Source organism: Schistocerca nitens, chromosome 4 (assembly GCF_023898315.1).
Source record: "Schistocerca nitens isolate TAMUIC-IGC-003100 chromosome 4, iqSchNite1.1, whole genome shotgun sequence".
NCBI classification, from domain to species: domain Eukaryota; kingdom Metazoa; phylum Arthropoda; class Insecta; order Orthoptera; family Acrididae; genus Schistocerca; species Schistocerca nitens.
The window spans coordinates 263,794,712-263,938,890 of record NC_064617.1 but is presented as its reverse complement, the minus strand read 5'-3'; the positions used below and the strand labels follow the sequence as shown (position 1 = coordinate 263,938,890).

At 38.7% G+C, this 144,179-nt stretch overlaps 1 protein-coding gene across 1 annotated transcript; it reads left to right on the top strand.

Annotated features, from left to right (window-relative positions):
- The first annotated feature begins 35,930 nt into the window (after positions 1-35,930).
- Positions 35,931-112,723, top strand: LOC126252245 (aromatic-L-amino-acid decarboxylase-like). The gene is made up of 6 exons (XM_049953119.1): positions 35,931-36,082; positions 74,415-74,620; positions 111,777-111,890; positions 112,090-112,141; positions 112,225-112,295; positions 112,595-112,723. Exons 1-6 carry the CDS (start codon positions 36,034-36,036, stop codon positions 112,721-112,723), a joined length of 621 nt encoding a protein of 206 aa, XP_049809076.1. The 5' UTR covers positions 35,931-36,033.
- The last annotated feature ends 31,456 nt before the right edge of the window (positions 112,724-144,179 follow it).

Genomic DNA, 144,179 nt, shown 5'->3' with positions numbered 1-144,179 from the left:
TGCTTTCAAGCCATGTGCACCCCTAAAAATTCAACCAACACCATGGCCCTCCCACAAGCAGTCATTCAACATGCAATTTCCACTGTCATGAATGGAACTGTTCACCACATCACACGTCTGAGGGCCCAGCTATTTGCCACAAGGCTCACTGACTTGACCAACTCAAGTTATACTCACTTCGCCATCAAATACAGGAACTTCTTGAGGTGGGAATTTTACAGCCATCTGATAGTAACTGGTCATCACTCATACAACTCAACCCTAAACAGGACAGCTCCTTTCATACGTGTGGCAACTACAGATGCTTCAATGCTAGAACTGTGATGGACAGTTATCCTGTATTGAACAATTCTGACTTCACTCACCTTCTTGCTGGTGCTACAATTTTCAGCGTACTGGATTGCAAATGCACTTATCACCAAATCCCAATTGCAGCCAAGGGCATTCTGAAAACGGTGATTATCACCCCCATCAGGTTGTAAGAGTACCATTTCATTCCATTTGGGTTAAAAAATGGTGCCTAGACATGGTAAAGCTTTATTGACTATCTCTTGCTCCAGTATGACTTCTGTTTCGTATATCTCGATGGTATCGTGATCTTCAGCAAATCTGCGCAAGATCACAAATGCCAAATCATGATAGTAAAGGACACTCTCTCATCTAACAGAGTAAAGATTAACGCTGACAAACTGCAACTATGACAACAATCTGTCCAATTCTTGGGGTATACAGTCTCAGCCACTGGTATACGAGGTGTGGCTAGAAAAAAACCGGACTAGTACTGGTGAAACAATAAAACGAATGCAATAAGGCTGAAAGTCGCGTGGCCTGTCACGTGACTCTCGCTCCACCTACTGCTCGAGTTTCATCTGCCTCCTGCACTCAGTCTGCCCATGGCGTCTGTTTTAAGTAGTTGACGTTTTGTCTGTGCGTCGGAAAATGTTAACATCAAATTTTGTTTCAAACTAGGAAAATCTGCAAGTGAAACGTTTGTAATGCTACAACAAGTGTACGGCGATGATTGTTTATCGCGAACACAAGTGTTTGAGTGGTTTAAACGATTTAAAGATGGCCGCGAAGACACCAGTGATGACACTCGCACTGGCAGACCATTGTCAGCAAAAACTGATGCAAACATTGAAAAAATCGGTAAACTTGTTCGACAAGATCGCCGTTTAACAATCAGAGCAGTGTCTGAGTTAACAGGAGTTGACAAGGAAAGTGTTAGGCAGATTCTTCATGAAAGTTTCAACATGAACAAAGTGTGTTCAAAAATGGTTCCAAAGTGTCTCACAATTGAACAGAAGGAACGCCGAAGAATGATTTGTTCTGACATCCTGGAAAACATGGAAAGTGATCCCACCTTCTTACAAAATGTTATTACTTGCGATGAATCGTGGTTTTTTACTTACGATCCCGAAACTAAATGCCAATCGATGCATTGGAAAACTCCTGGTTCTCCACGACAAAAAAAAGCACGAATGTCAAAATCGAAATTCAAGGCAATGATGATTGTTTTTTTTGACATCAAAGGGATTGTGCACATTGATTGGGTACCAGAGGGACAAACAGTGAATCAGCATTACTACATTAGCGTCCTGGCTACCCTACGTGAGCGAGTACGGAGAAAACGGAACGATTTGTGGAGAAAAAAGTCATGGATCCTTCACCAAGACAATGCCCCAGCTCACAGTGCGTTGTCAGTGAAGACGTTTTTGGCAAAACACAACATTCCCATCTTAGATCATCCACCCTACTCACCTGATTTGGCCCCCTGTGACTTTTTTCTTTTCCCTAAAGTCAAGTCAGCTTTGAAAGGAACTAGATTTGAGACTGTTGAAGCAGTAAAAGAAAAAGCGACGGAAGTAATGTATGGACTTACCGAAAATGATCTGCAGCATTGCTATGAACAGTGGAAAATTCGTATGGAGCGGAGTAGAGACCGAGGAGGAGAGTACATTGAAGGAGATAACATGAAATTGTAAATAAATGTTTTTTCCAGCATCAGTCCGGTTTTTTTCTAGCCGCACCTCGTACACCTTCCTGGATTGAAGGTGCAATCAATCTTGTCCATGCCACTCCCTACCTCATACAAAGAGCTCCGTTTGTTCCTGGAAATAATAACCTACTACTGTTGTCATTTGCCTGCAGCAGCTGACACCCAGGCCACCCTCACTAACACCCTCTCCAGCAAGCAGACTTCAGGGATGCACCATGTTCCGTGGACTGAACCAATGTGCGCAGCCTTCCAGGCCCTGAATGACTCTCTTGCATGAGTCGTCACCCTTGCTCATCCAATCTCAGATGTTGAACTCTTCATCATCACAGATGCCAATGACTGTGGTAGGCATGGTCCTACAACAATGTGACAACAATGTCATCACACCACTTCAATTCTTTTCGAAGAAGCTTTCACATACCCAACAAAAATACTCAGCCTTCGACCACAAATTTTTAGCAGTTTATGAGGTGGTGAGTCACTACTGCCTTGATTGATGACCACCTTCACACAACCTGACCAACGATAAACCAGTAGCAGATGCCATACACAACCCCACTCTTGTGTTGGCTGTCTTACACCAAAGCAAAATTGAGTGAAGGTCTGGTGCAACAACTCCACCAGCACCCTTTACCGCCTCATACCCACCCCCTTCCACCATTCAGTGTTTGTTACACTACATTCCCTAGCACACCCTGAAATGAAGTCATCGAGACACCTCATGGCCGAACAATTCGTGTAGCAAGACATGAAACGTGATTGTCAGACCTGGGCCTGGAATTGCATCACCTGCCAGCACAACAACATCACCCGGCACATTGTTCTTCCTCTCCACAAATTTGACATTCCATCTGGCCACTTTCACCACATACATCTGGAGCTCATTGGCCCTGTCCCACCCCCCCAGATGGCTTCCATTACATTCTTTATTAATCAATCATTTATCTTGGTGGGTAGAGGCATACCTCTCACCAGCATAATCACTGAAATCATGGCTAAGGGTTTTGTTTCTTCCTGGATTTCCCTCTTCAACTGCCCTGCTACGATCACCACTGACCATGGCTGGCAGTTTTAATCACCACTCTTCACCCAGTTCTGCCAGCTGTGTGGTATAAACAAATGTCACATAACTGCCTACCACCCCCAAGGAAACTGACTCTTAGAATGGTGGCATAGCACTTTCAAGACAGCACTGCCGTGTCACAACAGTCTTTGGACCAAGGTCCTCCCATGGGTACTCCTCGGCCTATGGTCGGGGAGCTGTTACAACCTATCCCCCCCCCCCCCCCCCCCGCTCCCCCTGACGCACCCGCTCCCTTTCCCGACCTCATAAGCTGGAACCAAATGCATTTTCCTGATGCCCCCCTCTAGCCATACTGCCCCTCTGCCTCCTCCACAATCCTCCGTGCCCTCTGATATTTCATTCAAGTTCGGTTTTCTCCACAACAACACCATAAAAATGGTTCAAATGGCTCTGAGCACTATGGGGCTTAACATCTGAGGTCATCAGTCCCCTGGAACTTAGAACTACTTAAACCTAACTAACCTAAGGACATCACACACATCCATGCCCGAGGCAGGATTCGAACCTGCGGCCGTAGCAGCAGCGTGGTTCTGAACTGAAGCGCCTCGAACCGCTCGGCCACAACACCCAGCCAACAACACCATCTGGACTCCAATTGCCCCACCATATTCAGGCCCATACAAGATCATAAAGATCATAAACTGCAGTGCTAACATGATGGACATCCAGGTTAAAGGTTCATCACTCACTATTTCTCTCCACTGCATGAAACTGGCACACCTCAACCCAGTGTCTCACACCCAAAGACATTGTGCAGCCTCCCAGCCTTGAGAACTGGAACTCAACCTATGACCCCTCAGAGCTGCTGTTGCAGCCCTTACCTGAACATGTGCTTGCATCACCATCAACGCTGTTTCTCAGGTATTCACCCTCTCTCTCTACCTCTTCCCCGTTACCCCCTCTAATGGTTCTGCAATTCCGATGTCCCGCCTGAAAGTGTGGAGGATGTCACCATCCTTATCAACGACAACTACATTTCACTCTGCTGCAAAACAACTCACCCCACCCAACCAGGGTACTGGTTCGTTAGTGGATCACTGGCTTCTACCCACTTCCACAAGGGGTCAACCACACACTCCTTCACACTAGATGATCTCCCTAGGGAGGGTTACAGTTTGGATGCTGCCAGCTGATCATGTGGGGGACACAGTCCCTCCCCACACCAGTCAATCCTCATGCACAGGCTGACGCCTTGTCCACCCACACCACCTACAGGAGTTCCACATCGACCTCCCAGTGTGGTCCCTGCTGCAAGAACTTCCAGATATGGACATCTGGGGATGGGGTTTCCTGTGTGGCATTCATATGTATGAACAACATATGTCTGCCATCGCAAGATCTTTGACTCTTTAACCTAATGGCTCGTGCCATCTTTCTTGTTCAGTTTGCTGTACGATTTGCTGTAATGTGGACTTTTATACTTACCGATATTAAATATATCAAATCTCACAATATTAAGTATGTTTTCCTTGGGCTTCAACTCAACCAAAATCCCACATAGTTTTACAGTTGCAAGCCCATATCTACTCCTCCATTATTGCTTCAGATAACACTGTGATAAGTTGTGTTGTTATACATCCAAGACAGCAGCAGTAATGTAAAATAAATAGCATGGTATGTAAGAAAAAATTTATGATCTGTGCAAGAAAATTACCCACATTCTGAGCTAGCAGCACAAACCCACAATGAGGGGGTTGTCTATGAGATAATTGGCAATCAGATAAGCAGTTGGTTGAAATTTGAATCAATTGCACTGTTTAATTCTTTGAGTGGGTGGTTACTGTGTGATAACACTTCTTCTATGTGGCAATGGAGTGATATAATGAAAATTTATTTTATTATAGTTTAATTAAACAGTGATTTAGCTCATATAATGTAAGTTTATTTTATTGTTGTTTAATGAAACTAATACAAAACAATAATATTGTTCATATACATTTATTTTGGTGACATAAAGGTAGCTATTCTTGACATGTGTACAAAGTAGACTGTGTGCCTGCTCATGTTGTAAAAAATGTGCCCACTCAAGGGTTAAGTTATATAATATTTATTTTCACTGTTGTATAAGTGTTATTTAAATACCCCATGTTGAGTATATGTAGCAATAGGTAAAACCACATACTTAAGTGCTGTTTTTTTTTATTTTTATTTTTTTTTTTTTTATAGTACACGTAATTGAACAATAGAGAATTGAATTTTAAACTTTGAAGAATTGTAACACCTTTGTAACAAGTAAGTTTTCACATAATGCTAAATTTGTGGGTTTACATTTGCACAAAAATTGCACTCAATAGGTTCATAAAGTAGTCTGTGAAAATTGACATTCAGTGCAGAGCTCCTCTACAGTTTTCTTTAGCACCCCTTTTTCAAAATTTTTGAAAAAGATCTGACCACATATAAAATATTATCCAAGTCACAATTTGGATTTCTAAAGGATTTCAATATTGAGAAGGCTACCTACACACACAGTGAGAATGTACTTAATTCATTATATAATAAATTACAGGCTGCTGGTATACTTCGTGATTTGTGAAAGGTATTTGACTGTGTAAATCACAGTATCCTTTTAAGTAAATTAGAATGTTATGGTGTAAAAGGAAATGCTGCAAAAAGGTTCAGATCCTATACCTCTTGACAGAAAACAAGTGGTATCAATAGGAAAGAGACATGTATTAAACTGTTAGGTATCATCCACCTGGGAATCAATAACATGTGGTCTCCTGCAAGGCTTCATCTTAGGGCCATTAGTTTTTCTTGCGTATATCAGTGACCTTTTATCAGTAACACTACCAGATGCCAAGTTTGTTTTGTTTGCAAATGATATAAACATTGCAATAAATAGTAAATCAAGTGTAGCCTTAGAAAGATTGGATAATGAAATTTTCATGGACATTAATAAAAGGTCCCTAGCTGTTTCTCTGTCACTAAACCTTGAAAAAACATACTATATGCAATTAAGAGCTTGTAAAAGTTTCCCTGCCAGTATATGGCTAAAATTAGACAAAAAACAGATAGAATAAGTTGACAGTGTTAAATTCTTGGGATTACAGCTTGATAGTAAATTTAACTGTGAGGAGGATATCACGGAACTGCTGAAGTGCCTAAACAAATCTTTGTTTGTAATGTGAATGTTGCCAGCCATAGGTGATATAAAAATAAGAAAGCTAGTGTACTATGGTTACTTTCATTCAATAATGTCATACAGGATTATTTTCTGGGTTAACTCATCAAGCCAAGCTAAAGTTTTCCAAACCCAGAAATGTACAATATGAATTATTAGTGGGTGGACTCAAGAATGTCCTGCAGAGGGCTGTTTCGGAAACTGGGGATAGTAACTACTGCTTCCTAACATATTTATTCCTTAATGAAATTTATCTTTAAAAATATATCTTTTTTTCAAGTCAACATATCAGTTCATGGAATCAATACTAGAAATAAAAATATGTTTACAAGGATTTAAAGTCACTTACTTTGGTTGAGATAGATGTCCACTAGTCAGCAATAAACATTTTCAGTGACATTCCAGCAGCAATAAAAAGTTTAACTAATACTAAAGTTCAGTTTGAGAAAAATCCAAAGGATTTATTGGTGGCCAACTCCTCCATCTCCACTGATGAATTTCTTAGAAGAACTGACAGCTTTATTTGGGATCTGTGGAAAGAACATTAGTATATCTGTTCACATTTTGTAAATATTTATTTTGTTTTCTTGTTTTTTGACATGTTCCACATCCCAGAGGATCTCCTCACTACGGGTCAGTTGGAACGAAAAGTACATCTAATCTTATCTAAACAAATGTGATTCTAATTAACCTCTTTAAGTATTTTATTGGAGAAACTGAAAGGCCCCCTGATCACTGTCTATTGCAAAGTCATCTTTTCACCTGTTTTTTTATCTGTATCCTTGACATCTTCCTTCACCAACTACCTAATACTTGTATTACACATAAGATCATTAAAATTGACACATTCCTGTGAATTCACTATATATCATACTGAAAAAAATAGGTACGTAGTTTATGAAACACAGTCTAGTAAACCCCAAGTAGCAACAACACATATCAGTAACAAACAGAGAAAATGCAATTGACAATAAACCACAGTGCATTTGGTGATTTAAGTTGGGTAGGGAGAATACAGAAACATTCCACCAGACTTGACCTTCGATAGTGAGTTTAAAAATTCTCGTATTGTCTTAGAGACCATACCTCATAAGTTAAGGGTTAATTGCATGTTTCATTTCTTGTCCCACTATCATTACTTCCCACCCTGTCATTATCATCATTGTACTGAAGCTGGTAACACACTTACCAACATACCATATTTGACTTCCTACTCTCTTAGCTGCCTCTGTCATTATCTTCGTCAGTTCTCATTTTCACTACAAGTGGACCTCTCTGATCCTGGGTTCTGAGTGACCTATCCTTTATTTTTAACCTTTTCAATCTGCCCCTCTCTCCTCTTCGAGAAATTAACTAATAGTTATGTTAACTAAGTTACTGTGATCAACATTACCTTTATATATGTCTATCTGATTTATTAAATGTTTCTTCTCCTTAAGGTAAGTACTGGCAATTCTGTCTCATATTTATTTAATATTAATATTTTGCATATTATAATTGTCTTCATTTTGTTGTAAATACATTTCAGAGATTATTTGACTTATAAACCGAGTGTATGGCTGCAGATAAGTATGATATAACTCTCATTTCTAGATGAGTCTAGTATGCTTCCGACTTATTAAACTGAATGTTGAAGTAGAGCTAACAGAAGATGAGATGACAGAGCTCCTGTTAGCTTATATCAACAGTACAGGAGAACTCCATATGGTTCCTGCACATATACATGATTGCTTCTCAATCCGATTTTGTGTAGTCTACGAGTATGCAACAGAGGAGATGATACGTGAGTGTTTATATCAACTTTAGTGTGAACACAAAGTTTTCTCTTCATTTTTAATAATTCAGTTATGATATAATAATTTATCATTCTTTTGTTACTAATTTTAAATATGTTTAAACACACACACACACACACACACAGAGAGAGAGAGAGAGAGAGAGAGAGAGAGAGAGAGACAGAGAGAGAGAGAGAGAGAGAGAACAAAACATTGGGAAATCTACCACTGAATAACAATAATACGAAATAGAATAGATTGCTACTTACTACACAGAGCAGACACTGAGGAGCAGAGAGGTAGAGTTGAAGCTACTCATTGATGATTAGGATGCACAAAACTACCAAATCGTGTGAATTCTGAATACTATACTTCATCTGCTGTTCCCAATTGTCCCAGAGATTTTCTATGAGATTAAGATGGCTGTGGTAGGGTTCTTGAGTGTTTGTCAAAACAGAACCTATGTGTGCAGCCCTATGAGCATATGGCTTATGTCATACAGGAAGATAAGGTGTACACAATAATAATAGTAATAATAATAATAATAATTTTATTGTAATTTGGCCATTACAGCAATAGACAAAATCATATACATACTAAAATACAATTAATAATTTGAAAGAAACAAAAGGTTTGTTGTTAACATTATAGTATTATATTACAGTTGATAAATTCTCTTATATCATAGAATGGGTGGAGGACTAGGCAGTCACGAATTGTTTGTTTGAATAATTGTTCAGGTAATTCTTGAACAGATTGAGAAAGATTATTAAATAATTTGTACACAGCACATTCACCAGTAAGATGTAGAAAAAAGGACAGCACTTGATCACCAAAAATGTTGATTTAGCTCCATCTGAATGAGTGGGCCCAAGCCATGGTATGAAAAGCATTATGAAACCACTTCCAGCCTCAACTATACCCTACATACCATGCAGATTATGTGTGCAATTGGGCCATTGGTGCCTCTGACACATTGCAGCATCTGAAAAGATGTGAAATTGTAAGTCATGACACCATACTTTATTCCTCCAGTCAGCTACTTTCCAATTTTGTGTTGTTTTCAACTTCAGATGTCCATTGCATGCAGTTACCTTCATTAAATCTGCCTGGACTCTAGCTGAGACTCTAACCTATCTCCCATTTTACTTTAGCAAAAACTGTGATCTATCTTTTGTGATTTCATTTGTACCAGTTTTTGTCACAAATTGACGACAAATTAAAGAAAATGGTGGGTTTTCCATAAATTTAAGTAATTTAAAGTACTCGTTTTACTTATCTTCTTCTGGTTGTTAAGTTAGTATTCATTCTTATTGTAAGCACATTATTTTTTATTGGAATGATCCTGCTTGCTAAATTATAATTCCAAGGTTTGGCTTGTATCCATATAAATATTTACCTTTTTTCCAGTTTAAACATTTTGTTGACAGGGAACCAGCAGCTTTCTTAAATTTCTTAAAGCTTTTATTAACAATTCTGTCAACAAATGCAGCATTTATATTAGGTCATTAGTTTCAAACCTCATATGTTCATTTACAAACCTGGGCTTCTGAGGCTGCACTGACAGTCCCTGATCTCAATAGTAAACATCAGAGTGACAATACATTCTTCATAAAATGTTTGCATAATGAATGTCACAATCCACATGTGCCTTTCTGCATGTTGAGAACAAGCTGTAGGTCAACATAGACAACAGCATCAGGAGTTTCCTCCATATTGAAAATTTCAGGAACATTATGGAAAAATCTTAATTAGTGACCTAATCAATTAATGAACTGTATCACCTTGTGCATAAAATTCAGATCTACAAAAGTATTATGACAAAGGTGGGAACCTAACAAGCACAGAGACAAAATCTGCAATGGAAAATATAGCCATTTCGGAAAAGGAATGTTAATCATCTCATAAATCACTTTCATTCACAGAATTGAAATACATTACCTGAGGATTGCCTTTCCAATCTGGGTAACTAGTGATGTCACTGTGTCCATAAATATGCATTAGCTCACAAGGTTTTTCTTATTATGTAATGAGGAGGATTTTGAATTAGTTATAACTTTTAATTAACTGATTTCCCAGTGCAGCATTAGGTTTAGCTGGTTGTTGCAGATTATTGTAAAATAAAATATACTACTGAATTGTATACCTCAAGCAACATGTTTTCATTATAGTATATAGGAATCTGTCTTTTTCTACATTGCTGAATTTATTTCTTTTTCTCCATGTAGCAAACATATTAATTTCAGTGTTTCCCAGTTACAGGGTCCATTGAAGTGTGGCATTAAAATATTACATCATTACTTATACAGGGTACATCAAATTCGACATAGCACACAATATCAGTTTTGCATCATCATTATCATACTACTGTCTGTGCTAAATGCAGGAGATTTTCTCTCAATATTGCAACATTTCACACCTTCAACATCAGCAAGACCTCATAATAACAGCAATAGTGGAAGTAGTTTTATGCGTCCATAGGTTACTTTTACAAGGATAGTGGGCATTTTGTGGCATTAAAATTTAAGAACAACAAAAATAACATAAGAATGGAAAATCCAGGATGGCATAGTGACAATATTATGTAAAGAATAGATTGCTGCTCACCATACAGCAGACAAGTTGAATCACAGATAGGCATAATAAAAAGACTGTCAAACAAGCTAGCTTTTGGCCAATAAGACCTTCTTCTGAATTAGAAAAAATACACATGCACACACATACTAATGCAACTCACGCATATGTGACCACTGTGTCTCACTGCCGAGGCCAGACTGTGAGCAGCTGTGCATGATAGGAGAAGCAGTCTGGGTGGTGAGGGTAAGGAGGAGGCTTAAGCAGGGAGAGGCAGGGGCAGCAGGGTAGGGGAGGGGGACAGTAAGGCAATGAGGAGGGGGAAGCAGAAAATGAGAGAAGTAAAAAGACTGTGGGTGCACTTGTGGAATAGAGGGCTGTGTGGTGCTGGATTAGGAAGATGGAAAGTGATATATGGTAAAGGACCATGATTAATGAAGATTGAGGTGAGGAGGGTTACCGGAATGTAGGATATATTGCAGGAAGAGTTCCCACCAGTGCAATTCAGAAAAGCTGGTGTAGGTAGGGAGGATCCAAATGGCACAGGCTGTGAAGTAGGTATTAAAATGAAGAAGTGTTGGGCAGTGTGCTCAGCAACTGGGTGGTCCAGCTGTTTCTTCACCACAGTTTTTCGGTGGTCAATCATGTGGAAAGATGGCTTGTCAGCTGTCATGGCCACATAGAATGAAGTGCAGTGGTTGCAGCTTAGCTTGTAAATCATATGACTGCTTTCACAGGTAGCCCTGCCTCTGATGGGATAGGTGATGTTTGTGACTGGCCTGGGAGGATGGGGGAGGATGTACGCAACAGGTCTTGCACTGAGGTCTGTTACTGAGATACGAACCATGAGGTAATGGGTTGGGAGCATGGGTTGTGAAGGGATAGATGAGGATATTGTGTAGATTTGGTGGATGGTGGTATACCACGGTGTGAGGAGTGGGGAGGATAGTGGGTAGGACATTCCTCATTTCAGAGCACGACAAGAGGCAGTTGAAATCCTGGCAGAGAATGTGATTCAGTTAAGCCTGTCCTGGCTGTTACTGAGATTTCCAGAAAGCATTTGACATCGTGACCCACTGCAGGCTGTTAATGAAGGTACAAGCATGTCGAATATGTTCACAGATATGTGAGTGGCTCAAAGACTTCTCAAGTAATACAACCCAGTATGTTATCCTTGATGGCAGGTGTTCATTGGAGACAAGGGTACTGTCAGGAGTGTGGAAGAGTGAAGGACTGTTGTTGATTTCTATATACTTAAATTATTTGGTGGACAGGGTGGGCAGCAATCTGTGGTTGTTTGCTGATGATGCTCTGGTTTAAGGTAAGGTGTCGAAGTTCAGTGACTGTAGGAAGATACAAGATGTCTTAGACAAAATTTGTAGATGGGTTATGAATGACAGCCATCTCTAAATGTTGGAAAAATGGAAGTTAATGTGGATGAGTAGGAAGAACAAACCTGTAATGTTCAGGTACAGTGTTACTTGTGTCCTGCTTGACACAGTCAAGTCATTAAAATATCTTGGTGCAGTGTTGAAGAGCGATATTAAATGGAACAAGCTTGTGAGAACTGTGGTAGTGAAGGCGAATGGTTGACTTTGGTTTATTGGCAGAATTTTAGGAAAGAGAAGTTCACCTATAAAGGAGACCATATATAGGATGCTGGTGCAGCCTACTCTTGGAGTACTGCTTGAGTGTTTGGGATCTATACCAGGTTGAACTGAAGGGAGCTATCAAACCAATTAAGAGGGTGGCTGATAGATTTATTACTGCTAAGTTCAAACAATATGTAAGTGTTACTGAGATGATCTGGGAACTCAAATGGGAATCCCTGGAGGGAAGGTGACTTTCTTTTCAAAAAACACCATTGAGAAAATTTAGGGAACCAGCATTTGAAGCTGACTGCTGAAATATTCTACTGCTGCCAACATACATTGCATTTATGGACCAGGAAGACAAGATGCAAGAAATTAGGGCTCAGACAGAGGCATATAGGCAATCGGTTTTCTCTCACTCTATTTACAAGTGGAGCATGAAAGGAAATGACTAGTAGTGGTACAGGGCACCCTCCACCCATGCATTGTGTGGTGGCTTGCAGAGTATCTATGTAGATGTGGATGAGGGGAATGCTCCTGTTGGCTGGATGGTTCCTCTAACCCTCCTGGCCTCAGCCTGCATTAATCATTGTCCTTCACCCACCTATCCCATTTTCTGTTTCCATTCCAGCACTACACAGCTTCTATTCCACCACTGCACCCACAGTCTTTTCACTTCTCTCTTTTTCTGCTGCCCCCTCCTCCGCCCACTGTCTAACCTCTGGATGGCACCTAGAAGTCCTACACTCTTGCTGCCCTGTCACAATATGCTCCCACAAGCACCACTTTACCATCACCCATCCGTACCATGCTATCCCTCCTCCTCCTCCTTACCCCCACCGCCCAGATTGCTTCTGCCATCATGTGCAGCTACTTGCAGTTTGACCTCGGCAGTCTGAGACAATGGTCACGTGTGTATGAGTTGCAGTTGCATGAGTGTGCATTTGTATCTTGTCTAATTCAGAAGAAGGACTTTTTGGCCAAAAGCTAACTTGTTTGACAGTCTTTTTGCTTTGCCTATCTATGACTCAACATCTCCATTATATAGTGAGTAACAATCATCCTTTTCGTAATATTGTCAGAAATAACATAATTCACACATACAGTAATACTATACCTGGAAAATTCAAATACATACACCTTCAACATCAGCAAGACCTACTAGATATCTACAATTAAAATTCATAAACTGTTACCATAATCATCACAGTAAACCTTTTTATAACTTCTGCCTTAGTGCTACATTTGACTTCACAATTATGGGAAAACCTTCTCTTCTAAATAATGCTTACTTCTGCTTGATTCAAGCTCAATTAATATTCATAAAATACTTTGCAATAATAGTAACAAGGTTACTCAAGATTCAATGTTTGTGGAGACACTAATATTGATTTTATGTCAGATAATAGTGACTACATCCACATCCATAGCTGAGTGGGCAGTATACACTGATCAGCCAGAACATTATGACCACTGACTGTTGATATAAACACATCAAGATGATAGTAGCATCACCTTACAAGGAATGACTGCTAGCCAGACATATGCATGACATGTATAATATCAGTGAGTGTGCTACCCATGTGTAGAATGGGGATGGCACATGATCTATCTGAGTTTGATGGAGGGCAGATTTTGTTGGCACAGAGGCTCGGCAAGAACATTTCAGAAACTGCATGGCTTTTCTGGTGTTCGAGCAGTTCTGTGGTGAGTATCTTCAACATGTGGTGAAACCATGATGAAACCACGTCCAGATGGCATGGGGTTGGGCAGCCACCCCTCATCAGAGACTACTAAAACAGGCAAAGCACCAAACAGTGGTGGAACTAATATCTGAAGTTAATGCTGGACGGATTAGAAGTGTGTCAGAACACACAGTGTACTGAACATTCCTAACAAAGGACCTCCACAGCTGACATAGGCAACTACGACAGAAATGAGCACGTGACATCTGCACTGGACACTTGTGCAGTGGCAGAGCATTGCTTGGTAGCACGAATCCTGATACCTTCTTCATTATGCCAATGAGAGAGCAAAAATCCATTGTCTTCCATGGGAACAGCTCCTTCACACCTGTACTGCAGGATGGCGACAAGCTGGTGGCAGCTCCATTATACTCTGGGGAACGTTCACATGCGAGTTCATGGGCCCAGTGGAGCTCATGCAAGGCACCATGATGGCCAAGGTGTATCATACACTGGTTGCAGACCACGCAAACCCCATCATGACGATCATGTTTTCTAATGGCAGCTGTATTTTTCAAAAAGAAGAGAATGTCCTCCACTGTGCCAACCAGCACAGAATCTGAAAACAATGATCATGTGAGACCCAACTCACACTTTTCTCACATGACATACTGAAAGCTTTGTATCACAGCAGTCAGATAGATGCAATATTTCTTGATCTCTGAAAAGCATTTGACAGTGCTACACCTACACTTGTTGCACAAAGTAATATCATATGAAGTATCAAGTGAAATCTGTGGCTGGACTGGTGATTTTTTGGTAGGGAGGATGCAGTAATTTATCTTGAATGGAGAGTCACTGACAGATGTAGATGTAACTTTGAGTGTGCACTACAGACTTTTTGCAGATGATGTAGTTGCCTATTATGAGGTAATGTCTGAAAGAAGCTGTGTAAATATTCAATCAGATCTTGATGAGATTTCAAAGTGGTGCAGAGATTGTCAACTAGTTTTCAACATTCAGAAATGTAAAACTGTGCACTTCACAAAATAAAAAGACATAGTATCATATGACTATAATGTCAATGAATCACAGTTGGGATTGGATGACTCATATGAATACCTAGATGTAACTCCCCCATGAACCATGGACCTTGCCGTTGGTGGGGAGGCTTGCGTGCCTCAATGATACAGATAGTCGCACCATAGGTGCAACCACAATGGAGGGGTATCTGTTGAAAGGCCAAACAAATGTGTGGTTCCTGAAGAGGGGCAGCAGCCTTTTCAGTAGTTGCAGGGGCAACAGTCTGGATGATTGACTGATCTCCTCTTGTAACAATAACCAAAACGGCCTTGCTGTTCTGGTACTGCGAACGGCTGAAAGCAAGGGGAAACTACAGCCATAATTTTTCCTGAGGGCATGCAGCTTTACTGTATGGTTAAATGATGATGGTGTCCTCTTGGGTAAAATATTCCGGAGGTAAAATAGTCCCCCATTTGGATCTCCGGGTGGGGACTACTCAAGAGGACGTTGTTATCATGAGAAAGAAAACTGGCGTTCTACGGATCGGAGCATGGAATGTCAGATCCCTTAATCGGGCAGGTAGGTTAGAAAATTTAAAAAGGAAAATGGATAGGTTAAAGTTAGATATAGTGGGAATCAGCGAAGTTCAGTGGCTGGAGGAACAAGACTTTTGGTCAGGTGAATACAGGGTTATAAATACAAAATCAAATAGGGGTAATGCAGGAGTTGGTTTAATAATGAATAAAAAAATAGGAGTACTGGTAAGCTGCTACAAACAGCATAGTGAATGCATTATTGTGGCCAAGATAGACACGAAGCCCACACCTACTACAGTAGTACAAGTTTATACGCCAACTAGCTCTGCAGATGACGAAGAAACTGATGAAATGTATGATGAGATAAAAGAAATTATTCAGGTAGTGAAGGGAGACAAAACTTTAATAGTCATGGGTGACTGGAATTCAAGAGTAGGAAAAGGGAGATAAGGAAACATAGTAGGCAAATATGGATTGGGCTAAGAAGTGAAAGAGGAAGCCGCCTAGTAGAATTTTGCGCAGAGCATAACTTAATCATAGCTAACACTTGGTTTAAGAATCATGAAAGAAGGTTGTATACATGGAAGAACCCTGGAGATACTAAAAGGTATCAGATAGATTATATAATGGTAAGACAGAGATTTAGGAACCAGGTTTTAAATTATAAGACATTTCCAGGGGCAGATGTGGACTCCGATCACAATCTATTGGTTATGAACTGTAGATTAAAACTGAAGAAACTGCAAAAAGGTGGGAATTTAAGAAGTCGCGACCTGGATGAACTGAAAGAACCAGAGGTTGTACAGAGTTTCAGGGAGAGCATAAGGGAAAAATTGACAGGAGTGGGGGAAAGAAATACAGTAGAAGAAGAATGGGTAGCTTTGAGGAATGAAATAGTGAAGGCAACAGAGGATTAAATAGGTAAAAAAGATGAGGGCTAGTAGAAACCCTTGGGTAACAGAAGAAATATTGAATTTAATTGATGAAAGGAGAAAATATAAAAATGCAGTAAATGAAGCAGGCAAAAAGGAATACAAATGTCTCAAAAGTGGTATCGACAGGAAGTGCCAAATGGCTAAGCAGGGATGGCTAGAGAACAAATGTAAGGATGTAGAGACTTATCTCACTAGGGGTAAGATAGATACTGCCTACAGGAAAATTAGAGAGACCTTTGGAGAAAGGAGAACCACTTGTATGAATATCAAGACCTTTGATGGAAACCCAGTTCTAAGCAAAGAAGGGAAAGCAGAAAGGTGAAAGGAGTATACAGAGGGTCTATGCAAGGGCAATGTACTTGAGGACAATATTATTGAAATGGAAGAGGATGTAGATGAAGATGAAATGGGAGACATGATACTGCGTGAAGAGTTTGACAGAGCACTAAAAGACCTGAGTCGAAACAAGGCCCCCGGGAGTAGACAACATTCCATTAGAACTACTGACAGCCTTGGGAGAGCAAGTCCTGACAAAATTCTACTATGTGGTGAGCAAGATGTATGAGACAGGCGAAATACCCTCAGACTTCAAGAAGAACATAATAATTCCAATCCCAAAGAAAGCAAGTGTTGACAGATGTGAAAATTACCGAACTATCAGTTTACTAAGTCACAGCTGCAAAATACTAACGCAAATTCTTTACAGACGAATGGAAAAACTGGTAGAAGCTGACCTCGGTGGAGATCAGTTTGGATTCCGTAGAAATGTTGGAACACGTGAGGCAATACTGACCCTACCACTTATCTTAGAAGAAAGATTAAGGAAAGGCAAACCTACGTTTCTAGCATTTGTAGACTTATAGAAAGCTTTTGACAATGTTGATTGGAATACTCTCTTTCAAATTCTGAAGGTGGCAGGGGTAAAATACAGGGAGCGAAAGGCTATTTACAATTTGTACAGAAAACAGATGGCAGTTATAAGAGTCGAGGGGCATGAAAGGGGAGCAGTGGTTGGGAAGGGAGTGAGACAGGGTTGTAGCCTATCCCTGATGTTATTCAATCTGTATATTGAGCAAGCAGTAAAGGAAACAAAAGAAAAGTTTGGAGTAGGTATTAAAATCCATGGAGAAGAAATAAAAACTTGGAGGTTCGCCGATGACATTGTAATTCTGTCAGAGATAGCAAAGGACTTGCAAGAGCAGTTGAATGGAATGGACAGTGTCTTGAAAGGAGGGTATAAGATGAACATCAACAAAAGCAAAACAAGGATAATGGAATGTAGTCGAATTAAGTCGGGTGAAGCTGAGGGAATTAGATTAGAAAATGAGACACTTAAAGTAGTAAAGGAGTTTTGCTATTTGGGGAGCAAAATAACTGATGAGGGTCAAAGTAGAGACGATATAAAATGTAGACTGGCAATGTCAAGGAAAGCGTTTCTGAAGAAGAAAAATTTGTTAACATCGAGTATAGATTTAAATGTCAGGAAGTCATTTCTGAAAGTATCTGTATAGAATGTATGGAAGTGAAACGTGGATGATAAATAGTTTAGACAAGAAGAGAATAGAAGCTTTCAAAATGTGGTGCTGCAGAAGAATGCTGAAGATTAGATGGGTAGATCACATAACTAATGAGGAGGTATTGAATAGAATTGGGGAGAAGAGGAGCTTGTGGCACAACTTGACTAGAAGAAGGGATCAGTTGGTAGGACATGTTCTGAGACGTCGAGGGATCGCCAATTTAGTATTGGAGGGCAGTGTGGAGGGTAAAAATCGTAGAGGGACACCAAGAGATGAATACACTAAGCAGATTCAGAAGGATGTAGGCTGCAGTAGGTACTGGGAGATGAAGAAGCTTGCACAGGATAGAGTAGCATGGAGAGCTGCAGCAAACCAGTCTCAGGTCTGAAGACCACAACAACAACACTTTGTGTTGATACGAAATAGAATGAGCACACAGGCTCAGTTATGAGTAAAGCAGCTGGTAGAATTTGGTTTATTGGTAGAATACTGGGGAAATGCAATCTCCATATACATAAGGAAATGTGCTCACTGATACAACAACTCTTTGTTGCCTAGTAATAATAGAAACTCGAAATTTGGAAGGGTGTTGATCATACACTGTAGACATTGTTTAAGATGGAATTTCTTAAAATTCCAGCCATAAAGAAGTGAAACAGGGAACGAAATGTTCGTGAAAGTATGTTGCTGTTAATGCAGTTTTTAAGATAGAAGTATGAAATTTGGTATTTTGTTTCTCAGTCAGAAAAAAAAGTGCGGTTTAGCATTTGTAAAAATTCAGCCCCTAAGGGAGTGAAATCTTTTGAATATATAATCACTAAAGAACTACTAAAGCATTCTTAAGGTTACATCTATGAAAACTGATATTTGACTTCTCTGTTAGAGGGGGAAAAAAATCCTTGTTTTGGTGTTTTTGGAAATCGAACCCCTAAGGGGCTGAAGTAGAGGATGAAAGTTTTTATGGAACTGTTTCATTATTAAAGCATTTTTGAATCTAAATATGATAATTTGTATTTGGATTCTCGGTTGGAAATAAAAAAAAATACATGCTTCAGTGATTTTGGAAATTCAACTCCTCAATTACGAACATTTTTGTGAAAATATTTTGTTATATTAAATCACAGAAGGTGTTGACTTATGCTGTAGGCATCATTGAGAAAAGGTTTTTCAAAATTCCATCACTAATGCAGTGAAACAGGGGACAAAAAGTTTACAAAAATATTTCATTATGAGAGCATTTTTAAAATTAGTGCTATGAAAATTTGTATGTGACATCTTGACTGAAAATAGATAAATATGTGTCACATTGTTTCTGGGAGTTCACCCCTTAAGGGGGTGAAGTGTGGATAAAACGTTTTATGAAAGCAGAATTGCGGTTTGATTATAAGTACATTCAGGAAAGACCATGCTTCTATACCCTAAATTAACATGAAAAGCTTAGAAGGTGTGAACTGAATCAGAAGAAGGTATTTAACAGTCACCACAACTCTTAGTGTTGTCAGCAGTGCATAGAAAAAGAAATGATCTTTTATAAACTATTTTTTCAATAGGCCTAATATATGTTTATAAAATGATTTTTATTGTAAATAATACGCAAACTAGTCATTATTAATCAAAAGATAGATACCTTGATTAAATGTGATTCCATGTTCAGCAATATCCATTTGAGATTCAGTACCAGGTGTAAAACAGGTACTAATGTCTACAGAACCACTTGTCTGATTTGTCTCTTTCTTTCTTAACTCAGTATATAAAATTAAATTTAACCAATTGGAACACATTAATTATGCAAAGACTGACAGCCATATAAAGGGTTGCTAACTCTTTCCTAGAGTGTAGATTTACACATCAGTAATAGACATAACAACATACAAATTCGATTAAAAAAATGTGTAGACCATAGAGTCTACATGAGCCAAGCAGTGGCTGGACTCTAAGTTACTCAGTCTATGAAGGAGAATGCTTACAAATCACTTGTGTGACCCATCCTAGAATATTAGTCAAGTGTGCAGAACTGTACCACACAGGACTATCAGAGGAGATTGAACATATACAGAAAAGGGCAGCATGAATGCTCACAGTTTTGTTTTATCCTTGTGAGAGTATCACAGATGTAGTGAAGAAACTGGATTGGCAGACTCTTGAAGATTGTTGTAAATTATCCTGTGAAAACCTACTTACAAAGTTTCAAGAACCGGCTTTAAATGAAGACTCCATGAGTACACTACATTCTACCCATGCTCCATGCATGAATGGAAAAGGAGAAAACTCTAATAACTGGTACAGTGGGATGTACCCCCTGCCATGCATTTCACAGTGATTTGCAGAGTATAGATGTAGACAGTCTGTTCACCAAAATGATACATACAAAAACAATATACTAATACTTCAGTTGCCAAATTCAGAGTAAACTCAAGGTCATTATGCAAATATGAGTTTACAGTTATTTAACATGTATCCAGCATAGAAAGAGAGACATCACACAAAAATAAGTCAGCAGAAAAACATTTTATTCAATAGAAGAATTTGAAGAGTATGACTAATGTTGTTTCATTTATATAGTGTTTGTAATGAATATGTAACACAATGTTTTGTGGACAAATTGTATTTTGATAAGAAAATGTACTGGCCTATAAATATACGTATCTTACCTTATCTTCTTCATAACATTTGTATATATTTTTACATATAAGTGCATTTGTACTCACAGTCATGCTTTTGGTTGCTTTTATATGCTTAAGGATGAATGAGAAATAACTAAAACAACATAAATAACACAGGAAGTACATGACTGATTGGAGTTTGTAAGAAGAAATATAGGCTCGTCACTAGTTTCCTTCCAAACAAGACAAGACAAAGACAAATAAAATGTAAAAAACAGCAACATTATTAGTAGGCATAGAAAAGTAATAAAAATGCACCACACAGTAGCATAGCTAAACATTTATGCTGTTCATACTACTGCCAGATTGATATTTCTGTCTATGATCCAGAATTAGCCAATTCTTACTCTAGAACTTCCATCATTATTGCTCAAACAACAAATGTTCAGTGTTTATCAGGTGAATTATAAGAAATAATGAAAATGTCAATATGTACACTTATTTCACATTCATCCAAATACAGAATGGAGCCATCTGTCATTACAACTATATTGGAGTCATTATGTTTATTTAGAAGTAAGTATTAAAATTGTACAGAAACAGCAGCACTTGAAAATGTACAACTAGCCAGTTTTTTACATGTTCCCCTCAAACAAACAGAGCAGTTTTTTTATTATTATTACTGCCTTCTTTGTTACACAACCCATTCACAAAGCACTGATGTCATCTGTGTGTTATAGAACTATACATTATGATGTTTCAATTCAGTGCTGCATTACTATGCTGTAAGATTACTTTTTTCTTTTCTTTATTTTTAAAGTTTTGTTAAAGTAGCTGTTTCTGGGCTACTCGCTAACACAAAGATTTTAATTCCATGGTACACAAAGAATTTTACAAGAAAATTTTATAGAAAACATTGACTGTGAATATAATAACTGTAGACACTGTCACTTGGGAACTGAAGCAGTAATATTATAAAAGATTTGTGAGTCGTGAATGAACATTTTCTGTTTTTGCTGAGTAAAAATTAATAGCTGCATGAAGGAGAACCACAATACAAAGTTTTTCTTAATAAACTTATATGTACTACAAATTATCTGACAAATAATCAGGCTCTACTGGAGACTTCAGTAGAACATAAAATTTTTAAACTTGAAGTCGATATACAATGATGAGCCAAAACATTATGATTAGTGCTGACCAAGAGATTGAATGCGGCTTGGTGGCATTATGGGTGTATGATGCAGTACATAAAGTGTGGTACAGGGACAAATGATGAATATTATAGTGTTGATATTAGCTGCAAATGTGGAACTCCACTGAGATAAGCAACTTTGACAAAGGGCAAATTGTTATGGCCTGGTGCCTGGGAGCAAAAATCTTGAAACACCAAAGCTGATGAGATGTTCAGAAGTTACTTTCATGAGAATCAATAGAAAGTGGCTGAAACAAGATGAAATCATGAGTAGATGACAAGGTATTGGACAACCATGCCTCATCACAGTATGTGGAGGTTGGAGGCATGTTCAGGATAGACAGAGATCCCTCATGGATCTGAAACAAAGAAAATGATGGTGGTGCATGTACAAATGTTTCAGAGTGCACTGTTCAGCATACATTGTTGAACATGGGGCTCCACACCAGAAGATTCTGCCATGTTCCAGTTTTGACTCAATGAGATTGTCAGTTACGATTTCATTGGGCATGGGATCATAGAGATTGGTTTGTGGATTGAAGGAAACAAGTTTCCTGTTTGGATGAATCATGATTATTGTTATACCAGGTCAGTGGTCATGCATGGATATAAGACATGCAGATGAGCGACAGTGGCGAAATCTTGCTACAGTGGTTTGAGAAACATTATAATGAACTCACCCTAATGTCCTAGCCACCAAATTCATGTTATCTGGACATGACAGAACACATCTGGGATGTTATCAGGTGCCAGCTTCTTGTCCACAGCCAGTTGATCTGTAATTTACTCAAACTGTTTGATCTATGTCAGTAACTGCTGTATTGTATTCAATGGACAAACAGACACACTATTAGCAGGTAGTCATAATGTTTTGTATCATCACTTTATTATAGCTGTTGAACACCCATTCATAATAAATGCCCACATTTTCACTTTTAACTAAATAGACATATTTATTTTCTTCTCAAAAGATCTAACAGAAAAAATATCATTATATTTTAGGAACAGTATAACTCGGATATAGCCTACAAGCATTGATTTCTTTTTGCTAACCTAATGTGTGCTACATTTGTCATTTAAAACTTCTTCTTTCTCCCTCAGTTACTGCTTGGACATTCATACAAGAAAGTGCCACAAATATGGAGACGCATATTAAAAACCAGGAAGATTATTCAGGTGTAAGGAAACTGGACTCTAAAGAACGTAAAACCCTGACAAACTTAGTGGGTAAATATGCCCATACTAGGACTGTTCCACTGTCAGATTACAGGCAGCAAGCAGAGCAGCCATCACTCCATGATTGTCATATACCAGTTTTGGTGCCACTAAGTAATGAAAACATTGTCAAGATGGTTGATGTTGCTGGACTTATAAATGACAAACGTGATAGAATTGCACCATGAAGTTTCTAATGGCTGCAGTTCAGTGTCAAAAATTTTTAACCAAGTTTTGTGCCCCTCTCAAATGTAACATTGCAGTAATTTTAAACAGTTACTGTAAATCATGCCACGAAAATTCCATAAATATAAACATCAAAACAACCTCTGTTTTTTTTTTTTCTTTTTGAGTAGATTGATTTATCAAACAGACACATGGTAACTGTTACCTTTTCTGAGGTGACTGGACACCATGTTGTATGCCTGAAGAATCCCAACCTTTTCTGAGGTGACTGGACACCATGTTGTATGCCTGAAGAGTCCCACGAAATTCAGGTATTTCTTAGTGGTTAAAAAATACTTACCTTACTTCTGTGCACACTTTTTTCTTATTTATTGTGTTTTGTTTGTGAACACATGCAGCAATTGAAACAGTATGGTCATGGTGCCATACATTCATACAATACACTATTGCCTGGCTTTCCCACTCCATCAAAATGTAACATAATTAAAAAATGGTTCAAATGGCTCTGAGCACTATGGGACTTGTCCCCTAGAACTTAGAACTACTTAAACCTAACTAACCTAAGAACTTCACACACATCCATGCCCGAGGCAGGATTCAAACCTGCAACCGTAGCGGTCATGCGGTTCCAGACTGAAGCGCCTAGAACCGCTCAGCCACTCCGGCCAGCTGTAACATAATTTAAAATATTTAAGAAAATTAGTTCAGATGGTGCAACTTCACGTGTTCATGATGCTATAACTGCTCCATTAAATTTAAGGTGTGCAGCTGCATTAATTCAATTTTTTCTTCTAATATTTTGGCCATATACCATTCAACCAACTTTAGAGTGAGCTGAAAGAGACTTATGCAGCTGCAAAATTTAATGTTGTCATTTAGTGGATGATTTACTTGGCCAAATAACCAAATCACCCCACTACATGCAAGAGGTGAATATGTTAATTTTTTAGAAAAAGTCTTGTTTAGTACTCATTTGGAGCAGAATTGTCTGGTTCTGGGATTTTTAGTTCCAAATAATCTGACAACATTGCTTCAAACTTTTTCTTTCATTTTCTTTTCACACGTAAGACAACCAAAGAACAGAGTCAGATACACAGTTACAGTCCCAGTCACAACTGCATACAGAGTGGCCTCCATGACATATCTTTTTACAAAAGTTTACCAAGGATAAGGGAGGTCATTAGAGATGGAGCACAAGCTCAGAACACAGAAGGATGGGGAAAGATACTGGTCACACCCTTCCAAAGGAACCATCTTGGCATTTGCCTGAAGTGATTTAGGGAAGTCAAGGATGGGTGAAATTTGGGTCCCAGGGCATGGTGGAGGTGGGGGTGTGGGTCATGGGAATAGCAGAGATTGAAGCCATTAGTATTATGTGAGCAAAGGATGTTGAGACAGTAAGTTGGCACTACTCCATCTCTTATGACTTCAACTCCTGACAGTAATTAATTTCTTGCCTCTACTTGCTGTTCTGAATTTTTGCATTTTCTAAGTAGTAAACATGTGGTAGATCCTCAGATATTCAAAAACATAGCTAAACTTTTCCCACACTTCGATTCATTATTCAAGATGCTGATTCTTGTAATGTACATAGAAGTTAAGGTAAGGTAAGGTAAAGTTAAACTTTCTGGCCCTAAATGGGCCAATTGGTCCTGACCAACTGCGTTGTAATCCTCTGTCAGTGGTGTCTTTGGATGTGGTATGCTGGGGTAAGTGGTCAGCACACAGCTCTCCCAGTCATTGGGGGGTTTCTTGACCTTGGAACCACTGTTACTCAGTCAAGCAGCTCTTCAGTTGGTCTCATGAGTGCAATCCATCCCATCCCTCTCACCAAAGGAAAATCCCTAGCAATATCAGGCTACCCCGCATGGCAATTACGGAAGTGGATAATGAAAAGTTATTCATAAGTGAAAGTAATACTACAATTTTCATGTGAAATTTCTGGCTAGCTAATCCACATAGTTAGATAAATTAACATTAGAAAGGCTGGAATTACAACTTTTCAGCAACATATTTTGATTTTCACAAAACTGATTAAGTTTCAGAATAATTAATATAAAGGTCAGGCCCATCCTAATTTTCCATTACAGATTTTGCCTCTATGGTTGTTAGATTCCAAACTTTGACATTGCATTTTTATTGCCATAATTTTAGGAACAATGTGAAATACTTTACTAATTGATTAAATTGATAGTTAAGACTTGGAATAATTTATTACAATCTAAAAAATTTCCAAAATGGCAATCATAGTAAAAGTTAAGGCATTCCTGATTTGGATGCTTAAAATGGTTCTATTAACTTTTGTAATTTCATAATTCCTACGTTATTTCACAAACCGCATTACTACCTTGGTATATAATCCATTAGGATTAACAATACTTAACCTCAACATGTTTCAAACAATCATGTAATTTCCAAAATCAACACATATCTTTATATGCTAGTCTTTAAATAGTTGAACCCTACCCAAAATCCTCAGTTTGTGGGCCAAAGGTTTGCAGCCAACACCTATGTCAAAAGCTGTAAGAAAATCATACACCTACATGTCACTTATTGTGTAGCTACCAGTTTCAGCACTTTAGTGCACCATCTTCAGGCCTTAGTTGACACTGTAGGGGTTTACTCCATCCACATACACAATGCATCAGTGGCCAACATAAATGGCTTACACAGACTACTTGTAACTGTTAGATTAGATTAGATTAGATTAATACTAGTTCCATGGATCATGAATACGATATTTCGTAATGATGTGGAACGAGTCGAATTTTCCAATACATGACGTAATTAGGTTAATTTAACAACATACTTAAGTTAATATAACAACTTTATTTTTTTGTGTTTTTTGTTTTTCTTTATTTTTTATTTTTATTTTTTTAATATTTTTTTCTTTTTTTTCTTAATTTATATCTAAAAATTCCTCTATGGAGTAGAAGGAGTTGTCATTCAGAAATTCTTTTAATTTCTTCTTAAATACTTGTTGGTTATCTGTCAGACTTTTGATACTATTTGGTAAGTGACCAAAGACTTTAGTGCCAGTATAATTCACCCCTTTCTGTGCCAAAGTTAGATTTAATCTTGAATAGTGAAGATCATCCTTTCTCCTAGTATTGTAGTTATGCACACTGCTATTACTTTTGAATTGGGTTTGGTTGTTAATAACAAATTTCATAAGAGAGTATATATACTGAGAAGCTACTGTGAATATCCCTAGATCCTTAAATAAATGTCTGCAGGATGATCTTGGGTGGACTCCAGCTATTATTCTGATTACACGCTTTTGTGCAATAAATACTTTATTCCTCAGTGATGAATTACCCCAAAATATGATGCCATATGAAAGCAATGAGTGAAAATAGGCGTAGTAAGCTAATTTACTAAGATGTTTATCACCAAAATTTGCAATGACCCTTATTGCATAAGTAGCTGAACTCAAACGTTTCAGCAGATCATCAATGTGTTTCTTCCAATTTAATCTCTCATCAATGGACACACCTAAAAATTTGGAATATTCTACCTTAGCTATATGCTTCTGATTAAGGTCTATATTTATTAATGGCGTCATACCATTCACTGTAAGGAACTGTATGTACTGTGTCTTATCAAAATTCAGTGAGAGTCCGTTTACAAGGAACCACTTAGTAATTTTCTGAAAGACAGTATTGACAATTTCATCAGTTAATTCTTGTTTGTCAGGTGTGATTACTATACTTGTATCATCAGCAAAGAGAACTAACTTTGCCTCTTCATGAATATAGAATGGCAAGTCATTAATATATAATAAGAACAACAAAGGACCCAAGACTGACCCTTGTGGAACCCCATTCTTGATAGTTCCCCAGTTTGAGGAATGTGCTGATCTTTGCATGTTACGAGAACTGTGATGACATCTCTGCCTATGCTTAAGCATCACACCTGTTACATCTGTGTCAGTTTGCATGTAATAAACCTTGGACATGGTAGCAACCATGAGGCATCTATGTTCAACCTAGCTGTGAAAATTTATGCCTTCACATCCAATGAGCCTGCTGTTGGAATTGACTTGGGCAACATCTCTGTAGTGGAAAGTCTTGATCAACAACCATTGATATGACATCTATGACAGTATGTGTCCACCATTTAACATTTGGATTTATACAGTGATTAATGTACAATTTGATTCTTTCAATGGTATGACGTCATTGAAAACATTATCATCTCCATTGTTTTGATTCATCATGTTACCACTGTGTCAAGCTGTTATTGTGTTTGATGATTACTGTGATGCATCACTGAGATGGTGTTACTAAGTTTGTGTCTGGAGACAGAAGTAAGGAAAATGTCTACCTGTATAAGACATGTGAATGTCAAACTGGACATGGCAATCATATTGTTTACATTGTGATTACATGTGGAAAGAGCCACTTAACTGTAAAAGCTGAGTAGTGTACTTCATGTGCATGATCCTTGAAAACAGCTTTCACTTAGGTCACTGAGACTTCATGCTACGAAAAAGCAAAGGCTTCACAGGACGTGCAGTTGGGGGGCCATTCCAAGTAGTGCCCTGATCTTCGGATCAGTGACAGAAGCACTGTAAGGCATTAATGAGGTTGGATATTCCTTAATACAGTTACTTCATTAGGCAGTTTAATTGAATTCATACTGGACTGTTGTTCATGGGCTACAATTTTGTCTTTAACATCCCATAGATCTTGGCTTGTTAAATTGTCAAATACAATACAAAGCACACTTCCTCCAAAATAAAACCAGGCACATTTGCACCTAATAAAAATTTTGTGTGGCAAAAGGTTTAAGAAACAGTTAATCTCTTTTTCAAAATTCGTAAATGTAGAATCTACCTGCATTTTGTGGTAATTTTTATACCAAGATGTTCCCATTTCCAAAACCAAGTCTTTATCTTTGACTGAATGAATCAAATCAATTTGCTTATTAATAGAATTGATTTTTTGTTGAATCTCACTCAAATTGTATTTAAGTACAAGCTTAGTTAGCATTATTTGTTGAAACTACCATGTCTGATCATGGTTCAAATAAAACGCCAGTTGTCTGCAGCACTACCACCATAGCATTAACAGAACACATGATCATAGCAAAAATTAGAATTACCATAAACATGATGAATTATTTCTAAACATTAGAGTTAAACAATAACTATCATACAAATGTGTCTCTTGTGGTAACCTGTAGAGTAAGATTTAGTTACACTTGCACACTTTATGCAATAGCTGCAATCTATATTTGCACAACACATTCATATATGCCCATGGCTAGATATAAACACCTGTTTTACATTCACTCACACTACATATGTCTACAAAGATTGTAGGGGTTTCTGGGACTGGATTACTTGCTGTTTAGTGGTGTCTCAGCTTCAAAGTCTAGACTGTGACCTCACGCTGCTCATGTACTAGCTGTCCGGCCCCTAGGTCACTCCTCATCGTAGTCTCATGATGCTAAAGGACATCTACCCAGAAATGCCTTTACAAAGTTGACATGAATGACAATCAAACGAAAAGGCAGCTGGAACTTAAGAGTGACTGGTGGCAACACCTCCAAGTTGGATAAGGTCCTTTCCAAAACTTCTTAAACTTCTGACCTGACTCTCCTTTAACACTACATTACTCAGGTAGACAAGATATCCAAGTCAGTACTTTGGTGCAACTGCTTGGCGATCGTGTTGTTTTGCTTGCTCCAAAAAAGATTGATGATTCTGCCATTTCACTCCCTTCCATGCTTCCTTTAGCTTGCACGCTAATTCCTTTACATATTCATTGCTGATTCCAGCAGTCAGAATCAGAATCAGAATTTTTATTATCCCATAATATACAAAGTCAAACCACAGATCTGATGTACTGGGGACTCATGAACATTACATTTACAATTTGTATATACAGCATTACGAAAACAATATATCAACACTCCAGTTTTCATGTATTACTAATTAATATATAAAACAGCGTTTATGTAGTAAACATATTTTTACAATCATTTATTTGACACAAAACTGCTAAGCTTAATTTACAGGTGATGTTTCCTTGCTCAGACTTCCACATCATCATTCATAAATTCTTCTACAGATTAATGACATTTCTCCACTAATAACTTGTGGAGCTTTGGTTTCAGTTGCCCTAGCTCCATGCGATTTATTTATTTCTTTTTTAGCATGTTGTAGATTTTTATGCCTATATATTCAGGCGTTTGTGCATATGACTTTAATCTGTGAGTAGGAAGCATGAAGTTTGTCTTATTTCTAGGGCTGTATTGATGCTTAAAATTGTTGTCTATGAATAGATAGGGTTACTGTATACAAAAATAATCAGTTCATAAATGTACAAACAGGGGGCACTTAACATTTTTAGATTTCTTAACAGTGGGTGACAAGATTCTTTTGGTCTTGCATTACACATATTTCTAACAATTGATTTTTGTAATTTTAATATTCTAATGATTTTGCTAGTATTACCCCAAAAGATAATGCCATGCCTTAAAAAACATCAAAATAGCTGTGATAAACTACTTTCCTTATCTCCATGCTAGTTGAATATGACAAAATCTCCATAGCAAAGGTCAGGCTGTTTAACTTATTTGCTAAGTATTCTACAGGGGAAGACCACGATAAATTTTGGTCCAAACGTGCTCCTCAAAATTTAACACAATCGGCTTCTTTCAGTTCCTGATTTCTGCAGGTAATATGAATTTAATTTATCTTGGAGTTTTTAGTTTTAAATGTGGTAAATGTGTTTTTCCAATATTCAGTTTTAACCCATTTCGTTGGAACCAGTTTTCTAAACTGTCAAGTAGATTTGTGACAGTTGAGGGAATTTGTTCTGACTGATTGCTTTCGATGAGGGCAGACGTATCATCAGCGAATAAAACTGAGTGTGAATTTATGTTTAGTGGAAAGTCAGTTATGTAAAGTAAGAATAAAACTGAACACCGAATCGAGCCTTGTGGAACGCCTTGTGAAATAATCATCCATTCAGAGAAGAAATTTCCCTTGCTTGATGATATAACCACTCTTTGTTTTCTCTTTGTGAGGTATGACCTGAACCACTCGAAAACATGACCTCCAATTCCGTATTTTTCCATTTTATACAAGAGCAATTGATGGTTTACGCAATCAAATGCTTTTGTGAGGTCACAGAACAAATTTTTTTCACAAACTGATTTATGGCATCTCTCGTGTTTTTGCCTTTCTGAAAGCCGCCTATTGATTATCTGACAGTATGTTTGATTTTTCTATAAATTTTTTGATATGCATTACTACTACTTTTCAAATATTTTTGAGAAATTTGGGAGAGTAGAGATTGCGCTGCAATCCCCCATATCTTCTCTTGAGCCTTTTTGAACAAATGTTTTACCTCTGCATGCTTCAGGGCGTCTGGAATGTGGCCTTCTTTGAGTGATTTATTGATTATTGAGCAAAGGGGGTGAGCTATTATCCTGGCAGCTGATTTAACTACTTTAGTAGGTATGCCATCCCACCATGCAGAATTTTTCTTTTTGAGGTGTAATATAGTGTTCTCTATATCTTTGGCTGAAATTTTTTTAAATTTGTTAATGCATTCTTCCGCCTTCTGACCTAATTGTGCTTTTTCAGTATAACCATCTACATCTGCAACTGATTTTGAAACACTTATAAAAAATTGTTAAAAGATCCTGAAATCAGAGCAGGTTTTGTTATAGTTTTATTTCCCACCTTAATTTTGGAAAGAACTTTGCTGTTAGTTCTCATCCCCAGTTCTGATTTTACGGCAGACCAGATTGCCTTTGATTTGTTTTCATGAGCGAATATATAGCTGACCATGCAAAGTCCAAGGGTGAATGTAACCTCCTTTTAAATAGAATTTTGTATGGACTTAGGCCATTTGACATGCATATTTGCACATTGTAAGTGCTCATGATGTGTGGAAGACACACATCCCAATTGTCATGCCTGCTACTTATGTAGTGGCTAGCCATCTTAATGATTGTTCTGTGAACTCGGTCAGTGCATCCATTTCCTTCTGGGTGCACTGGTGTAGTTCATAGTTGCTTTATTTGCATTAGCTTACAAGTCTGTCTAAGCAATTCACTCATGAAATGTAATCCTTGATCACTTATTATGCTTGAAGATGAACCAAACTTTAGAATCCACTCTTTTACAAAAACCTTAGTCACAGTCTCAGCACTCTGATCAGGTATTGGTAACAGGAGAAGATATCTGGAGGAATTATCTGATACGGTCAATATGTATTTATTCACATCTTTAGTCTAAGCAAAGGTCCAATGACATCAAGTCCATGTGTCTGTCACTAGTGTCTGGCAGTTATTGTAATGGTGCCTTAGTTTCCCCGAATTATCCTGTCTGTTGCAGGAATCACACTGTGAAACAACCCAGAAACGTCAGCTTTACATCTTGGCAACCAGTATACCTCAGCTATTTTAATGTTTGTTACTTTCTTACCACAGCTTCCAGATAATAAAGAATCATATTGTTCCATAATGATTTGCTCTCTCATGCTTTCCGGATTAACTAGGTGGTTTCCTTTACTAGTGATCTTCTACAGCAACCCACCTATTTTGAACACAGAAACGTTCCTTTCAGCTCATCGCATCAGTATTTACATGTAGTTTGCCAGGTCGATGAACAACTTTAAATTGAAACTCACTCAGTCTCAAAGCCTACCTTGTTAGTCTGGAACTTGGATTCTTTAAGCTCAGTAGCCATTTCAGTGCAGCATGGTCTATAATCACTGTGAATTCTCTTTCTGTCAAAATATGTCTCTTATGTGTTATACAAAAAACTAAAGCACATAGATACTTTTCCGTTGTAGTATAATTGCATTCTGCTTTGTTTAATTGTCTGTAAGCAAATGGTATTGGATGATCATGGCCATCAATTTCTTGAGACAAAATAGCACCAACAGCAAAATTTGAAGCATCTGTTGAAATAATAAAGGACTTGCTGAAATCTGGATAAGCTAACAGTGGAGCTGTGGTCAGGGCAGTTTTAAGTACTTCCATTTCCTTCCTGCATTCTGTTGACTAATTGAATGTAGTTTCCTTTTTCAGTATCTGTGTCATTGGGCATGCTATATTTGCATAAGCGTAAATTTGCATAGGAATTTGCTAATCCCAAGAATGTTTGTAATTCCTTTAAAACCTGTGGTTCAAGAAAATTCTTGACAGCTTCAGTTAATTTTGGATCAGCACAGACGCCTTTACTAGTTATAATCTGTCCAAGGTAGTTCACTTAATTTTGCATCTGGATACATCTGCTTGTTAGATCGCAAACTGAAAAAAGTCAAGATCTGCCTGAGTAATCCAGGGTTTGTACCAGGTTTAGTATGGGGTAAGTATCTGGTGTGGGTATTGGATTCAGAGCATGATAACCCACGGAAAAACAGAACTGTGGTTTTCTGGAAACATATTTCTTCTTAACAATGACAACCGTATGAACACCATGGTGGGTCTGCAAATTCTGGCTTCCAGTCGTTCTCTAACCATTCCTTCTACTAGCTTTCTCTGACTGAATGGTATTCTATAAGGTCTCTGAGTGATTGCTGCTGCATTTGCAGTATGTATATAATGGGGTTAGGTTGTTTGGGGAAGGAAACCAGACAGTGAGGCCATCGGTCTCATGGGATTAGGGAAGGATGGGGAAGGAAGTTGGGCGTGACTTTCAAAGAAACAATCCCAGCATTTGGCTGGAGCGATTTAGGGAAATCATAGAAAACCTAAATCAGGATGGCCAGACATGGGATTGAACCGTCGTCTTCCCGAATGTGAGTCCAGCATGCTAGCCACTGCGCCGCCTCGCTCGGTGTATGTATATGATGCTGAACCAGATGAGTGACAGGTAAATTTGAATGTTCTCGGAAAAGATCTGCATACTCCAATAAAACAGGCGCTAAGATCTTCTTTTCTTTAACTGACAAATGCTCTATCTTCTTCCAAATCTTGCTCTTTGTTTCATTATTAATTCCGACTTCTGACTGCAATTTTTGGTACCACTAGAAAATTCTTCATAACTAATAAATTTGAAACTTCATTTGGAATCTGTATGACATCACTTTTACTTATGCTCGACACTTCATCAACTTCATTTCCTCATGGCAAGCCGGCCGGAGCGGCCGAGTGGTTCTAGGCGCTTCAGTCTGGAACTGTGCGACCACTATGGTCGCAGGTTCGAATGGATGTGTGTGATGTCCTTAGGTTAGTTAGGTTTATGTAGTTCTAAGTTCTAGGGGACTGACGACCTCAGATGTTAAGTCTCATAGTGCTCAGAACCATTTGAACCTCATGGCAATACAACATCTTCATTGTTGTGTGTCTTCTCTTTTGTGGAACCAATTAGCAAGGCCAAGAGGGTGGCGCAAGTACTGGGCAAGCCTGCTAGCACCTAAAACGCATCCCAGGCGCAGCAGCATCCAAAGAGAGGATACTCTGTACATCTGCAATTGGTGTAGCACTAACACAGATAGTGGCAGATTAACGGTTATAAGTCTGCACAAATGGACGTATGTACAGACGCCAGGGGTCGCTACCAACAGCTGGAGGGCCCATCTTAGGTCCATTGACCAGTTACCACCCAAGCTGGGCAGCCCCCAGTTAACTAGATACAGGCCCATCCCGTATAGATTGTTTGACTTGAGAATACGTATTACTAGCCTTGCAAGGAGTTGTCGCCAATAATGTCAACACATGTTGACACAAAAAAGAAACATAAACCTACTTCACTGTGTTTTGGAACATGTAATACCAGTACTATGATGCAAAGTTCCCCCGACGTCTGTGAAAGCACTCAAGATTTATGGTAAACAGCCGTCATTGACCTGGAATTAGTCATGCTTAATGTTGCTGTAACAGCCTTGCAAAAAACCAGGCTACCAGATGAAGGTTCAATACGAAACAAAGTTTACACTTTTTTCTGGACAGGACAGGACGTTGACACTTCCAGACGCTGGGAACTTTGGCAGAGTGTATTCAGGTATCAAAATGGACATAGTGCCAACCCCTAAGAAGATTGCTCCACTTGTGGAGATCAGTGGAACAGTCATCACAGATTGTAACTGAGAATTGCAATGTTAGGTAGAAAACTTTCCAACTCTATTCACATCTAATCAAAATAAGCCCTAAAGCAATAGAAGTAATTTCTCAATGATCAACTTGCCATGAGCTGCATGCTGTGACAACTAAGGAGGAGTTTCGGATAGGTGTTGCACGGCTCAAATGCAAGAAATGACCTGCTAAAGACAACATCCACACAGAATGTATCAGACTGGCTCCACTCCCCCCCAGTGTTCTATGATATTGCATCTTTTCTGTCAGTCATAGGTTATGCTGAAATGAAATGAGCATACGGCATTGTCGGCCATGAGTCTCCCATTCGGGGAAGTTTTGCTGTTGAGGGCAAGTACTTATTGCATTCGATGCCACGTTGGGTGACTTGCGTGTTAGAGATGGGGATGAAATGGTGAGGACATCACAACACCCAGTCCCTGAGTGGAGAAAATCTCCTGCCCCAGCCGGGAATCGAACCCGAGCCCCTTGTCATGGCATTCTGCTGTGCTGACAACTCAGCTAACGGAGGCGTACATAGTTTATGCTGTGGGCTTGCTGCAACGACTTTACTTGCTGCCCCAAGTCGCGTGACTTAGATGTTGGTTACAAACATCAACACAGCAGAGATTGTTGCGCGGTCTATCTGTGGTCTATGACTACAGGCATCGTGACCTCGTGAGTGCACTATTGGTTCGTCTGTTGCCCAATCTGCGATGAGTAGATAAGTAGGCAGGTCTCTTTTCTGTCACACATCTCTGTCCTGTGCAGCAGCCACTGTTCCAAAGGTGATTGATTGCCCATTGCTCACAACATCCCCCAAAAAAGTGCAAAGTTGTATAGTTTATTTAATCTTGAACAGCACAGAATGATCCGAAGCATATGCTGAAGAATAATTTAAAACAAACTTTCAGCATGCAGTCTGTCTTATCTGTGGTCTGCGCCAATAACGGTGCTATAATGGCGTGCTGCATTGTTTCCTACCTAAATTTGACAACGAGTGGAAACAGCCCGTACTTAAAGTCATCCAAGTTTTTAGCCTACAGCTGTTCCTCTCTTCCCTGAAAAGATCCGAGTTACATTGCGAATATATCTGCATTTACTCGTGTTTAGCTGTAATTCACCCTATAAAACCAAGAGAAACCTTTGCTTCTATTACTCACTCTTATTCTCAGTGTTAGTTGCTGTCTTGTGCGCTTTCCCAATTTACCCTACAAATCTATTGAGTTTATTTTTTCTGTTTACACATTGACTGATCTAACAGGAGAGCTGACACAAATATCCAATGGTGGTCTGTTTCTTCTGTGAACTGATGGGCTACTTATGACAGTCACAGTAGATGCAAAAGTGTCTGTGTGGCAGACGTGCCGGTTTTCAGCCTATAGTATCGGAAAGACTGACTCATGGTGACCACATATCTACACTATAGCTTTCAATCGTTGGTGAATCGTCTGACGATTAAATTCAATGAAACCTATCTTTAAAAAGTTTAGGGTCAACACTCTTTTCTTTTTTTGTCATAATTTACTTTTGTTTGTGCTTGGTTCTTTGGAATATACGCCGGAAGCGAACTGAATAATTTGCTAGGAAAAACTGCAAAATATACTATAAATTATATGCACAAAATAATCTTTTAGGAATTTAAGAATCTTTCAGTCGATGAAAAGTTTTACATTACGTACTGGCAGACTGTAAATATTTACATAAATATAAGTTTTTCTGTTACAGTTATAATTATCTAATTTCCTAATATCTTTCAGTACTCTTCATAGGAAACAAATGACGATTCAAGAACATAACGTTGGTTTCACTGTTTATCTTTTGTTTACATTGTATACAAGAAACTCTTATATACTAAAAATCAATGCAAGTTAAATAAACACAGTACAAAATTTTGGAGTGATGCCATTTATGTCAAAATCTTGGAAGTAGCAACAGAATCAGTTCAATATGCAACGCGTTAGTGGCAGGAGACTTAGGAAGGCCTATACTGATGAAGGTAAGTGATATTTCCCGAAGTTCGTATTTATTGGTTGCTAAATCAATGAATTTCGTTCGGTTTGTATTTTGTATATACGAACTTTTAACGTCTTCACACCATGCGGCACTATACGCCACGATTCTGCAGTTTTGACAGAAAATATACTGAGTAGAAAACTATTGCAGCGTTGACATCTACGGATGTCGACTTTTGCCCTCTCGCAGAATACGATACAGTTGGAACAATAATTAACTGAATATCCATCACGGACCGGTACTGTGATAGTGGCTCGATGTATTTAGACGACGTAAATTGGGGTGACCAGTGGAGTGAAATTGTGACACCGCCCTTTTTTTAACCTTATCCGAATTTTCGGGTCTAGTGTAGCAGGGAATACAACCCGTCGGCTTTGAACAATGACGTCACAAGTCGCCAGAGAGCATGTATTACAAAGACGAAAGAGCTGAGGAGAATGTTGAGAAACAAAGGAATGCGAGAGAGATAAACTGTATTTCACATATGTAAGGGCCAGTAGTATTTTCACGTTAACGATATCGCGGAAATACAGAAGCGTCCGATCTTACCCGTCGGCTTTGACCCATGACGTCACAAATACCGCGGAAACGACCATAAACAACAATTCCAATATGGCGGATATAAAAACATCGAATACGTATTGTAAACACTGAAATACACAAGTTTCACAAGAAGCCTAATGACTGTAACGGGACAAGCGTGGGAAATTGGGGGTTTTTGGGTGGGGAGAAACTAAATATGTCGTTATGCGGTGGGGGGAGTCTGCAGTGCCCCCCCCATCCCCCCACAGGCTTCATTAGTGTCAAATCAATATTTTCGAATCATAGGCGGCCGCTGCCGCGGCCGCATTCCAAAAAAAAAACTCCCAACCTAACCTCAAGTGGGCTACGCTACAGATCAATATGTTCATCAAATTGCTTCATATCACGTATACATGTTCTTTAAACAAGAGTACATCAAACCATGTATTAGGTTTTCCGCGCCGTAATGACGTCACACACCACAACACGCTTACGTCACGGGTCAAAGCCGACGAGTAAGATCGGACCTTTCTGTTGACCCCGATATCGCGGGTTTGTATCTTAGTATTTCTCCGCAAAATGCAATGGAAAGAAATGAATGAAATTACTAGCAAAGAATACATCACGTTACATGTATGTCAGTTGTATCTCGAAAGTCTTTCGAACTGTATTGCTTAAGAGCAGTACGGGATACAAGTTCAGCGTAGTCGATTTCTTAGTTTCAACTAGCATTGCTGTCCTGTTGTTCACTTGAACTATGTATCCCCTGCTTCACTAAACCGCAAAGGAAACCCGATACAAATTAAAAGCTCATTCGAAGTGTGTTGCTTAAGTACAGTCTGGAATACGAGTTTGTCGTAAGGCGATTTCTTCGTTTTCACTAGCATTACTGTCCTGTTCTTCACCTGAACGATGTATCCTCCGCTTCAGTAAACCCTAAGTGGAACACGGGATACAAATTGTAGATGTGCTGTTTATTTCATATCCGCTATTACTAACATAAAGTAGTATCAGTTTATTCTATCTCGTGAGATTTTTTTTTTAAGCCAAAAAACACTTATCAGCTAATGAAGCATCTGTATCTTCTAATGGGTGCGGGAGTTCCGACTGCTGGGGAGGTGGGTGGGTGTGAGTCGGAACTCCCGCACCCATTAGAAGATACAGATGCTTCAGTAGCTGATAAGTTTTTTTTGGCTTTAAAAAAAAAATCTCACGAGATAGAATAAACTGATCCTAAGATACAGATGCTTCAGTAGCTGATAAGTGATTTTTGGCTTTAAAAAAAAATCTCACAAGATAGAATAAACTGATCCTACTTACGAATAGGTGGAAATACACGTACGTTACATTTGCAACCTGTTTCATTTTATATGTTTTGATTGTTTATTTAACCTTTGTGTTTCACTTGTCTTTTGCTGTTATGTTTTAGTTTAGGTTTTTTATTGATTGCTTAATAAAGTAGGATCAGTTTATTCTATCTTGTGAGATTTTTTTTTTTTTAAAGCCAAAAAACACTTATCAGCTACTGAAGCATCTGTATCTTAGGATCAGTTTATTCTATCTCGTGAGATTTTTTTTTAAAAAGCCAAAAAACACTTATCAGCTACTGAAGCATCTGTATATAATATCAAGCGATCGCTTTTAGATTCACATTCAATTATTTTAATGACAGCGCTTATTAGAAAACAGAACTGCTTTATTATCTATGCCTCGAAGTGAAGACATTACTATCTATGACTAAGGAATGACGTCATTGTTCAAAGCTGACGGGTTGTATCCCCTGCTACACTAGACCCGAATTTTCGCCATGTTTCTTGCTGATTTCACTCTCGAATCAGCAGTTTTCGATGTCTATCGATCCTCCATAGTGAAAGAATGGCTTTGGATGTTGCTACCTTTAACCTTATTCTTTGCCATCTAAATATGCATTTGTCTACATTCGTTGTTTCTTCTGAAGATCCCTATGGGTTAGAGATATCGCCAAATAGGAAAGGAGACTATTTTAAGTATGATTTACTGACAGTATGCGTGTGTGATCAGTATCTTTTTTTCAATTTCACTGTGAAGAGATAATTACTTTTTATTACTATTATTTTTTTATTACTATATCTTCGTCATTTACCAGCCATGGCTGGACAGACTGCGTCACAAATACAATGTTTATCAACTAACATTTATAGAACACCATATACAAAATTTATATTACAAATAAAAGAAAATATTTATGCAGTGCACAAAAACACATAGAACATAGCAGGAATGAAATATAACTAAACAGGAAAGTAAAACTTCATAGCAGCAAATGAAAATACCATAAAGCAAAATGTCACACACACAAAGTTTCATTTTGGCAAAATATGTACTTTAAGTAAAACACAAAATTAAATGTGTAGTTAAGATAAGAAGAAGATTAAATTTATGCAAAATTATATATAAAACATAACAATATTTATTATTTTGTCCATTCAGTAGAACCGCTGTTGAAAAACTCTTCCAGTGAATATAGTGGATGTTGTTTCAAGTTCTGAGCAATTTTTTTCCGAAATAATTCAGGTGGCAGGGATTTCACTTCTGGAGGCAGTTGATTGTACATTTTTAGGGCGACTGTTGGAAAGCTGTCTTGTGTACTTGATAGGCGACACCTTGGCACTTCAATGTTCCTCTTACAGCGAGTGTCATGATTATGTATTTCTTGTCTTATGCTAAAATTCCCTTGATTTTCTTTTATATACATGAGGCAGAAAAACACATACTGGCTAAAGACAGTTATTATGCCTAGCCTGGTGAAAATAGGCTTACAGTGGGCCAGTCTTTTGCTAGAGGATATGATCCTGATGGCTTTTTTTTTTTTTTTTAATAGCAACACATCTTTGCTGCCTGAGGAGTGTCCCTACAACAACAGTCCATAGCTAATGTGGCTGTGGAAGAGTGCATGGTAGACTATTGTGAGAAACTTGTCAGTTATTACCCTCTTCAGCTTCCTCAGGAGGTATATCACACGAGAAAGTTTGGTGCACACATATGCAGTGTGATCATTCATGGAGAGTTTGCTGTCAATCCTGAAGCCCAGTAGTCTGACAGTCTCCATGTTTTCTTGGTCTTCAATGTTGGTTAGACCGCATATCAAATGTTTGGTTTTTTCTTCATCGATCTTCATTTTGTTTATTACGAACCATTCTTTTATTTCTTCAAACATAAAATTTGATGCACCAAGAGCTTCTGCGGCTGTATGTCCTTTGGCAATAAGGGTAGTGTCATCTGCAAACTGCAACATTTGACTATTACAGCTCATATCATTGACATATATGAGGAATAGGAGAGGTCCTAAGACTGACCCTTGGGGCACTCCATGTTCCAGTTTTTGTTCAAGAAAAGTTGCTCCATGCACTGATACTACCTGCTTTCGGTTTTCCAAATAAGATTGGAGTGTTGATAGAACAACACCTCCTACACCATAGCATATTAACTTGGCTGTTAGTGTTGTGTGTGAGATGCAGTCAGAGGCTTTGCTGAGGTCACAGAGTGTCAGTGCCACACTCTCTCTCTCTTCAAAACTTTGTCGAATTGTTTTTAATAAGTCCAGTGTGGCTGTCACTGTTGATCTCCCTTTTCGGAATCCGTGCTGTGTGTTTTGGAATAAGTTGTTTTCCTCAAAGTAATTCAGTACCTGGCGGTGCATCACAGACTCAGTAACTTTGGCTAGTACTGGTACCACTGAGATTGGTCTGAAGCTGGACACCTCACAAGGATCCCCCTTCTTATATATTGGTACTGTGCGCACCAGTTTAAGGAAGTCTGGGAAGACACCAGAAGATAGACATTTGTTTATTGCTATGGCTAGTAGCTGAGCTAATTCTGCAATAATTTTCTTTAGCAGTGTGCAGGACATGCCATAGATGTCTACACTTTCTGAGTGTTTCTGCATTTCTTATGTTTGCATTTGGATCTAGGTCAGAGTGTGGAATTTCACTCACTGACTTTTCCACTATTCTGACAAAATATTCATTGAAGTCATCAGGGCTACACGAATTTAATCAGGAGGTAGTCTTCTTTCTGTTCTCATTTACAAGATTCCAGGCAGCTTTACAAGGATTTTGGGCCTCTTTAATGTATGTATCATTATATTTCTTTTTTGCTTCCTCTACTGCCTTCCTATAAGCTTTTTTGGCTTTTAGGTAGTTGCGGTGATGTAATTCTTTAGCTGGAATGTCTAAAGCTGATTTCATTGGGTCCTTGCACATTGTTACAATACACTTCAATTTATTGAGCTCGGAGGTGTACCATTCTTTCACATTGATAACTTTCTGCCTGCCTCGTGATTTGTCCAGAGTATTCTTCACTGGTCTTACCGGAAACATGTCATCAAATATTGATTTTAAGGTTTGGAACAGACATAAGAAAGAATCACTCCCTACTAACTCTGCAATTTACTGCTGCCAGTTTACACAAGACAGAGATGCTTTGAGATCATTTAGTCTCTCTTCTTTAACAAATCTTCTTTTGAATGTGTAATTTGAATGCCATGTGCTTATCTGCGGTTTGCTCCTCATACTGGTTTCCATTACTGGTGCACAGTGATCTGCTATCATAGGTTCAACTACACTGAGTTTATAATCCCAGATGTTGAGGTTGGTAATTATGGTGTCCAGGCATGCACCACCCGTTGTTGGGAGCTTATTTGCAATAAACAACCCATAACTGGTAATTAATCTCATAAAGACCCTCTCTCTGGCATCTCCATCACCTATGTGTATGTTAAAATCTCCACACAGTGCTGTTTTTGACTTTAGGCGTGTTATGTAACACAAACAGTTCTCCATATGTCCAATAAAATTCTCAAAGTCACCATCTGGGGAATGGTACACAGAAACAACAACTAAATCAATATTTGTTAATAACAGTGCAGCTAATTCAAGATCAAAACCCACACAAAAACTGCTTAAATCAATTTCCTTGATGCTATGATCTCTGTTGGCATACACAGAGACCCCACCGTGGGTTGCAGTTCTTCGAAACCAAGCACTGGCCATGTCTAAGTATTCAACAGATTTATAGAAATCACCTTCTGCTTCAGCTAGCCAGTGTTCACAAATACATAAAACATCTGGTTTAATTTCTTCTATAAAAAATGATAGGAGGTCCATTTTGGTTCTTATGCACTGCACATTTACACTTGCAATGATTGTAGGCATATTGTTTTCAGTACTAGAAACATTCTTGTGCAGTGATCCTTGATCCTTGTTTTTAACTTCATAATCTATTTTATTGGCATAACGGATGGTCTCCGGAACAAAAAACGCTTAATTACAACATTTTTTGGGCCATACAGCAGTGTCAATTAGCTTGTCTTTTAGATGAAAGTCTACACCAATCTTAAAACTACTATTTACACACTTAGATTCCGATTTTTATACGTGAAAGTTGCTATGACCTGGTAGGATTTTCTTCAAAAAGTTAATTACGTTTTCTGCTGTCGTTCCACTTTTCACCTTTCCTAAATGAAACCATGCTCTTTTTTCCCCATACAGCATTCCTTGGTCATCAGTGCCTATTATTTTATTTTTCCTGTCACTAACACTTGAATTTCCAACTACTGAGATGGCATTGGTTGGAGGAGTTGATCTGATAGTCACTGTCGGTGGCAGTTTGCATGGTATATCTGTATTTAGCGCTGTATTATTTGTTCGTTGTTCTGCAGAAGTTGTTGGGGTTTTCTTGTCCATATGGCGAAAACTTCTTTTCCTAGAACTTACTACACGCCACTCTGTATTGGGTGAGACTTTATTTTCTGAGGAATCTGCAGAATTGTAGAGACTTTATTAACGCCAGATCCTGTTTTGTTGACCGATACATTGTTTACATCTAAACACTCATTTGATTCCATGATATCAGTTTGATTACAATTTACGGTTGGAGATTTTTCGTCTAGAATGATCTGTTTTTCTTGTTGTAGAAAGGGATTTGAACAGTTTCTGTCACTACTTACATTATTACAGCATTCATCAGCGCCGTTTTCTCGATCACCTTAATTAGTATTTTGCCGGAAACCGAAAATTGGGAGGCTGAAATTGTGACACTATAGGGGTCAATCGTGTAAACATTGCTAACTATAGATCAAATTTGACATTGGATCAAAAATTTAACTATGTTCAGGACTCAGCTCTATTGTATAAAACTAAACTTGGATCCACAGCAGCAGGTTCAGATTTGCTCTAAGGCAGCATGTAACATCCTTGGCAACACGACTGAAATCGGCTATCGACACGATTATTTCGCTTCTATCGCAGATACTTATCTTACATAGTAGGTACACACTATTATTATCGAAGGTGTCGTGCTGTAAAGATGGAAGCAGCAAACAGGAAAAGCAGTGATAACCGAACATTTTTCAATTCAAGAAAAATTTATTAGGCCTACTGGAGATTGTGTTGGGCCAGTATAAAGATACAATTGATTGATATAATTAATGGATAAAATCACTGCGGCCAACAAACTAAAGGCATGGAGAGAAGTTCCAGTTGACTTTAATTCTCGTAACATTGCAACAGGACGTGATTAGGAAGACTTTGAAAATGTCATACGAAAATGTTAAGAAAAGGAGTTAGAAATCATCTGCACATGACAAGATATAATTTCAAGACGAACTTTCTAATTATTGCATTTCATTTTTTATGTATGTGGTATGTACATTGGTGCAAAATAGTGTCAAAACCTTTCAAGGTTGAAATGTGCGAAACTGAACGCGATAATTCCGTAAGTTCTACTGTCAGAGAAAGTGGACAAAAGTTAATTGCAGCACTGAAGCCATAATTTTCTCCTATTTCAAACGCATACAATGACGATGCAGATTTTCGTCCCGATGTTATGTGCATAGGTTTGTAAACATTTTTATGCGAATGCATAAATTCTTTTGAAGCACATTTTCTGCGTAAAAGATAATAATGTTATTCATTACGTTCTTGTTTTGACTCGGATTCACATAACATAGGTTGCAGTTCAGTCACAACATTAGTAAACTGGGAGACAGCTGTAACTTCAAATGGAAATATTGCTCTTGTTAATGAAAATGAAAACAAAGGAGGAAATGTTTATGTTGAGCTGATAAGAACCGTAATGCACCAAAACAATGTACTAACTTTACTGTCGCTAAATAATATTACGTATTTTGCACTGAAAATAATCTCTAATTACAGATAGATGTGCAACACTCAAGACAGGATTCTGTTATAGTGTCAGACTCTCGTTCCAAACGCAAAAGAACAGGAGATGTTCTCTTTAATAAATACCAATTTTACAAGAGAAGATTAGACTGCCTCGAGTGTGAACATAAAATCTAGGTACAGTGCTTGTTTGCAGAACATGAAACGGTCTAACATACACTATGTGATCAAAAGTATCCGGAGTCCTGGCTGGAAATGACTTATAAGTTCGTGGCGCCCTCCATCGGTAATGGTGGAATTCAATGCAGTGTTGGCCCACACTTATCCTTGATGACAGCTACCACTCTCGTAGGCATACGTTCAATCAGGTGCTCCGAAGGTTTCTTGGGGAATGGCAGCCTATTTTTCACGAAGTGCTGCGCTGAGGAGCGGTATCGATGTCGGGCGGTGAGGCCTGGCATGAAGTCGGCGTTCCAAAACATCCCAAAGGTGTTCTGTGGGATTCATAGCAGGACTCTGTGCAGGCTAGTTCATTACAGGGATGTTATTGTCGTGTAACCACTCTGCCACAGGCCGTGCATTATGAGCAGGTACACGAATGTGTTGAAAGACACAATCACCATCCCCGAATTGCTCTTCAACAGTGGGAAACAAGGTGCTTAAAACACCACTGCCTCCGAATTTTACTGTTGACACTACACACGATGGCAGACGACATTCACCGGGCATTTGCCATACCCACACCCTGTCATTGGATCGCCACATTGTGTATCATGATTCGCCACTTCACACGACGTTTTCCCACTGTTCAGTCGTCCAATGTTTACGCTCCTTACACCAAGCGAGGCGTTGTTTGGCATTTACCAGCGTGATGTGTGGCTTACGAGCAGCTGCTTATCCAAGTTTTCTCACCTGCCGTCTATCTGTCATAGTACTTGCAGTGGATCCTGATGCAGTTAGGAATTCCTGTGTGATGGTCTGGATAGATGTCTGCATATTACACATTATGACCCTCTTAAAATGTTGGCGGAATCTGTCAATCAACAGATGAGGTCAGCCTGTACGTTTTTGTGCTGTACGTGTCCCTTCATGTTTCTACTTCACTATCACATCGGAAACAGTGGACCTAGGGATGTTTAGGAGTGGAAATCTCTCGTATAGAAGTATGACACAAGTGGCACTCAATCACCTGACCACGTTCAAAGACCTTGAGTTCCAAGGAGCGTCCCATTCTGCTCTTTCACGATGTCTAATGACTACTGAGGTCGCTGATATGGATGCCTGGCAGTAGGTGGCAGTACAATGCACCTAATATGAAAAACGTATGCTCTTGGGGGGGGGGGTCTGGATACTTTTGATCACATAGTGTAAGAACGCGACAGTCCATATATATATATATATATATATATATATATATATATATATATATATATATATATATATATATATATATCTTTTTTCAAGAGGCCAGGAAGTACCATAAAGTTCGTCGGCATCCTGTGAAAGCGAAGGCCAATCATAATTCTTTATATTGGCCTGCAGAATGGTTTTTACACAGGGGATCGTCTATTGCACAATAAATTGCAGCAACAACATAAGGAGACACCACTTTGTCTTTCTTAGGTTTCCTAACGACTCTAGAAGGCGTGAACCGCTACATTACACGACAGTTTATTAACGATTTTCTTGTAACCTACAGATATTAACTGGAGGATGTCGTGTTCTTCAAGAAGAAAAAAATCACTAATGAACAGCAGAAGACCTGACCTTTTGCTAAAAGGCGTCGTAAACCTACTCAAAAACGTGACGTTGTCTTTATCACACTTAGAAAGAACATAAGAAACGTGTATGGAAAGCAGTACCTACATTATTTACCGTAGCAATAAGGTACCACAACTGTAGCTGAAGGAAAAATCACACAGATGTGATAATAAGAGAATAAAGGCGATATAACTGTTTCCCAACACAGAAGAAACCAATTCCACAATTGTTGCTGCGTCTGCGCCGCAAACGACAAGAATTCTCAACACATTCGCTTTTGAAGCGAAGGTAATCATATTTACAAAAATATTTATGCATTACAACGTCGTGTGAAGAGTAAGGCTGTGTGAAATATGAGGCTCCCTACAAAGTTGTTATGTATCAAAGAAAGTGCCTGTCGTCATAAGAACAGACAAGAAAAGAAATATATTCTTCACATGCATGAAATATTTGTTTATACTTTCTTGTTTTCAGCAGAGAAAGCTGCGATTATACTCATATTTGAAAGTATTTCTTCATTATAGCTTACGTCACTGAATCACGGAGATGTAGCTGTTTTCACACTATTTCATGATCATTCACATCTCTTGATAATTTACTTTTACTTGAAACCGAAAAATGTAATAACAATTTCGCTGCTTAGCTAGAAAAATAATTAAAAACAAAGTTTAATTTTACTGCTTTCTCGTCGCTTGGGGCATTAGTGTAGAACCAACTGTCACATGGTAACAACAATCTTCACAGCAGTGATATCGCGACTGTATATGTGTGACATGAAATATTGGAAACCTCAAAATAAAATGGTTCAAATGGCTCTGAGCACTATGGGACTTAACTTCGAAGGTCATCAGTCCCCTAGAACTTAGAACTACTTAAACCTAACTAACCTAACGACATCACACACAGCCATGCCCGAGGCAGGTTCCAGACTGTAGCGCCTTTAACCGCTTGGACACCACGGCCGGCACCTCAAAATAGATAAAGAAATTAAAGAAGTGGAACTAAAAGAAATGAAAAACAATCAGTCTTTTAATCTGGCGCATTGTAAATTTCTTCCAGTTTTGCAGATTTTTGTATAAATACCTCGTCAGTAAATATCGCTACTCATTGCTTTTTTACTGCTATCTTCGTTTCCTCTTGGTTTGTAGCGTACTGAAATTTCTTCATGGACAGGTTTTCATCCTGAAGTTATATACGTTTTTTTTAATACGGTTTTTTTTAATACGCTCTGATCAATGTTTTAAGGCGAATTTGTTGCGTAAAAGGTAGTTTATAAAATTATTCATGGTATTCCAGTTCTGATTCAGAATTCAATAATCAAGAGACAGAGAGGTAACTAGAACTAAAAGAAAGAAAAAGAAAATCTGGCTCTCAAACACATTTTGTACATTTTTTCCAATTTTTAACTTTTTACATAACGACAGTACTGGCCATTAAAATTGCTACACCAAGAAATAATGTAGATGATAAACGGGTATTCATTGGAGAAATATATTATACTAGAACTGACATGTGATTACATTTTCACGCAATTTAGGTGCATAGATCCTGAGAAATCAGTACCCAGAACAACCACCTCTGGCCGTAATAACGGCCTCAATACGCCTGGGCATTGAGTCAAACAGAGCTTGGAGGGTGTGTACAGGTACAGCTGCCCATGCAGCTTCAACACGATACCACAGTTCATCAAGAGTTGTGACTGGCGTATTGTGACGAGCCAGTTGCTCGGCCACCATTGACCAGACGTTTTTAGTTGGTGAGAGATCTGGAGAATGTGCTGGCCAGGGCAGCAGTCCAACATTTTCTGTAATCAGAAAGGCAGGTACAGGACCTGCAACACGCAGTCGTGCATTACCCTGCTGAAATGTAGGGTTTCGCAGGGATCAAAAGAAGGGTAGAGTCACGGGTCGTAACATATCTGAAATGTAACGTCCACTGTTCAAAGTGCTGTTAATGCGAGCAAGAGGTGACCGAGACGTGTAACCGATGGCACCCCATACCATCACGCTGGATTAAACGCCAGTATGGTGATGACAAATACACGCTTCCAATGTGCGTTCACCACGATGTCGCCAAACACGGATGCGACCATCATGATGCTGTAAACAAAACCTGGATTCATCCGAACAAATGACGTTTTGCCATTCGTGCACCCAGGTTCATCATTGAGTACACCATCGCAGGCGCTCCTGTCTGTGATGCAGCGTCAAGGGTAACCGCAGCCATGGTATCCAAGCTGATAGTCCATGCTATTGCAAATGTCGTCGAACTGTTCATGCAGATGGTTGTTGTCTTGCAAACGTCCCCATCTGTTGAGTGTTGACGCAGGGATCGAGATGTGGCCGCACGATCCGTTACAGCCATGCGGATAAGATGCCTGTCATCTCGACTGCTAGTGATACGAGGCCGTTGGGATCCAGCACGGCATTCCGTGTTACCTTCCTGAACCCACCGATTCCATATTCTGCTAATAGTCATTGGATCTCGGCCAACGCGAGCAGCAATGTTGCGATACGATAAACCGCAATCGCAATAGGCTACAATCCGACCTTTACCGATGTCAGAAACGTGATGGTACGCATTTCTCCTCCTTAGACGAGGCATCACAACAGCGTTTCACCAGGCAACGCCGGTCAACTACTGTTTGTGTATGATAAATCGGTTGGAAACTTTCCTCATGTCAGCACGTTGTAGGTGTTGCCACCAGCACCAACCTTGTGTGAATGCTCTGAAAAGCTAATCATTTGCATATCACAGCGTCTTCTTCCGGCTCGTTAAATTTCGCGTCTGTACCTCTTCATCTTCGTGGTGTACCAATTTTAATGGCTATTACTGTACATTATTAATAAATTCCGCCCTCACTGCTTTGTGACTGCTATTGGCTTCATATTCTGCAGACACTTCTGGCAAACACAGTGTCATCAGTTTCGGCTCCTCTTCCACCATATTGTGTAGTAAAAATGATGCAACTAATATAATTGCTGCAAGAATTACTTTCGTTCCGAGTCCTAAACTCAAACAGGGTAATCGTCATTTTATTGCTCCAAACATTCTTTCAATTGCTGATCTGGTTTTCTTGTGGCACGATTATCGAGTCGCTCAGTCGCCTTTTTGTCACGAAGTACCGGCTTTAACAAATACAACGCTGGTAGCCAGTCCTCCAGAAGTATGCTTTCCGGAATTTCTCGTGTTTCCAGCTGAGCATCCAAGCGTGAATTTCCGAAAATGTTGCTGTCATGTGCAGATCTGGCCAGTTAGCCACGATATTTAAACATCGCAGCTTAGCATCTGAGACCGCCTGTATGTTTAAAGAAAACCCCCCTCGACAGTTTGTAAGGCCCTCAGTATTTTCCCCACCAGGTGATGTGATGGGCTTATGAGCGCAGTCACTAGCGCCTAAAACGCCAGGAAAATCCTAAATTTGATAAAATACAAGCTGGTCGTTCCTAAGCCCATTTTCATCAACTAGTATTTTGATAAATTCATTTTTCAATGAAGCAGTGCAGGCCAATACCTTCCAGACAACTCTGCAGGCTGTTTCTACATCTACTTTAAACATATCCCCAACCACTATTTGAAAGGTTCCTGTCTGTCATATATATTACATCTTAAGGTTAACAGCAACATGCACATTGCAGTCAGTCAGTTCCGGTTTCTTTTGGTTGGTTCCATCAGACAGTCTCTCAGCCTTAACTCCAACTGCTCTACAGTACTTTTCTCCAAATGATACCTCAACTTAAAAGACTTGTGTTATTTAACGCCTAGAATAGGTCTGCCTTGTCATGGAAACTTCAGGGAGTTCGTTGGATCTCGTCGTCATTATCCTCTGTGGTCGCATCTGAATACTCAGATGTCTGTAAAATAAACGAAAGGAAACAACGTAATTCACATTGGCTAGGGTTGTAGCAAACAGAATTCTGCCTAACAATGGTCCAGAACGCTCGCAAAATGGAGACTATGGTACGATTTCAGTGGTATGCATGGCATGGTAATATTGTTATAATTATCTTTCGACCAATAAAATAGAGAAAGTAGTAATAAATGGAAAAAAAACCCGAGAATTGGTGTGGGTTCGAACATGTTATCAGCACTGAAGTCTACAACGCAACCTTTGGGCCATCGAAACAAATTATGGGAACAGGATATAAATAGCGGTATATGGAATAAACTGTCCCCACTAATATCTGCGCATACATATATTTCGACAATTATCATACGTGTGCACACAGTACAAGGTATAACAGACTGAATTAAAATTGCAGCATGGATGAGCGACCTGAGTCCCAAAGATTAATGTTGTCTATGGTTGATATGACCTATCGACGTCACACAGCCCCCTGCCCCCGCGGTATGTGATTCTTGAGGGAAGACCATGTGTGCATCGATGCTGTTGGTGGTCGTACGAGCTACGAGCTGGTAGATGCACGACTGTGACCTCCACCCGGACAGGGACGGGGTGCAGAGGCGGAACGACGGGAGGTGGGTCCACTTCGAAGTTGTTGAGCCAGTGATGATGGACGATGCGGCGTCCAGCCCAAGAGCAGGCGGGTTGAACAACAGATTGCGGGGTGAAGGTGTGGCATGCCCGGATGCTAATCAAGCCATCTGGCGACATGAAGGTGTGAATTGTCGTCGGGTCGCACTCACGTTTAACTGGGCATTGGGTGGCAGGGCCGTGAGTAGAATGAGAACTTGGTCGTCAGGAGTGACGATTCAGATGTTGTACACTTGGTATGGGGGTGAACAAGGATAATTTTTCCATCGAAAATGTCCGTCGTTAGTCTGCAAATGAGGCAAAACCGGAACAGGACACGATTGGTAGTGGCTGGGTGCATTTTGCACAAATGGCAGCGTTGCCCATGGCACAACAGTAACTGTTGTCGTGGCCCATTGAGAGTCAAAGTACGTGTGCGAATGTAGATCGCTTTGAACATTATATGATCGATCACTAGGTGTACAGTTCTGAATATTATCCACTTCACACTTCACATGTTGGCGAGCACAGTCCGGCAACATGAAACCTGAGTCCATTGTTTGAGTGAACAGTGTAGCACTCGACCGTTGTAGAACAACAAAGCTTGAGGTTAACATGGTTGGAGATGGTGAATCACTATGGAGTAATGGAGAGCCGGCTATTGGCGAAGGATTGAAGGAGCCTGGCGGTCGCAGCTGGGCTTCCAAGTCTTCGAACAAAGCATTGGGTGAGGTGGCCATGGCGGCGTGTGCATAACCTGTTGATTTACAACATTCGGCACGGAAGTCGCAGAAGACGCAGAAACTTTGGGTCACCAGTATGGAAACAGGATACGAGTAGCAGTATACGGAATAAACTGTCCCCACTAATATCTGCACATACATATATTTCGACAATAACCATACACATGCACACAATACAAGGTATAGGAACAGACTGAATTAACATGGCGGCTCGGATGAGCGACCTGAGTCCCAAAGATTAATGTTGTCCATGGTCAATATGACCTGTCGACGCTACAAAATGAAAAATGGTAACGTGGTAGTTTATTTCGAAATACTTGCATATGTCCTATTGATCAACGATTGTGGAATTTTCATAGCAGTTTAAGGATGTGTTTGGAAGCTAAAAATTTAATACGAATTGCATTGTTACTGCTACTCGAGCCAAGAGAGAACATATATAAGAGATGTTGAATCGTTATTGGCTTCTGTCAAAATTTCCATACTTAACTGTTCACTACAAATATTTCGAATTTTCCTTTATTACTCTGCTGCTAATGTCTATAAAATGCCTTTGAACTAACTGCATAAATTACTTAGAGCTGTTATAAGATTGATTATTATGAACACACGGTGGCTGGTAATTTCCTTAACCTAACCTATCAAATCGAAAAAAAGTATTTCGAGCATTTTTTTTTTCAATTTAAATCTGCTCCATACAAAAGCGATGAATTGTAATGCCACTACACTATAAACACGATTAGAGTTTAACCTGACTCTGAACCACGAATTTTCGTCAGTCAAATAAGATTCGACTTCACAGCAATATGATTTGGGATTAACGTTTATACAGTGCAGATTTTCACATTAAGCTAGATCTGAGATAATTTTCTATCTTAATATAAGGTTATATACTTTATACAATCAGTACTTAAGTCTATCATAATTTCGCTCCAGTCTGTAGAATTTCATTTTCAGACCTTATGACTATGTTAAATCTCCCTTTAAAGAAAATGTTCAGTGGAAATATGGTTCATACACATAAAAGGACGCCATGTTCCAGATGTTACCATAATTGTACTGAAGCAGCGATGATGGTAGCTATTGATGAAATACTTAGAGAAGCCCAAGACGTATTAGTCTTGTGATTTTTTACTAAATATGTGTATAATAACTACTTCTTATAATTGTTTTGATTTACTGACACATACTGACACATTTGCAGGTATGGAATCCACAGAAATACCATTTGGTTGCGAATTAAAGGCAAAACTACTTCAATGAATAGTCGCAAAACAGCTTTATGAGATGACGAAGAACACAGCAGTTTGTGCTCATTCAGTAACCTTGACAAGTCCTGGCTTCCCATTGACATCTTTTGAGCTGAGATGTGCTATGATAGCCTACGTTGACAGCACTGGTAAAACTATTCCTTGTTTTAACAACAGTTTTCCTGGAACAGAGTGGGCATCATTCTGTTTGAAACGACACAATAAAGTGCTGTCAGCAAGGACTGCTAAAATATGACTTATTCTCGAGCTGTCCAGTAAGACCCAAATTTGCTTACAGTATTTGGAACTTTGATGAAACAAATCTTGTAGATGACCCTGGAGCTAAGAAAGTCATCACACGGAGAGACATAAAGTACCCTGAGCAAATAAGCAATGCTTCCAAAGTAAACACTTCCATTATGATGTGTGGGAATGCAGAGGGTACATTAGCACTCTTGTATGTTGACTAGAAGACAGAAATAATTTGGAACACTATGACAGAGAATGGCCCCAATGGCGGTCAGCATAACAGAAGCAGATCTGGTTGGTTCGACCATAAAATCTTTGAAGATTGGTTTACCTTTTTGCTTTTACCTATATTAAAGAAACAGGTGGGGCTAAGGTACTGAGTGGTGACTCTGTGTGAGGAATTTGATATTAAATTTAATGTACTGCCACCAAATGCACCTCACTTATTTCAGCCTCTTGATGTTGCATGTATCCATCCAATGAAAGGCTAGTGGAGACAAATTGTGGATGAATGGAAGCACACTGCATCAGGAAGTCGCTGCACTTCAGTTCCCAGGGATTATTTTCCACAACTAATAAAGAAACTGATGGATTCACTATGCAGAAGCGAAAAAAATCTTATTTCTGGCTTCCAAAACCAGCAATATCCCCTCTTAAACAGTAAAAGATTCTGGAAAGATTGCACAAGTGCCTAATGAATGATTAAAAAATTAGTGGGAAAGACTTTTTTTGAGGAAATAGAAAAAAAAGAAAGACAGTACTGGTCATTGGCAGATAAAGAGGTTTAGGAGACTGGAGGTACCTGTGGTAAGAGCATATTTTCCAATGATGATGTCATGGACTGTCAGCCATCTACCTCAAGATGTGGAGGAAAAATATATATTGGAACATGTAGAGAGTAGAAGCAGTGAGAGTGAACAGGAACATATTCATCACGCAGAGTCAAAGAGAGTATGAGAGGATTATGGAGTGAAGACGGTGCTCCAAATCATGAAGAAAATTAAGATGCTACAAGAAATCATTTAGAACAAGAGTTGGGAGACAATGATTATGTGCTAGTTGTGTATTTAGGAGAAGTTTGTCCTAGGAAAGTGACAAGAACTACAGAGAAAGGTGCCCTTGTTAGTGTTATGCAGAGATCTCTGCTGAAATGGAAGTGGCCAAAGGACGTGGATGAAATGAAATATGGAAGAGAAGATATGTTTAGAAAAATTGATTGTTCAAAACTAATGTCTGAGAGAGGTATATTTGCACTGCCAGAATACTCTACATACAGCTTTTATTTTTGGTGCAGTTAGAATGTATTCTTTCAAATGTAATTTTTAAGTGTTGTGTCACTAAAAAAACATTATTTTGAACATCTGGCTAGTAAGAAAAGATCAGAATACACATTACTGTACTTATTCAACTCTTACTTAGTGTCAGAAGTGATTTTATATTTTTTATTATGAGAAACATAGCTTGTCACAATTTCACCCCAATTGTCAGGGTGAAATTTTTACAGAAAAACTGGATTCTGTTGCTAAGTTTGTGCAGCTAAACGAACAGTATTTGATCAACTTATAGATGAAACTCTCTGCTTCAAGAGAGTATACTTACTTTTAATTAATATAAAAGTATTTCTTGCTAATAATAAAAAAATTCTTACAAATTGTCACAATTTCACCTCAGCTTATGATGACAGCTTTCCCAGAAAATTCATTGACAACAGGACAAACGTTATATACCAGTATGGCCTGGTTTATTCATGTTCATGAAACGATGCTTGAATGCGTCCTACATTTGAATTAGCCAATTCTAATGACAGCATCAGTTTCTCTGAGAAAGACATTCATTTTAAAAGTTCACATGGTGAATGTGGTGTATCTGAGGGAATTCATTTGGCCAAGAGTACTTGCATATCCACCAAATGTCTGTTGGGTTTCATGTTTCCATTGTCACTGAAAATTTGAACGTGCATACCTTTGCCCCACCTGTGTCAGCTAATGTGCACATATCTGGATTAATCCTGTAGTTTGACTGCGGGTAAACCTACCCACTGGTACCAGCATTTACAATTGTTTCTCACTCTAGATGTGTCAATAGAATGTTATCAATAGTGGTACTGGCATTTACAATTGTTTTTCAGTGTAGATGAGTCTATAGAAATGTTATCTATAGGAACACTGCTGGTTTTCATAGCTCTTGTTGTAAATTGTATGAGGACAAGTAAGATTACATGAAATCACAAAGGAGTTAAGTACTGCTGTTGAACTGATACCATATGCCCTAAGGATCTAAATTAAAATATTCACTAAGTAATATACCATTTTGTGTTCAAAGTTAAAAATCTTAATAAATTTTCTAGCCATTCATAAATATCAGTAACTCAAAATTGCCAGTTTGAGTCCAATATATCATGATTATTTCTATGAACTTCCCACAGATTTTTGCTTGTACAGCACTTCTTAGTATATGTGGAAAGTCCAGCTTCAACTTCACTTTGCAGCAGTGGCGGGTGCTGTGTAAGAGCACATGAACACACTAACTTTTGACATCTTGTGAATTTACTGGTTATTTTTCTTTTAATTCTGCTAAATGTGATGTAGGTGCAGTAGTCTGAAATACATAGTACTAAATCTACTACTATGTGGTACATATTGCTCCTCTAGACTTGGTGAAACTTGGCATAAAGGTTACAAGCACACCTTCACTCAGGCACATTTTAAGGAGCTCTCGCGTTTGTGCAACTGGCTTGATGTAATTACCTTACGGGCAAAATACGTGCAGATCTGATAAACAATGTGCACCATTGCCAGTGTGCACTTACACTCAAATTACACCCCTGAATGGTAGCTCAGAGAGCTGGCTGGGCGCTGTGATAAAACTGAAGGGATCAAAAACGAATTTGAACAGATGTTATATGATGTCTGCTGCGACCAGATAAAAAAAGAACAAAAAAAACGTTCAAGTTTACACACACTGCAGCAGGCTTTTATCTATGTTCACTTGACATAAATCCCACTAGGTGATAGCACGCTCCACAGATATGCAAATTCATTCACTATGTAGTAAAATTGGAACAGACATATATATACTGATAGAAAAGCCTATTTTTTGGGATTCTGAAGGAGATACAGTACATAAAGTTTTGGATTTTGTCATAGAGTGATCCATTTGAGGCACTGAGAACCACAAAACATATCTTCATGCTTCTGAAATCTGTTGATCTTTTGATGGGTCAGGTTTATCTGTACTGTAGGGCCACATTGTATGTACCTCTGAATATTCACGAAAAGCTGTCTCACTGGTTTCTCTGATATTCACTTAAATATGGTGGTCGAAGATGTTGTGCTTTTGGCCCTTATGGCTCTCAGCATCTCATTTTCATTTTAGTCAGGTGATCTTGTTGGTAGATAGTAATATTGGAATTTAATCACTTCTGCAAACGGCAGTTTGTGTTTGGAGTTGGTTGTGTACTGTGCAGGAATCCACTTTCCTGTGGAGTGTCAACATGGACTCTGTTGAACCTGTATTAAGTGCTTACAGAAAAAGAAATTACCAGGAAAAGTTATCTGCAAAGAAACTAGTGTATTCCAGACCAGACCCGTTGTCTCAGAAAGTGACAAAATCAAATAAGAGTGACTGCAAGCAAACATTTAACAAAGAAGTTTATAATAAGCATAAATTGTTATGTGGGTGCAACATGCCTCATTTTCAGTCCAGAAGTTGTTTCATTAACACTTTGAGGAGTGGAAGCTTAGACACACTCTTGGTCCAATGGACCGGCCATTTTTACCGTTTTTTGAAATGCCATTGGCACATTTCTGTTTAAGATATCTTGAAACAGAAAACATATTATGAAAGAACAGTCTTTAAGGTATATTTTAAACGTTTATTTTAATTATTTTGGTTGATGACAAAATTAATAACAACAAACATAAAATGTATGATTAAAGTTTCACAAAAAAATGCATTTTTTAGTTTTGTGTAAATTCACAGGTAATTCGCTTCAGTGTTGCAGATTTTGAAGCATTCTGGCAAGCATAGTGGTACATTGTAGTATGGACACCACCAATTGGTTCCCTTCCAACCTGCTTAACCACTAGATTTTTTTTTTTTTTTTTTTTTGTTCTCTCCGAGCAAACTTTACACACTCTAGTTGGACACTCCTTCTTCTCAGTGGCTGGAATTTTTTCTGCAAAGTGTTGTCCTAGAAGTCTGTTGCTGAGATTTTCCCTAGGAACATTGTCTAGTGCCAAATTTTTACCTTTGTGAATCAGTCATTCATCAATTTGTAAAGAAAAGTGGGAAAATGGCAGCTCTTTCTTTGAGCAGGACTCCTGGTTTCCTGGCATAAGACAAATGCATGTGTTGCAGCCATTATAAGCATGTGGAAGAACAATTTCTACCACCACTTCATCTGTTTCCTCCTAAATGCATAGTAAGAAATCTTTTGATCACTCCTATCGACCCCCGTTTTGTAAATATTATAGTCAAGAATGGCATCTGGTTTTGATTTTATTTGGATGCCTTCCTTTTATGGACAGACATGTCAGAGATGGTCATTTTGTGCACAGTGGACAGGCATAGTACATCTCTTGTGTCTTTCCACTTCAGACAAAGCAGATGATTCCTCCTCATTGACACAGACTCAACCTTTTTCAGTTTTTTGGAAACAATTTTGTTTGGTAGTTCTTTCCGGTTAGTCATGTATGTACCTACTGCTTTCGTTTCACGTTGCCACAGAAAATCAAATACTGCTGGTGAACTATGAAATCTGTCAATATAAGCACTGTGGCCTTTTCCCAGGTAATCTGCTAGCAACCTCTCAAATAATGGTAGTCTGGAGTTGTCATCTGTTCCTTTCCCAGTGTATATCTCCAATCTAAGAACATAACCAGTTTTGGAATCACACACAATAAACACCTTGATTCCTACATGCCTTTGTCAATAGTGAGGTTTTCTGATGGGTAAAATGATTTTTGTTATTTTAATAAGAAATGAACCTGGATTGGCCTGATTTTATGCATGGCGTCATGCCGAGCTTGACTTTTAGGAACGTAAGTTGCATTGTCATTCAAATGCAGGTTTGATAATATTGCCTTGAATCTGTTTCTGGCCATAACAGAACTTGGGAAATGGGTTGAAATAAAACTGTTGGTAGACCAGTAATCTGTCAATTTTGGTTTTTTCACAAGACACATGTGTTTAAATATGCCAAAAAACAAATATGTTTCATGCAACTTTACTCCCATCACAAAAAACAAAAACTGTGAGGCTTTGCCCTGGAAGATACTTTGAGTTTGTCATAAACAGACATCGCATATCTGTGTTTTTTTTTTTTTTTTTTTTTTTTTTTTTGGGTTTTATGTGTTTCATTATGGAATCGGGGAAAAAGAGGAGCAGAATTCTGTTGTACAGCTGCCATTGCTCACTTTTCTCTAAAAATTGTGGCATAGTAGGCTGATCGTCAGCAAATTTCCAGCCAAATCAGCATCAGTGGGTTTTTTCCACGAAATTCGTTGCCAGTTTGTTGGAGGTCCAGACAGCTGTGTTGCAGCCGATGCCTGTGTTGCAGAGAATTTACTTTGTTCAGTAAACACCAGTTGCACAGATGCAGATTCATCAGATTCCTCTGCAAGATTGACGAGACGAATAGAAATAAATTTTCTGCTAACTGAAGCAACTTGAGCAATATAAGTCATAATAATAATACTGAAGAAAAACTGCACTAGACAGCTCCTTACCTGTATCTGAATCCTCTTCATTCTCATCACACTCAGACATTTCCCACTCAGAACCAGAATCATCCAATTCTTCTTTTAAGGCTTCTAAAATTTCTTTCTCACTCAGAAAACGGGACATATTTGAGAGAAAAATTAACAAGAAGTGGCAAACAGTAATGAGAACATTTGAAACTCATGGCTACAACAATGCACATTGGCACAGCATGTCATGAAAGCTGCTACGCATGGCTTGCCATTTATTTTGCTGTAGTTCTAAAACCAAAACATAGAGGGGAGCAGCAGTCAAGGGACATATAGACAGGTGTTCCACGCATCATTACCATGGTAGCCACTAGCCAGCCTGCTTCTGGATGGCTAGTAGGCTGTGAGCTTTGTGCAGCAGCCACCTGACCTATACTCAGATGCGATCATTTCGAAGCAGTTCTGTAGCCCGACCTATGCTCGGGCTCGGTCACCAAAGTCTCAACTAATCCATGAATTAGGGATCTTGTACATTTGGTGGTCCTTCCTATCCCATCGTCCCTCCTATGTCACTATCCACAATTCCAACTCGCGTACCTTCTATCCCTCTGCCGGCGTGCCCCGAGGCTCTGTCCTTTCCCCTCTCCCCTATCTCCTGTACACTGCTGATATGCCCAAACCTCCCCCGCCAGTTCATCTCCTCCAATTTGCTGATGACAGCGCCTTCCTAGCCCTTTATCCTGCCCTTCAATGGTCCCAACGTACCCTCCAAAACCACCTTGACCAGTACACCGCTTGGTGCAACCAATGGTTCCTCCGTATCAACTCCTCCAAGACCCAGGTGATCATCATAGGCCACACCACCTGCTCCTTCTGTCTCCATGATTTCTACCTCACCATGTATGGCTGTCCTATCCACCTCACTCCTACCCTCAAATACCTTGGCCTCACCCTCAACCGCCACCTCACCTGGACTCCCCATCTCCTTACAATTCAACACAAAACTCACAACAGACTCTGCCTCCTGAAACTCCTGTCTGGCTGCACATGTCGACTGCATCCTTCCACCATCTTTCACACCTACATATCCTTGATCCGCCCCATCCTTTTTATGCCAGTGTTGCTTGGATTTCCACCCCTCCCAGGTTTTTTAAGTGTCTCACTCTGTGTGATTTTTATACTGTGGCTGACTTCTAACTTGTGTTTGACTCCAGTACACAACGAATTGCCAGCTGTGTTCTTTTAACTTAATGCCAACTTTTTAATTGCCCCCCCCCCCCCCCAATGTCCCCATATTAGTATACTTTTTAACTTCCATCATCTCCAATTACTGTATTTTTATGTCCCCCTTTTTACCCTCGTTTTTTGTGGTAGAGTTCCCCTTGTATTTTTGTTAAAGCCTTTTGGCTGAAGAGTGGTGGACTGTGCCGCTGCCAGCCCTCCCCTGTCCATGTGGGGGAGGGGAGTGAAATTACAATAAATGGAAAAAAATTGTACATTTGGCGAAAAAAAGGCAAAAAAACTCCCACTTGCACAAAAATGCAAAACGGAGAGTAGTGAAAGCTTAAACATTTTTTCATTCTTGCCATAAACTGTACTTAATTACATATAAAACACCAAAATTCCCCATGGACAATTCTTCCTTTTTCTAGACAAGTTATGCATATTGTTGTTACTATTATTATTGTTATTATTATTACTAACAACAGCTGAAGTTGTAGAAATATGTTGATAAGCATAACTGTTATACTGCAGATGCTGAAATATGTTGATAAGCATGCTGTTATACAGCAGATGCTGTTAATTTCACTCTCATGTTTATCTGAATTTAAAAATTTATGAACATCCAGGATGTATTCCTATGAGCCCTCACTGCATTGCACTGTGGTTCGTGCTCCCTGAGTAACTCTAAATTCTGGCATAAAAGTCTTAAAACAAGTTGGCAAAGTGAAAAGAAATAAAAATGTCCAACCACACTTACTAATTAGACAAACAAGAAACATACTGGTAGCCATATTGCTAGAGTCTGCACAGGATTCAGTGGCCAGTGCATGGGCGAGTTCACATGTTTGCCCCATTTGGGCCATCGGCAATGACAGAATTGAGGGACATGCCTTGCAGTCTTTCTCAAAGCATTTTACCGAAACTATTCAGTGCAAAAATTTCATTTTTGTGTTACTTATAGCTTTATGTGTCAGGTTCATGATGATGTGCCCATCATTTTGTTTATGGTCAAGTTATTGTAATACTTACATTGAGAAAATTAATCTGATGAAGCACACATACTTGTGATCATGCGTACCAGCAATAAATTGAGAATGAAATATCCACAACATTCTACACGTTTCAGAAACAGATTGAGATATCGAATTGAGATTTTGGCAAATGATAGCATGCAAAGAGGAGATAATTTTGCCATATGGATATTATGTAAAACTTCATTATCTGCCATGTTATTCCACTAACTACAAACTTTTTTAATGATAGTATGTAATTTTTAAGGGTAATCAATAGCTGGTGAAATGAGAAATGTGATGGGTTTTGGAATAACATAAGTAAAGGCTTTATGCATTTATTTTTGTGCCAAGGATGTGCTTTTTCATAAGCTATTGACCTTAGTTTTCCTCACTTAATAAGCCACTGTTCCAGAATTCTCTCACAATTGTGTCTGCACAACGTGTTAGAGAGGTGACACTTTGTAGATTCCGCTGTGTTTTGGCAAAAGAAGCAACAAAAGAAACGTAGGTTTTACTCAAAATTCACCACTCATGATACTTCTTTGAAAGTTACAAATGGTTAAAAAAGCAAGTGAAAATTAATCACTGCTTTTGTTACATTTTCAGCAGAATTATTTCTAGATACTAACTGAAGATGAGCTACAGTGGATCTTTTTGAATGGTCACCATAAAGGTATGAGCATGGAGGGACTCCACTTACAGTTTACAAAAAATGTGAGCATAGACTTCAGTTTAGAATGGCACTACACCTCCACTGTTCAGCAGCATTTCCCCTACAGTGTCTGTTTGTTACCTCCACCACTACAGCTCTCCCCATGTGTGCCCTACCAATTTCACATGTACCACCCATGTCATTCTGCATGCACACTACAAATGGAAATTGCAATTCATCAGCTTACTGATCACACTCTTTTACTTGGCCCTTCTGTGATCAGTGGAAGTCCGCTGACTTCATGGCAACCCAGAATGTTTCCAGACTCTGCCAGCATTAGCTACACAATGGTATTGCGCACCATTACAGTAAACAGCCATTGGGAATTGGTGTTGATCCATGTGTGGAGTTGTGTCTAGTGATTGTTAATATAATTTACAGAATGAGCAAAGAGGCTGTAACTGGCTCATGTAGTGATGCACCATCAACTTTTGTGTCACTTCTGCAACACATTAAACTATCATATCTTCATTCCTTTTATAAGCTGTTAGCTGGTTGTTCTGTGAGGAGAAGGTAGGGTTTGTCTCACAGGAGCCAAGTAAAAGTGTGTGAGCAGAGAACATGATGAACTGGAATTTCAAGTGATCAGTGATAATGCTTCAGTTTTTAAGGAGAATGATTAACACTTTTAGCATAACAGTTCCATAAATTAAAACAGAATCAGCAGACATGTTTGAAAGTTATTTATTTACTGTTCAGTAAAGTATTGCATCGACCACAGTTCAGCCTCATTTTGAATGCCGTTCCCGAACAGTAGATAAGTTGATTGATGTTTTATAATGTCAGATTTCCTACATTTAACGTCAGAGTCAGTGTATGCACATGAACTGTACATGAAACCTTACTTCACATTAACTAATTGTATCTGGAGATACACTATAATAATTCTTATCAGCAGTATTTCCTATTAGCCTACTCATTAGAAAGTTGGAAACAGTTTGAGATGTACAGATTTTCAGCAGAAGACCCAGCTGCTATGGTGATAAAATTGAAAAGACTGCCAAAATGGTCAATGCAGAAGTAACTTTTACTAGTGCATAAGTTCAGTATTGAAAATAACAGCACTCTCAATCTGAACAAACATACACCTTTTTAAGGGCAGAATACTACCACCTTTATTCTTTCATACCTTTCAAAGATTTTTAAATATGTGTAAGATTTAGTTATCATGTTTCCTTCTTGTAACATGATCATGATGTTACTTCTTTATTTTGTAAATTGTACAGTACATGTTGACAAAGAAATATGTGAAAAAATGTACAGTCACAGCATGGTAAGGATTCCCAGGTATTTGAATACATTTCTGCAAGTCTCTAGGAATGGAGATAAGATAAGATAAGATAAGATAAGATAAGATTAGTACTTGTTCCATATATCATGAATACGACACTTCGTAATGATGTGGAACGTGTCAGGTTAATAAAAGGTGTCTATACAAGATATTACATTAGACAAAATATTACATGACACTTTTTTTTTTTTTGAGGTTGGGAAATTACCCACTTACTATATCCAAAAATTCATCTAATGAGTAGAAGGAGTTGCCATTAAGAAATTCTTTTAATTTCCTTTTAAGTGCTAGATGGCTATCTGTCAGACTTTTGATTCTATTAGGTAAGTGACCAAAGACTTTTGTGGTAGCATAATTTACCCCCTTCTGAGCCAAAGTTAGATTTAACCTTGAGTAGTGAAGATCATCCTTTCTCCTAGAGTTGTAGCCATGTACACTGCTATTACTGTTGAATTCGTTCGGATTGTTAATAACAAATTTCATAAGTGAATATATATATATATATTGTGAGGCTACAGTGAAGATTTCTAGATCTTTGAATAAGTGTCTGCAGGATGATGTTGGATGAGCTCCAGCAATTATTCTGATTACACACTTTTGTGCGATGAACACTCGTTTACTCAATGACGAGTTACCCCAGAATATGATGCCATACGAAAGCAAAGAATGAAAATAGACGTGGTAAGCTAATTTACTCAGATGTATATCGCCAAAATTTGCAATGACCCTATTAGCACAAGTAGCTGAACTCAAACGTTTCAGCAGATCCTCAGTGTGTTTTTTACAGTTCAACCCCTCACCAGTGCATACACCTAGAAATTTTGAATATTCTACCTTAGCTACCAATTTCTGATTGAAGTCTATATTTATTAATGGTGTCATTCCATTTACTGTGTGGAACTGAATGTATTGTGTTTTGTCAAAGTTTAATGAGAGCCCATTTGCAGAGAACCACTTAATGATTTTCTGAAAACATCGTTTGCAGTTTCACCAGTTAATTCTTGTCTGTCGGGTGTGATAGCTATACTTGTATCATCGGCAAAAAGTACCAGCTTTGCATCTTCATGAATATAGAATGACAAGTCATTAATATATATTAAGAACAGCAGAGGACCCAAGACCGAACCTTGTGGCACCCTATTCTTGATTGTTCCCCAGTTTGAAAAATCACCAGTTTTTTGCATATTATGTGAACTGTTTATTTCAACTTTCTGCACTCTTCCAGTTAGGTATGATTTAAACCATTTGAGCACTGTTCCATTCATACCACAGTACTTGAGCTTATCTAGAAGTATTCCATGATTTACACAATCAAAAGCCTTTGATAGATCACAAGAAGTCCCCACAAGAAATCAGAGCATTTAATATTTCATTAGTGAAACTATATATAGCATTTTCCGTTGAAAAACCCTTCTGGAAACCAAACTGACATTTTGTTAAAACTTTATTTTTACAAAGGTGTGAAGCTACTCTATAATACATTACTTTTTCAAGAATTTTGGATAAGGCAGGCGGTAGTTCTTGACATCAGACATATCCCCCTTTTTATGCAGTGGTTTAACAATGGCATACTTCAGTCTCTCTGCTTCAGAGAGCTATTACATATGTGGCTAAGAATCCCACTTATTTCTTGGGAACAAGCTTTTATTATCCTGCTGGAAATGCTATCAATTCCATATGAGCTTTTATTCTTGAGAGAGTTTATTATCTTCCTAATTTCAGAAGGAGAGGTGGGTGGAATTTCAATTGTATCAAATGGTGTGGGTAAGGCCTCTTCCATTAACTGCCTTGCTTCTTCTAATGAACATTTAGATCCTATTTTCTCTACAATATTTAAAAAATGATTATTCAAAATGTTTTCGATTTCCGGCTTGTTGTTTATCAAGTTTCCATTCGCTTTGATGGTGATGCCGTCATCCTGTACTCTCAGTTGTCCTGTCTCCCTTGTAATAATATTCCAAATTGTTTTGATTTTGTTATCAGAGATATTAATCTCAGACATGATGCACATGCTTCTAGACTTTTTAATAACCTTTCTTAATGTAGCAAAGTAGTTTTTATAATATTTGGCTGTTTCTGGGTCATTACTCTTTCTTGTTGATAGATACAGTTCGCTTTTGCGGTTACAAGATATTTTTATTCCTTTAGTAAGCCAAGGTTTTTGTAGGTTTCTTATAATTAGATTTAACTACTTTCTTGGGGAAACAGTTTTCAAATTCTCTTACAAGTGTATCATGAAATAAGTTATATTTTAAATTAGCATTGGGTTCCTTGTACACCTCATCCCAGGCTAACTGCTGAAGATTTTCTCTGAAATTTCTAATTGTTGAGTTATTAATTGAATGCACAACTTTGGAGGGTAGTTTTGAATTACTGAATGGAGCTATGTCATATACTGTAACTAGCTGAGCATCATGATCAGAAAGCCCATTCTCAACAGGACAAGCATTAATGTTTTTAAACCTATCTTTGTCTATAAAAGTGTGCTGCTGCCCTTTACTACCTGAGTAGGAAAATTAATGACAGATGTCAAATTGAAAGAACCGAGCAAGACTACCAGGTCATTCTTCCTATTACACTCTTTCAGTGAATCAACATTAAAGTCCCCACAAATAATAATTTGCATTCCCCTATCTGACAGATGGCACAACAAGGCATCCAAGTTTTCCAAGAATAAATGAAAGTTTCCTGAAGGGGACCTATATACTGTTACAATTATAAAAGATCCCTCCTTCAGTTTAAGTTGACAGGCACATGCTTCTATATGTTGCTCTAAACAAAACTTTTTTGTATCTAAGCTTTCTACACAGTGATAACTTTTGACATATATGGCAACTCCTTCTCCCACCTTATTCTCTCTACTCATATACGCAGCTAGTTTATAACCACTGATATTTACCTTTTCCATATCAGACACAATGTGATGCTCAGACAGGCATAGTATATCTATTACATTATCAGATTCAGTGTCATCTAAACAAACCAGGAGCTCATCTACTTTTTTCTTCAATCCCGGCATATTTTGGTGAAAAATGGTAATATTATTTTTTACTTCACTTTTGTGAGAATCTACTTTTTTCTTTAATCCACCAATATTTTGGTTAAATATGGTAACATTATTATTTATTTTACTGTGGTGAGACTCTTGTGAGTTTTGGACCTCTTTAGAACCTGCCTGCCTGAAATTCTCATTGGACACTGATATTAGGCTAAAAAAGAGGTACATCCATGAGTACTAATGTCCCCCCTTATGGGTTTCACTAACAACCCCGCCAGTTTACCCTATTGGTTGTGCCAATTGGGAAACTGTCAGACACTGTCCTCTTTCTGTGGCCCCTGTTCCCAGCTACCACTTCCCATCGCTGTTTGCTCTTCTCCCCCTTAACCTCTTCAGTTCCTCCTTTGCTCTGTCCAAATCAGCCTGAAGGGCTCTAATTTTCTCCTCCTGTTCAGCTATAATCCTATCTCTTGAGCAAACCCTGCAAGAGAATGGAAGAGTCTCATTTGCTTCCCCAATTCCCACACCCCTACAATTTCCCCAATGAAACCACCTGTCACAGCAGCTGCACAAAACCCCCGAAGTAACTTTCCTACTACAGCTCACACACTTAGTATCCATGGTAGTTTGGAAATTAGTTAAGAGATTTACTAAGTGATAATGATAATATATTAAATACAGATGCAAAAGGACACTAAATATGTCTTGGAAACTAATATGTAAGTAAACTATTACCAAATGCACTTAAATTTGTGGTATAACTCTAAATTTGCATGATCAAAAATTAGGCCTAAACAGCCGAATGTAACCAAAACGAACTTTTTGCGATAAGTGGAAGAATACGTAAATAAAAGAAAAACCTTTAATGGCAAGCTTGAAGAGCACACTAATGAATGTATTTAATTGGTTAATCTATACCAAATGCACGTAAGATTGCGGTATAACACTAAGTATGCACACTCGCAAAGTAAGGCAAAGCTGCGAAATATAAACAAAACGAACTTTTCACGATTAAAAAAAAAAAAAAAAAAAAAAAAAAAAAAAAAAAAAAAAAAAAGCCTCCTTAATGGTGAGCTGATAATTATGATGATTCTTCCCTGTCCCATAAAGACTTCATTTGCTTGTGAGTTCATTTGCTTCCCCAAAATAATATAAGTGAAGGGAAATATCCAACATGTGAAGCTTTGATTGTTTCCAAGCCACCAACAGGTACAATCAAGTGAATGCCAATTTCAGTCTTTTACACTGCCTGACAAAAACAGTGGAGTGACGAGAAAGGAAGGAGGAAATGAAATAAAATTTTAAACTTGAGAGGGTATCTAGCATTATTTCAGTGATTACAAAATCGAGTCAAATTTACAAAGAACTTGACAGTATGAGTCCAGTTATCAGTATGATATTGCATCCTCTGTGACAGGCATGCACTGATTTGGTTGGGAGTGGTGTCATACAGCTTGATCTACCCTCATCTGAGGTAAGCTGACCAACATATATTGTACCTTGTCCTTGATGTCCTGGATACTGGCACTGGGATGAAGATGTTCTAATGGGGACAGATCTTGGGATCTTGCTGGCCACAGGAGTATCCCACCATCAAGCAGTCAGTTCTTAGGGACATATACTATGTGTGGACGAGCATTGTCATCTTGAAAAACTGCAGCAAGAAACTGTCACATGAAAGGTAACACATCACTGTGCTCTCACAGTTCCTTCAATAACATCCAGCTATGACCTCAAGCCATACCTGTTGGCTTCCCACACCACAGACAATGCCACTGTACCTCTTCAAAACATTGGGATCTCTCCCAGATCAACAACCACACTCACCAATGACAATCATCCAGGATAGTACTGAACAGTGATTCACTGCTGAACACAGTGCAACACCAGCCCCACCTTTCCAGTCATGGCCTACTCCAAATGCAGCCGTTTGTTTTTTGGTGTTAACAGCAACCTGGAATGGTATTTCCATAGTCTGGCTGCTGCCAGTCTCTGACCAGTGGTGCAGAATGACACTGAATGCTGCAGGGAGTCCATCAGCTCATCACTTGTTCTCAGATGGCAGACATGCATGTCGACAGTTTACAATGGACTTAGTGCACAGTACAATGATCGTCCCTAATTATAGTAAGATATAGTTGATCAGAGCCTTGATGATGAATATGCCAGCACTCGAGTAGCCATGCAATCCAACATCAGACCAATGTGACATCTTAATGCCCCTTAAGTGTTGTACTCCAGCCCCTCAGAGGTCTCACAGTTCTTTTGTGAGTTTGCATGCGGCGCCCACCAGTCTCTGAACTATTGCAATCCATTCTTCCTTCCAGTGCTGCCCCATTCCCCTCCCTCTCCATCCTTGTTCCTTCCCCACTGCTCCCCCGTTCCCCTGCCTGTGTTCTTGCTTGTGTTGACCTGGCTATCCACCTGGTTTCTTGTATTCCTCACATGTTTGTTCCTTTTTCCTTTATCTGCTTCCTCCTTCCCCTGTCTGTGTTCTTGCTTGTGTTGACCTGACTATCCACCTGGTTTCTTGTATTCCTCATATCTTTGTTCCTTTTGCCTTTATCTTATATCCTTCATTTTTGGCATTTTTGAACCCCCTTTGGAGTTTGATCTCCACTTCTAAATTTTCTGTCTGTAGTGTGAGCTGTTTGGGGAAGAACTCCCTCCCTAGTGTCTGCAGCATGGATTTCCCTTCTCCCTTCCTACCCCACTTCCTTTCCTGCCGCAGGCCCCCACCACCCTGCTAGGTCACCAGCATGTGTAACCAGCTCCTTGGGCAGGACTGTATGTACCCATCTGGCTGAGCCCCCTGGCAACACAGGGTTCACACTTCTGACACCTGAGCTGTTGCCTCCCCATGTGTGCCTAGGAGTGGCTGCTTGTCATTCCAGTGCATTGGAACTCCCAGCAATGATCACAGTGCCAGACAGGCCTTGGTGTGGTTGGGTGGTGCGTTTGGGGAGAACCCCAGATCAGAGTGGGTGGTATCAGGGCAGATGCTTCGTGCATGAAGCGTATCAAACTCCAAAAAACTGGCCGTTCTTCTACGGCTGTCTCTTTAAGGGGTAATGGATCACTGAATGATGTTTCTTATGATCTTGTGGTCTTCCCTTCCCTGTCTGCACCCTTTAAGGAGGGCCAGTGTCACTGGCTTGGATTGAAATATTTGCCCTGCTACCTCCCGGTCTTTACTAGGATGGATGGAGACACATTCACCACCACAAAGCTGGTAGCTGGTTTTATTTTTTTATTTTATTTTCTTTATTTAATTTAATTTTTTTTTGTGTGTGGAAAATATCAAAGACAAATTTGTTGGAGTCTCTAAATAATATGTGGTCTGGTTCCCTGTTGGTCAATACTTCTTCTGCCCCCCAATCTGCAGCTCTTCATGCTTGTGATCATCTTGGCAGTGTCCTGATGCCCAATACACTTCAGCAGTTTTTCAATATGGCCCAGGGAGTCATTTTTCATAGAGACCCCATCCTTCAAACTGATGATGAATTATGAGCCAATCTGGAATTTATGGGGCATTCATTTTGTTCAGTGAGTGCAGAAAGGTCATAAGGACAGTTGCACCAATTCTGGCACTTTTATTCTGACATTTGAGGAAGATTACCTCCCAGAGAAGGTCAAGGTTGTGTGTTATTAATGTGACTTCAAGCAGTGCATTCCACTACTTATGAAGTGCTTGCATTTTGGGCATATCTTCTCGATGTAGGGCGGACCCTCTATGTGGTGATTGTGGACATCCACTGCATGAATGAAGTCCCTGTGTTCCACCAACCATGACATCACTCTCCATGCTCAGCAGATTGCCCAGCTTATAAGAAAGAAGAAAAGATACAAGAGTATAACTCCCTGGATCATTTGTCTTACACTGAGGCTCATCAGAAGTTTGACTGACTTCATCCTGTGTCAATGTCTTCTACTTTTACCTTTGTTATGTCCTCTCCCCCTCCACGGGCGCTGATAACCATGCAGTTGAGCACCCCACAAACCAAACATCATCATCATCATCATCATCCTCTCCTCCTCCTTCCTCTTTCTTATCCCCTTCTCCTTTCACCCTCCCCTGCAGTTCCCTTGGCCTTCCCTCCAAGTGCAGCCCTCCCTCCCTGACTGGAGAAGTGCCACCCTCCTTCAGCATGTGCTGGTCATGGGGCTCCCTCCTAGGAGCCCTCCCCCCAGGCTGGATGCCTGCTGCCACATCTCAGCCATGGGACACACAGTCTCAGATCCTGCAGAAGCTTGCTCTCCTTCAGTACTCTGCCATCCTCAACCTATGAAAAAGAAAAAGAAGAAACACAAGTCCCAGGACAGGGGTCCCTTGGTGCCCCTGGAGGTTTTATCTCCCCCCTTGCAACTCAGTTTGACTTCTTATTAATGGATGTCACCCAGTCCTTGTTGGTGATGGATGGTGAGCTGGCAGCATGTTTGGTGACAGCCTGTTCACCTCCCATTTCAGTACCCATTCTATGCTTATCCAAGGGAACTGTAATGGATACTACTGCCACCTCCCATAGTTGCAAACCCTTATCACTTCTAACTCAGCAGCTTGTGTCATTTTCCAGGAATCTCATTTTACTGATGCTCACTCACCAGCACTTCGTGGGTTCCATGCTTTCCGTCAGAAAGTCCGATGTCTGCATGTTGGTGCATATGGATATTGTTAGTACATGGATCCCACTTCATACCCCATTGAAAGCAGTTACTGTCTGAGTCCACTTGGACTCTATGGTCATAGATCACAATCTCCGTCTGCCTCCTGACAGGCTACCTACATCTCTTATCCTAACTGCCCTCTTTCAGCAACTCCCCCTTCCCTTCCTTCTCCTTGGGGATTTTAATGCCCATACCCTTTGTGGGGCAGTGCTTTTTCATCTACAGGGTGGCACACGAAAAGTGTTACCAATTATTTCTTTCACAATTTACGACGCACATTAGATATCCTGCTGGGATCTCTACAGCAGTACCAGCAGAGCTTGGAAAAACAAATGAGTTACAAAATGACGTGTAATTCATGATACTGCCGTAGGAGAATAGTAAGCAGTGATGGCTGACAATGGAAGACTGACAACACAGCAACGATCGGCAATTGTGTTACTTTTTCATGAAACGAAAAGCCTTGTTGTAACTCGGAGGCATTTTCGACAACAGTTTAACACACGATGGGTCCCTTGCAAGAAGACCATCCACAGGTTGTATGATAAATTTGTACAGGAAGGAACAGAATTGGAAGCAAAGTGACCTCGGCCTAAGCGTGTTTGTTTGCCGGAGAATATTGAAACGGTACGAGTTGCTGTACAGAGAAGTCCCGGGAAATCATGTAGAAAGGCAGCAGTGCAACTGGGAATATTCAGATGCTCCACTCAACGCATTCTTAAAAGTGACCTCCGTATGTACCCATACAAGATGAACTGTGCACAGAAGCTCACTAAAGAACACAAGCAGAAGAGACTACTGTTTGCTCAATGGGCGGAGGATAGGGAAGAAACTCTCAACAACGTTTGGTTTTCAGACGAGGCGCATTTTCATTTAGATGGTGCGGTTAACAAACAAAATGTACGCTTTTGGGCCACTGAAAACCCACAAGTGCTTCATGAACGACAACACTATGCTCCGAGGATTACAGCGTGGGCAGCAATTTCCAGTCACGGACTTATTGGACCCTTTTTCTTTGAAGAAACTGTGAACAGTGAGTGTTATTTGAGCATGCTTCGCAATAGCTTTATTCCACAGCTTCTTGCTACTGCCTTGCCCTTCAACATGCAGTGGTTCATACAAGATGGAGCAAGGCCACATACTGCAAACACTGTGTTGGATTTTTTACACGAGCATTTCGACATGCGGGTCATTTCACTCAGGTTTCCAGGTCGCTTCAATGACGGACAAAATTGGCCCCCCAATAGTCCAGACCTCAGTCCATGTGACTTTTTTCTTTGGGGGTACCTAAAGGAAAAAATTTTCCTGAAACGTCCATGTGATTTAATGGAGCTCAAAAGACTTATTCTTCAAGCTTGCAGTGAAATTACAGAAGACATGTGCTGTAGGGTAATCACTAACTTCAGTGTTCGTTTGAAGGAAGTTAAGAAATGAAATGGCGGACATATTGAACATGTGCGGAGTTAGAACAAATCTCCATGGACGGCTCTTCATTGCAGTATATGTTCCTTTCAGATTGTACTGACAATGAAGTTTATATTCAAAAACAAAAGGGTAACACATTTTTTTCGCCACCCTGTAGTTGGGGGCTCCTCATTGATCAATTTCTTGTGACCATGAACTGTGCCTTCTTAATAATGGTTCTACTACTCAGTTTAGTGCCACATATGGCACTTTCTCTCCCATTAATCTTCAGCTCTCTCCCCATCCCTTTCTTACTTCCTTACACTGGTTGCCACACAATGACCTCTGTGATAGTGACACTTCCCATCATTTCTCTCATTCCCTTACTGCCTCCGGATGACCAGGTTATCCCACAGAGCATTCCATTGTGCTGATTGGCCTCTGTCTACGTCGCAGGTCCTTTTTGCACCTTCTATGTTGGGTTGTGCTGATGGAGTCATCCATGGTCTTTCTTGATGAAATAAGCCATGCTGCTGGCATTGTCATCACCCACTTGACAGGTCCTGTTTGCCATTGGCCAGCTCCGTGGTGGAGCAAGGTCATTGTCACCACTATGCATGATCATCATCATGTCTTGCAACATCTTAAGCAGCACCCATTCCCCACTGGTCATATTACCTTTAAACATCTTCACATCAAACCCCGTTGCTTAATTGACACTTTGTCCCCTCTCTGGGTTTTTCTGTCCTTTGTCTGAGGTGCGGTCTACTCTCCGCACCATCCAAGGTTGTCAGCAGCTGTCTTCAGGTTGGACGGGCAATAGAACACCACTTTAGGAGGAGTGGGAAGTATCTTCAGAAGGATGTCCCTCATTTCAGGGCACGATCTAATCTGAACACAATGCAATGCATTCATCAGTAGCTGATGTTTTCCAGTCATAACACAATAAATCTAGCTGTCTATGTTGTGGCATTAATGGCAGCCTACACATGGGACAGTAATTCCATAGTCTAGCTCCTGGTAGTGTCCAACCAATAGCCTAGGATGATGCAGAATTTTGCAGGCAGTCCATTACTTGTTCTCAGGTTACAATGTGCTTGGTGCACAATATGGTGATCCTCACTTTTTGTGGTCATATGTGATCAACCAGTGCCTTCCCAACCAGTACGCCTCATTGTGGATCTCCATTTGCCCAACTGGCTGAATCATGCAATATCCAGATTTGTGAGTCATTCACATGTGACAGTGCCATGAAGTTGGCCTACATGGGAACATGAGGAAAGGGATAATTGATACATTATGTTTTGGTCTTGGAAGCATACTGTTGACAGTTTCTCCACAAAGATCACAAATCATTTTAAGATTAAGTAAAGTCTGCTGTATTAATTAACTCATTAAGTGGTGTTTAAGATAAGTGCTGAATATTGATACTAAACTTACTGCTGCATGCGTTTATAAGCAAGAGGGAATGTAATTTAATGGACTCATTGTATGAATGACAGTTAAGTTTGGCAGATCAAAGCCATATTTGCCAGTACACTTGTCTAAGCCATTTATATGCTAACACTAGAGAAATTTTGTGTGCTGGATAGTTTCACTAAGACCTCTCCTGGACTGTAAACAGCGAGTCCATTGAAAGAAGGTACCCAGTAATAAAATAGCAGTGTTGTAATGGAAAAGCTGAGGACACGAGTGGTTGAAGACAGATAATGGCTTCCATCCTTAAGCTGTCCACCACGATAGCTGAGTGGTCAGCATGATGGATTGCCGTTCTACAGGCCCGGGTTCGATTACCGGCTGGGTTGGAGATTTTCTCCGCTCATGGACTGGTTTTTGTGTTGTCTCCATCATCCTTTCAACCCCATCCAGCATGTCATTAGCCCAATGTGGTGTCGAATGTAATAAGACCTGCACCAAGGTGGCCGGACCTACCTCGCAAGGGCCCTCCCGGCCAATGACACCAAACCCTCATTTCATTCATCATCCTTAAGCTGAGCCATTGATCCATCTGATCTATCAGATTATGTAAAGTGATACTCCAGGGAGGTAGTCATTCCCTGTTTTTGACTCTTCAGTACAGTTCATGTATTCATATACTAGTGGTACACACTTTACATTGTGGCACACAGAAATTCTTGTGTTTACATAGAGTCAGAGATGGAGTGTTTCACATGTCAGTTACCCATTATCTGGCAATGAAGAAATGTAATGTTAACATTAGCCGATGTGCTCATGGTTGTCATGCTGGTACCTAACCAAGGTCTGATAAAATGACAGTCACTTGATCTTCAGTTAGTACTTTCTCACTACAGTACAACAAATATCGCTAATGAAATAACTGATGAGTCGTACAGTCCTTATATTCATTTTATTACCTATGCCCTAATTGTACACTTTTGTGGGGTGGTTATAAAGAATTGTCTACATCAGCTGTTTTTACATGAACATAATAAAAACAGCCTTAAGGTTGATTGACTTCATAATGTAGTGTCAGATCATTAAGAGAATGAAACAACACAACTGTGCTATCTTATTAGCTGACTCACTGTTGGTACCACACACATGCAAATGCAACTCACACACACGACTACAGTCTCAGGCAACTGAAACTACGCTTCGAGCAGCAACACCATCATACACTGGTGCTGCTGCTCACAGTGTGGTTTCATTTGCCTGAGACTGCAGTAATGTGTGTGAGTTGCATTTGCATGTGTGTGTGTGTGTGTGTGTGTGTGTGTGTGTGTGTGTGTGTGTGTGTGTGTGTGTGTGTGAGGGTGTGTGGGTGGGTGTAAGTGCATATGTGAGTCTATTGTTGAAGAAGCCCTTAATGGCCGAAAGCTTTAATTGTGAGTCTTTCTGTTGCGCCTATCTGTGACTCAGAATCTCCACTATGTGGTTAGTGGCAGCTTTCATTCTCATAATATTGTTAAATTCATCTATACTTTATTTGCTACCACTGATTACTGAAGTTGTGAGGAATCTATATACAGAGCATGTTAATGTTTTTCCGTATTTCACTGCATTTATTTGAAGAAGTACTACAGCCACAAATAACTCAAGTGTGTGCTGGTTACTTTATTTATTCTCCATTTACTGATTTTAACACATATCTCAATAGGTCATGTTTTTCCATAACAGTATGTATTTGCCTTGTTCCAGATGGAATGGCCATTGAGGAGTTCAGAGAATGTGGTGAACAGATAATTGACTTAATACGTGATTATATAGAGCATATCAACTTACTGAAAGCACGATCAGACAAAAAGCCTTTCTACCTTCAGCCACTTATGCCAGACCATGCTCCTGAGAAACCAGACGATTGGGATTCAATAATGTCAGATTTTGAAGATCATATATTGCCTGGTGTATGTTTTCTTAATTATGAGAGTGTTTTAGGCTTAATAAATGCTACACTTATTTTTTTGCCATAAATTTTCCACAAATATTGAATGGATGGTTTCTTTGTCTGAGTGGAGAAAAATAATTTTCTTATATACGCCAACATGAGAGTAATTAAAAGGAATCACATTCAAAATAAAGATTTAAAGTATCATGCACGATTTCCTATTAAAAATATGTGATACGCTGAGATGGAGCATGATGTGATAGTCCTACTTGCTACAATTTTACTCCTTAAAAATGGTCTTTTCCACTTTTTATACATTTTACTGGTAACATATGTACAACAGTTATTTGAATTATTCATTTTCTTATTTAAGCTGTGATTATCAAAAAAAAAATTTTTTGTGTAGTTTGTGGATTATTACTAATAATAAGATCAGTAGTTCATCTGGAAAACTCCCATTAAAATGTATTTGTGATCAATTATAAATGTAAACAACACGAAAGTGAAATTTGCAATCAGCAAATAGCTGCTTCTTTCTAACTAGGGTTAGTTTATTTGAAAGATCTCATGCTCCTTTTCTCAACAAACACCTTACTTTCTTCAAAAACTTTATATGTTAAAATTCATTCATGTTTGAAAATTTCTTAACTTATTATTTCATTTCTAAAATTCAGTACCACAATTTTGTAGAACTGATTTTCCTGATTCCAAAAATGCCTGCTTTCTTAAAAGAAAGACATTGTCAGTTTGTTGCTTATTCTTTTTGGAAAATTTCACCTACTCATAACTTACTGGTGGGCATAGTAAATCCCTGCATAAAGACAAATTATCATCAGAAGATGGTAACCATATTTTTTTTTCATTTTCTAGTTATCCTGCTCACAGTTAAACTGATTTGCTTCTGTGGAGATTTTATCTTTGTGACCTCCAGTTTTGCTATCTTTTGTGTTAATGTTAAAGATGTAATAACAAATTTTAATTTTTAATCTTACATATATCTGTAAATAAGTGTGATGTATAAAGACTCACCAGTTAGTGGCCAGTAGCCTAAAAGTATATGTCTTACGTTTAAGTCAGTCTGTGCCAACATCTATTCATTGTTGTCATTTAGCCTGTGCCAGGCTGTCAGAATGTAATGAACAATATGACTTAATTAGTACAATAAATATCTTCATCAAAGTCATGATTGCTGAACAGTAAAAGTATGCAGCTACTATGTAACAAACATAAACCTCATTTTATTTGTCAGACAGAATTCAATAGTGAAAATGTACAGTAAATGTGTTCCCACTCTGTCAGAACAATTATAGCATAGTGAAGTGCTGAGCTTTGATACATGAACAGTCTTGGCTCTTGAATAAAATATATTATTCATGTCAATAAAAGTGTGAGGATTGTGAACTGATTTCTACAGTGTTACATTTGTTATTTAGCAACTAGTCACCAAATCAAATAATTAGAGGAGGACTGACAATGAAGAAAAGCAGCAAGACTGCTGATGTAAAATCTAGGTCACTAACACTTTAAATGGTGCCCATTTGGTGTAAACGTGTTTTATTCAGGGTCCTACAAAAGGAATCCAAGAAGGGTAGAATGATATAACGTAACTGAAAGAAATATGAGAAATATGTTGGCAGTGGCATTATATTTGATGTGTACTCAACAATAAGTACTGAAATGAGGAACTATGATTTATGGACATATGATAGTGTCAATGAAAATGACTTAAGACTGTGAAAGTGGTAGACTTTATTCAAAGTGGCTATATTTGTGACTGGTATTGAACAGTGCATTGACAAATACAGTAGGGGAAATGGAGAGTAAATTTGATGCATCACAGACAAACTGTATGAGGATTTCAGCTGACAAGCCAGAGAGATTAAGCAGCCAATCAGAAGCCAAGGATGTCACTAAAGTGTTGGCAAGTTGTGGACCAGTAGGAGCCTTTAGAAGTAGTTGTCATATTTCAAGAAAACTGATCAATGAGGGTTATCCAGATGTAAACACAACTGACTGGTGGGAAGAAACCAGCAATTGATGTCAATAGCACCCAACACTGGTAAAGGTGTTTATGTTTCTGTTTAAAGTAAAGTACGAGGGCAGTTCAATAAGTAATGCAACACATTTTTTTTCTCGGCCAATTTTGGTTGAAAAAACCAGAAATTTCTTGTGGAATATTTTCAAACATTCCCGCTTTGTCTCGTATAGTTTCATTGACTTCCGACAGGTGGCAGCGCTGTACGGAGCTGTTAAAATGGCGTCTGTAATGGATGTGCATTGCAAACAACGGGCAATGATCGAGTTTCTTTTGGCGGAAAACCAGGGCATCTCAGATATTCATAGGCGCTTGCAGAATGTCTACGGTGATCTGGCAGCGGACAAAAGCACGGTGAGTCGTTGGGCAAAGCGTGTGTCATCATCGCCGCAAGGTCAAGGAAGACTGACTGATCTCCCGCGTGCGGGCCGGCCGTGCACAGCTGTGACTCCTGCAATGGCGGAGTGTGCGAACACACTCGTTCGAGATGATCGATGGATCACCATCAAACAACTCAGTGCTCAACTTGACATCTCTGTTGGTAGTGCTGTCACAATTGTTCACCAGTTGGAATATTCAAAGGTTTGTTCCCGCTGGGTCCCTCGTTGTCTAACTGAACACCATAAAGAGCAAAGGAGAACCATCTGTGCGGAATTGCTTGCTCGTCATGTGGCTGAGGGTGACAATTTCTTGTCAAAGATTGTTACAGGCGATGAAACATGGGTTCATCACTTCGAACCTGAAACAAAACGGCAATCAATGGAGTGGCGCCACACCCACTCCCCTACCAAGAAAAAGTTTAAAGCCATACCCTCAGCCGGTAAAGTCATGGTTACAGTCTTCTGGGACACTGAAGGGGTTATTCTGTTCGATGTCCTTCCCCATGGTCAAACGATCAACTCTGAAGTGTACTGTGCTACTCTTCAGAAATTGAAGAAACGACTTCAGCGTGTTCGTAGGCACAAAAATCAGAACGAACTTCTCCTTCTTCATGACAAAGCAAGACCTCACACAAGTCTTCGCACCCGAGAGGAGCTCACAAAACTTCAGTGGACTGTTCTTCCTCATGCACCCTACAGCCCCGATCTCGCACCGTCGGATTTCCATATGTTTGGCCCAATGAAGGACTCAATCCGTGGGACGCACTACGCGGATGATGAAGAAGTTATTGATGCAGTGCGACGTTGGCTCCGACATCGACCAGTGGAATGGTACCGTGCAGGCATACAGGCCCTCATTTCAAGGTGGCGTAAGGCCATAGCATTGAATGGAGATTACATTGAAAAATAGTGTTGTGTAGCTAAAAGATTGGGGAATAACCTGGTGTATTTCAATGCTGAATAAAACAACCCCTGTTTCAGAAAAAAAATGTGTTGCATCACTTATTGAACTGCCCTCATATTATTTTAAAACTGAGTGACAAAAAGGTAAAAAATATTATGTTTTGCTACAGCAAGAAAGGACCAGGAAATATGAAGTTAAAGAAGAGATAGTTAAAAGTGAACTTTGTGAGAACAATGGATTCAGATCTGAATCACGATTAATCCTGTGTGATGAAATGAATGGATAATCAGGCAATTAATGAAATGACTAAGGCTTTGACGACAGAATACCGTGATATTAAGAGTGAAAAATGTAATTCAGACGTTATGGAAGGAGTTAACATTAAACATGACGTGTGTTAAGAAAGTCAAGGTTTTGAGAAGAAGTCTATTGATGATGATATTAAGTTGTTATTGATGGTGGCAAAGCAGGACAAAATAATAGTGTACTTAATTTAAATCCAATAATGTTCTCTAAATTGGACAGTTTAAGGGAAGAAATGAAAGAAACCAATCAGAGAGTTAGTAATGACCTTATGAGTGACATTCGTAATTCAAGGGTATAAACAAATTCAAAATTTGATTTAACATTTGACAGTTTCTAAAAAGAAGTTAGTTGTGTGTGAAACTATCTTAAGGAAATGGACTACTAAATAGCTTTTGTTAGTAATGAATATGAATATGTATATAAAGAAAAGGTTATTGCAAGTGTAATACATAGGTCAATAATTTTGCTCAAAAAATAAACAGGATTCAAAAACTAAAACAGTGTAAGATCAGATTGATATGCATAATAAAATATAAAATGATATCAAAAGTGAAGAAGAAGATTGTGAAAATATGTTTGATGAAAAGATAGAAGAAATGTCCCAAGTAGTTAAAATTATCAGGCTATGAATGATTATTAATTGTAACAATGTTATGAAAAGGATAGTTGTTTCTATCATATAGTGGAAATGCTGAGTTGCTAAGCATGATGGCTAACCAAGATGGCTACATCAGTACCTCAATCCATATCAAACCCCTGCCCTCCGTCTAACCTCCTGACTGCATCTAGCTGCCCTACCCTCTCTCCACCTCATCCCTGCATGCTCCCCAGCAGCATTTCACCATCATCCACCCCTACCCTGCTACCCCTCTCCTTCCCCACCCCAGCATCCTCCTTAACCTCATCAAGTTGACTCTCCCATCATGCACTGCTCCTGCTACTCGTAGTGTGGCTTCAGCTGCCACAGATTGTGGTCATGTGTTTCTGAGTTGCATTTCCATGAGTGTGTGCATCTGTTGTCTATTTTTGGCAATGGCCTTGTTGGTGAAAAGATAGTTTTGTGACAGTCTTTATGTTGGTGCCTATCATGACTCAGCATCTCCCCTATATGGTGATAACAACTGTCCTTTTCCTAACATTGTTACACTTCCATCCTGGATTTTCCATTGTTTTATTAGTTGTACTAACCACCAGCAATATCTCCACTTCAACAGCTGCCACTCGTTCCATGCCAAGAAGTTGCTTCCATACTGTCTAGCCACCCATGGTTGTTGCATCTGCAGTGATGAACAGTCACTCTAGAAATATACTGAGGGTCTCACTCTGGCCTTTGCAGACTGTAATTATTCTTTCAACCTTGTACAAAAACAAATCTTCCCTGCCTTATCTTTCCAGTCACCCACCACCTCCGAAAGTATCACCATTCAGCCACAGAGGAGCATTCCATTCAAAACTTAGTACCACCCAGGACTGGAGCATTTTGATTACTTTTGTCATGCCCTGAAATGAGAAATGTCCTGCCCACTATCCTTCCCGCCCCTTCGACAGTGGTATTCTGCTGTCAATCGAACCGACACAATATACTCGTCCATTCCTACATGACCCCTGCTCCCAACCCCATATCTAATGGCTCATATCCCTGTAAGACCTAGATGCAAGACCTGTCCCATACATCGTCCCACCACCACCTACTCCAGTCCAGTCACAAACATCATCTATCCCATCATAGGCAAGGATACCTGTGAAACCAGTCATGATCTACAAACTAATCTGCAAACCCCTCTGCTGCATTCTATGTGGCATGACAACCAACAAGCTGTCTGTCCACATGAATGGCCACTGATAAACTGTGGCCAAAAAGTAAGTGGACCATCCTGTTGCTGAGCATGCTGCCCAACATGACGTTCTTCATTTCAATGACTGCTTCACAGCCTGTGCCATATGGATCCTTCCCACAAAAAGCAGCTTTTCTGAATTGTGCAGGTGGGAACTCTTCCTGCAGTACATCATACAATCCTGCCTCTCCTTTTCTGCTACCCCCCTCCCCCTCCCCTCCACCTCTCCCCAGCCATCCATGTAACCTCCTGACTGCACCTAGCTGCCCTACCTTCTCTCCACCTCGTCCCTGCACAGTCCCTAGCAGCACTTCACCATTCCCCATCTGTACCCTGCTACCCCTCCCCTGCCCCAGCCTCCTCCTTACCCCTACCCAGTTGCCTCTCCCATCATGCACTGCTGATGCTGCTTGTAGTGTGGCTTCAGCTGCCACAGACAGTGGTCATGTGTGTGTGAGTTGCATTTCCATGAGTGTGTGCATCTGTCATCTATTTCTGAAAAAGGCCTCGTTGGCCAAAAGCTTATTTTGTGACACTTGTGACAGTCATTTTGTTGTGCCTATTGTGATTCAGCATCTCCACTATATGGTGAAGAGCAACTATCCTTTTCATAACATTGTTACATTCCATCCTGGATTTTTCATTGGTTTATTATTTGTAAGAACTTCAACAAATTTTAACCCTATGAGAGTGTGTATCCTAAAGATTTTATGAGAAAATTCAATATTCTACCAAATACATCATCTGAGCAAGGAAATATTTCAGTTGTAAGGGGGTACTTATTGTGTGATGCTATTGAAGGGGCCTATGATGTAGCTACTTCATGGAAAAGGGGCAGTTCAGAAAATTGGTTTAGGTAAATACTAATCATGAAATTTTGGGGAGGAGAGAAGTATAATTCTAGAAGAGGAACCATTAGAGGATTTTGTTGATCGGGGATTAATAAAATAAAATACTTGGATAGTGAATTAAATAGTAACTCCATAAATCAGGTTTAGGAAAAATGTTTCCACCAGAAATAAGGCATTTGTTACTTTTTGCTCCAAGGCGAAATCTTAAAGAATTTTTGCATTGTTTGGGAAGGTTTAAATGGCTTAACTGCCAAGAAAGGTACGATCGAATTTAAAGAAATTTAGGAAGCCTGTGAAAAAGGGAAGTACAGTTAAATATAATGGGAAGAGTGGTACAATACAATAATTCATGCTCAAGAAGAACTAGTTGGCTAACCAAATTTCTAGAAGTACGGAAAGCAATTAGTTATATAGAAATAACAGGAATTGTGAAGGTACTGGCTAAGCAAATAGTCAGGGAAACTGAGAGTTGCTCCAGTGGGAGAAATATTCAGTTACAAGAAAACAAATTGAGTAACAATAGTACAAGTCAGGATTACAATAAGATAAGTGTTTCCTTAGTGAATACCAAAGATAGCTCCTATGATAGAATGATAAACAATGTAGAAAAGATGATGGAACATGTAGGTCACATAGAGGCATTAGCAATAGCAAACGATGGTAATTCTTATCAGAAAGAATTCTGTGTCGATTTTATGATGGCTAAAAAGGGGAAAGGAGTAATAATGAATTAAAGTGCTTAAAATGTGCTCAAACCAATAGAGGAGAAACATTGCAAGAAGAAATGGAAGTGACAACTGTAGTGACATATATAGCCAGGATAGCAAAATTAATGGTGATTCAAATAGTGACAAAGAGAAAAAACAATCATTGGATTTGTTTATGAGGATGGTATTTTATTAGGTGAGGTCAAGCTAAGTGAACTGTATGTGAATGAGGAGTTGAAAAAAGTGCAAACATAATGGAACAGAAAATGGAACTAGCAAATTAACTATGCAACTAATTGTAAAAACAAAAGGAGGCATTAGAAATTTTGGGGAATTAGCTATGATATTTAGAGATAGGATAAATGAAGGGTTGTTACATAAAGAGAAAGACATGGTCAATGGTAAAGAAATGAGCACCCAGTTGTTACTAAAAGGAATTCCAATAAAATAAATTCTTCTGGATGATGGCAGGACCAGATCTAGGAGTTTTACAAAGAGGGGCAAGCTTAAATTTGTCACCCCTTCTATCATCCCCACTCTTAAAAATCAAAAATTTTTGAGAGTAATTTGGGTAATATATTTTGAAATAAATGTCAGTATCTGACAACATTAACTTATTTTATTAAATGAATTAAGGTCAAAGGAAACAAACACAAACAATTTTAAAATATACAAGAATGTACCATAAATCTCATACAATAATCAATTTAAAACTTTGCTTTCCAAGCTTTTTTGGCTGCAAAAACGTTTATGATATCATTATAGTTTATGGAAGCAGCTCGTTTGTGCTCTATGTAGATTATACTGAGATTTGTTAATCTTTGTTTAGCAGTCACACTCCTCAAATGATTTTTAATTAGTTTCAGCTTGCTAAAACTTCTTTCTTCAGAAGAAACAGAAACTTGTATGGCAAGGAATATTCTTAGGGCTGTAATAATGTTTTTATACCCCTCTACCAATTTATTTTTATAAATCAAACTTAATGTGGATGATACAGTGGCATTTTGCAAGTCTCTCTCTTTTACCAGGGCATGGTGTTTGAAACTTTCAATTTCAAAAATAAATTCTTCCTTGTTTAGATCTTTTGCATAGGTATCAGACAGTTCTGCTGCTTTGGCCTTTAAGTCCTCCACTTCCATTTCTTGAATTTGGGCACCACACAGAAAACTAAATTTTGCACTAATGATCTCCAGTGCAGTAAACTGGGTACTCAGCTCCTTTATCACTCTGTCAGTTATTGCTAACAGGGACATCCTGAATAAATCTTCCTGTGAATGTTTGGATACTTCATCCTCACAAAGCTCCTCAGTCATTTTTTTTCTTTCTTCTGAAACTTTTTTTCTGAGAATACCATTGATACCTCATTATCTTCTACTAGAACTTTGGCCTCAAATAGCTTCAGAGGTACAAGAGTCTCTGGAAGTTTTCAGAAAGTTCAAAAGGCCGTGAATGTTTTGAACAGCTTTATCGGCTGTAAGGTCTTCTCTCTGCAGTAACTGATTAACATGAGCTATTTTTTTCTCAATATTGCATACCAGAAACAAGTTAAGGCAATAAATTTGAGTTTTCTCATATATATATATCCTTTCGTCTTTCCCTCTCCTTCCCTCTTTCCTGATGAGGCAACAGTTTGTTGTGAAAGCTTGAATTTTGTGTGTATATTTGTGTTTGTTTGTGTGTCTATCGACCTGCCAGCGCTTTTGTTTGGTAAGTCTCATCATATATATATATATATATATATATATATATATATATATACCTTGCCTCTGTTTTTGTTTCTGGTGTTGAGAATTTATAAGTTTCAGTTTCTTCCACAGCCTTTACAACTTTATGAAAATGCTTATAGACTGCTTCAACTGCCTCTACTCTTGCAGACCATCTAGTCTTACTTTGGGGTTTTAATGTTGTGGGTACGTGTTTTTGTAAGATTTCCCATCTTGATGTGGAACCCACAAAGAATAGATAAAAACGACGCACAGTTCCAAAAAATGTTTGGGCTTCAGCAGATGTGTTGACTGCATGTGCTCCTACTAAATTTAAAGAGTGAGCAGCATATGGTACGAAATAGGCCAGGTTATTATTCTCAAGTCTTTTTGACTGGATCCCTTTGTACCTTTCAGCCATGCTTGCCCCATTGTCATAAGACTGGCTTCTGCAGTATTTAATATTCAACCCATCTTGTTCTATTTTTTTCAGCATTTCTTGACTAAGACCTTCTCCTGTTTTGTCTGTAACTATAAAAAAGTGAACAAAACTTTCCATAACCTCTGAGTCATTTCTCTTGACATAGTGAACTACTGGAGTCATATGCTCATTGTGGCTGATATCTGGAGTGCAGTCAAACATCAATGAAAAGTATGTAGCATCTAAAATATGTTTAATTATGTCTTGTCTTATTTTGTTGGCAATCAAGTCAAGGAACTCATCTTGTATATGTTTGGAAAAATAGCTAATCTGCCCTTTCTTGTGATGTTCAATATGCAGACAAAGGGGGAAACTATAGTGTGATATAAAATCAATGGTATTTAGAAATTTCCCACTCTGTGGATCACCAAAATCACCAAGATGGTCATTAGGTGGCGGCAGTGGAGTTCAGGTGACTTCGAATAGATGAGGATGTCATCAAGGTATGCGAAACACCATCCAGGAAATGCTGCCAGATCTGGATGGTATTCTGAAGGCTGAACATCATGTATAAGCTTTCAAAATGCCCAAAGGGTGTGATAAAAGCTGTTTTCTGAATGTCTTGAGGCACCACAGGGATCTGCATGAACATCTTCACACAATCAGTTTTGCTAAATACAACTGAGCCAGCCAAGGCATCGCTAAAATCCTACAGGTGCAGTACCAGATATTGCTCTAACACTGTAACTGCATTAAGGCATGATAGTCTCTGCATGTGTGCCATGAATTATCTATCTTTGGCACTAAGTGCAGGGCAGAAGAACATGGGCTGCATGATGGTTGAATGATGCCCTGTCACAACATGGCCTCAAACTCAGCCTATGCTTCATCAAGTCACTCAGGTGCAAGATGATGTGGACAGCATGAGGTGGGTGGGCTCAGCTTAGTCACAATGTGGTGGACTGTTGAATGTTTGACGTCCCTCGGTGCACCAAGCTAGCTAGTGAACTCTGGAAATTTGCCCAGGATGTCTGTGTATGGTCTGAGGCACTTAACTGGTTTAACACTGAAGAAGGCAGCTGGCCATCATTGTGCTGCTACTTTCAAACTTGTTATTGAATCAATCAGCAGGGCATTCACAATGTTGGTTAATAAGTTGTAGTGGCTGAGGAAATCCACATCTAAGATTGGTTCATTGACATCAGCCACAGTAAACATCCACAGGAATGTGCAGTGTAGTCCAAGGTTCAAATTTTGCTGATGAGAGCCGCACATTTTTATTGTTGAATTGTTTGCACTGTGAGAGACAGTGCCTTAACCTTCTCAGAGTCTCTTAGCATAGATTGGGGGAAAATAGACAAATCAGAACCCTTGTCAGCAAGGTACTTCACACAGCCAGACCATTCAGTTACTAAGAGACACCTGGATATTGCAGGGCAGCTGGATGCACCTGGGCCCAGTTGCAGCTAGCATTTGTGTGTGAGCAGGAAGGCCAACACTTTGTTGCTTCCTTACCAAAGCAGGAATGATACCGACAAACCCATTCAGCTGCTGCTCCATATCCGGCATATCGATAGAATGGCTGGCACTGCTTTGCTGATTGTGGGGGCCAGATCAGTGGTATCAGGATCTGCTGCTGCTATGGTGCATGCTGCCCGCTGTCTGGGTGCACCAACTGGTTGACTTGCATGCTGAGTGCTGCTACCTATGTGGCCAAGTGTTGGACTAGATGGAGCAGGTCAGCATCCATGCCAGTGGCTGTGGGAGATTCCACCATGTGGAAATTTGCTGGCAGGGCTACAGCATTGCAGGCTGCAGCATCAGTAGTATTGGGTGACATTGCCAGTACGTCATGTAGCTAATTAGCCAAGTCTCTGAAGGCATCCAGTTGCATTTCTGCTTGCGTGGAATAAACACTTGCACTTGTGCATCAAGATAGCACACAACAAGTCTAGGACCATGTTAGACTGTGGAGCAACTGAAGTGGCCTGTCATCGCAGTCCTCTTGGTGCAACACCTGTTGTTACTTCAATGATGAAATTCACTGGATAAACTCCTATTTTAGTGATTTATATGAAGACTGCATTGATAGGGTGATGATTATGTTCTGCACTTCAGCCATGTAATCTTGATGTAGCTGGGACATGACATGTCTGAATTTGGTGAGCCCACAGGTGATATTGTTGCTCAGAAAAGCCACCTACACCTAAATGAACTGCATGACTGGGTTGTGAGGCCGAAGGGTGACAGTGTAACCAACACTCATTCTGTGCTTGCCACCACTCCCATACCAGTAGGAGGTATTGGTGTGGCCATGCCTTATGCACAGAAGTTTTCCTCAGCTTGTTCCAGGTGGGCAGAGTCTGTGCATATGGACAGTGCCTGTAGCATACTCTCTGGCCTCTGGTTGCACTCTAGCAGCTCATATGTTGTTTTTTATCTACTATTTATTGTCTTTTGCAGTTCTTCCGAAGTTCTCATCTTGCTTTAGCACCTAGTTCATGGTGGTTTATTAACAAACTTACTCTTTGTACACAAGGATATAAGTGGTAGATCACTTATGGCCACACATCACTCCAACTGATGAAAGTTTGCCACCACTTATTTAGCCCCGTGATCACATCGGGGTAGTGAAGCAGGAACAAGAAGGTATCACCATTTATATGCCAATCATTCAGTGACCTGGCTTCAGTGTCACACCCATGCACTTTGTTCAGGATGTAGGTTATGGTGACAGTGAGGTAGTGGGAACTGATAAGTACACTTGCCAAAAATGTACTTATTCTGCCAAATGAGTAAATTAAAAACTGGCAAAAAGGAAATAATATCACCATGTCCAGTAACCAGCAATCACTGTAACTCTGTTTACATAAATAGTTCCACTCAAACTCTGATCCTGCATGGTGTACACTCCTCAGTCATGAGAGCATCATCCAGTTGCATGAGCACAGAACAGTGGGCATGTTTCCAGAACAAAACGGACCTTTTTGTTGTGATTGCATGGCACTGTGTACTTCGCGGTTGCAACAAAGTGAAGGCAGCAAAAAACAGAGAGTGCCAAACAAACTTCTGTACACATCTATGGGTAACTCACATTAAGCTTGACCCATGAGGTCCATGGACTGAAGCTATATACTCTAAAAAAAAACACATCTGTACTGTATGGCAGCTCAGTTCACACTGCCGTTGCTTTTTTGCTGAGCCCTGTCCGTGCTTGCCACACACTGCCACAGTTTTGCCTATTGGCAGATGTGCACGCCAATAGGTATCTGATGCAGCTAGCTTTGGCCGGCTGTGAGCAGCCCTGGCCCGTCAATGTATTTTGGTGGCATGGCTGCAACAGCATTGTGTGATGTAACATGTGGATATTGGAATATTAGAATGGCACCAGATTCTGGAAATATACAGCCTTTCTGCACATACTGTCTCTTGGTCTTAATATATGAGAGTGTGTTTTTATTAGGGCTATGGAAAAGATCTAAGGATATGAATCACTAGGTAAAGTAGCAAACAATGAAAAGTCTAGGATGGAACAACAACAGTATTTTGAAAAAGATATATTACTATTTACCATGTAGAGGAGACACAGAGTCACAGAGTCACAGACAGGCACACTTAAAATACTGTTAAGTATTTTCATTGTGCCTGTCTACGATTCAACATGTTCTCTATGTAGTGAACTGCAATCTATTCTTTTCATAACATTGTTGTAAGTAAAGTAATAGTGTATGTGGACTTTATTCTTATAATAAGAAGAGACTGTTTTCTTCAGGTTGAGGATATGAAGGCAGTGTCAAGAGTTGGTATGAAGTTAAAATTGAGTAAGTCAGAGTATGCAAAAAAAGATTTCATTTCTGGGCCATATTATTAACAAAAAGGGTGTAAAGCCAGAGCAAAGTAAATTAAAGGCAGTTACCTGCCCTGAAAATAAGAGAAAACTTAAAGCCATGATAGGATTATTTGGGTTTTATCAGACGTTTTTCATTGATCAACAAGGATTATTTGGGTTTTATCAGACTTTTCACTGATCAACAATGTAATGAATCATGTCTGAATAAGTTATTAAAGAGAATTTTGGTACGGGTGATAGCAATGAACAGTGTGAACAAGTTCTCATGAAATTAAAGTAATTATTCAAGAGCAAAATTTTGTACATCTACATCTACATAGATACTCCACAATCCACCATTTTGTGCACGATGAAGGGTACCCTTTACCACTACTAGTCATTTTCTTTCCTATTCTCCTCACAAACAAAGCAAACGCAAAATGTCTGTATATGCATCCTTGTGAGTCCTAATTTCTTTTATCTTATCTTTGTGGTCCTTACCTGCAGTGTATGTTGACGGCAATAGAATCTTTTGGCAGTCAGCTTCAAATGCCAGTTCTCTAAATATTCTCAATAGTGTTCCTCAAAAAGAACATTGTCTCACCTCCAGTGATTCCCATTTGAGTTGGCAAAGCATCTCTGTAACACTAATGTGTAGTTGAAACATACCAGTAACAAATCTAGCAGCTGATCTCTCAATTTCCTTGACGTCCTCAATCAGTCCGACCTAGTACAGATCCCAAATGCTCGAGCAGTATTCAAGAATAGGTTAAGTCATCTTGTATCTTCCTAGAGTCACTCAACTTCGACACCTTATCGTATACCACAGCACAATCAGCAAACAATTGCAGGTTGCTGTCCATTCCATCTGCCAAATCATTTATGTGTACAGAGAATGAGAGTGGTCCTGTCACATTTGCCTGGGGCACTCTTGACAATGCCTTTGTCTCTTATGAACGGTCACCATTGAGACAACATAGTGGGCTCTATTACTTAGGAATTCTTCACGCCACTCACATATCTGTGAACTTATTCCATATGCTCATACTTTCATTAACAGCCTGCAGTAGGGCAGTGTGTCAAATGCTCACTGGAAATTTAGAAATATGGAATCTGCCAGTTGCCCTTCATCCATAGCTTGTAGTATATCATTTGAGAAAAGGGCAAGCAGAGTTTTGCATGAGTGGTATTTATAAAACCATGCTGATTTGTGGAATAAGCTTCCCAGTTTCAAGAAAGTTCATTATATTCAAATTGAGAATATGTTCAAGGATTCTATAGCAAACCGAAGCTATGGATATTGGTCTGTAATTTAAAGGGTGCATTCTTTTACCCTTCTTATGCACAGGAGTCACCAGTCCTTTTTTGGAGTGACTTGGGACTTTGTACTGAGCGAGATTCATAATAAATGAAAGTTAGGTAAGGCTCGAATGCCATAGAGATTTTTCTTTTCGTTACCATTTTGTATGTCGACTGATTCAAGTTTGTGTGGTTTGTAAGTGATATTGTTACGACTGGAAAGGACAGATGGTGGGATAATACATAAAACTATTGAATTTTCTAGTAGAACCTTACATCAAAATGAAAAGCATTATTATATTACATAACCTGAAGCATTAGCAGTAGTATATGGATTTAAAAACTCTGCAGGATACCCATTAGGTTGCAAGACAACTCTGTTTGCAGGTCACAAAGCCTTGAGCTTCTCCCAAGATTAAAGATTAAAACATGGAAGATTGATGTGATCAGCTATATTTCTACATTTGTTTGACATCAAAATTAAACAATGGAAAATCCAGAATGGAATATAACAATACGAGAGAAGGAAAGTTGCTACTCACCATATAGCAGAGTTGCTGAGCTGTGATAGGCACAATAAAAAGAATCACACAATCATAGCTTTTGGCCATTAAGGCCTTTGTCAGCAGTAGACACACATACACACACGCACACACACACACTCACACACTACACTAGTGTGTAGTTTAAGCTCTCTGATACTGCAGATGTTTGTGCAAGTTGCACTTGTGTGTGTGTGTATGTGTGGGTGTGTATGTGTGTCTACTGCTGACAAAGGCCTTAATGACCAAAAGCTATAATTGTGTGAATCTTTTTATTGTGCCTATTGCAGCTCAGCATCTCTGCTAAATGGTGAGTAGTGACATCAAAATTAGGTATGCAAAAGGGAAGGAGCACATCAGTTAGTTACATCTTCCATGGATCATTTGACTGATTCTTTTTATCAAAATACTTTGGAAGAGTTAGTTTACAGGATATGTATACATTATTACTGTTTACATTAAGCAACACATTATTTTTAGTCCTACTCATGCAACTATTTTTAAATAGAAATTGGTCCATAGAAAATAAGATATTGTCCAGGAGAAATGATTTCAGGTTCAATTTAAAATTTACTTTGCTACCTGTGAGGTATTTTGTGTTTTTGTCCAAATAATAATTTTTATTGTGGTATACTGATGTCCTTTCAGTGTCACTGACAGCTTTAATAATGGGAATAAATGTGATTTTGTCTTCTATTGTTTTATTGTTGTTCTTCTCAGATTTTAATGGAATAGATGTATAATTTGTTAGAAATTTCGTTAGTGAATGTTATGGCAGGGCAATTTAAATGCCCAGCTCCTTGAAGAGGTACCTACATAACATCTGTGGGTGAACACTACATATTATTCTTACAGCTGACTTTTGTGCAATCAATGCTTTCTTTCTAAGTGGTGAGTTATCCCAGAAAATTATTCCATAAACCATTACTAAGCGGAAATATGCAGAATATGCCAGACAAGTGAATGGCTAGTGGCTTATAAATAGGACCCAGTACACCATCCTCAGTGACAAGTGTTCATAAGAGGCAAGGGCATCCTCAGAAGTGTTTCAGGGAGGTATGATAGGACCACTCTTGTCTTTCTGTATACATAAATGACATGATGGATAGGGTGAGCAGCAATCTGTGACCGTTAGCTGATAATCCTGTAGTATGCAAGAAAGCATCATCTTTGAGTGAATGCAGGATGATACAAGATGACTTAGACACAATTTCTGTTTGATATGATGCATGGCAGCTAGCTCTCGATGTAAGTTAATGCAGATGAACAGAACAAAACAAACCTATAATGTTTGTATACAGTATTCAGTGTCTGCTGTTTGACACAGTCACATCAATTAAATATCTAGGCATAATACTGCAAAACAAGGAGAACTGGACCAAGCATGTAAGGGCAGTACCATGGAATGCAAATGATCAACTATGGTTTATTGGGAGTATTTTATGAAAGTGCACCTCATCTATAAAGGAGACCATATGTTGATCACTAGTGTGATCCATTGAGTAGTGCAATTCAGAGTTGTGCTGCTAGATTTGTCACTGTTAGGTTCATTCAACAAGCAAGTATAATACAGATGGTGCACAAGCTTACATTGGGACCCTAAGAGAAACGACAAGAAATTGTATTTGCAGCTGACTGCAGAATGATTCTCCTACTCGCAATGTACATTCCACGTAAGGGCAGTGAATACAAGATGAGAAATTAGGGCATATAGACAGTTGTTTTTCCTAGCTCATTTGCATCTGGAACAGGAAAGGAAATCACCAGTAGTGTTACATGGTACCCTCTGCAATATGCCGTCCCATGGCCTTCTACAAACCAGGCTTTAGTGATATAGCATTGTGGTAACATTTGTTGCATTGGATGGCTGGAATCACATGCTGGATTACATGTTGTGTGTAATTGCTCTTGCACACTGTTTATTAGTTATAAAGTGAGATGTTATCCTTCACACAATAGATCTTACTGCCAACATACTTCTTCTGTAATCTTGAGAATTATAACAAATGGCAAAATGATGTGTTAGCAGTTAACATATAGTATCAGAACACTTTTATTTTGTGTTCTTGTAGCTTTGATGTAATTGAATTTTTGACTGTTCCAAAATTGTCCCTAGATGTTTCAGAAACTATTACAGCATCATTAAACAGGCTACATAAATGTATTCTGATTTCAGACTGATGAGTACAATACAATTGTATGTTATAAGGCTATTCCTTAGAATGACTGGAAACCTTCAAACTAGGCAGTGGCTTACGTAAAATTTTTGGTGAAAGTGATTTCAGGAATAAGGACATTTCTTGCAGCTAGGAAGGAAATTTGATAGGAATAGGAATCTATTGAAATGCAATGCAGCACCAAGACTATCCTCAGGTTTCAACAATATGTAATCTCAGTACTTCATCCGATTTTACAGTGTGAAGATATACCTACAAGCAGCTGACAGGAACAGTGTCTGTGTTTCTGGATGTGGGCATGCACCCTGTGACTGGTTTTTCACCTAGTGTTCCCAGTTGCCCTTGCAGTGTATACCAGGGTGTGGATAAGAAGTTGCCATCAGCCACAGCTACCCTCCCTGCCTCTGCATTTGTGTCCGCATTCAGTTTTCCACCCAACCATCCACACATGCTTATACCCTACACTATGATGGTTTGGAGGTTCAGTGGGGGATCAATGTAGTATTTTGCAGAGATTCCAGTTATGCACCAAAAGTCCAAAAGTGGCAGTGCAAACTGATATGACAGACATTAGCAAGGGCTCACTGCAATCCACAACAACCAATGGGCGGTGCTCCAGGAGACCACACTTCCCAGAATAGCAGTGCCTTCACACTAGGGTCAGTATCATGTTGAGCATGCAAGAGCACAGCAGCCCAGTTCTAGACCACAACTACAGCAGTAAACATCATCATGCAGGATAGTGACAGTGAAAGTTTCTGATGAAATGCACTTTTGTAAATGTTGCATTTTGTACTGCAAGTGAACAGTTTCTTAGTAAGTGCCTGAAGTGTGGCTTTGCTAGTCGATGACAGTTGTAAATTATCTAGCAGTCCTGTGGCAAAGAAGTCTGCCACAGCTCAATAAAACTCTTATGCATTAACCCTCAACTGGGAGCACCATTTTTCATAACACAAGTGGGTGCATGGCACACTTCATACACATGTAAAGAATAGCTGTCTTTGTTACCAATGTAAATGTGTATGAGCAAAATCACAGTTTAATCTTTGTGTAAGTAAACAATAATAATGTAAACTCCCATTATATGAGATAAATGACTGTTAAGTTAAACAATAATAAAAACTGTCATTTTATCACTCTGTTGCCACATACTAGTGGTACTACACAGTAATGACCCACCTGAAGTAATAAACAGTGCAGTTGCATCAGAACCTTGCCAACTGCTAATCTGATTACTAATTATCTTGTAGATAAAGGCCTCATTTTGGGATAATACTGCTAGCTTAGAGTCTGGGTCATTTTCTTGTGTGGATCTTAATTTTTTTTCACATAGTCTGCTGTTTGTTGTATATTACTGCTCATTACTTGAACTTATGGGAATGCAACTTATGTGTTAGATGAAGTAATAGGCATGAGTTTCAGTTGTAAAATAACAGTACCAGACAATGTTATTTATAATTGGCACACTTTCTGCATATGCACTCCCATTTCAGGGTTAATGTAATAAAGTGAACTAATATTTCATGTGTTCTAGTTTGATGAGCCTTCTCCCAGAGCAATCAAAGAACCTATAGGCATAGCCAGATGAAAGTAGATTCATCTGGTCACAACAAATATCACCTTTTATATGATGCACACTCTCTGACACTCTTCAGACCATGCAAACTTGATACATTTATTTAATGACTGCATAAGGAGCCATGCTAGATCTCCAAATCCTCCCACAAACATTCTATAATAATTCATGAGGGCCAGAAAAGACTGTAACTCCTTGCTCATTCCTGGTATTGGGAAATCTCACACTACCTGTATCGGTCTCAGAGGATTTTAAGCTTGTCGTTTGTGTTAAGAATTAAATTCTTAGTGCATCACAGCTGTCAGAAGCTTCAGAGATTGTCTCAGTTACAGAAAATATTGGCTACATATGTTGACACAGGAAATTTTGATGGTATAAGAATTGCTAATTACATTACCCAAATAATTTACTTCTTGGAACAGGAAGTGACATTTTTCACACTCAGTATTAAGTGCAGAGCTCATAACCTCTTGATCACCTTCCTCAACCTTTGTCTTCATTGCCTTGAGAAAACAATTATGTCATCTAGATACACTAAACATGAATTAGGCTTCAATCCTTTCAACACCCATCCAACAAACACTGGAAATAGCTGGAGCATTCTTTAAACCAAACAGCATTCTTATATACTAATAATGTCCCCAAAGTGCTGAAAATGTGGTCTTTGCTCTATCTTCTAGAGCCATTTCTAACTGATGGTACTCAGTCTGAACATCCACGGCTTAGAAGTATTGGCATATTGGCACTGTCCAAGATTATCAATTGTCCCCGTGATATTTAAAGGTGGGTCATAGTCTTACCATCCACAGACTTCTTTGGTACAGATCCAACTCCACCCCCCCTCCCCCCCCCCCCCCCTGCACTGCAGGAGCTACTGCTCTCTTCTATTATGTCATTGGCCAGCTGTTAATTAATAAATTGTTCTGAAACTGTCTGCAGTGACCATGGCATTCTGTATGGCCTCTGGTACACCAGCACTTCATTCCCTGTTCAAATACTGTGTCACATCACAGGTGTTGCAGGCACTGACCCTCATGGAAAAAATAATTCCTAAAACTGTAACAACACCTCTTTCATCTCTCTGTTCCCTTCAAATGCTTCACCTTTTGTTCAAATGTAGTCTGAGCAGTGTCTCATCCCCTCTTATAGCCTACACCTTCTGTGCTGCAATCCTGCAGCATTCTGTGTTCTCTTTAGTTGTTCTTTGTTCTCTCCAGCAATTTCACTGTAGTGTACCTCTTCATTATTTAACTCACATATCTGGAAAGTAGCGTAAAATTTAAATTGTTGTTTCAGAAACTTTGCACTGTTGTTTTTGTTTACACACAGCTGGGGATAGGCCAAATTAGTGGAACCATATTTTCGTGTTTATTTGTAATTTAACTGACTTATTCTCAATAAACTATTATGTTTATCATGAGTGAAAAGTGCTTGACTTGCCATAGTATTGTTGGGTCAGGGCTTTGGTGTGACGGGTGCTGTAGTTTTTTCCATGTGGGTGACTGTAGTGGCGTGGGAATAGGGGAAGTAAATGAGACTCAGCAGTGGTTTTGTAGGATATGTAGTAGAGATTGGAAGATACTAGAACAAGAGGGGAAAATTTCTGCCCTTCAGGCTTAGTTAGACAAGGCCAGGGGAGATCTTGACAGGTTAAGGAGGGAGAAGGGTAAAAAGAGGTGGGAGGTGGCAACAGGAGAAACAGGCCTAGAACTTCGTCTGACAGCTTCATGGTGAATGTGGAAAATAGATTTGACCTGTTGCTTCAGTTAGAAGTTGGTGAGCCTCAAGCAGTTGCAGGAGTAGACAGGGCACAACAAACTTTCAGCAGAAAATTTAAAAATAAGAATGTAGGGAAATCAGTAAAGAGAAAGAAATGTTGTTGTTAGGTAGTTCCCATGGAAGAGGTGTTGGCCAACTTTTTCTAGATGAACTAGGATCAGAATACCAGATCACCAACTTTTTTAAACCTAGTGCTGGTCTGGAACAGGTGACAGAGGCTTTAGGATCACTTTGCAAAGATTTCACTAAGGAAGACACCGTGTTTATAGTGGGTGCGCCAGGAAATAGTATTGACAGAGATCCTGGGTACAGTATAGTGTGTGACCTGGCAAAGACTGCATCAGCATCGAAGCATAGTTTGTGTCTGTTCTTGGACACCATGACCAACCTCATTTGAACTCTTTTAATAGAGTTAATTTGGAGTTGGAACTGCTTCTTATGTCGGGTGCAGGGTCACATGTTGGTGTGGTTCCTGTTGATTCTCTCAATAGGTAGGATTATACTAGGCATGGCCTTCACCTCAACAGGAAGGGGAAGGGTAAACTGGCTGGGAAAATAGCATGAAAGTTAAAGGGGGGAGGCACTGTCATGAGAGATAAAATACCAGTGGTTATAGGGTTCAGAAAAGACACTTTTTTTAGGGTAGGGAGGACAGAAAGAAACCAAATTTTAAGAGAGATTAGGACTGAGACAAACCCTCAGTTTGAGAAAGAAACCAAAAAACATAATTCTAGCTTATTACATCAGCATAAACAGCTATTGGTTAAGAATTTTCAACAATCAGCAGAAATTTCAACTCTACCCAATTTTAACTGAGTCAATGTGAAATGTCAGCTATCTTTATTGCATGAAAATATTCGAGGACTGAGAAATAAAATTAATCAATTAATTATATGCATAGATGAGTTAAGAGTCCTCAAACCCAGCTGACATATTCTGCCTCTGAACATCATGTGACCACCGGTATAGAACTTTTAAGTGTTACAGGGTTTAGGTTAGCATCTCACTTTTGTAGAGCAGAAATAGAGAAAGGAGGAGTTGCCACATTAATCAGGAATTGTCATAAATTTAAGAACTTAGACATTCATAGATTTGGCCTAGAACAGCATATGGAAGCATGTGTATCAGAAGTAGAATTTCACAAAAAATCCTTCATAATATTAAGTGTATATTGAGCACCTGCAGGTAACTTTAATCTGTTCATAAACCACCTTGAAGCTGTACTAGCCCATTTAACAACCAAAAACAAAGAAATAGTGGTTTCTGGTGATTTCAATGTAGATTTCCTTAAAGACTCTCCCAATAAGAACTTATGTGACTTAGTAACACTATCATTAAACTTAATTCCCACTGCAAAGTTCCCCACTAGGGTAGCAAATTGCTCACAAACAGCCATTGATTATATCTTTATAGAAAAGTCCAATGAACAAAATTATATTACAAAACCAATAGTCAATGGCCTCTAAGACCATGACATGCAGTTTCTTCTGTTAAATGTTAATACTGATCAGGATATAAAATATGTTAAGTCTGAGCTCAAGAGGGTAATCAATAAGACAAAAATTGATTATTATAGGACACTCCTCAGAGACATTCAGTGGATGGACTGATGTTTACAGTGTTCATGGCATGAATGAAAAATATAACACTTTGTTAATAAAGTGTTTACCTTATTTGAACACTGTTTTCCCCCAAAATTAACCAAGGTTAGAGCAAAGTCTACAAAGAAGTCATGGATTACTCAAGGAATAGGGGTATCTTGTAAAACAAAAAGAAAACTCTCTGTCAATCCAAAACAGTTCTGATGTTGATGCTATAGCACATTACAAGAAATACGGCAAAATATTAAAGACTGTAATACAAACATCAAAGCAAATATATTACAAGGAAAAGATAGCCATATGAGATATCAAAATAAAGACAATATGGGATATAGTGAAGGAGGAGAATGGTAGAACCAGACATGAAGAGGGACAAATAGCATTAAGAGTAAATGATACATTGGTGACAGATATGTATATTTTGCAGAACTTTTTAACAAACATTTTACAACACGGGATTGTCAGGTTCTGTAGATGCTGTTATGGAATACACCAGACATTTCAAGTAACTTCCATGATATGAATTTGACCCTCATTACCCCAGCAGAAATAATGTCCATCATAAATTCTTTAAATTCAAAAACATCTAGTGGGTATGATGAAATATCAACGAAGTTAATTAAAGAATGTGATTCTGAGTTAAGTAACATATTAAGCTATCTGTGTAAGCAGTCTATCAGTGGAATATTTCCTGAATGGTTGAAATATGCTGAAGTTAAGCCACTGTTTAAGAAGGGAGATAAAGAAACAGTATCAAATTTCTGTCCAATTTCACTTTTGCAGCATTCTCAAAAATTTTAGAAAAAGTAATGTACAGTCAGCTTTATAACCATCTTATCTCAAATAACATACTGTCAAAGTCGCAGTTCGGATTTCTAAAGGGTTCTGATATTGAGAAGGCTATCTACATTTACAGTGAAAATGTGCTTAATTCATTTGACAAAAAATTGCAGGCAACTGGTATATGTTGTGATCTGTCAAAGGCATTTGACTGTGTAAATCACAATATCCTTTTAAGTAAAGGAGAATATTATGGTGTAACAGGAAATGCTACAAAATGGTTCATCTACATCTCAACAGGAAAGGGAAGGGGAAACTGGCTGGGGTAATAGCAGGAATTTTAAGGGGGGGAGGCACTGCCATGAATGGTAAAATACCAGTGGTTACAGGTGTCTTTTTTAGGATAGGTAAGACAGAAAGATGTCAAGTTCTACGAGAGGTTAGGATTGAAACAAATCTTCAGTTTAGGAAAGAAATTAAACAGCACAATTCTAGCACATTGGATCACCAATCACAGCTGTCAATTATAAATTTTCACCAATCACCAGAAATTTTATCTCCACCAAGTTGTATCTCAGTCCTAGGTAATTGCATTGATGAATTAAAGTCACCCAACCCAGTTGACATAATCTGCCTCTCTGAACACCATGTGACCACTGGTATAGGAACTAGGCCTAAGCACAATGAGAAACTCAGACAGGAGAGTACTGCAAATGTTAGAATAAGGAAAGGTTCTCATAAAAGTATAATTAAAAATAATGTAAGTATATTTCATCAAAATATTGGGAGTTTAAAGAATAAAGTAGATGAGCTTCTGGTTTGTTTAGAAGATTTAGAAGCTGAGAATGAAATAGATATACTATGCCTGTCTGAGCATCACATTGTTACTGATATGGATAAGGTAAATGTAAGTGGATATAAGCTCTCTGCACATGTAATGAGAGAAAATATGGAGAAAGGAGGAGTTGCCATATATGTCAAAAGTTATCATTGTGCAAAAAGTATAGAAACAAAAAAGTTTTGTGTAGAGAAACATATAGAAGCATGTGCCTGTGAGCTTAAATTAAATAAAGGCACATTTATAATTGTAACTGTATATAGGTCCCCCATCTATTTCTGAAAAATTTGGACTCCTTGTTGTGCTATCTGTCAGACAGAGGGAAGCAAATTATTATTTGTGGGGACTTCAATGTAGATTCTCTTAAAGAGGGTAATAGGAAAAATGACCTTGAAGTATTACTTGGTTCTTTCAATTTGACACCCGTTATTGATTTTCCTACTCGGGTGGTAAAGGATAGCAGCTCACTGATAGATAACTTCTTTATAGACCAAGATAAGTTTAACCAGATAAATGCTCAGCCTGTTGAGATTGGTCTTTCTGATCATGGTGCACAGTTAGTTACAATATATGACATAGCTCCATTCAGCAATACTAAACAGTCCTCCAAAGTAGTACATTCAGTCAACGATTTAACAATTGCAAATTTCAGGGAAAGCCTACAGCAGTTAGACTGGGATGAGGTGTAGCGTGAACCTGATGCCAATTTAAAATATAATTTATTTCATGACATTTTTGTAAATGCATTTGAAAACTGCTTCCCCAAGAAAATAGTTAAATATACTCGTAAGAAACCTTGTAACAAACCATGGCTTACTAAGGGTATAAAAATATCTTATAACCGGAAAAGGGAAATGTATCTGACAGCAAGAAAGAGTAGTGACCCAGAAACTATCAAACATTATAAAAACTACTGTGTTATATTAAGAAAAGTTATTAAAAAATCCAGGAGTATGTGTATCATGTCTGAAATCAGCAACTCTGATAATAAAATTAAAACAATTTGGAATATTATTAAACGAGAAACAGGTCAACCAAGAGCAGAGGAAGACAGTATTACCATCAAATTGAATGAAAACTTTATGAACAAAAAGTCAGAAGTTGAAAATATTTTTAATAATCATTTTCTAAATGTTGTGGATATAGTAGGATCCAGGTGTTCATTAGAAGATGCTAGGCTGTTAATGGAAGAGGCCATACCTATGCAATTTGATACAATTGAAATCTCACCCACTTCTCCCTCTGAAATTAGGAAAATAATAAACTTGCTTAAAAGCAAAAACTCACATGGAATTGATGGCATTTCCAGCAAAATACTAAAAGCTTGTTCTCAACAGATAAGTAAGATTCTCAGCCACCTGTGTAATAGCTCTCTGGAACAGGGCATTTTCCCTGATAGACTGAAATATGCTATTGTTATACCTTTGCATAAAAAGGGGGATAGATCTGATGTCAACAATTACCGTCCAATCTCCCTTCTAACAGCTTTATCCAAAATTTTTGAGAAAGTAATGTATTCAAGAGTAGCTTCACATATCTGTAAAAATGAAGTACTAACAAAATGTCAGTTTGGTTTCCAGAAAGGTTTTTCAACAGAAAATGCCATATATGCTTTCACCAGTCAAATTTTGAATGATATGAATAACTGAACACCACCCATTGGGATTTTTTGTGATCTCTCAAAGGCTTTTGATTGTGTAAATCATGAAATTCTGCTAGACAAGCTCAAGTATTGTGGCATGAGTGGGACAGTGCACAAATGGTTTAATTCGTACCTAACTGGAAGAGTGCAGAAAGTTGAAATAAGTAGTTCTTATAACATGCAAAGATCAGCACATTCCTCAAACTGGGGAACTATCAAGAATGGGGTTCCACAAGGGTCAGTCTTGGGTCCTTTGTTGTTCTTATTATATATTAATGACTTGCCATTCTATACTCATGAAGAGGCAAAGTTAGTTCTCTTTGCTGACGATACAAGTATAGTAATCACACCTGACAAACAAGAATTAACTGATGAAATTGTCAATACTGTCTTTCAGAAAATTACTAAGTGATTCCTTGTAAACGGACTCTCTCTGAATTTTGATAAGACACAGTACATACAGTTCCGTACAGTGAATGGTATGACGCCATTAATAAATATAGACCTTAATCAGAAGCATATAGCTAAGGTAGAATATTGCAAATTTTTAGGTGTGTCCATTGATGAGAGATTAAATTGGAAGAAACACATTGATGATCTGCTGAAACGTTTGAGTTCAGCTACTTATGCAATAAGGGTCATTGCAAATTTTGGGGATAAACATCTTAGTAAATTAGCTTACTACGCCTATTTTCACTCATTGCTTTCATATGGCATCATATTTTGGGGTAATTCATCACTGAGGAATAAAGTATTTATTGCACAAAAGCATGTAATCAGAATAATAGCCGGAGTCCACCCAAGATCATCCTGCAGACATTTATTTAAGGATCTACGGATATTCACAGTAGCTTCTCAGTATATATACTCTCTTATGAAATTTATTATTAACAACCAAACCCAATTCAAAAGTAATAGCAGTGTGCATAACTACAATACTAGGAGAAAGGGTGATCTTCACTATTCAAGATTAAATCTAACTTTGGCACAGAAAGGAGTGAATTATACTGGCACTAAAGTCTTTGGTCACTTACCAAATAGTATCAAAAGTCTGACAGATAACCAACAAGTATTTAAGAAGAAATTAAAAGAATTTCTGAATGACAACTCCTTCTACTCCATAGAGGAATTTTTAGATATAAATTAAGAAAAAAAAATATTAAAAAATAAAAATAAAAATAAAAAAATAAAGAAAAACAAAAAACACAAAAAATAGAGTTGTTATATTAACTTAAGTATGTTGTTAAATTCACCTAATTATGTCATGTATTGAAAAATTCGACTCGTTCCACATCATTACGAAATATCGTATTCATGATCCATGGAACTTGTATTAATCTAATCTAATCTAATCTCTGGGAGGAAACAAAGGATGTTATTAGGAAAGAGACATGTATTAAGCTCTCAGGCATCATCCAACTGGGAACTAATTATATGTTGTGTCCCCACAAGGTTCCATTGTAGGCCCTTACTTTTCCTTGTGTATATCAATGACCTTTCATCAGTAACATTACAAGATGCCAAGTTCATTTTGTTTGCCAATGATACAAACATTGCAATAAATAGTAAATCAAATGTAGTCTTAGAAAGATCAGCTAATAAAGTATTTGTGGACATTAATCACTGGTTCCTATCCAACTCTTTATCTCTAAACTTTGAAAAAACACACTACATGCAGTTCAGAACTTGTAAGGGGTGTCCCACGAGTATATGCCTAACATACGATGACAAGCAGATAGAAGAAGTGGGCAGTGTTAAATTTTTGGGATTACAGCTTGATAATAAATTCAACTGGGAGGAGCATACCACAGAACTGATGAAGCATCTTAACAAATCTCTATTTGCAATGTGAATTGTCTCAGACATAGGGGATATAAAAATGAAAAAGCTGGCACACTATGCTTACTTTCATTCCGTAATGTCATATGGGATTATTTTTTGGGGTAATTCATCAAGCCAAGCTAAAGTATTCTGGACACAAAAACGTGCAGTAAGACTTATATGTGGTGTGAACTCAAGAACATCCTGCAGAAGCCTGTTTAGGGAACTATGGATACTAACTACTGCTTCCCAATATATTTATTCCTTAATGAAATTTGACATTAAAAATGTCACTTTTCAAACCAACAGCTCAATTCATGGAATCAATACTAGAAATAAGAACAATCTTCACAAGGATTTAAAGTCACTTACTCTTGTACAAAAAGCTGTGCAGGAACACACATTTTCAATAACTTACCAGCAGTCATAAAAAGCTTAACAACCAATGAAATTCAGTTTAAGAGAAGCCTAAAGGATTTATTGGTGGCCAACTTCTTCTACTCCATTGATGAATTTCTCAGTAGAACCAACTGATTTGTGTGTGTGTGTGTGTGTGTGTGTAAGTACAATCTAACTTCTGCACCATTTCATTGTAAATAAGTATTGTAGTAGTTCTATTACATGTTTATTACCTTATAAATTTAAAAAAAAATATTTTAAATTCAGTGCATTAGTGTTTGCAAAATGATTCTTTTATATAGTATTCATTAAAAAAAATTTCACTTGGGCCTGTGGAAGGTACATTAGCTTATTTGTTTCAGTTGTAAAGATTTGTCATGTATTATTGTTTTTCTGACATGTTCTACATACTGGACGACCTCCTCACTACAGATCAATTGGAATGAAAGTAAATCTAATCTAATCTAAACACCTTCTGTGCAGCAATATTCCTCCTCCAGAAGTCCCCTTTGACAACTTTATCTCCTTGGCACCGAAATTATCCATATTGATGAGTACTACCTTACCTCCATCCTTCTCCTGTATGCGTATGATACTTTGATTTACTAAACAACATGCTGCATCTAATGAATCACTATCTTCCAGTGGTTCCACTACACAGAACATACCTACTTGTAAGTCAGGCTCCACAGTCAGCTGTACCAACTTCCCTGTGTCACTTGACACACATTCATTCAAACTAAACCTTAATGTGATTGTTCATGGCTTAATTAGATTGTCTGGTACATCAGATTCACCTCACAACAGCTGAACATTGATGACAGGTTCCCCTAGCTGGAATGCTTTCCCTCCGAATTCCAACACATGTCATCAAAGATCAGTTATGGTACGATGCTGATACAGAAAGTCTGTGCATAAGATTACGCTGTAGCTGTCACTTACATGACACACCACTTCCACAAGCTGCCTAAGCTTGGTTTCCTCCAACAGAAAAATGGTTCAAATGGCTCTGAGCACTATGGGACTTAACAGCTGAGGTCATCAGTCCCCTAGAACTTAGAACTACTTAAACCTAACTAACCTAAGGACATCACACACATCCATGCCCGAGGCAGGATTCGAACCTGCGACCGTAGCGGTCGCGTGGTTCCAGACTGAAGCGCCTAGAACCGCTCGGCCACTCCGGCCGGCCCCAACAGAAAATTCAAAGTTATTAACCCTAGTGGTTGTGTATCACTACCCTCTACCGCACACTTATGACATGATGGTTCCACTGCCTCTTACCCACTAACTAACTCAAGGTTACTGACAAATGCACCCTTGTGTCTAACAAAAACGTATACCCATTACCACTTATTACACCTGCTGTGGCACATTCCTCCTCTGCATTTACTTTTACTTGGTATGCCTTTGGTGCATGTAGAGTTCCCTCTTAAGTTTAATTAATGCTTATTACCACACTGACCACCCATACCATTATTCCTATAATACTGTTGCTGGTCTATACCACCCCTATTGTTATTCAGACCAAACTACTGATGTTTCATACCTCCCCTATTATTGCAAGGGTAGTGGCACTGCCTCTGCACATGTCCATATGCCCACAATTAAAATGTCTTACATTTGCAGTGAATACATTTTGACAGTCTCTTACTTCTGTTGCAACTTTGATCTCCTCAGATTCCATTGCCAACCTAACTGCTACATGGAGATCCCTAGGCACTCCAGTGCACACCTGCCTAGACATCTCTGGTGCCAAACCCCTCAGGAAAGCATTGAGTGCCCTTTGCTCAGCTTCCCTTGCCTTCTCACTACATATTAAGATTTATTATTCAATCCACAAAATCCTCCATAACTTTGTTAGGCCTCTTAGAAATACCAATTGTTCATGGAAAACCCATGCACTATTTTGTTCTGTGCCAATCCCTGATTAAGATTCTCAAAAGTTTCTGCTTTGTTGGGTACCTCTGTACAATGTACAAATTACTTTGCTTCCCCTGACATGCCCAGTATTGATATCTGTAGCAACTGTTTGTCCAACCGATCCTCTACCTCAGCCAATGACAAGGGACGCTCTGCAAATATAACACATCCTCAGATGATCTGCTGGGAAAGGGAGAAACAAGGGTGGTGACTGTTCTGTTCTCATCCTCATCCGCTAATTTATTATTCACAGAAGTATTTTCTGCTCTTGGCTGTACTACCTGATCAGTTACCCTTATTCATATTCACAGCACAGAAATAACAACTCAAAAATAATATGAACAACACACTTGTCAGCCAGTAACACTACCCTGCTCACTTCCTCTGTCTAATCATGAGCCACCTGGACTCCCTACACTTCCTAGTTACGTGACCAAAATGGCAACATGTGAAGCAAACAACTGCCAAGAACTCAGTACAATGGTCAGAATGTCCAATTAAATCACACTGCATGTACTGCACAGTTTCCTGCCATTCATCATCAGAATTACCTTCAAGCTGAGAAGCATCTATTAGTTCTTTCAGTCTCACAAAAGTAACTCTACAATTATCATAACCCTTAACTTCTCTTGATGCCATGAATGTCCAGGCCACTATTCATCTGATGGGCTGCATGGGGGATATACTCTCCACTGTTGACACCACTGGTTAGCACTGGCTGCACTCAATAGGGTGAGTTGCGGTGGTGATGGGCTGGTGGGCTCCAGTAGATACACTGATGACAGATAAGCAATACTTTATTAGCTTCAGACATACTTTGGATCATTAGCAATGTGAGTCAGACCTGCCTCACTCCAGCAACCAATACCAGTAAAGGCTCACAGCAGGCAGCTTCCACCCTGGTGAGAAGGGATAGCATCAGTGCCCCATAATGCTCACAGCAGGCGCAGCAATGGTCAATGGCCTGACAGAGGGCCATAGCCTTGATGTCAATTTACCTCTGTGTTGTGCTGTGATGGCATTCTGCAACAGCAGACACCGGCAGTTAGGCAGCTAAGGGCCAGCGACATGCACCACAAAATTGAAGGAAGGCTGCTGTGCATGGGGCATGACCCACTGCCTCCTGACAGGAGTCATACAGTAGTAGACATGGACAGCATATGTTACCACACAATGCTTACTGCCCAGTGGTAGCTTCATGCAATGCTACACTGTTGTCCCTTACAAATTATTCCAAGTTCTAATAAAATTAGATAGTAACATTACAATAGCTACTGAAAGCTTATATGTCTTTAATACACGGTGAGTCAAAAAGGACTTTACAACTTTGCAATGATATACAAATTTATTGAGATAATTTACAGAATCAATACATGTATCATTTTGTAAAAAACTTCAAGTTTGATATATCTAGTGCATCCATACCCCATTCTGCCACCAGGAGCACCAGCATAGTGCACAGTTAAAATAGTTAGTTTTATTGGTGTGGAGCATGCTTCCTCCCTGGACTTGACACCATTAGATTTCTTTCTCTGGGGTTCCAGTGAAAACTGTGTGTATATTCCTCCCCTACCAAACAATTTAGTCGACCAGAAAAATCAAATCTACACTGCCATTGCACAAGTTATGCCCAATTTTCTGCAGTGAGTGTGGGAAGAAATTGATACCAATGGGATGTTTGCTACATCACAAATAATAGTGGCATTGAACCAGAATGACATTTGACACTTTTATGTGAAATGTGAGGTTTTTTGTTATAAAAGGACACGTCTACTGATTCTGTAAGTTATTTCAATAAATTTCTATATCATTCCAAAGTTGTAAAGTTCTTTCTTTCTCATCCAGCATATAGTTCCACAGTGTCTTTTTATGGTTTGATATTCAGTTAAAAAGTTGGAGCAGTTGCCAAGTCACTGTGTTTAAGGCAAAAACCTACACACAAAATTAGTCATCAACTCAAAATGTAAGGCTGCTTGTGCACTGCTTACACCGAATGAGCACTCTCAGACCAGTCCACAGCTCTACCAGATCTTGCACATCTACCAACCACCTGAAGGAATAGTGTAGAATCCATTATAGAAGCACAGAGTAGGAAAATCTAATCACCCTTTCATGAACCAGTAAACAGTGAGTCATGCTACAGACCTGACTAGATACATGATCCCCTCCCTGCACCAATGAGTACAAAATGAATCAGTTTGGTGAGAGCTGGCTGTACCAAGGAGGAAGGGAAGATACCATGATTAGTGTCCTGCCTGCTAGAGCAGACTTTATTCCATTGTCATTTAAGACCATGTGAGATTCTTTGGAAAAAGGTAGTGTCATCCCAAGTGAATGACATCTATGCAGAATCAGACACAATACATAGCAGTGGCCAGGCTGTCATGCAAGATTACATCCAGGAGTCATGCCTGCTGACAGGGTAACAAAATTAAGTCCTGTGGTGAGACTGCTGTGGAGATAACAGTTGTAAAGACTTGGGCTGAGTGACTACCTTAACAGAAGATGTCTGCATGAAAGAGCAGATAAAATAACTGCCCTTAAACAGCTTTGGCGTGATGTTTGGGTATGTTGGTGCAAATGGTGGCAGAGTAATTAAAAATTGAGACCATCCATTTGCTACAGGGCTATATCAATATGGCAACATGCATTGGCAGTCCAATTGAAATCTGGGTGGGATATCATGTGATAATTACTTAACACACACCTCATAGCATGCTGGTGTCTCATGAGGTAATGAATCTGACTCATAGATATATAAGAGGTGCAAGCCATGTTGGTTGTGTTGTGTGGAGGTAGCAGAGAGGCATGGGCAACTAGATGACTCCAAAATGAAGATTCATAAATCATTCTTGAAAGAAATAGCTGAAGGGCATTGTTACTCCTGTTCAGAAAGATAAGTCTAGTAAAGCTTGACCAGATGTTTTTAGAAGTCCACAAAGCCAGACTCACAAGGGAACTATGAAACAATGACTCTTCTGAGAAATAAACAGATGATGGTAATTGACGGCAAATATTAGTATACTTGTATGACAATTTCAGAAGAAAAAAATAATGCATAGTCTACTGTCCCAACTGGAGGTCATCCTATAACTGACACTCTCCAATAGACCTATTACTAAAGAGTGTGCCCATCTTAATCATGTTTTCAAGCAACTTGTAAGTGACATAATATGACTAACAGAAGTCCAGTTCTTACAATCATTCAAGCATTCACCATGTTCTATAGGTCTCACCAGGAAAGAGAACATTCAGGGACTTGGAATGAGTCAAGGTATATATCAACAAATGACAAGTAAGTCATACAAAGATAATCTGTGTGCTTTATATACAGTAAAATATAAGTATAATCTACATGCTTATGCTAGCTAAATCTAAACAAGAAAATTGGAAACAATCACTTTGATGTAAAGGGAAACCTTCTCAGTGAAAATAAACTGTTGCTGTTTGTATCCTATTGATAGTCTAATATTTATCTCTTACACTGGTAATTTTCAAAGAAATTAATTACTTACATTTTTAAATATTAAGTCCTGTTGTTGTTGTGACACTTTATTTATTTATTTATTTATTTCGAGTTCTGTAGATCCATATGAGAATATATCTCTGGATATAGAACAAGTCAGATTTTTACAAATTATTGTTTATTGCACAAGTACATTGTTTGCATCATACAAATAACAGGAATAGATTAGCTAACACATAACTTTATGTGTACGTTATCATACTTGACTTCTGGATGAATATACAGTTAAACATACAAGTATACATATATTTCAATTTTTAAATTACACTGTAGATAGACAAAGAATGATGATTAAGGCCATAAAGACCACAAAAATAGATTTAAGCATACTCAGGAGGTATTATGCATTTTGGATTAGACATTTGTCTATACTATTACATTACATTTATTGTTTTCCATGGATCCTTTGGAGATGATACTTTTTTATTCAGATACATGGATATTGTACAATTCTAATGCAGACATAGCTATGAGCTATAATCCTTGTGAAGATATTCATCGATGGAGTAGAAGGTGCTGGCCAACAGTTAAGTTCTTTAATTCACTCTGAAACTGATCTTTATCACTTACAAGACCTTTGATATGCTCTGGTAAGTTATTGAATATATGAGTGCTCATGTATTTGACTCCTTTTTGTACGAATGTTAAGCTTTTATAGTCCTTATAGAGATTGTTTTTGGTTCTGATATTATAATCATGTTTTGCACTATTTTGTGTAAAAAGAAACATGTTGGAAATGACAAAGGACATCATTGAGTATATGTACAGAGAAGTAGTAGTTAGAATACCAAGTTTCTTAAAGAGATCTCTGCATGATAATCTAGGACTGACACCAGATATAATTCTAATTACTCATTTCTAAATTTTGAAAATGTTCTCTTTGTGAGAGGAGTTTCCCCAAAAGATGATTCCATAACTCATTAGTGAATGGAAGTAGTCCAAATAAACTAACTGCTTCATTTTTAAATCACATATTTCTGGTATCATGTGTACTACAAATGTAGCTGAACTAAGGTATTTCATTAAGTCTAGACTGTGAGTTTTCCAATTTAGGTTGTGGTCAATTTGTAGCCCCAAAAATTTGACACTGTCTACAGCTTTAATTTAATTGTTTGAATACATTATACTTATGGGGTCAGGTATTCTTCGTGAGGTACTAAATAGTATGTACTGGGTCTTGTCAAAATTCAGTGACAATCCATTTGCTGTGAGCCACCCATTGATACTTACAAATATTTTGTTAGCTGATTGCTCAGTGAGATCATGGGTACTGTTTTTTATACTAATACTTGTATCATCTGAAAAAAAAAATAAAAATGCATTTTGTGGCACTGCGTATGGAAGGTCATTAATATATAATAGGAACAACAAGCGACCTAAAATAAAGCCCTGGGGCACCCCTTGTCTAATGGTTTCATATTTCGAATGACTATTGTTACGTGGTGAGCCTGATACAGACACACACAGTTTTATATTAAAAAGATAGGATGAGAACCATGAGCTTGCTACTCCTGTTATCCCATAATATTTTAACTTTTGTATAAGGATATCATGTGTAATACAATCAAAATCTTCAGCCAGATCACAGAATATTCCAAGTGGTAATAACTTTGATTTATTGATTCTAATATATCATCTGTAAAAGTGAATATAGCTTGATCAGTTGACAATCCTTTCCGAAATCCAAACTGATTGTGAATGAGAATATTTTTCTGCTCTAAGTGTTTATTAAGTCTATTGTACATAACCCTTTCAAACACTTTTGAAAATATTGCCAATAATGAAATGGGACGGAAGTTTTCCACTGATGATTTGTCTCCTTTTTTGTGTAATGGTTTGACAACAGCATATTTAAGCCTATCTGGAAAAGTACCATGGTGGAGGTATTCATTACATATGTAACTCAGTATGTCATAAAGTTCTGAGGAGCAAAATTTAATTACGGTAGTACTGATTTCATCATAACCACTGGAATATTTATTTTTAAGAAAGCTAATAATATTATAAATCTCTTTTGGTGAGGTAGGATATAGTTGAATTTTGTCAAACTTTTGTGGAAATGCATTTTTTAAATATTTTAAGCTGTCTTCTGAGGCACTATGCAAAACCTAAGTTGTTTGCTACTGAAAGGAAAAAGTTGTTGAAAGTGTCTGAAATTTTGGAGGTATGTCTAATCAGCTCATTATTTACATTTTTTTGAAATCCAAGGTTTTGAAACATTTAATCTATTTGCTTTGATTACTTTCTTAGGGCAGCAGTTTTCAACGCGACCTATGACTGTGTAGTAGAAAACCTAAAATTGGAAGGAAATAGTCAAAAACAGAAGGGTATGAAGGTACCAAAAAGATCATGCAGTACTATGTTCTTAAGACTAGTCATGGAAGATGAATTGCGGAAAACTATACAGAAACTGAAGTCCAAGAAATCAGCTGGTGATGATAAAATATCAAATCATGTAATAAAGCTGGTATGTGAGGAGATAATAACACCACTGCTGAACATAGCAAACTGTTCTTTCAGAGATGCAATTTTTCCAGAAAAACTGAAGATAACGAAGGTAGTGCCAGTGTACAAGAAGGGGTGTAAGGATGATCCCAACAACTACAGACCAGTTTCACTGATATCAGGTTTCTCAAAAATCCTAGAAATGCTTATGTATACCAGACTAGTTAACTATTTGGACAAACATAACATTCTCATGCCCTCACAACATGGTTTCAGAAAGGGTAAATCTACAGAATCAGCAATTGTCAGTCTAACAGAATACATTTTACAGTCTTTAGATGAGAAAAATGTTGTCTCTGCAATGTTTCTGGATCTTTCAAAGGCATTTGACACCATTGACCATGAAATGCTGATACAAAAATTAAGCAACTATGGCATTTGGGGGCAACCAGGTGAATGGATAAAATCATACTTGTGCAACCGCAAGCAGTATGTATCATTAGGAAACTCGTACCAATCAGAAACCAAATCCATCAAATATGGACTGCCGCAGGGTTCGGTAATGGAGCCATTGTTATTTAATGTATTTGTTAATGGTATAGGTGTTGAGGAGGAAGAAAAGAAAATATTGTATGCTGATGACATGACAATACTAAATAGAGACCAAAATGTGGAACAGCTTGAGAGAAGAGCATACATATCTGCAAATGAACTGGAAAATGAACTGGTTATAAATCTCAAAAAGACTATGTATGCAGTGTTTAAAAACAAGGAAAAGGCTGTAGACATGGATTTAGAGGTTGATGGAACAAGGCTGGAAGAAGTAGAATCTGTTAGATTCTTAGGTATTCTTGTGGATAATGACCTGAAATGGAAAAAACATATTAATAATGTCTGTAAGAAACTGAGCTCTGTCATATTCTTAATGATGCAGCTATCACAGTATTCAGACGAGAACCTTCTGTGTACAGTGTATCATGGACTTTTCGAACCATACTTACAGTATGGAGTGACTGTGTGGGGAAACTCAAACGAACAAGAGACAAAACGAGTCTTCACATTACAAAAAAAAGCAATTAGGACCATTTTAAGAAGAAAGACCTCTGAAACATGCAGAAACTGTTTCAAGAATTTAGGTATCTTAACTTTCTCATCATTGTATATATACAAAACAATAATGTACATCACAAAAGGTAGTGAGGACTGGATTACAAATGCTAGTGAACACACCCACAATACAAGAAAGAAGAATGAAGTACGGAGCATACCCCACCGACTAGCAATGCTAGAAAAAGGACCCCAGTACTCTGGTATCAGACTACTAAGAAGTCTGCCCAAAAACCTGCAAGACATTGTACTTCATAATGACTTTCCAAAGAAACTTAAAGACTATCTCTTTGAAAAAGAGTTTTACAGTGTTGCAGAATACTTATGCCATTAAATTTGTATATATTGTTACTCATTATCAGTGATGTAAAAATGTAAGCTAAAGGTGTAGAAAAATAAGTGATAAAGAATGTTAATACTTTGACATGTCCTATATTACACGTACATTTACTGTACACAATGTAATCTTACATGATCAAATAAAATTCAATTCAATTCAATTCTCTCTCTCTCTCTTTCTCTCTCTTTTTCTCTCTACCTCTGTCTCCACTACTGCTTATACCATCACACAGTTTCCTCATATGTAATTACAGTGCACACTTTCAATTTGTTTAACAGTAACCTTATCAATAAGTAAGATAGCATCTGCTGTATTTATTAAAAAAGTTTTCAAGCTTGTGAAGAAATATTCACTTAGTTTCCTATTGTTATCTTTTTGACAATTATGTAACTGCGTTAATATTTTCCAGGTGAACCATGTAAACCATCCATGTTGTTTCTCTTATACTCCTGCAGCAAATTCATATCCTGCAATTCTTGGTGACATGTTATCCAGTTCCATAGCATGCCATAATTTTTCATGGGTATGTCAAGTATTATTAAAACACCTACAATTCCTGTACATTTGAGACTTGTTCTAGATTTCCAGTATAGCATAGGTTCTGGCTTGTTTTACAATTACATGCTGGTTGCCTTTCTATTTAATTTCTGTAGCTGATTAAGTGATTATTTAACTAACATATTCCACAGACCTGATTTACATTGATGTCGTACATGTTCCAGTTTTCAAGTCCAGCCGCCACTGAATTGGAGATGGTAGCTTTGGATTGGTATGGTGAGTTTTTATAAATAAAGGTAACAGAGTTACTTCTGTAGTTCAGTCTCTGATTGGGAAGCTCAGTGTACTTTCATTTGCAGCTAAAGCAATAAATCTACCAAAAACATTCTTTCATTCATTTACAAGGAGCAAAGGTGGAGGATGTATTCAGGTTAGTTTACAGCTTTCATTAAATTCCCATTTTTAATGTATACCAGTCCATCTGCCATCACAATACATTTCAGAAGATTTAATAATATGATAGCCAACATTTCCGTCATTTATCTAAAAACTGATAAAATTTTACTTATGATTATCTTCCATAAACAATATGTACACACTAATGGTAAATTTATATGTACAGTGTGAGTCAATAAAATATGAGATTAAGCTGGCTGTTGCATCATTAAGTAATTACAGGAAGACAATGATTTTCAAACCAACATTAATTGAATTTTTTCACTTTTCTAGATGTGTCTCCTATTACCCGGAAGGCATAGCCTTGAGACACACTTTTGCTTTCTTCACAGCTTCTACAGTATATATACCTGCCATAAAGTTCTGATTTCAGACAAAGAATTTGAAAAACAAATAAATTAGAATGATGGGGCCCCATGTAGTTTGCATTTAACGTACAATATCATAGGGAACACTGTTGTCAATGTGATATATATGTGAAACTTCTTAAGGCTTTACAAACTTCCAAATATAATGCAATTTTGTGGCTCGTGATGTCAAACACCTTTAGAAAATACACAAATGTTGTGAATACATTATCTTTATTGCATAGAAATATCATAGACATAACATCTTGAGGTGTTGGGAAAGTCTGAAGAATTATATTATGGACGTATTCTCTGTGTGGTGTATCATGCTTCACCCAACTTTCCTGAGGTTCCCTGTAAGAGAGTTCCTTCTGACATTCCTTACTTCAGACAATTTCTTAGCAAATGTGAAAACAAAGAGACGTAAAACGTATAGAAGATGATTACAGTGATTATATTTGTCACAAAATCCTGTTGTCAGACAAGATATGTAAAAAAAAAAAAAAAAAATTAAAAAATTAAAAAAAATTAGATTGAACTAGAAAAATTAGAATGAACTCCATATGAGATCCACTTTTTTTGTCCAAAATCATGTAGCACTGTTGACACTGTGATGATTTGCATACATAATATGTAGGAATAAAACAGATGAACTTAGTTCAAAGCATTTCATGTGATTGTTCAGCTATGATTTTCAGCATATGATCTCTTTGTTGTCAGTCTTTCAGCTGGTTAACAGTTCTTCATCTAGATATATTAGAACCTAACATCTCCATTCCTGCATAATTAGAGACACCTAAATTTTGTATAGTTTCCTTTCAAAATGCTAGTTACAGACTTTCTTAGGTCATCTTCACTAAAAAAGACAGCTGAGGCATTCTTAGATAAAGATACCAGAAGAAGGAGTAGTGCAGTTTTTGTATAACTGCTTAAAAAAATTATTGTGCTGAAAGTATCTTACTAAGCCCCATATTATTCAAGACAGTTGTACTATTACAATTTCATTGTCTGTATGGGATATTGAAAACAAGATCTAAATAAGGACAATGAGTTTCTTTATGTTTGGAAAGAAACCAAAGCTTCATAACAAGCAAATGAAATAGCACCAGCAGTATATGATTGCCTCTGTAATACTAAACATGGTAAAGATGACAGATAAGTTAAGCTCATATTGAATGGTTGCAGTGACCAGAATAAAAATTTCTTTATGGTCATGAATATTTCTTACTGGGTTACCCATGATGTACCATAGAATATAAAAGAAGTTCAACTGACTTTTCCTGTGATTGGACTTTTCCTGTGATCAGACAGTCATACATCCACCCGATCATGCTTTCAGGCAAGTTGAGAAGGATTTGTGAAAGAGAGGCACAGTCATACTTCCGGAGAGTATCTGACCATGTTTAAGGGCCATAGAACAGTAAGAAAATGAGTGGAAAACGTGTAATTTACAACTGGAGTCATGTTAAAGAAGAAACTATTAAACCACCAGGAATATGACATTTTGGTTTCAATCCTTCAAAATGCATTTTCATCAAAAGGTCAAAAACTGGAAATATGTCAGTGAGATGTGAACCAAACTATAGAACTGGCTTTGGTCAATATGAAAAAGTGTGCAAAAGGGGGTATGAACAAAATACCAATAATTCTTGAAGTTAGAATCAAGAAAGAGAAACTGAAAGATATACATAATTTGCTTACTAAGCATTTTGGTGAATACTAGGAACAGGTTGGCTGTTTGGTTTACTATAAAAACTTAATTGGTGGTGCAACTAATAATGCAGTTGGAATGGATGAAAATTATTCTGACAACTTTGTTGTACTTGTGGGAGGCACAAACGATGTCTACCAAAATGAAACAGTGAGTGCAACACGCGGTCTTAAACAGTGTCTGAGGAACCTCACTCACACTAATGTAATACTGGTCAATATTCCGCATCGCTGTGATCTTGTAAGATGGTCATGTGTTAACAGGGAAATAAAAAGTGCCAACAACCAGTTTGCAAAAATCTGCAGACATTTTAAAAACATGAAATGCGTTGATATAAGCAGTATTGGACATAGATTCCACACACAACACAGACTTCACCTGAATGGCTTGGGGAAAGAATATCTGGCAAACCTGATAACCAAGGTAATAAAAAACCACCAAAATAAATTCAAAACCAAAATGGTAATTGCATCGCCATTGCAGTTGTCTATGCAAAGAGGTAAGAGACTCACCAGACAGGAAGCAAAGATTCGTGCCTTTCAGGCAGGTAACAAAGGGAAACAGCTGTTCAAATTCATCCACATTTGAGCTTACAGTATTGGATAAATTTGACTTGTTACCTTGTAGTTTACCAGGGAGTAGCATAAACCAGTGAACACCAGATGAGTGTATGAAATTTCAATAACACGAACCACCACTACTTTTCTACTGAAGTGGCAAGTGAACACCCTAAAATTATCAGATGGCTTGTCTGCTGAGGGGAGTGGTTGTTTACCATTGCATTTACAGCCTAATGAACGTGTTATAAGTTTATCAAGTGGCCAGCAAATCTCAGTCAGTGAATCGAGAAAACAAACACATTAACTATTGAAAACACTTGATTTAATGATAATAGTTCATATTTTAAAGATTCATCAACAAGATACTATTCCAAGTACAAACTGAGTTGGTCATGTCTTGCCAGCATATGAAAGCAGTTTGCTGACAAATTACATATGTGAGATAATATACATTTCAGTTATAAAGCCAAAAGACTTCCAAAATGCTGTACTGAGCTCACCTATCTGAGCAGCACCCTGTCACCTAATTGATCTTACACAATTGGCATCCACTGGAAAAAGACACGATAACATCCCCACATGCTCTCAGTCCTGTTTGTCACATGATCACTACCCTAGTGAAAACACCATCTGTAGCCAACCTCATTTGGTCACAAATGGTCATTTGTATTTAACATCTAAATCATATTCATTAAAATTAGTTATCACAAAAGTTAAAGTATTCTTTCATCATAATTGATATAAAATTCACTTCGTTATTTTTTAATTAATTAATTTATTTATTTATTTTCTTTAGATCCTTACATTGCCAGAATCTATATAAACTAGTCAAGAGTCTTACTACAAGGTTTGATCCAGAACTAAGGTTCCCTTCATTTTATCAAATAGACAACATTGTTTTTCCTCATAGAAATTTACGTCATTGGAAAGAAGAAACTTAGCTTTATTTTTCTACATAATTGCCATCTTTTTTCTATGTATTTTTGTAGATGGTGCTCCAATTTCTGCATCCCCTTGTCATAGAACTCCCTTGCGAACTCATTGAGGAAGCATTTCATCTCTTCTTTGACTTCATTGTCGCTCTGGAAGTGTTGGCCACTGAAGTGTTCCTTTAACTTGGGATCAAATGATAATCAGTAGGCATGAGACCCAGGCTGTCAGGTGGGTGGGGCATGATGACCAACCAAAGTTTGTCAAAAGTTCCTGGGCTTCACAGAAGACACGAGGTTGGGTATCATTGTGAAGCAACATTACACCTTCTGTCAGTCATTCTTTCCGGTGGTTCTGAATAGCTTGTCAGAGTTGTCATAGCGTTTCACAATAACTGTTTGAGTTGGTTGTTGTCCTGGGTTCCACAAAATAGATCACCAGTACCCCCTTCAAATTGTAAAACACAGTGGCCATGACTTTGCCTGCAAGAGAAATTTGATTGCACTTCTTTGTGGCTGATGATCATCGATGAAGCCATTGTTTGGATATTTTTCCTTTCAGTAGTGAAATGAAACACACACGTTTCATCTTTCATGACAATGGAGTCCAACAATGCTTCCTTATCATCTTGACACTTTTGAAGAAATTTGTAAGCACAGTGAAGGCATTTCTCCTTGTGTTCTGCTGTCAAAATACATGGTACCCATTGAGCACAACACTTGTAATACCCAATTTTCCTGTCAGCTCTTTCAACCGTACCATAAGAATTCACAGGAATCTTAGCAACAAGTTCATGGATGGTGATTCTCCTGTTTCGAAGTACTTTACATTGGACCGCCACTGAAACTGAAGGTCTTCCACTCCATTCTTCAGCATGGACCTCCTTCTGAGCAGCACTAAATTCTGTGCACTGGTTTTGGACTTGTTGAACAGACATACACTTGTTACCATACACCTATGTCAACTGAAAGTGAATGTACATGGGCGGTGTCCATTTTGTGAGCAAAAACCGAAATGCGGAATTAATCTCACACTTGGTGGGAACAACAATGGGCACCTCCATTATGGACAGCTGCTGAGCCAATACTGAGAGGCACAGCGAAGTGCTACGGGGTGAAATCAAGAGTGGGGGAACAGCAGCGCACACTAGTGTTGACAGATTTCGCTTAGCACCTCCCCACGCAGCTGGAGCACTTTGGGATCCTTTCTTCTGGATCAACCCTTGATATTTACAGCTTCCATACATTGCATTATTCAGATGTTATTTTTTGTTCTTAATATCAATTTTTACCTTATCATTCAAAACATAGTCAAATCTGATATGGATTAAAGTAGAACTGTTTCATTGTGGAAAATTTGTCTCAGTACCTACTTTTTTATAAATCACTTCTCTTGGCAAAATTTACCACAATACATATGTTCCAGTAAATGGTGCCACAGCTGTGATATTATCATGCGACACTACTCCCTGTTATAAGACACCCACATCATGAAGATATTACATCATCATAATAAAATAAGGGAAATCACAGCTCACATGGAAAGATACGAGGTGTGGCTAGAAAAAAACCGGACTAGTACTGGTGAAACAATAAAACGAATGCAATAAGGCTGAAAGTCGCGTGGCCTGTCACGTGACTCTCGCTCCACCTACTGCTTGAGTTTCATCTGCCTCCTGCACTCAGTCTGCCCGTGGCGTCTGTTTTAAGTAGTTGACGTTTTGTCTGTGCGTCGGAAAATGTTGAGTGTACAGAAAGAACAGCATGTTAACATCAAATTTTGTTTCAAACTAGGAAAATCTGCAAGTGAAACGTTTGTAATGTTACAACAAGTGTACGGCGATGATTGTTTATCGCGACCACAAGTGTTTGAGTGGTTTAAACGATTTAAAGATGGCCGCGAAGACACCAGTGATGACACTCGCACTGGCAGACCATTGTGAGCAAAAACTGATGCAAACATTGAAAAAATCGGTAAACTTGTTCAACAAGATCGCCGTTTAACAATCAGAGCAGTGTCTGAGTTAACAGGAGTTTCCAGGATGTCAGAACAAATCATTCTTCGGCATTCCTTCTGTTCAATTGTGAGACACTTTGGAACCATTTTTGAACACACTTTGTTCATGTTGAAACTTTCATGAAGAATCTGCCTAACACTTTCCTTGTCAACTCCTGTAAACTCAGACACTGCTCTGATTGTTAAACGGCGATCTTGTCGAACAAGTTTACCGATTTTTTCAATGTTTGCATCAGTTTTTGCTGACAATGGTCTTCCAGTGCGAGTGTCATCACTGGTGTCTTCGCGGCCATCTTTAAATCGTTTAAACCACTCAAACACTTGTGTTCGCGATAAACAATCATCGCCGTACACTTGTTGTAACATTACAAACGTTTCACTTCTAGATTTTCCTAGTTTGAAACAAAATTTGATGTTAACACGCTGTTCTTTCTGTACACTCAACATTTTCCGACGCACAGACAAAACATCAACTACTTAAAACAGACGCCACGGGCAGACTGAGTGCAGGAGGCAGATGAAACTCAAGCAGTAGGTGGAGCGAGAGTCACGTGACAGGCCACGCGACTTTCAGCCTTATTGCATTCGTTTTATTGTTTCACCAGTACTAGTCCAGTTTTTTTCTAGCCACACCTCGTATAGTTCATATTTTCATGTGCTATACATGATTGGAATAATAGAGGATTATTGTGGAGGTTGTTTGATGAACCATCTGCCAGGCACTTGAATGTCATTTTCAGAGTATCCAAATAGATGGAGATGTAGATCAACATCTACATCTATACTCTGCAAACTACTGTGAGGTGCATGGCAGAGGGTATGCCCTATTGTACCAGTTGTAAGGGTTTCTTCCTGTTCCATTCATGTGTGGAGTGTAGAAAGAATAATTGCTTGAATGAATCTGTGCATGTACTAATTATTCTGACCTTTTCTTCACAATCTTTATGTGAAATTCAAACAATGGAAAATCCAGGATGGAATGTAACAATAGGAGAGAAGGAAAGTTGCTACTCACCACATAGTGGAGATGCTAAGTCGTGATAGGCACAATAAAAAGATTCACACAATCATAGCTTTTGGCCATGAAGGCCTTTGTCAGCAGTAGACACAGATACACACTCACTCACACACACACACACACACACACACACACACCACACACACATACTCATGCAAGTGCAAGTTGCGCTTGTGTGTGTGTGTGTGTGTGTGTGTGCATGTGTGTATTTGTGTCTACTGCTGACAAAGGCCTTAATGGCCGAAAGCTATGATTGTGTGAATCTTTTTATTGTACCAATTGTGACTCAGTGTATCTGCTATATGGTGAGCAGCGACTTTCCTTCTCTCATATTGTTACAATCTTTATGTGAGTGATACATGGGAAGGGGTGGGGGGTGGGGGAGGGGGTTTGTAGTATATTCCTAGAGTAATCATTTAAAACTGGTTCTTGGAACTTCGTTAATTCACTTTCTCAGAGTAGTTTATGTCTATCTTCAAGATACTTCCAGTCCAATTGCTTCAGTATCTCTCTGACACTTTCCCACAGATTGAACAAACCTGTCACCATTCATGCTCCTCTTCTCTGTATACATTCAGTATCCGCTGTTAGGTCTATCTGGAACAGGCCCCACACACTTGAGCAATATTCTAGTACTGGTGATAAAAAGTGATTTGTAAGCAATCTCATTTGTTGACTGGTTGCATTACCCCAGTATTCTACCAGTAAACTGAAGTCTACCAACTGCTTTACCCACAACTGGAAGTATGTGATCACTCTCTTCCATATCCCTACAAGGTGTTACACCCAGGTATTTGTATGAGTTGGCTGATTCCAACAGTGACTCACTTATATTATAGTCATAGGATACTACATTTTTTTCTTTTTGGAAAGTGCAAAATATTACATTACTGAATATTTAAAGCAAGTTTCCAGGCTCTGGACCACTTTGAAATCTTGTCAAGATCTGACTGAATATTTGTGCAGCTCCTTTCAGACATTACTTCATTATAGATAACTGTATCATCTTCAAAAAGCGTGATTTTACTATTGATATTGTCTGCAAGATCATTAATGTACAACATGAACAGCAAGGGTCCCAACACACTTCCCTGGAGCACACCTGAAGTTACCTCTACATCTGATGATGACTCTCCATCCAAGATAACATGCTGTGTCATCACTTCCAATAAGTCCTCAATCCAGTCACAAATTTCATTTGATACCCCATATGATTGTACTTTTGACAATCAGTGTATATGTGGTACTGAGTCAAATGCTTTTCAGAAATCAAGAAATATGGCATCTTCCGGATTGCCTTGATCCAAAGCTTTCAGTATGCCACATGAGAAAAGTGCGAGTTGGGTGTCACATGATTGATGTTTTCAAAATCCTTGCTGTTTGGCAATGAGGAGGTCACTGTGTTCAAGAAACCTCATTATGTTTGAGCTCAGAACATGTTCTTAGATTGTACAACAAATCAATGTCAAGGTCATTGGAAGGTAGTTTTGTGGATCCGTTCTATTTACCTTCTTTTGGAAGGATGTGACTTGTGTCTTTTTCTAAGAACTGGGCACAATTTTTTCTTCGAGGCATCTATGATATATTATAGTTAGAAGAGGGGCTAACTCAGCCACAAATTCAGTATAGAATCTGACAGGGATTCCATTAGATCCTGGAGCTTTGTTCAGTTTTAAGGATTGCAGCAATTTCTCAACACTACTGACACTAGTACATATTTCATTCATCTTTTCAGTGGTATGAGGATTAAATTGGTGCAATTTTCATGAGTTTTCCTTTGTCAAGAAAAATTTGAAAATAGAATTAACCATTTCAGATTTTGCTTTGCTGCCCTCAATTTCAATTCCTCTCTAATTCGCTAGGGACAGAAAACTAACTTTGGTGCCACTAGAAGCCTTTACATATGACCAGAATTTCTTTGAGTTCTGTGAAAGATCAGTTGACAATACCTAAGCCTTTACATATGACCAGAATTTCTTTGAGTTCTGTGAAAGATCAGCTGACCATATTTTTCTATGGTAGTCATTTAAGATTAGATTAGATTAGATTTACTTTCATTCCAACAGATCCATAGGGAGGAGGTCCTCCAGGATGTAGAACATGTCAGAAAAACAACAATACATGACAAATATTTACAACTCAAACAAATAAGCTAATGTACCTTCCACAGGCCCAAGTGAAATTTTTTTTAATGAGTACTATATGAAAGAATCATTTTGCAAGCACTAATGCACTGAATTTAAAATAAAAAAAGTTTTTTATTTATTTATAATGTAATAAATGTGTAATACAACAACTAAATACTTATTTACAATGAACACATTACTGCACTGATATACGAGGGCCGTTCAGAAAGTAACCTCCGGTTGATTTAAAAAAATACACCAAGTTAAATAAAAATATTTTAATATATACATCTTACAACTACATCTTTGCACTATTTTTCTACATAGTCTCCATAGCGATTGAGGCACTTATCGTATCTCTTTACAAGCTTTGAAATTCCTTCTGCATAAAAATCACCCGCTTGTGCCTGAAGCCAGCCTGTGACCGCATCTTTGAGCTCTTCGTCGTCATCAAACCGCTGTGACCCGAGCCATTTCTTCAAATGCATGAAGAGGTGATAATCACTTGGCGCCAGGTCTGGGCTGTAAGGTGGATGGTTGATAACGTTCCACTTGAAGGACTCAAGAAGGGCCGTTGTTCTGCGAGCAGAGTGAGGACGGGCGTTATCGTGGCAGGGCTTTTCTTGGTTTGGTAGGCGAATTTGAATGTGCCCACATCTTTGATTGTTCTTTTGTCTCAGGGTTCACGTACTTAATCCAGGTTTCGTCACCGGTCACGATTCTGTTTAACAATGGTTCTCCTTCGTCCTCATAACGTGACAGAAAGTCTAATGCAGAGGCCATTCTTTGAGTTTTGTGGTGGTCGGTAAGAATTTTGGGCACCCATCGTGCACAGAACTTACGGTAACCCAATCTTGCTGTCACTATCTCGTACAAGAGAGTCTTAGAAATCTGTGGAAAACCAGTAGACAACTCCGACATTGAGAAACGTCGATTTTCACGAACTTTTGCATCAACTGTCTGAACGAGTTCGTCAGTCACCAATGATGGTCTACCACTCCTCTCTTCATCATGAACGTTTTCTCGTCCACTTTTAAATAAAAGTACCCATTCACGGACAACTCCTTCACTCATAACTCTTGGTCCGTACACGGCACAAAGCTCACGATGAATAGCTGCTGCAGAATATCCTTTGGCTGTAAAAAACCTTATGACAGCATGCACTTCACATTTGGCGGGGTTTTCTATTGCAGCACACATTTCAAACTGCCACAAAAACCAAACTAGCGCAGGTACGACGTTCACTCGACCACGGCTTGATGCCGACTGACCTGTTGAGTGCGTGAACGCACAGATGGCGTCGCTACTCCCCCCACAACCCGCACTGTGACCAATCGGAGGTTACTTTCTGAACCGCCCTCGTATATATATATATATATATATATATATATATATATATATATATATATATATATATATATATATATATATATATATATATATATATATATATAAAAAAACAAAGATGATGTGACTTACCAAATGAAAGTGCTGGCAGGTCGACAGACACACAAACAAACACAAACATACAGACCAAATTCATGCTTTCGCAACAAACTGTTGCCTCATCAGGAAAGAGGGAAGGAGAGGGAAAGACAAAAGGATGTGGGTTTTAAGGGAGAGGGTAAGGAGTCATTCCAATCCCGGGAGCGGAAAGACTTACCTTAGGGGGACAAAAGGACGGGTATACACTCGCACACACACATATCCATCCACACATATACAGACGCAAGCAGACATATTTCATTTGGTAAGTCACATCATCTTTGTTTTTAGATATATTTTTCCTACGTGGAATGTTTCCCTCTATATATATATAGGGAAACATTCCACATGGGAAAAATATATATATGCGAAAGGATGTGGGTTTTAAGGGAGAGGGTAAGGAGTCATTCCAATCCCGGGAGCGGAAAGACTTACCTTAGGGGGAAAAGAGGACGGGTATACACTCGCACACACACACATATCCATCCACACATATACAGACACAAGCAGACATATTTGAAGACAAAGATATATTTGAAGACAAAGAGTTTGGGCAGAGATGTCAGTTGAGGCGGAAGTGCAGAGGCAAAGATGTTGTTGAATGACAGGTGAGGTATGAGTGGCGGCAACTTGAAATTAGCAGAGATTGAGGCCTGGTGGATAACGGGAAGAGAGGATATATTGAAGAGCAAGTTCCCATCTCCGAAGTTCGGATAGGTTGGTGTTAGTGGGAAGTATCCAGATAACCCGGACGGTGTAACACTGTGCCAAGATGTGCTGGCCGTGCACCAAGGCATGTTTAGCCACAGGGTGATCCTCATTACCAACAAACACTGTCTGCCTGTGTCCATTCATGCGAATGGACAGTTTGTTGCTGGTCATTCCCACATAGAATGCGTCACAGTGTAGGCAGGTCAGCTGGTAGATCACGTGGGTGCTTTCACACGTGGCTCTGCCTTTGATCGTGTACACCTGCTGGGTTACAGGACTGGTGTAGGTGGTGGTGGGAGGGTGCATGGGACAGGTTTTACACCGGGGGCGGTTACAAGGATAGGAGCCAGAGGGTAGGGAAGGTGGTTTGGGGATTTCATAGGGATGAACTAAGAGGTTACGAAGGTTAGGTGGATGGCAGAAAGACACTCTTGGTGGAGTGGGGAGGATTTCATGAAGGATGGATCTCATTTCAGGGCACGATTTGAGGAAGTCGTATCCCTGCTGGAGAGCCACATTCAGAGTCTGATCCAGTCCCGGAAAGTATCCTGTCACAAGTGGGGCACTTTTGTGGTTTTTCTGTGGGAGGTTCTGGGTTTGAGAGGATGAGGAAGTGGCTCTGGTTATTTGCTTCTGTACCAGGTCGGGAGGGAAGTTGCGGGATGCGAAAGCTGTTGTCAGGTTGTTGGTGTAACGCTTCATGGATTCCGGACTGGAGCAGATTCGTTTGCCACGAAGACCTAGGCTGTAGGGAAGGGACTGTTTGATGTGGAATGGGTGGCAGCTGTCATAATGGAGGTACTGTTGCTTGTTGGTGGGTTTGATGTGGACGGACGTGTGAAGCCGGCCATTGGACAGGTGGAGGTGAACATCAAGGAAAGTGGCATGGGATTTGGAGTAGGGCCAGGTGAATCTGATGGAACCAAAGGAGTTGAGGTTGGAGAGGAAATTCTGGAGTTCTTCTTCACTGTGAGTCCAGATCATGAAGATGTCATCAATAAATCTGTACCAAACTTTGGGTTGGCACGCCTGGGTAACCAAGAAGGCTTCCTCTAAAATTGTTGGTATGTCTGGTCTTCTAAAGTGAAGAAGTTGTGGGTCAGGATGAAGCTGGCTAAGGTAATGAGGAAAGAGGTTTTAGGTAGGGTGGTAGGTGATTGGCGTGAAAGGAAGTGCTCCATTGCAGCGAGGCCCTGGACGTGATATATATATATATATATATATATATATATATATATATATATATATATATATATATATATATATATATATATATATATATATATAAAGGTGATGTGACTTACCAAATGAAAGTGCTGGCAGGTCGACAGACCCACAAACATACACACAAAATTCTAGCTTTCGCAACCAATGGTTGCTTCGTCAGCAAAGAGGGAAGGAGAGGGAAAGATGAAAGGATGTGGGTTTTAAGGGAGAGGGTAAGGAGTCATTCCTATCCCGGGATATATACATATATATAAAAAAAATAGAGGGAAACATTCCACGCGGGAAAAATACTATGGATTTGTGTGTGTGTGCGAGTGTATACCTGTCCTTTTTTCCCCCTAAGGTAAGTCTTTCCGCTCCCGGGATTGGAATGACTCCTTAGCCTCTCCCTCAAAACCCACATCCTTTCGTCTTTCCCTCTCCTTCCCTCTTTCCTGATGAAGCAGCCGTTGGTTGTGAAAGCTTGAATGTGTGTATGTTTGTGTGTATACCTGTCTATTGACGTGCCAGCGCTTTCGTTTGGTAATATATATATATATATATATATATATATATATATATATATATATATATATATATATATATACAAAGATGATGTGACTTACCAAACGAAAGCGCTGGCAAATTACTTCAGGTATTCCATAGCAGCATCTACAGAACCTGACAACCCCATCTTGTCAGAAACAGTTATAAAGTGTTTGTTAAAAAGTTCTGTAACACTATATACATCTGTCACCAAAGTATCATTTACTCTTAATGCTATTTGTCCTTCTTCATGTCTGGTTCTTCTGGTCTCCTCCTTCACCATATCCCACATAGTCTTTATTTTGTTATCTGATATTACTATCTTTTCCTTGTAATATATTTGATTTGATGTTCATATTACAGTCTTTAATATTTTGCAGTATTTCTTGTAATGTGCTATAGCATCAACATCAGAACTGTTTCGGATTGACAGATACAGTTTTCTTTTTGTTTTACAAGATACCCCTATTCCTTGAGTAGTCCATGGTTTCTTTGTAGACTTTGCTCTAACCTTGGTAAGTTTTGGCGGAAAACAGTGTTCGAATAAGGTAAGCACTTTATTAGCAAAAGTGTTATATTTTTCATTCATGCCATGAGCACTGTAAACATCAGTCCAGTGAATGTCTCTGAGGAGTGTCCTAAAATAATCAATTTTTGGCTTATTGATTACCCTCTTGAGATTTAACAGATTTTATATCCCTTTCAGTATTAACATTTAACAGAAGGAACTGCATGTCATGGCCTGAGAGGCCATTGACTATTGGTTTTGTAATATAATTTTGTTCATTGGACTTTTCTATAAAGATATAATCAATGGCTGTTTGTGAGCAATTTGCTACCCTAGTGGGGAACTTTACAGTGGAATTAAGTTGAATGACAGTGTTACTAACTCAAATAGGTTCTTATTGGGAGAGTCGTTAAGGAAATCTACATTGAAATCACCAGCAACCACTATTTCTTTGTTTTTGGTTGTTAAATGGGTCAGTACAGCTTCAAGGTAGTTTACAAACAGATTAAAGTTACGTGCAGGTGCTCGATATACACTTAATATTATGAAGGATTTTTTGTGAAATTCCACTTCTGTTGCACATGCTTCCATATGCTGTTCTAGGCAAAATTTATGAATGTCTATGTTCTTAAATTTATGACAATTCCTGATTAATGTGGCAACTCCTCCTTTCTCTATTTCTGCTCTACAAAAGTGAGATGCTAACCTAAACCCTGTAACACTTAAAAGTTCTATACCGGTGGTCACATGATGGTCAGAGGCAGAATATGTCAGCTGGGTTTGAGGACTCTAATTCATCTATGCATATAATTAATCGATTAATTTTATTTCTCAATCCTTGAATATTTTCATGCAATAAACATAGCTGACATTTCACATTGACTGAGTTAAAATTGGGCAGAGTTAAAATATCTGCTGACTGTTGAAAATTCTTAACCAATAGCTGTTTATGCTTATGTAATAAGCTAGAATTATGTTTTTTTTTTGTTTCTTTCTCAAACTGAAGGTTTGTCTCAGTCCTAACTTCTCTCAAAATTTGGTTTCTTTCTGTACTCGCTACCCTAAAAAAGGGTCTTTCCTGAACCATATAACCACTGGTATTTTATCTCTCATGACAGTGCCCCCCTTTAACTTTCGTGCTATTATCCCAGCCAGTTTACCCTTCCCCTTCCTGTTGAAGTGAAGGCCATGCCTAGTATAATCCCACCTATTGAGAGAGTCAACAGGAACCACACCAATGTGTGACCCTGCACCCAACATAAGCAGCCGTTCCAACTCCAAATTAACTCTCTTGACAGAAGAGTTCAAATGAGGTCGGTCATGGTGCCCTGTTGAAGTGAAGGCCATGCCTAGTATAATCCCACCTATTGAGAGAGTCAACGGGAACCACACCAATGTGTGACCCTGCACCCAACATAAGCAGCCATTCCAACTCCAAATTAACTCTCTTGACAGAAGAGTTCAAATGAGGTCGGTCATGGCGCCCAAGAACAGATACAAACTCAATACTAGTATGCTTCGATGCTGATGCAATTTTTGGCATCATGCATAGCTCTCTTTACAGCCAAATGTGTTTCATTCAGTGTGTCTCTGTCTACTACTTCAGTAATGGCTGCAGGAAGTAGCAGCATGACTTCCACACCTAATAATCAAATGTGAGCTCAAACAAAACTGTGCCAAAACATGAATAGGAACTTCATGTGATGAACACTTCAGCATTGAAATATGAGATATGTAAGTAATTATACATCTAAACTACCAGTGATGTCTATGTTCTATACGTGTTTATAAATTTCAATAATAATTGGTCTCTGTGGCATCATTCAAACCAATTTTAAATGGAACTGCCTATCTTCAATTCTCTGTGTCATTACACATCACTTCATTGGTTATGCCCTCACTGGAGTGTTCCATTTGTTTCCACAGCATGGACATCCTCCTTGAGTCCCAGCTCCATCTGTGCATCAGCAAGACCACCTCTCTTGCACTGAAGTACAGCCACCAGTGCATTGTACTCCTTGTGAGTCAAGCCATGTAATGACAAATGGCAAAAATCAATAGTCAGCTGTAACTGTCACCCCATGGCTTCCCAGTGATCAGGCTACTGAATCCCATCCTGGTTTACCATGTGTCCACTGCACCAGCTCACAAATGAAGGATCTTAAAGCACAGGGTAAAATGCACAGAAAAACTCCCAATAAATGCAAATTCCATATGAATCTATCTCAGAACCAAACTTCATCCACAGACATCACAATCTATAAACAATTTCATGTAAACATAAATTATGTGCTATTTTCCCCAGCAAACACACTATACAATCAACGCTATTTTTTAACTCATATTTTTCCTTATAAAATGACAATTGAATTTTACCCATCTCACAACTGGCACCAACCCCAAGCACCTACCTCAGGCTCTGGGTGCACCTTCTTTGCCATGTTAAGAGACAACCTATTGCCCTCACAAGATTTCTTCCTGTACCCCAGTATAATTACTGAATATAATTACATTTACATTATATACACCAAAATTCCTGCAAAATTTCTTACAAGTACACACAGAACAATAAGTAAATGTATTAGGGTATAATAATTTCCCAAAATACTTAACCTATCACACACATATATAATTAATATACTGGAACACAAATTTGTCCATTTATCACTACCCTATTACTTGCCAACATACAGCCTCAGTTCAGTCACATTCTGGAGACCAAATGATTTCTTTGTATTAGGCTACACCAGCTCATATGCATTTTGGTGTGGACATTCAGCAACCTTGAATGGTCCATGATAGAGTTCAAACAATGTTGCTTGATCTTCCTTTAGTCCTGACTAGAACTCTATCCCCAATTTTGTATTTCTGATTATGTCACCTCTTTCTTTCCATGCCTTTCCTAATCATCCACTGCTAAACCAAGACAACTCTCTCTTTGTTATTTATTATGTCGCCCAGATGAAATTTCACCTTTTCAGCTTTGAAATTTGCTGGCCTCTGACCCATCATGACTTCATAGGGAGAGAAATCGGTGGAGAAACTCTTCATAGTGTTCTTGAGGTCCTCAGGTACATATCCAGCCCAACCACTGTGTCTCTTGCTACAGTATGTTCTGCACAGTCTACCTAGTTCTTGCATGTAACTCTCAGCAGCATTACTTGCTGGGCAGTACACTCAGATCCTTAAATGTGTTGCATCCATGAATTTATCCTATATCCCTGAAACTAATTGTGCCCCATTATCTGAAAGAATTTTCTCCACTCATTTTATTTTTACTATATTGTCCTCCTCTGACTTATTGATAATATTCTTACTTGTGGCTCTTTTTAGTAGATAGCACTTTACATTTTTGAGAAGATATCCACAGCTAGCAATATGTATTTTACACCACCTCGACCAATGGGCAGGGGACCACACAAGTTGATGACAAGCAGCTGTCCTGTTTTACTGGGTAAGATGTTTTGCTTTTCACCCTGTATTGCCACAGTGCTATGTTTCACATGTTGACAGCTATCACAGCTAGTGAGCTGTCTTCTAACTCTTTTTGGCATATTACTGAAGTAGATATATTCCTGTATAACATCTGTATGTTTCTGGGCTCCGTAATGTCCATGTCTGTTATAGATATGCTTTATCAATATTTCACCCTGCTCATCAGGGAAACACAACTTCCAGTTTTTCTTATCTAGCTCCTTATGCATAAATAAAACTCCCTTATAAATCTTCACATCTTCTCATACCCTTTACATTTTAAATTCACCATAATGAATTTCAGGTTTTGGTCCTTGTTTTGCAATTTGCAATTATCTTTGCAAATCAACTTCATGACCTTCTCCTCCTCTACACTTTTCATGTACATTACATGATACTTCTCATCACCTTCTTCCCCACGTCCATTCTGTTCTGCTGGCATTCATGACAAAGCATCTGCCACATGGTTCTCCCACCCTTGAATGTGTCTTATATTGTAATGGAATTGCTGGAGAAACGTTGCCCATCCCATCAGCCTTTTATTTAAAAGTTTGCAATCCTGCAAATAACTCAGAAGTTTATGGTCCATAAATAATAAATTTACCCCCCTGTCCCCAAAGTACATCCTAAATTTTGGAAACCTGAACACCACAGTCAAAAGTTTCTTTTCCAAGATCCCGTACATGAGTTCATGTTGTGATAACATCTGCCTAATGAATGTTATTGTCCCCTGTTCCACGTTCCGCTACCCCATCTATTATCTTCTCTTGGAGTAGCACAGAGTCCACACCAAAATCTAAGCTGTCACAGCCAATGCAAAATGGGAGTGTCATGTCCAGTTAATATAAGATTTTTCATTTCAAAGGCTTTTTTTTTATTGCAGAAAATCTTCATCACACTCAAGTGTCAAGTTCCAGGAAAGAGCTTTCGTTAATAATTTACACAAATTTGGAGAGTTCATACTTTAATCACTCATGAATTTCCAGTAGAAATTACACATCCAACATGAAATATATTAACTATTTTTTTGCTCTTCAGCCTCATACACTCTGAAATGGCCTTGATTTTGCTCTGTTAGGCAATATCCCTACAACTGTTAATGGATGGCCTAGAAAAGTTAATTCTGCCTGAATAATTTCACATTATCTAAGTTTGAGTGTCATTCCCTGTTCTGTAATATCCTGAACACCTCTTCTGACAACAGACAGTGTTCATGCCCTGCACTGCTAGTGTTCAGTGTATCATCTACGTATACTGTAAACTGCCTCATCAATTCACACCCAAGTACATGATTCAATGCACTAATAAAAACAGCAACTGATATGCTCTAATAAAAACAGCAGTGATATTGACAGACCAAATGGAACAACCCGAAACATGAATGTCTTTCCCTCAAACAGTATATGAGTATATTTTCTGCTTTCTGTAGTAAGTGGCACCTGCCACATCCCAGAGGTCAGATCCACACTTTACATTAGCATTACATTATTGAATTTTTGCAACAGCTCATTAATATTTTCTGCTTGATCATTTTCTCTTACTACATCAAAATTTGCCAAAATCTATACCTGACTGCATCTTTGACCCTCATTTCAATAAGGAAAGGCTTTACCTTAATGACAGTATGAGGTGTCACCTTTGATGTAATCTCAAAATTCACTACCTCTCCTGGCTTATCTGATAACACACTTTTACATTTATGCAAAAGTTCACCCAGTTGAAGCCTTCTCCTTTACTTTACTATCTACTTGTTCATGCACTCATGACTCCTCATATGCTTCATTTTCCTTCTGTAAATGTGCCATCATGTCATCTCTCTTTAATATTCTTTAAACTTTATTCTCTTTCTGTACCCTCCAGCATCAAAATCCAAAATTATATCATTAACCCCAGTGTTACAACCACATTTATGCAGTAAATCCATGCCCAAAATAACATTGACAGACAATTCTGAAATGGTAAAACAGGACACATCAAAACAGTGATAATTTATATGAACTCTAAAATGATTTCCTTTCTGATGGGCTTACTGCATGCCCCAGTTACAGTAGTTATCTTTACCCCACTTACAATTGGCTCTACTAAATTCCTATTTCTTATTCATTGCCAAAAGGATTCAGACAAAGCTGATATATTTGAGCTAGTATCCAGCAGTACTTCACTTTCAACATTCCCCAGTATTACCTTAACAACAGGCTGCACCTTCTGTACTTTTATGATTTTTAACTCAGTTTCCTCCATCAAATCAGCCTCAATGCAGTCCCTAGTCTCTTTATCCATTACACATGCAGCCCAACACCTATGCCCATATTCAATATCTGTATCCTCTTTAAATAAATCATTAAATATTTCACTTGCATTACCATCATCCAATTCCTGTATCTTTCTAGCCACTTTGAATTTTAATGCTCCTGTTCCTCTGGCAACACATCTGATGCACCTTTATATATGACACCCAATCATTTGTATTATACTCATGCTCCTCCTTTCCCATCTATTCATTGTTATTATCCCAACTTAGTCCCACATGATTTCCATCTTCACCAAACACGAATGTTTCCACTTCATTTACTGAGCAGATCTTATCACATAAAAAATCTGTCTCACACATAAAAAATCTGTCTCAGCACCTTCTTCCTTTTCCAGTTCCTTATGAATACAATTGATATCACCTTCCACTACCTTCGGCACTGGCACATTCACATCTTTCACTTTGACTAGATCATTACCACATACAATATCATCTACCCCGTTTTTGATAGACTTGTTTACAATACACAAAGAACTCTTGAGATCTACTCCATCAACACTATCAGCAACACTTACTAAATTTCTAGCAGGCTGGGCTCCAGTTTCCAGTCCCACTATATCTTCCATTGTAACCGTTCTCATTCCCTCTATGCCCCACCATCTCACCTCTTTTAAATAACTCCTTTATGAAATACAGTTCACTGTCACTCAAATCACTGAGACCTTCCCCCTTTTTACCTTTATTTCTTCTATTAAATTTTATAAAACCTCTCCATGTATCAGTGTTAACCAGTGCAGCATCCATATGGCATATGGTCAACTCCCTCCTTTCCCTCTCATGGTTATTGTACCCTTCTCTGGTCCTATTCATAGCATAAGCCCTATCCCCCTTGCGGACCTCAAGTGAGCCTCTGTCTAGGTTTCCATCTGCCTGCTTTGAAATTCTGCACCCTGTGGTCCCCCTTGCCTGTGTTCATTACCAGTTCTTCTCAGTGGATAGTCATTTCTATCCCCTTCATGGTATCTTTCTTATCTCTCCTGTCTGTTTTGCCAGTCCCTGTCACTGTCACTCCCCCATTTCTATTCCTATTACTTGACCACCTGTTCCCACTGTCATTGAAATTATTTGCATAATTGTTACCTTTATTATGATTTCTGTTACCTTCCTTGTGTTCTACCAATTTTGGTGTATAACACAGTGCCCTGTCCATGTTCTCAAAAAATAAAAAATAAAAATAAAAAAATATAAAAAATTCAAAACTCTCCCACTGAATTAATTGGAAGTTCTGTGGCAACCATCTTTTTAATGTTGATATTTCTGTTAGGTCCTCTAATGATCTGTCAAAATGTATTAGTTTGCTGAGTGCTCTCAGAAAGAATTCTTTCATAGTTTCTCTATGACTTGTATAATTTGCCCCATTTAAGAAATAATTATGCAACCTTAATTGCTTGGTCTGTCCCTGATATTTATGTAAGAACATTGCTTCAAATTTTTTATAATCTACAAATTCCACAGCATGCTGGTTAGCCCAAATCTGAGATGGTCCCTCGAGCTGTCTCTTTACAAACTTAACTTTTGCCTCCTCGCTCATCCCTGTTACATAGCTATCTTTGCATGTACCCAAGAAATCTACTGCATGGTACCTATTTCCATGACTGAATGGCTTTATTTTACTACCAATTTCCAGGGAACACCCTATCATTATACCTGCATACCTGATTGCTACATTACTTTTGGTTTCCTTCAGATTGTCTATTTTCCCTTGAATAATTTCTTCCTCCTCTTGTGCAGTCTGCTTTTGTTCACTGCAAGGTCTCCATAGCTGTTCTTCAAGTACTGAATTTAATAATGACAGATTCAATTTCACCATTTGCCTGGAGTTCAGATTTCCTGCTCTCCTTCTCCTGTGCTTCAATTTTCTCTCAAGTTCAGATTCTGCAGTCTCCACTTTGGTTTCCAGCTCTTTTTCTGCTTTGTCTATTTGTTTGCCAACCCCTTCCACAGTTTCTATTTTATTTTCAAGTTTTCCAAATCTGAGCTCCAACATCTCAAACTTTTGGTTTACTATGTTTATTTACTCTCCAAGTTCAGTTTTTAAACGCCAGTTTCAGATTTTATACTTCCATCTAGTTCATCTTTTACGTTTTCCAATTTTGAATCCAAACTTTCAACTAATTTCTTGCTTAATTTATTCAATAATTGAGTGAGTTCACTTCCCAGCACCCAACCATGCTCCTTTGGGATACCAGGCTACTACAGTCACTCCTAACATCCTCTGATCTGTGTTCACTTGGAAGTTTCTGTATCTCATCTGCATGGCTGATGACTAGCAATGTAAGATATATTATGCAACTGGTACTTGTACTTAAGTTGTGGCTGATGCAACATCAACTGTTACTGTGACACAGTAGTGGGAAATGATAGAAATGCTGTGATGATGGCAGCACAGAAACAATAGTGTGATGAACATCTGTGACAGCATAGCTTGACTGTGGCACGAGCATGGAGAAGGCCAGGCAATGGTGGAGAGAAGGCTGCGTGAAGGCATGGAGATGGTCATGGCATGTGTGTGTGTGACACAGCAAGTGAGAACAGGAAAGCTCATCAGCACGTGTATAGTTCGCAGAATCTCACTACAACTGACACAAGAACATGACAGCTCTGTGAAATTCATGCAGACCAGCAGGGTCCTGAATTTATGAAAGTCAGTTTCATAAATGTGGTGCCACAAACTAGGCCTTCACTGCAGACTCTCTTAGGCTACAGCCTACTGGTATATCAATGTTCACATATGTACAATGATTGCACTGCCAGACTGTTGCTGCAGTGCACTGCCTATAGTTCTGAGCCCCCACACTGACTTTTCTCAGGCCTATACATTTCCTGGTATTTTCGAATTTTAAATACTTTTGGAAAGAAAACAGTCCAATCCAGGAAAAGCATACCCAACTGCAATGTACCAGAGAATAGCATACACCAATGAACACCTGTTTAGCCTATGAACTTTGATAACAGAAACCAACACTACTTTTCCATTGGAGAGGCAAGTGAAAAACCTAAAATTAGCAGATGACTCATCTACTGAGGGAAGCAGTTGTCAAGCATTGAATTTACACCGTAATGGGCACATTATAATTCAGTCAAGTGGCCAGCAAATCTCAATCAGTGAAAACACACATTAACACATTTTAAAACACTTGATTTAATGATAATAGTCCACATTTGAAGACTCGTCAACACAATATTATTCCAAGTACAAACTGAACTTGTCACATGTCTGCCAATGCATTAAAGCAGTTTGCTGAGAAATTACATACATGTGAATCCAAAAAAGATGTTATTCAGCTTCTGTTTTGATACTGCATTATTCAAATGTTATCTTTTGTTCTTGATACCTGTTTCTAACTTGTCATTCAAAATGTAGTTAAATCTGATATGGATTAAAGTAGAACTGTTTCATTGTGGGTAACTTGTCCTGGCATTTGTTTTATTCTAAATCACTTTTCTCTCTCGTCAGGAAATTCTTGGCAAAATTTCCCACAGTGCACATGTTCCAGCAGATGGTGCCACAGTTGTGGTATTTATTATCATGTTACGCTGCCCCCTGTTATCTTACAATCTGAAGTAGGAGTGGAAGTGCCTCATCCAGCTGTAGGTAACAGTAGGGTGCACCAGACTTCTAGCAAAGAAATTAAGTGTAGGTCAATACCAAAAGAGATTAGTAAGAAAAGAGTCAAATTAGGAACAGAATACCATGTCACAAGTATTGTGAAGCCAAGTGCTAGCTTTAGCCAGGTGACAGAGGATGTAAGGAATTTGTGCATAGATTGTGACAAAGAGGATCACATTATTGTAATAGATGGAGTAAGAAACAGCCTGGCTAAGGACAGAAATTAGAGGATTAGGGGTCACCCGGAAAAAATAGGAGCAGTGACTACATAAAAATGTAAGTTTTGTGGTGGTACTACAGCGTCATGACCTGCCCTAGGTTGACACTGCTGTGAGCCGTATGAACACTGAGTTGAATAGGCTGCTGCTGACTGAAAGATACCGCATATGAGTGCAGTGCCTGTGCTACAATTGGGAGATGACAATATACTGGACATGCCTTCCATTTGAAAACGACATGGAAAAATAGATTGGCGGAGTTTCTTACAGAAAATGTAAGATCCTTTTGTTATAATGCCAGAGAGGTACCTTTTTAGATTAGAATCAGGATTCAGGCTCAAAATGCTTAAGAATGTTTGGACAAGTAAAGTTTTCTTACATCACCAAAACTTTATAGAAGACTGAATAATAAAACAGAAGTGTTTATTGTCTGTTTAGAAAATTTAGAGAGTTCTGAAAAGATGTACATCCTGTGTCTACTGGAGCACCACATAACTACAGGGTGTGATAAGTTACATATGATTACAGTCTAGCAGCTTACTCATGCAGAACTGATATGGGAAAAGGAGAAATTGTTACATATATTAATACAGGACACAAATTCAAAAACATTGAGACAAGTATATTTTATAGTGATCAGCACTTGTGAATTAATAATGAAAAATAATTCATTTTAAATTGTAATTGTATATAGCCCCCAAGTTTCCAACAAGGATGGATACAGACAGTAAGAATGTAAAATGTAATTGATAATGTTTACTTTGGTAAAGCTCAAAGCAAGAAAATAACTATTTACCTTGTGACAAATGCTCTCTCTGATCATGTTCAGCAGTTACTTAGGATAGATAAGATAGTGCCTTACAGTATCTATACCTAATCCTAAGTGGAAATTGGTTAGAATAATTAATGACTCCAGGACAAATTTTTTTAAGACTAGTTTAGAAATGGTGACCTGGGATGAAATTTATAATGAACCAAATGCTAATTTAAAATTTAATCTATTCTATGCTAAATTTAGATCATTATAATTTGGAAAACAGATTTTGGTAAAAGCTAATCAGAAAGGACATTAAACAGACATGTAGAAAACCATGGATCACTACAGGGACTAAAGTATCTCCTGAAAGGAAAAGGGAAATGTATATGTTGGCATGACTGACTAGAGATCCTGCAATGGTTTCACAATACAAGAACTATTGAAAATTAATAAGAATTTCATTAAAAGGTTTAGATAACATGCACAAAATGTCAACAATCAGTCCTTCTGACTACAGATTTAAGGCTATATGGAATGCAGTGAAACAAGACACAGGACAACCATCCACAGAACAGGATAACATCATGACTGAACTGAATGGAAGGGCTACAAATCATGTGTCACAGGTAACAAATACATTCAATAAACATTTCCTAAGTATACCAGAAAGTATATGGACAAACAGTTCAAGAGAAAAATCACAGAAGTATGTTAAAGAAGCAACTCTCATAATAATCAGTCATAGGAGTATATCACCAACTTCTCCTTCTGAAATTAAGAACATTACATATTCTCTCAAAAATAAAAACTCATCTTGTTTTGATGATTTTTGCAATAGCAAACTAAAGATTTGTTCCTATATAATAAGCTCTGTTTTATCTGAAATATGTAATGCATAACCAACTCAAGACATTTTTCCAGAGAGATTGAAATATCCTTTTGTTAAAAACTTCTGCAAGGACAGTAATAGGGAAGATGTCAATGGCTGGCTGATTGATTTGGGGGAGTGGACCAGACAGCGAGGTCACTGGTCCCATCAGATTAGGGAAGGATGCACAAAGAAGTCAGCTGTGCCATTACAAAGGAACGGTCATGGTATTTTCCTGAAGCAATGTAGGGAAATTTCCGAAAACCTAAATCAGGTCGGCCAGATGTGGGTTTGAACTGCTGTACCCCAAAAGGTGAGTCCAATGTGCTCACCACTGCGCCATCTCACTGGGTAGATGTCAATGACTATTGATCTGTTTCACTGCTGAAATAATTTTCCAAATTTTATGAGGCGATACATTCTAGAACAGTCTCATCTGAACAACTATGATATTCTCAGTAAATCACAGTTCGGATTTCAGAAGAACTGCTCTGCTGTGAATCCCATTTACATGTTCACTCACCATATTTTGCAAGCATTAAAGATAAAATAGTGCTGGTTGGTATTTTCTGTGACCTTTTTAAGGCATTTGAATGTGTAATTCACAACATTCTCCTAAATAAACTGAGGTTCTATGGGATTCATGGTATAGCCAACCGATAGATGATGTCATATGTAGCCAAAGGAATGAAGAAAGTTGTACTTAGTAATCCAACGAATGTAGTCTGGGGACATTATTCTGCCTAGTGAGAAATCATGTAAGGGGTTCTCGAATGAACAATATTAGGTCTGCTATTATTTCTCATACACACTTAGGTGTCAAACATTATGGGATATCTCCCAATATTATGTCAGACTTTCTTTTACTTGACATAGTACAGCAGCTCAAGTGGCACACAGTCAACAAGTTGCTGGAAGCCCCCTGCAGAAATACTGAGCCATGCCGCCTCTATGCTGTCTATAATTGCAAAAGTGTTGCTGGTGCAGAATTTTGTGCACATACTGGCTTCATGTTTATGAGCTGTAAATGTTTGGTAGAGTTCATGTCAGACAATCTCAGTTGCCAAATCATTTGCCCAAAATGTTCTTAAAATGAATTACGAATGATTGTGGCCCAATGACATGGTACCTTGTCATGCATAAAAATTCCATTGTTGTTTGGGAACATGAAATCCACGAATGCTGCAAATGGCCTCCAAGTAGCTGAACATAATCATTTCCAGGCAATGATCAGTCCATTACATGTAAACACAGCCTGGAGCAACCATCAGCTTGCACAGTGCCTTGTTGACAACTTGGATCCATGGCTTCATGGGGCTTGCGCTACACTTGAACCCTACCATCAGCTCTTACTACTGAAATCAGAACTCATCTGACCAGGTTATGGTTTTAGTCACCTACGGTCCACTTGATGTGGTCAGTAGCCCAGGAGACGTGCTGCAGGTGATATGCTGTTAGCAAAGGCACTCACATTGGTCATCTGCTGCCATAGACCATTAATACCAAAATTGCCATGCTGTCCTAATGGATATGTTTGATATCCATCCCACATTGATTTCTGTGGTTATTTCACACAGTGTTGCTTGTGTGTTATCACTGACAACTTCACACAAACGCCACTGCTGTCGGTCATTAAGTGAAGGCAGTTGGCCACTGCGTTGTCGGTGGTAAGAGGTAATGCCTGAAATTTGGTATTCACAGAACACTCTTGACACTGTGGATCAGTGAATATTGAATTCTGTGGATAAGTGAATATTGAATTTTCAAACATTTTCTGAACTGGAATGGCCAATGCATCTAGCTCCATCTATCATTCCATGTTCAAAGTCTGCTAATTACCATCATGCAGCCATAGTCATGTCAGAGAACTTTTCATATCAATCAGCTGAGTACAAATGTCATCTCTGCCATTGCACTGCCCTTTTATACATTGTGTATATGTTATTACCACCATCTGGATATGCACATATCACTATCCCATGACTTTTATCACCTCAGTGAATGTAAACCCTCTATCTAAAAACAACAGTCACCATTAGGTCTTCTTACAGATGGCAGTAGTATTGTTTAATGACAGTAATTTGTTTCATCCCAATTGAACTACCAAATCAGTGTCATTTTTCTTGTGGACAAATTGATAATACAAATACTTTATAGTCATAGTATATTATATTTTGAGCCAAGTACAATATTTACAAATTCTACCTCCTCCTCCTCCTTCCCGCCTCTTCATCATCCTTACTAATTTACTCTAACATACAGTTCTGCAAACCATATAGTTACATATATTCAAATTATTCATTTGAATAATTTCTTCATGGAAATAGGAAAGCACAAAATTTCAAATACAGAGATATGTAAACAGGCAGAATACGGCACTGTGGTCGGCAACACCTATATAAGACAACAAGTGTCTGGCACTGTTGTTAGATCAGTTACTGCTGTTACTACAGCAGATTATCAAGATTTAAGTGAGTTTGCATGTGGTGTTCTAGTCAGCACATGAAGAATGGGACACAGCATCTCTGAGGTAGTGATGAAGTGGGGATTTTCCTGTACCACCATTTGATGAGTGTAATGTGAATATCAGGAATTCGGCAAAACATCAAATCTCTGATGTCGTTGCAACCAGAAAAAGATCCTGCAAGAATGGGACCAACAACATCTGAAGAGAATCATTCAGCATGACAGAAGTGCAACCCTTCTGCAAACTGCTGCAGATTTCAAAGCTGGGCCATCAACGAGTGTCAGCATGTTAACTAGTCAACAAAACATCATTGATATGGGCTTTTGGAGCCAAAGGCCCACTCTTGTATCCTTTACAACTGCACAACACAAAGCTTTATGCCTCGACTGGGCATTGGACTGTTGATGACTGGAAACATGTTGCCTGGTCAGACGAGTCTCATTCCAAATTGTACCGAGTGGATGGACATGTACCGATATGGAGACAACTTGATGAATCCATGGGCCCTGCATGTCTGCAGGGAACTGTTCAAGCTGTTGGAGGCTCTGTAATGGTGTGGGGAATGTGCAGTTGGAGTGATATGAGACCCCTGATATGTCTAGATATGACTCTGACAGGTGATACATATGTAAGCATCCGTTCATGTCCATTGTGCATTCCAAAGGACTTGAGCAATTCCAGCAGGACAATGCAACCGCCCACATGTCCAGAATCGCTACAGAGTAGTTTCAGGAACACTCTTCTGACTTCAAACACTTCCTCTGGCCACTATATGCCTTGCAACACACTGTTCAAAAGAGTTCTCCACCCCCTCATACTCTTACAGATTTATGGACAGCCCTGCAGGATTCATTGTGTCAATTCCGTCCAACAGCACTTCAGACATTAGTCAAGTCCATGCCACATCATTTTGTAGCACTTCTGGATGATCATGGGAGCCCTACACTATATTAGGCAGATGTATCAGTTTCTTTGGCTCTTCATTGTAGTATCTGCATTTATCATAAATTAACTCTGTTTTTGAGTTTGCTAACTAGCAATTTTTACGGCAGGTTTTTGTGTTGCCTTAATAGAAATCTCATTTTGTGTATCTGCTTCAATTCTTATAGGGAATTAGCAACTTCTTAGCTCATCAGATTAAAAGATAATCATCAAGTTTAACTTAAAGTTATTTGTTCACTGCTTTGTAATACATTCCACAAGCAAAAATGCAGCCCCACTGTGAAATCTGTTCTCAAACATGGGATGAGATGGTTGGCATTTGTAAGCATCTGGAAATTGTTCTGACTAATGTCAAATGATTGGCAGCTGTTGCGAATTGGTATATTGGAACAGTACCCGAGAGTTGCGTACCTGTGATTCCTGTACCATAGGTAACTCAAGTACTATCCTGTCCTGTGGATCCAGTCTCCTCTGCAAAAAGTACAGGGTCTGTCATTACTCATCCACTTGACTGCAAGTGGCATGTCAATGGTAGAGCTATGTGTCCTGTACAGGTTGGATGGGGACCAGGGAGGGCTCAGGGTATTGTACCGATCCCCATAACCAACAAGTGTGAAACTGAGCCAGTGGGGCTCACATTAACTATTTCGGGAAATTTGTTTTGTCTGGTGTCAGGAGGAAGCAAATGCAAAAGAGTATGGGTCTATTAATTGTTGACAGTTCAAACATGTGGTGAATGATGGTACTCCTTAAGGAAATGGCAGCAAGGGACAGGAAAGGAAATCAGGTGTGCTCAATGTTTATGCCTGGGGGCCTCATTCAACATGTTGAAGAGGCTATCCAGCAGCCATTGAGGGAACAGGGTGCAACTGACTGAATATTGTGGTGCAAGTTGGAACAAATGATGCCTGTCGTCTGGGTTCTGAGGTTATTCTTGGGTCATTTCCACGACTGGCAGAGAAGATTGAGAAGACCAACCTTGCGCATGGAGGCTCAGTGAAGCTCATAATTTGCAGCATTGCCCCCAGAACTGATTATGGCCCTTTGGTACTGAGTCGAGTGGAAGGACTGATCCAGAGACTTCAAAGGTTCTGTGACAAGCTAGGATGCAACTTCCTGGAATTGTGCCATAGGGATGGGAATTGTAGGGTCCCCTTAAATAGGTCAGGTGTGCACTACCATCAGTGGCTGCTACTGAGGTAGTTAAATATGTTGAGGTGCACACAAGGGTTTTTTAAATTGGATGACTCTCCATCCAATCCAAATAATGGTACCTGTAGGAAACCCACAAGATTCAGTGTATGCTTGAAAGAAATGCCTTCCATAGGTGAGAGTATTATAATCCTAATGGTAAAATGACAAAGCATTTGCAACAAAGTGCCAGAGTTTGAAGCGCTCATGAAAAGCAATGAAGCTCACATAATACTAAGTACAGAAAGCAGGCTGAAACAAGAAATTGATAGCAGTAAGTTTTTTTGGGAAATTTAAGTGCATATGGAAAGGATAGGCAAATGGGAAATGGAAGTGGAGTATTTGTTTCAGTAGACAAGAAACTCAGATCCACCGAGATAGAAATTGAAGATGTATGTGAGATTGTTTGGGCAAGCCTCAGTATTAGGAATGGGCACAAAATGATAATTGCAACCTTCTATTGCCCACCAGACTCATCTCCTGACAGAAACAAAAACTTAAGAGAAAATATCAGTTCACTTGTATGTAAGTTCTGCAATCATCAATACAGACTTTAACCAGCAAACAGTTAATTGGGAAATTTACAGTTTTGTTAGTGTGATAAGACATTCTGTGAAATTTAACTAAATGCCTTCTCTGAAAACTAACTAGAACAGATAGTTAGGAACCCCATTCATGATGGAAATATATTGGATCTATGTTAACAAATAGACTTGATATCTTTGAGGATGTCCACATTGAAACTGGTATCAGCGACCATGACATGGTCGTTGCAACAATGGTTACCGAAGTACAAAAGACAACTAAAACAGAAAGATACACATATGTTCAGTAAACTAGATACAAAATCAGTTGTGTCATGTCTCTATGAAGAGCTTGAAACTTTCAGCACAGGTCAGGAGCATCTTGAGGAACTCTGGCTCAAGTTTATAAGAATAGTTGGCCGTGCACTGGTTAGATATGTATCCAATAGAACAGTTCATAATAGGAGGATACCTCTGTGGGGTACAGTCACTGTAAAGAAACTTCTAAATAAATAGAGATTACTGCATAATAGGTGTGAAACAAAATGTAGGACTATAGATAGAGAGATACTGAATGAAACATGTTTGTTTGTAAAGAGAGCAATGTGTGATGCCTTCAATGACTACCAAAGCAGAGTACTGTCAAGTGACATTTTACCAAATCCAAAGAAATTCTGGTTATATGTAAAGGCTGTTAGTGTTCAGTCCATAGTGAATGAGGTAGGAACTGAAATTGATGGTGGTAAAGCAAAAGCTGAAATGCTTAATTAAATTTTCAAAGGAAAACCTAAGAGAACTGCACCAATTTAATGCTCATACTACTGAAAAGATGAAAGAAATAAGTATTAGTGTCAATGGTGTTGAGAAACAGGTGAAATTGTTAACACTGAAAAAATCTCTTAGGGCCCAATGGAATCACTGTCAGATTCTATACTGAATTTGTGATCAGCCTCTCTTCCAACTATAATTGGCTGTAGGTCTGTCGAACAAAAACTCATGCACAGTTCTTAGAAAAAGACACAGGTCACACCTGTCTACAAGAAGGGTAGTAGAAGTGATCCACAAAACTACCATCCAATATCCTTGACATCAATTTATTGTAGAATTTTAGAACATATCCTGGCTCAAACATAATGAGGTATCTTGAACAGAATGACCTCCTCATTGCCAACCAGCATAGATTCTGAAAACTGTGATGTGAAATCCAATTTACACTGTTCTCACATGACATACTAAAAGCATTGGATCAAGACATCCAGTTAGATACAGTGCTTCTTGATTTCCAAAAAAGCATTTGACTCAATACTGCACCTACACTTATTGTCAAAAGTATGATCAATAAGGTATCAAGTGAAATTTGTGACTGGATCGAGAACTCTTTGGTAGAGAGGACACAGCATGTTATCTTGGATGGAGAGTGAGCATCAAATGTAGAGGTAACTTCGGATGTGCCCCAGGGAATTCTGTTGGGGCCCTTGCTGTTCAAGTTGTTTATTAATGACCTAGCAGACAATACTAGTAAGACCATTCATTTTGCAGATGATGCAGTTATCTATAACAAATTACTATCTGAGAGAAACTGCATAATTATTCAGTCAGGTCATGATAATATTTCAACATGGTGTGGAGACTGGCAACTCACTCTAAATATTCCTAAATGTAAAATTTTTTGCTTCACAAAATGGAAAAAAAAACATACCATCCTATGACTATAATATTAATGAGTCACTATTGGAATTGGCCAACTCATATAAATAACTGGTTGTAGCACTTTGAAGGGATATGGAATTGAATGATCATATAGGTTCAGTCATGGATAAAGCAGATGGTTGACTTCAGTTTATTGGCAGAGTACTGGGGAAATACAATCAGTCTACAAAAAAGATTGCTTAAAAATCACCCATCCCAGAATATTGCTCAAGTGTGTGGGATTCATACCAGATAGGACTAAAAGGGGACATTGATTGTTTACAGAGAAGGTTAGCACAACTAGTCACAGGTTTTTTTAATCCATGGTAGTGTGTCACAGAGATGCTAAAGGAACTGAACTGGCAGACCCCTGAAAACAGACATAAACTATCCTGAGAAAGTCTATTAACAATGTTTCAACAACCAGCTTGAAATGTTTACTCTAGGGATATAACAACCCTCTACTTATCACTCACATAGGGATCATGAGGATAAGATACAATAATTACTGCACACACAGAAGCATTCAGTCATTCTTCCCATGCTCCGTATGTGAATAGAACAGGGAGAAATGCTAATAACTGGTACAATGGGACATACCTTCCGCCATGCACCTCATAATGGTTTGCAGAGTATAGATGTA

Bases quoted from the DNA above. Each gene is read 5' to 3' on its own strand.
- LOC126252245 (XM_049953119.1), top strand. From the start codon at position 36,034: ATGCAACGCGTTAGTGGCAGGAGACTTAGGAAGGCCTATACTGATGAA. The intron at 74,621-111,776 runs GTATGTTTTCTT...AATATTTTCCAG, and splicing joins AAGATCATATATTGCCTGGT to GTGAACCATGTAAACCATCC. The intron at 112,296-112,594 runs GTTAGTTTACAG...TCACTTTTCTAG, and splicing joins AAGGTGGAGGATGTATTCAG to ATGTGTCTCCTATTACCCGG.